Here is a 144,179-nt window from a genome sequence, read left to right on the forward strand (position 1 = left end):
GTTATAATTCCACCTTATGTAATAATGCTGTATTTTGATTGGTTGAAAGAAATGGTATTTTTACAAATTTTCTGTATATTGAGATTTCTTTTCTCTGCCGGTGTATTTGTCAATCTCAAATAGAACTAAAATATTTCCTAAACTATTTATTTCCCAAACCTCGAATACTTTACCCGACGTGTTTAGTACAAACCATAAATCTTAAATGTATGAAAACGTGTAGGATATTTATCTGGTGTAAGTATACGCGGTTATCATATCCGGATAAGGGATACCTACATATACAATACCACCTGATTGGGGTTGTTGATAAAAAAAGTCTATTCTATAAGAACTTAAACATGAACTGTCATGCAAAATGTAGACTTCGATGATGATTGTTTGAAGCGATTTATCCGGTAGAGGTCAGTATATACACACTATGATTATCCGTGTTTGTTTTGTGTGTACATATATGGCATTGACTGCATTATAATTATATTTTTTTGTATCTCTATCCTTTTTTTTTTATCAAAATTTGAATGACTCTCTCAAATAACGATATTAAATATCTTATGAACAAACGAAGTTCAGTTTCTATGAGGTTCCAAATGAACAATAATATTACGTCATCGCTTTTAGCTTATAACAATCGAAACTGTTCTATTAAGGGTATATTTGTCAAAATCTTCATTGTTTTTGGGGATGGGGTCATTCTTTTGTTTGTTTTTATTTAACTTATGATTTCGTTTGACCTCTTTGTATAGTCGTACTTTATAATGTAGGAACAGTCCAGCAGTACCTGAATATGGATTCGATATATAGTATATACCAGTTAAGGTGGATCATTGGTATATTTTTCCTAGGATAGAATTTTCTTATACTTAGTGTAGATTTTCCATGCTTTTTTCAAAAACATAATAAAAAGTATGGGTTACCGTTTTTCAAGCTACAAGTCGTGCAAAATTTCCAAAATTTGCGTAGATTGTTCATGAAAAAAAAAACGTTTTGTGAATAAAAAGAAATCTATGAGATAGAATTTCGGAATGAAATATGATAACATAGGTTTTAAATATGCTTTAAGAAAATAAAAATAAAAAATGGTGTCACCAACCTTGTTTTCTTGCTACAAGTAAAAATTGTAAATTTCTCTTTCATTTATTTTAAAAAAAATTACTAATTGAGTTATCTCCCCTTAAATGACCACGTTGACAATTTGATTCAAACAAACACAAATATTTGGTATTTGTTTTATCAGTCTGAATAATGCAATAAATCACTTATTTCTCTTTATTCCATATAAAAGGACAATTTGCTCAAAATTAGCAGATTTAAGCAAAGAACTAGACCTAGTGTTAACTACTATTTTACAATCTAAGATGGCGTTTTACAGTTACTCTCCCTTAATACGGTCAAGATTTTCATGATACAGGGTAACTGCAACATATAACACAAAAGCGGTATAAATGTTCAAAACGGAAAAGGTCAAGTCCTCTACTCGAAAGTTTAACGCACAACATCATGCGGTTTGGATAATAAATATCACAAAACATAATGGCAATGTTCAGAAATCTTGTCATCTAACAACATATTATTTCACATCGGTTTTTGGTAAGGTACGTGCTGTTTACTGTTGTTAGTATTGTGTTTGTTTGATTGTTTATCTATTTGTTTTAGCAATGGTGTAGCCTGTCTGTCTTCGACTTATGGCCAATAATGAATAATAATCATTTGAATAAGGATTCGCTCGGAAACTTAGAACGATTATCTTAGGTCTAGCTGGCGTTGTCATCAATTTCGATGATTGAAATTAGGATATGTTACAAGCTTCCCTTATCGTATGCATGTACAAGTGATTATAGAATGACCTATAACACTAGCAATACTTCAATACAAAATAAAGTAGATGCATATGTACCGACATGCATGAGACTATCTCTAGTCTTAAAGACCTTGAGTTTGACGGCGCGCAAATATCAACATGACTTTTCGCCGCGATATAGCCTTTTTGTTCTTATGCGGCATAAAAAAATGACAAAATTTTTTAGGGTTATAAAGTGTAACAAAAATTAAATATTTATCAAACTTGAATATTTTCCGTACATTTATCAACTGATCAAAGCTTATCATTTACAACAGAGTGTTGATTAAACCCGGAAAATGAAATTCAAACCGAAATTTATTCATCATTCAAAAGTATTTCATCAAAGAGGGGAATCTACTTATAACATAAACAAAATCTCATTACAAATCAATAAACATAAGTGTTCAATGAGAACAAAATAGTTTGTAAATCTGTGTGTTGAACCTTATTTGATTTACGTAATATATAACAAGGGATGAAAACAGGAATCGATGAATATACCACACTGTATATCCAACACATCAACAATCAACATTCGACTTCTTTGAAATAAAAACAAAAGACCAAAAGCACACTCAATCAAAGACAAATAATATCGAACAACACATGGTCCAGATTGCCTGAATTAGTTAAAGGACATAATAAGGTGGGTTAAATCCACACATATCCTTTTTGCATATCTAGACCTCATGTCATCAAATGTATATTTCGTCTGTGTTTTTGTCACATTCTGGTTTAAAACTAATAAATTATAGATTATACTTTATAAAATAAACATTTGTTATTTCATAAATGCTTTGATAACATATTTTATTCAAGTGGCATCTGTTTGTTCTATCGAAATTTTTGCGTAACTATTAATAAAAAGCATCCCCCTAAAGGCTCACACTAGCTCTTTGCTTTAAACTCTGTGTTGATGCTCTGTTTGTTTGACATTATTTCGAATTTGATTGTTAAGTTATGAGATAAGCTTCTCTAAAAGGCTCCATGTATCACTAAAGCATACGTGGGGAAGCCTCAAAGAATAAATATATGTTCCATAAGAGAAACAAAATACATGTAGAGAGAAATGGATAATTATTTCCCAACAAAAGCGTGTTCATCCATTTTAATCAGAATTTGTCCTTAATCAAAGAAAAAATACCAATAGTACATTGTTGAAGTTGTTCTTCATTATGATAAACTAGTATGAAATGTCAATGTCAAAACCGTGAGGTATTGTATTTACTCTTCAAGAAAAATTCCGAAATTGCAGCTTATATCATGCAACTGGATTTTATCAGTTACAGCTTCAAACGTTCGCTACAAGTTTTCCTTTTCCCATTATCATTAATGTTTTTGTTTGTAATGGAAAGTATGGATGTGTCAATACTTAATTGGTTTGTGGCAATTCCCTTTCAGAAACCAACGAAGACGTGGAAAAGATACGTCAGTAATATCTGTGAAGAGAATAATACGAAAAAAACTATTTTAAAAAAATAAAAAAACGTCATCACATGTTGGTTGACCGTTATGAAATATCTGTTTAACAGATGACGAAATATATGTACCGATTGTCGTGACCACATTCCTATTGAATGTTACCTACCGAATTAGACTTATAGACAAAGCTAAGGCAACCTCAGTCCATTTTGTCTTTACCTGTTAGAGCCTTTATTTCTAATTCCTTAAAACGTTTGTTTTTAGGTCTTATCATTTGTATACTTTTGAAGTTAATTTTTCCAGACAAAAATGTTTGTTGACTGAAATTGGTATCATTTGAAATTTTACTACTACTGTTCTTGTTTCAAAACAAATCTGATTTCACTCTTGGTAGCTTTGATTTTTGTCTGTTTTGGACCTATATGCATTTATTTTTCAGGAATTAAAAGAGATCTTGTTATACGACAATAATACAGATTCCTAACAACACAAATAAAAACAATCATAAAACATCTATAGGCGAACGTACTGTCTTCAACATTAGACAGTACCTGCTGAAAAACGTATCAATCGCACGACCATTTTATGTGCTTTGTCTTTGTCTTTTGATCCCATGTTATAAATGAATAGCCTAAGAATAACAGCGATGTTTTGTATCAACACACCACTCGAATAAACAGATTATTCTATGTTTGGTATACATTTGTGAAATATTAGAGATCGCGGGTAATATCAACTGTACAATATGTATTTTTAGCTCGAGTTGTTTTGAAAGCATATAAACCAGTCAGATCCTTAAAAATTACCAGAGAAGTTTGGCATCCTTGATAAAGGACAACGACTTGTTTGAAAACAAATAAAGTTCAATCGAATTTAATATTCAAATAAGTCAATTACCAATGCAATGGGTACTTTAGGAATAAAATTCCATCAGCATCACAGAGAAAAACCAGAAACGCTGACTTCTTAGCTAGTGATAATCTCAGGACTTTGTCTGTCAATCTCAATTCACATTTCCATGATTATTTGTGAATTGAACATGCTTACCATTATTTACAAATCATATAAAATACTTATTCATAATATTAGTTTTAGACTGAATAATGTGATAAGTTTGTTCATTGCAAACAAATATGAACTTTATTCCATATTTACATATAGAAAACGTATTTAGTAGAATTTGTGTCTAATACACCATAAATCGAATAACAGATACGAATATCAAGCTTACTGCTTTGAGAGTATATGCTGTTGTTGAAATCTGTATAAAGTACCATTGATAAAATTATTACTCACCCTATCTAACAATGTCTAGAAAATTATTTATATATCCAACTTTCATCAAGTTTACATTATAACCGGAAATTTTAGTTGTTCTAACTTCCGCGTTAACAAGTAATATGAAATCTTTAAATAAAATTGAGAATGTAAATGGGGAATGTGTCAAAGAGACAACAACCCGACCAAAGATCAGAAAACAGCCCAAGGCCACCAATGGGTCTTCAACACAGCGAGAAAATCACGCATCAGGAGGCGGGCTTCAGCTGGCCCCTAAATAAAAATGTGTACTAGTTCAGTGAAAATGGACGTCACAATAAACTTCAAAACATATAAATGAACTAAAATTAAAAAAACCATACAAGACTAAGAACGGCCAGAGGCTCCTGACTTGGAACAGGCGCAGAAATGCGGCGGGGTTAAACATTTTTTGTGAGATCTCAACCCTCCCCCTATACCTCTAGCCAATGTAGAATAAATAAACACACAGCAATATGCACAGTAAAACTCAGTTCAAAAGAAGTCCGATGTCAGAATAGGTAACAAAAGAAAATAAGTAAAATTACAATGATACATAAATTAACAAAGGACTACTAGCAGTTATTGACATGCCAGCTCCAGACCTTAATTAAACTGATTGAAAGATTATGTCTTCATCATATGAAAATCAAGCACAATCCCTACCGTTAGTGGTTTAGTATACTTAGATATGCCATCTTTAATGACCTGACAACAGTATCGTAACTATATCCCTTCTGAATAAGTCTGTTTAAAGGTTTGGTTAGCTTTTGAGGTGAATGCCGACATTTTTGTGCTTCGTATAGAACATTACCATAAAAGATTGGATGTGAAATACCTGAACGTATAAGATGTCTGCATGTTGATTTATATTTACGAATGATGTCCTTGTACCGATGGTAAAATTTAGTAAATGTTTTTGACTAGTTTGTGATATAGAAAACCCTGGTGTAAAAATAAATCAGTAATACAGATATTTCTTTCGTTAAAATCAAATACGTTGTTACATACACGAGCAATTCGAACAAGTTGAGATATTTAAACACCATAAGATGGTGACAAGGGAACGTCACCATCTAAAAATGGATAATTAACAATAGGAAATAAAAAATCATCTCTTTTATCGTAAATGTTGGTATTAAGCTTCCCGTCAAAGATATAGATATCAAGATCCAGGAAAGGGCAGTGCTCATTGTTAGTATGTGCTTTATTTAAAGTCAGTTCAGCAGAATAAATCTCTTTAGTGTACATACTGAAGTCGTCATTATTGAGAGCCAATATATCATCCAAATATCTAAAAGTGTAAAAAAAATATTTTTTAAATTTTTGTATCAGATGTTGTTCCAATGGATCTTTGCTGATTTTAGTCATAAATTGTAACTCATAACAATTAAGAAACAGGTCCGCATTAAGTAGTGCACAGTTAGTCCCCATTGGAATTCCGATAACTTGACGATATCCGGAATCTCCATAGCGAACAAAAATGTTATCTAGTAAAAATTCAAGGGCAGTTTTCGCATCAAAGCAGGTCCAATTGACATAGTTCTTTTGTTGGAACTTCATTGTATTTGATTCTGCTTGTAAAGATGTTGCTAAAAATTTATATTTGTTACAGATGTCATTTTTCGAAAATGGAGTCAGTTGGAATGTTGGTGAATTGGTGATTTCATTTTGCAGAACCTCAATGTAAAATTTACGTCAAACAATAAGGATATTATTAGCAGCCTTATCAGACGGGACAAAAACAAATTCCTTGGCGAGTTCTTTTATCTTATGTTTGATAAGAGAAATAGGGCTATTGTGGTTGTTGTTAGGAGTAAAATGTATTTTAAAATGTTTAATACGAATATCAACTATGTTCATTACTGAATTAAATATACAAATCTAAGGATTTTTTGTCAGCTTTTTCTCGTTTTATCAATTTCGAGTAGTAAGTACGGAGTGAGTCGTAGATGATGTTACGACACTCTTTCCGATTAATAATTGACGGGGGACGATATTTAGGTCTTTTACTGGGGAATGGTTTCAACTCTCGGCCATGAGCGATTTAAGGTCTCCTGTTATAACATGGGAACTGGGGCCGTAAATGTATTCGGAATTACTGCAATTTCATGACGTAGGTGTATTGTCACTGATATTAACATTTTTCCACACTTCGCTATAATTAAACACTTAGTTCCTTGGGATTTTTTGTAAACATAACAAATAAGAGGGAATTCAGTATTATCAAAATAGCCAGGAATTTGTTCTTTAACAGAATGATTATTAAAAATACCGGCAAAACCTTTATTGACATATTTGATTTTAATAAAATGTTTTTTTATGATCTTTGATCAATGTGTGGAAACAGTTTAGAATAACAATATGCAATTATAATTTGGACGATTTCATACTTAGGACTGCAATATGGAATTGTGTTGCAATCCTCTAAATTTTTTTGTAATTTATTAACAGGTAAAGAACAGAGCTTGGTTAACAGATAATGTCTGCCGTTTTTTTGGAAATAGTAATTAGGTCCGAAATATTTGTATTGTTGGTACAAAATTTTTTCTGATTGCGATTTATTCTACGAGCATGAGAACGGCTTTTACGAACCACACTTGTTAAAAACTGTGAAATTATTGTTCCGCTGAAGTTAACATAAAACGGTTTTCTTTACTTTTAACGACTTGTTATATAAGTTTTGAGAAAAGTATCTTTTTATATGGTTTTTGATTACGTGCGAAACCAAAATAAGTGTAATTGTATCATAGAAGCCATTTAAATTTAAATCTAATATTGATTACTTCGACATTTTTCTTAACAAAAACATATTGGGTCTTTAGCGTTGTTCACAATTTTGATTCAAATGACAAATATGGTAAATACTACAAGGCATATTATCAAACGTTATAAAATGGTTTTACGAAATAGTTTTTGGGAAGACCAACACCAGAATTTGTAAAGTGTTATTTTGAGTTAATACATGACTAAAAAGAAAAATATAAACACTGCAGAATGTGTGAGGTCCTTTCAAGTTTTTATAGTTTGTTATCATTGATTTGTTGTAATGTTGTAACTTTTTATATATTCCGTTATTTCGTCAAGTGACGACTTTTTCGATCCCAGAACGAGAAACATAGTCATATTGGACGACATGATGTCGACCTCAGCAAAACATGAATTATTGATTTATTTACGGAAGGAAGCCATCACAGAAATTTATCGGTAGAGGTGTAAATCGAAACTTGTATTTTGGTAAAGACCCTACACAGAGGCGACACTGTCATTATGATCTCATACTCTTTAACAATCCCATAGATCGACTACCAATCATGACTCTCGGACGACAGATGCTGCTGTCTAGACCGGATTTCTCTTTGCAAAAGTGGGAAGAGGCTACACAGAAACCGTTCGGATTTCTCTTGGATGATCTAAAAGCGAAAACCCCGATATCGTTGAGACTTCGCACTAATGTTTTGATAACAGGTGGAAGACTCGATACCTCTACTACACCAACGACTCGAGACGAAGCCATGGAGTAGGAAGACTTATTGGACTCATCCGACATATCAGACGAAGACACGTCAGATGGAGATAGCTTTGACACCATGAATGACGGAGAGGATCTTTAAGCTTGTCGGACCTGTGGGCTGGTCTTTTTCTACCTCCGAGGCTTCAACGAACACATACAAAAAGGTTGTGGGATCAACAGTTCTATCGAGCTTTTAATGTCGGGAAAGGCTCTCGAAGATGTCTTGAACGGTGTGTCGGTCACCGTTGTCTATGCAGACGACTTACCAGCATACGTGATGGATAGACCCATAACCAGAGGTGTATCACCGTTGCGTTAGAAACGTCTAGATTGTAAACGGATCACAATACTTTTATTCCCATTTTCATAACAACCCAGTGATTCAGAAACGTGTGGACTGTATAGTACTTATTACGTAAAAAAAGAGATGTCGAGGTGTTGAGATGTCGGATATTATGAAGGACTTTTCGACAGAAGACTTGCAGGACAACGATAGAAAAATCATTGCTCAGTTTAATTACGAAAAGAACGAATAAATATGTTGTGCCTCGTGAAAATAAAGAAAAAGAAGATAGAAATTAAAAAACAAAAGAAAAGTCTATACCACCTACACTTAAATGTAGCAGATCTCAAGTACATCTCAAGCTTCAATCCCGATCGTGATATATTTTATTCCTATCAATCTATTTGAATTACTCGAAAGTAAAATCACAAAAATACTGAACTCCGAGTAAAATTCAATCGGAAAGTCCCTAATCACATGGCAAAATCAAATGACAAATCACATCAAACGAATGGACAACAACTGTCATATTCCTGACTTGGTACAGGCATTTTCGAGAGATCGAAACTTCATTTGTTTAATTTAAATCATTCTATTTACATTATTTAATCCCTGTCTGGATAGATAGGCTACTATTTCACATACAGGGTAATCAAAGTATTATCGTTAAGTAATTAATACTTTTACAATCTTCAAAGGTAAAATAAGGTTATAAAAATCATTATCTGTTCGATTTGTAGAGAGTAACAAAAGTATTATCGTAAAGTAATTAATACCTTTACAATCTTCATTGGTAAAATAGGTAATAAAAATAATTATCTGTTCGATTTGTAGATATAAAACATACAGTTTTAATAAAAGTATCATCGTAAAGTAATTAATACCTTTACAATCTTCATAGGTAAAATAAGGTAATAAAAATAATTATCTGACTGTTCGATTTGTAGATATAACACATAAAGGGTCATAATAGTGTCATCATCATTTGTTGATCTCCCTCATCGTATTTGTTGATTTTATTACTCGTACCTTTTGATGCAGTCATGTGTGTAATGTAGTTCATTGGTATTCATAAATTATAGACTTCGCGTTTTTTTTTTTTTTTTTTTGGGGGGGGGTCCCCCTCCTCTTCCCTCCTTCTCAGTTCCGGTTATTGTGTCAGTCTTTTTTATGACCTCATTACCTCTTGTTACATAACTCGATACCAAGGAGGGTAACCGAAAACCCTCCTATGATACTACTCTTAAGATTCTACATACGGGGAATGCCACTACGCATACTTCTGTAATCTCCCTTTCACTGCGGACAAATTTTTTGTTAATCTAACGGACAATTCCTTCCTTAGTAGAACACGAAAATGACTCGGCAATGTACCGTGTTTTGTACGTTTAGGTATATTATATAACAAGGTCATTCCTCAGATTTGTTGCTGATTGAAATACGCAATGAGGCCATGAAGGACTTATAGTTGTCATAATCTTATTCTTATCAAAAGTTACGTTTTTCTACGTGGGATTACCTGAGTGTTCAAAAGTTTTACAATATATCATACCTTAAGCAAAGAACACCTCGTCTCGTGTTGTAAATGCCTGTTTTTAGGCAGGAGCCTATAATTCAGCGGTTGTCGATTTTTGTCTTTCGCTTATTGTTTTAGCATAAGCCAGGTCGTTGATTTGTTTTAATAGATTTAGTTCTTTTCGGACCGGTAACTTCAAAGAATATAAAATGTTGCTGTATATCGTTGTTGAGTTTTAATATCGTTGTTGTTACTATATTTTCATAAAGTCGTTTTCAGAAACATTGAAACATGGATTTAATTTTCAAGCAATCTGCTATGCTGATAATCGTCTTTCTTGTATTCTATGTTTCGAATATACGCACACGTTGTTCTACACAATCAGGACCTAGCGGAACCATATAGTGCATACTGCTATCTAGGTACAATAACGAATATCAATGGGGAACCTGACTGACAGATACATACATTAAAACTGAATCTAGTGGAGAACACAGATGTGAAGATTGAACTGCAACCTATTGATATAACCAATGCATACTTGAACTGTACAATGTTAATTCAGGTCCAGTTGAAGGTTGCTGTAAATGTCAGCGAGGACAGGAATACTGGTAGACATATCTTACTCTTCCTTCGTCATGTTACAGTCCTTCTGGAACAGACTGTGTGTGGTATGAAAATTGTCTTGAAAAGAAATACAAATGTAAAGGGACAGAAGGTGACTATGCACTGGAATTAGCGACCAACAAATTTATAATGTGTGTACACCTTGCAGACCAAAAAAACTTAAGATTTGAATACAAATTATACCGAGTCTGCTGATATCAATTTGATAGTTCGTGAATTTCGGAATAAACTTGAAAAAGGCGAATTGGAGGCAAATTTAGAGAATTATTCATTCCAACCTATCTCTGCAAAAGGTTGTCTGGATGCACAATGCAACATCAAGCTATTTGACTTCAAAGCTTCCTTGGGCAAGAACGGTAATAGTTAGTAATTTCATATTATTTATGATGTGAATCAAAATTGTTCTTAATCGTATTGGTTTTCTACTAAAATGTCACGATAGTATCGCCATTTTGCAAATCAGAAATATACATCATCAGCTTGTAATCGATCAGTGAAAGTTTGTTTTTTTCTTTTTACGGTATTATTTGATATGTTAAGTAATACTATATTATTCCCATGTATCTGGATTTTTTTAAAATTGATTCGACATGATGAATATAAACCGAAACAGCAGGTCGAATCATTTTGTATTGTGACGTCATGAATATTTACAAGAATTAATGAAACGATTTTGTTTATTAAAATGGCTGAGAAAATTAACACGAATTTAAAATGATATATCTGTTTTAAAGTAGGATAAAACCCTATTTATTTTAAAACCCCTGAAAGGCGATTCACAATTACCAAACCGATAAATTAATCTGATTTAATGCAACTTAATCAGAAGTGAAGTGAAAATGTGGTCATTTTCTCTATAAGGCAATCAATTGATAATAAGATTATGCTACGTTTAACAAGAAAAGATAAGTATGAGGTTATCGAAAAGTTGATACCTGCATGTTATTGTACATTCAAAAAAGCACCGTCGAATGTTATTTTTTTCTAGATTTATAGACAAAATGTTATGATCTAAAAATTCGTAAGGGTTCCGCGGAACCCGGTGTCTCGCCTACTTTTGCTGTTAATCGCAGGCTCAACAAAAATGAGGAAAAAAATTAATAAAAATATTCCTCTCGATAGTATCTTTTGATTGTAAGAAGCTTCTGTCAAAGTTTGGTAAAAATCCAGGATAGTTTATGAATCTAATAAATGTTTTAAAAACTTTAACTGCAGGCTGTATGTAATGTTAACTGGAAGAAAAATTGAGTCCATTTATAAGTAAAATACGAAAAAACAGGCACAAAATTATAACAAAATTTCCTTCTAGATACTAGCTTTTGATCATAAACAAGCTTTTGTCCAAGTTTGGTACAAATCCAGTTTAGCTTAAGTTATTAAAATTTTAAAAACTTTAACCACAGAGTGAATGTAATGTTTCCTGGCAGAAAAACTAAGTCCATTTATAAGTAAAATACGAAAAAAAAATTAATTCTTTTTACTAAATTTACATCTGGATACTATCTTATGATCATAAACAAGCTTCTGTCCAAGTTTGGTAGAAATCCTGGTTAGTTTAAGAAATTTATTAAAATTTCAAAAACTTTAACCACAGAGTGAATATTTGTGAACGCCGCCGACGACGACGACGGCGGAATGTAGGATCGCTATGTCTCGCTTTTTCGACAAAAGTCGAAGGCTCGACAAAAACCAAAAGAAACGAGTTTAACCCTGTCATATATGCATACATGTGTCTGACTACTATATTATATGGAAAAGTAATGCTAGGCCCAAGTCAGGAACCTCCACAGTGGTTTTTTCAAGCCGTCTTAATTGGTTTTGTCTTAAAAGAGAGGCGGAAGATATCAATGGGGTATTCAAACTCTGAATTTGAAGACAAACTGACAACACCATGGTAAAAAAAAACTCATAAAGACTAACAACATTCCACAGAACACACTTAGAACTTAGGGAATCTGGTGTTATGGTATACCTTTGTTTGTCTCTGTAAAAGTAATCCACTGCCTATAAAATGTTGTTTAACACATTGTATGAGGTATATACCTTACACCTCTTTTTATTGGTATGCGTTTGCACTGGTGTCTCCTACAAGGATACTAGCTTTAGTATGCGACAACCATTATATTTTATATTTTAGCTGAAATCTAGTGAATTATGACAAAATACAAGCTAAACAATTATTGTTTAACACTGTTTCTTATCTATTTCAGACCATTCATCTGGTGCAACAATCTATGTTATCGTTGGGATTTGTTCCATGGCGTTGTTTGTAGTACTTTTAAGTGGAGTTGCTGTCTTCGTCTGGAAACGGAATCCAAATTCAAAACAATGAAAAGAGAACGAAGTTAGAAGCTGCGTATAGCTGTAATACAATTTATATACTGCATATGTGGTCAAACGAATAGAAAAAGTCTTCCCATCTACCTGTGGTATATCAGAACACTTTTTAGAAAAATGTTTATTTTCAATTAAATGTGCTTAGATTATTATATGATTTCAGATTTATGATGTTTACTTTCTGTAGTATTTTATAGAAGAAGATAACGAACAATAATTTATTTTGGAGATGATCTTTTTAACTGTCTTTTTGTTGTTCAGTTACTAATGAGAACTATTAAGGCAGTTGAGAAATTTCACTCGTCCCAAATCAAAACTTAAAAAGTTCCAGAAAGTGTAATAATATTAAATAAACGCATCATAGATACCAGGATTAAAATTGTGTATGCCAGACACTAGTTTCGTTAACAAACGACTCATCAAGACCAAATAAAATACGAAGTTGAAGATCTTTAAGGACCCAAAATACCGAAAGGTTTTGTCACATACTGCTAAAATACACATTCCTGTTTGATATTATCTAGACTCTTATAACATATTTCCCTGCCTGGACTTATTCAGTTTTTTGTTTCATATTTGAAAATTTAAGGATTACTGAGAAACCCGACTTGTTAACTGTAATTGTAACTAAACTTCTTTATTATTGACACGATTTAGCAGAATATTGCTAATTTAATTTTATTTGTAATATTGTTATGTCGTTTTAGTTATCAGATAAGCATATGCCACAACGATTCCGGGTAAAATGTAACATCAGATAACGTTTGCCTCTCATCATTGTTACTATACATGCGAAGAAAATAAAAACTCCTTTTTGAACAGAAATATACTCCTTGAAAAACTGTCAGAATGTATTATTATTAAATGGTGAAATCTATGAGTTTAAAGACAATTTTTAGACAATTAATGTCGATTACAAATGCTTCATAAAATTGTAAAGATTTACTAACTTAAAGTTACATTTGAATGTCCCTTTGGTACCTTTCGCCTTTCTTTGATAAAACCCATATCTGTTCATTCTATTGTATTGAGAAGCGTTAGACGTATCATACTACGGACTTCCTTTACATGTAAATCAGTAAATATTTGGGACACACTTCCTCACATTATTTTATCATGATGTTTGTGTATATAAAAATGACACTTACATTATTTCCGTTAATGTGGTTGTGTTGTATTGTTTAAATGTTCCACGTTGTTCCTAGTCTTGATATTATACTTACATAGACCAAGACTGAAACTAAACCCCATTCAATTAATTTAAGATAAAATATTGATTACCTAAAAGAAAATTTTCATTCGTGAAGAATTCTGTCAATTGGACACTTTTATTGACACTGTAACATATTTTTTTTCTGATAATAAAACTTTTAAAAGAGAAAAACATTTATCATGTTATAGTTTTTATTTACTTTTCTTTAATTCGGTAGAAAACGTCAAATTCATTTTTAATTCAAAACAAATTACTCGGTATGCCGCATGCATGTTTTCACCGTGCATGTTTTGTTAATACAAGGATCACCAGTGGCAATCGAATCAAAACAGTTGAAAGGCAAAAACCAATTTAAAATATAACATTCATACCATTTTATTGTTTTGGATATTCAGACCTGATCTAATACGATCAACTACATATTCTCATGTTTTATTTTTATAGGCCATTTCAACAAAGTAAGTCTGTTTACTTACGCATTCTTATGTGTTTCAAGTTAACAGCATTTTTCGGATTTATTGCAAAGATATGTTACTCTTTTTGGTTCATGAATCATGCAATACCATAACTATGATACCCCAATTTATTGAAGCATGTCTTAAACATATTTTTTTCGGGTAGTTACTTCTTTTTTTCAATTGCAAGATCATGTTTGAAAAACATAAGTATGTTTTCAATCAACGATTATATATTTGAATATTGAAAGAGAGGCGGAAGATACCAAAGGGACAATCAAACTCACAAGTCGAAAATAAACTGAAAACGCTGTGGCATTAAAATAAAAAGATCACAACATATAGAAACTAAAGACTGGGCAACATGAACCAAAAACTGGAGGTGGTCTCAGGTGCTCCGGATGGGTCAGTAGATCTTGCTTCGAGGCAGCCGTCGTGTTGCTCATGTAAGTACAAACCCGATGGTAAGTCTAATTCGGTAGTTCACATTCGAGGAAAAGAAGGGCGAGTTTATGGTTACTATTGAAACATATCCGTAGTCATCTGTGAAAACAGATATTCCGTAACGGTCAACCAACTCCTGATGGCGTCCGTCAAATTTGCGAAAGGATGATTTCAACTTGAGAACTTCCGAACAATAACTACAAATATATATGAGTAACAGCCTTTACCAAAAAGACGATTTGTCAAAAGATCCCTTAATTCAAAGCTATGGATTCGACACAAACTTCACCATCATCACATTGACATAAAAAATTGCTATTCTTCATTTTTACAATTTAACGGCCTAAATAATGGTTAATCTTTTGTTACCATTAGCCATGTAAAAGTAAAATAACAAAAATACCAAACTAAAAAAAAATCAAAACGGAAAGTCCCTTAACAAATGGCAAATTCAATTGCTCAAACACATCAAATGCATGGAAAACAACTGTTATATTCCTGGCTTGGTACAGAAATCTCCTTATGTAAAAAATGGTGGATTAAACCGGGTTTTATAGCTAGCTAAACCTCTCACTTGTAAGAGTCGCATAGAATTCCATTATATTATCAATAATGTGTGAGCAAAACAGCCAGACATAAAAGGCACAAATGTAAAAAATTGGGGTACAGCAGCCAACATTGTGTTATAATCGTAATCACTGTAAAAACAAATAACTATGTCAACAAAGAAAAAAATGCTTCGCCGAGCGCAGCCTGATACGACCGCAGAGGTCGAACCCTGAACAGTTAGGGCAAGTTTCGACACAATATTCAAGCTTGATACTGTCTGAATTTGGATTGTGATCAAATTTTTGACATAATATAGGTTTCTGACACAAAAATGAATGTGGTCAAAGATCTTAAAAATTTGAAATGGGACATTTAATTTACCTAGTATGGTCTGATATCCAAAATTTAACAACATGGTTAGATTCAGCATATAAAATAAACAGCTGCGCCATGAGCACATGATACGCCCATCGCATTTTTTACGAAAAAAGTTCAATAACTACTCAATGTCGTATCAGAAATTTGTGAAAAACTAAAAGGATGTTATCTTAATTGATATAAACCAGTCACCAAAGTTTAATGAAAAGGTAATAAGGTTTAAAGGTATTGTCCGAAAACTAATAAATCACCCCTTTTTTATGAATAAAATCCCATTACTCAGAAGTGTAAAATCTAAAATTTATAAAAATTGAAAGGGAGCTTACATCAATAGATATAAACAATTCTCCAAAGTTTCATGAGAACTGCTGAAAGCATTTTTGAGTTATTGTCCGAAAACTGGAAAATCCCCCTTTTTATTTTTTAATGAATAAAACTCCATAACTCGGAAACATAAAATCTAAAATTTATAAAAATCAAAAGGGAGCTCATGTCAATAGATATAAACAATTGACCAAAGTTTCTTGCAAATTGGTGAAAGCATTTTTGAGTTATTGTCCGAAAACTGGAAAATCCCCCCTTTTTTAATGAATAAAACCCCATTACTCAGAAAGATAAAATCTAAATTTTATAAAAAATGAAAGGGAGCTCACATCAATAGATATAAACAATTCACCAAAGTTTTATGCAAATTGGTTGAAGTGTTTTTGAGTTAATGTCCGACATGTTGACAACGGACGGACGGACAGTCGGACAACGGTATACCATAATACGTCCCGTAAACGGGCGTATAAAAACACCAAAAAATTTATTTTAGTTGAAATCAAACAAAGTTTAATTTTGGACCCTTCAAACTTTAATATCGACTAATTTGACAACAGGGCCCAAAATAAAAAATCTAAATGCACAATAAGATTCAGCATATCATAGAGCCACAATAATTCAGTTTTTAATGAAATCAGACAAAGTTTAATTTTGGATCCTTTGGACCTCAATGTAGACCAATTTAAAAATGGGAACCAATATCCAAAATAGTAATACAAAGTGAGAACCCCAAAAATTAAAGACTTTAAATTAATCCCATTGAAATTGGTTAAAAGATTTGTATTTATTTTCAATTGAAGATTTCTTGCTGTTGCACAATACTGTGCTATTGCGCAATATTGTGCTGTTGCACAATACTTAGTTAATCTGTTATATAGAATAATTTATACACCCTGTTTGGTGTGTATCTCCTGCCATATCAGTATTTGTTGCTTTTATATATAAATCAGAAATAATCTATGTAAAATGGAAAATTTTGGGGAAAAATACCCCAATATTATAAAAAAAAAATCCCCAAAAAAATGTGTTCCCCCCCAAACTTTTTGAAAAACACCCCCCCAAAATTTAATTTTAAAGATTATTTTCTTTTCAGGAAAAATGTACAATTTCAGAGAGTTCCATAAACTTTAACAAAAGTTATTGTCTGGAAACTAGAAAAACGCTTGTTTTTGGCCCCTTTTTCGCCCCTAATTGCTAAACGTTTTGGGCAATTACCCCCAAACTCAATCCCAGCCTTCCCTTTGTGATATGGAACCTTGTGGTACAATTTCAGAGAGATCCATATACTAACACACAAGTAATTGACCGGAAACTAGAAAAATGCTTGTTTTTGGCCCCTTTTTGGTCCCTAATTCCTAAACTGTTGGTACCATAACCCCCAAAATCAATCCCAACCTTCCTTAAAGTTATTGTTCTGAAAACAAATCAATGTGTCTTCGGACGCCACTGCTGCTGACAACGACATGATAGCAATATACGAATGCAAATTTTTTGCGGTCGTATACAAACAAAATGTCATATAGACACTCTATAGACAAAGCACATATGCAAAACTGAAAGACAAGAATACAAAAGTGACCATAGTACAATAACACAATGGCGGGTGTATAAATACCGAGACACACCAAAAGGATATTACAAAAATAAGACCAAACAGTAAAGGTTAAAAATATACAAAGACATATAACACGTAATTAAGATGATAAACAATGTCAGTACCTAGAACCTATACTTCTGCTCTTTGGTGGGGGTGTTGTCTCTTTGACACATTCCCCATTTCAATTCTCAATTTTATTTAAGACCATCATGTATTATTCATGAGGTTGATACTGAATATTTATCAACAAGATCTTGGTATCTTCCGATGCACTTTTGTAAGGACTAAGCGTTCTTTGACATAACTCTGGTTCGTCAACTTTCTGCTCAGACACTGGTGACGTTTCACAAAGTCTGAGTAGCAGCTGCAAGCTCTTGAATACCGAATGAGTTGGGAAATGTACATCCCATATGCCCTTGAAGTTGGTATACTGCTGCTAAGGTGGGGGAAATTTATAATTTCAAAATTAAAATCGTCTCGTTTGTCATAGATTCTTGTACTGAGATGACTGCTTATGTCAAATTTCGAGGTAAAAGTAAGTGTAAGTGACCTTTGATTTGAAATGTTAATTTTTGTTTAAATTTCTGAATCTATGGTTCCAATGGTGGAAGACCTTTTTGAAGTGTATGAAGGACAACACATGGGTCAGGTAAGTCTAATCTTTGGAATGTTTTACAATATCAAACAGATAACTTTAAATACACAAAGTGATCTGAAGAGATCACACTTAATTTCTGGCCAGTTGCACAAGTTATTCAAAAATATTGTTGGGATAAATACAAGTTAATCAGATTGGTGCAGACATAATTTTCCCTTATTTGTAGAGTTCTTTGAAATTCGGATTAGCACATAAAGTGAATGAATGAATGAATATCATAGCATTATCCAAACAAGATAGTCCCTTTGCATTTGAAAATATTTCAAAAAGTAGCTTTTAACAGAGTTTTTCAATGAGATTTCAGGGATAGACCATTTGAAGGTAAAGTTTTTTGGTTTTGTCATCTCTATATACTGTAAATTCAGAAATTTGTGTGTGCATTTTTGAAGAATGGACAAAAATGCAAAATTAATTTTAACAATTTCAGTATATGCTTCATACAATTGATTTCAAAGTTTTATTTTTTAATGGTCCTACTCCTTGCAATTTTCGCAATAATAAAAACATCACAAAAATTTCTGAATTTACAGTACTTTGGATATTGTCTTGTATTTATATCCCTGTTCATATATTTTTTTCGTGCATGTTTATGCTGTTTACCATCTAAAAATTCGTAAGGGTTCCGCGGAACCAGTGACTCGCCTACTTTTGCTGTTAGTCGCAGGCTCAACAAAAATGTGGAAAAAATTATTAAAATTTTCCTCTAGTAACTATCTTTTGATTGTAAGAGGCTTCTATCCGAGTTTGGTAAAAATCCAGGATGGTTTATGAATCTAATAAATGTTTTAAAAACTTTAATTGCAGACTGTATGTAATGTTAACTGGAAGAAAAACTAAGTCCATTTATAAGTAAAATACGGATAAACAGGTACAACATTTTAACAAAATTTCCTTCTAGATACTAGCTTTTGATCATAAACAAGCTTCTGTCCAAGTTTGGTACAAATCCAGGATATTTTAAGAAAGTTATTAAAATTTTAAAAACTTTAACCACAGAGTGAATGTATTGTTTCCTGGTGGAAAAACTAAGTCCATTTATAAGTAAAATACGGAAAAAATGAAATTTTTTTTTTTAACAAATTTACTTCTGGATACTATCTTATGATCATCAACAAGCTTCTGTCCAAGTTTGGTACAAATCCAGGATTGTTTAAGAAAGTTATTAAAATTTTAAAAACTTTAACCACAGAGTGAATGTAATATTAACTGGCAGAAAAAGTAAGTCCATTTATAAGTAAAATACATATAAACAGGATTTTTTTTTACAAAATTTACTTCTGGATACTATTTTATGATCATAAACAAGCTTCTGTCCAAGTTTGGTAGAAATACAGTACATGCTGATGCTAGAGGCAGCAAAGTCCAGTAATCAAGGTTCTATAGAAATAAACAGCACATGAAGGTAAGAGGCATTAATGTCCAGTAATCAATTATGAACATGAATTAAATACAGAATGTCTGTTGTATCTTGCTAGTACAGTGCAAATATTTCTAATTTATACAACAAAATCACCATGAATGTTGTGAATATGCATACTTGAGGTTCTCTCAAAAATATAGTTTAACTCCTTCTGCAAAGTTGACCTTAGACAGTTCTTGCCTCTTCTTTTTTTAGGCAATTTGTGTAATAATGCTGCCAACATTTTTTTGTTTCCATGCTTTTTATTTATCATGAGCATATGGGATGAAGATTATTTCAGAAATATGTATTGACAGTGCAGAAACCATACCAATTGGTTTTTAAGTTTGATTTCCTTGAAGTTTTTTCTTTCTGTTTTATTCTACTTTTTTGTTTATGGGTGGGGGGGGGCTGACGTTTTATTATGATATAGAACAGTTACAAGTTTAACTGGAATGACTCATGTACATATCCTCATGTGACAAATCTTAATAACTCTCCACTCCAATTTGTTTGTTTTGCGTATGCATAATTGTATTATTAATCATCATAATCATTATGAAATTATGAAAGTTATGCAAGTGTGTTCAAATTAGTTTTATTTTTTGTTTCTCATGATTTAATTCTTTTAATGAGCCATTTGATTAGGTTAAATAAAATGTTTTTTGTTTATTTAAGTTCAATATGGATACTATAATGTGTTCGCAATAGCAGCCACCTATAATCATAAGATAAGCATATAACAAGCACCAGGACATCATGTCAATCACTAATAAACTTTTTAATGTCATTTTTCCCCACACATGTTCATTCATACATCACTCAAATGAAGATAATTGCTTCCTCCCTGTAAGTAAAATGAAAAATATTTCTTTAAAATGTCACTGCTCATCCCCCTCTGGACCCTCTCCCCAATTGAATCCTCCTGGTCTCTCTTCTGGAAGTGGGTTATAGTTGGGGTCCTCAGTGGGTCCTTCTAATAAGTATGTTCTACAAAAGTAAGAAGAAAAAATGAAATTATAATGTATGTAAATTAATATGCACTGTTTAAAAAATACTGTAAAAATGAAAATTTTCCCAATGGGTTTTAATTTCACTTATTTCAACATTACCATCTAGTAAAGTGTCGTTTGTGTGATGTGTTAACTAATTGTTAATGCACAAAAAATGTGTATGCATTGTTATCACGAAAACATAAACCCTAACAGTATGCTTTAACTAATATTTTCATTTAGATCATTTATTTCTAAATTGTTAAAAAAAAGAGACTACAATTAATTGAAAATAAACACTTAACAATAGTATAGACAAGGAGTCAATTCACAATGTCAATGAATTTAATTTTGATCCTTTTAAAATGCCATGAAATTTAACTTCCTGACAAATAATAAATAAACAAGTTCTGATGCAATATAACAGTAGTGATATCATTGTGACATCATAATTTTGCACTGTTATGATGAATATCATAATTTTATGGTTTTTGCCTCAGACACATGAATAGACCTCAATAACGTTTTTTTGTTATGATGTGTGTCTCAACCCATTTACATCTTTTGATAACAAATTCATTTTAGTTTGAAGGATGTAGCCAGTATTTTAAGAAGGAAATAAACCTTGAAAGCATTTTTTAACAGGACTCTCAAGAAAATTGTAAAATATCATACTTTAGTAGCTGTCAACATTGTCTTAAAGAAACAGTTTACAGAAAAAAACTCTCAAGTATAAATTTTCATAAAGTTCTATTAAGGTTTGAAAAGTTATTGATTTCTAAAAAATTTCAATCCAAGATTGTATCTAAATGTGAACTGCCCAAAAAAATGACGTCCATTTATCTGTAAAATACGAAATAATAAGACAAAGGTGATAGTTTTCTGTGATTTACAATACTTTATTTTGTAAATTTGAAAATCTTATATCTTTAGATACTGGGCAGTAAGGTTGTCCAATCTGTAATTTACTGATGTTGTCCTATTCATGATTGTGACATTTTGACTGAGTGTAAATCAGTATGTTGGGTAATGAATGCATCGTAGGAAACACTTACCCTGTCTATGCACCCGGTTGCGATTCCCTCAGTTTTTGTTTGTCACTTTGATTTGTTTCTTTCCAATCTTTTTACATGATTTGAACATTGGTAAACTACTGTAGCCTTAATTCACCATGCCAGGTTTAATTCACCATGCCAGGTTTAATTCACCATGCCAGGTTTAATTGCCAGGTTTAATTCACCATGCCAGGTTTAATTCACCATGCCAGGTTTAATTCACCATGCCAGGTTTAATTAACCATGCCAGGTTTAATTCACCATGCCAGGTTTAATTCACCATGCCAGGTTTATGCATAAAAGGAAGGTCTTTAATTATTTATTTTAAACAAAAACCATAAGATAACTTACAAAAATCTTGGTGTTTTTAAGATTCTAAAACCTCCTTGTTGTTCTGGAAAAACATCTTCTAAGAAGTAATAAATATGGCCAACTGCTATACCTATAAAATATGATATTCATAATGAATAAAGGATTCTTGTAATAATAATTAAAAATGAAATTGTAGAGTAAATAAGCCGTAAGGTATTTTGTAAATTGAACAATGTATATTCAAATGCTCCAATTATCCTATCAATACCTTTTTAAACAAATCTAGCTAAATAATAATGTTTTATATTTGCCATTTACAAATGATTGAAGTTTACAAGTATATGTTTGATTTGATTTTTGGTGTTTTAATGCCACTTTTAAGCACCGCTTTTGGGCTATTTTGTGGCGGCCAGTTTTTATTGGTGGAGGAAGCCGGAGTGCCCGGAGAAAACAACTGACCTTCGATAGGAAAACTGACAATCCTAGTCAATTAAGATTGGAGTCGAGTACACCCGCACGAGCGGGGTTCGAACTCACAACCTCAGTGTTGACTGGCTAGTGATTACAGTAGTAACTACTTAGACCACTCGGCCACCGAGGCCCCTTACAAGTATATGTAGCAGACTAATTATTGTATCTATATGTACCATTTCCAAAAATTTATAATTCATTGTTTTCTACTCCATGTTCCTAATGTTTAAAGCTTGAAATTTTTGTCCCTGTGTTATGAAAGATTATTTTCAGATCAAGTTTATAAAACATGCATTAATATCCCCAGCGTGAATAGTTTGTAACCTTAAAAATACCCCCTCACAAAAGGTTTATGCATGGTACCCAGAAATTAACAACCCAAGAAAATATCCATGTTCACATTTTATTCTTTTAATTTTGTGTTTTATCTACATTGACAATTCATTTAAAATACCTGGAAAACCTCAATAACCTCAGTTTTACTTCACTTCTAGATGTCTATTTTGTGAACTTTCATTGTAAAATTGCTGTCTTATTGATAGGTATCTTTTTATTCATATTCATTTCATTAAACTTACCAAAAGTATTGATATAAACAAATTTTCCTATTAATATCTAGAATACTGAAAACTTTAATAATATAGCTATAGAGAAACCTGATAAAACCAATTGACAGTGTAATGAATAATAAATTTTAATGCAACAAAATTTTTCTAAAAAAAAATTACAATATATTCAGAAATTCTGCAATGTTTTTACTAAAGCAAAAAAAAGAAAAAGTTTTAGAATTGCAATAATAAAAACTCTCATTAATAATTTCAGTAGTGAATTTTTTTTTAAATTTTGCAATCACATTAATAAGAACTCACATTTTTACCAGTTATCCAGTAATCAGTGATTCATAATAACAAATGCAAGCATTTATTTGTGAGTTTACAGTATGAGAATCATAACAACACCCACTTAGAAAGTAACGTATGATAAACTTACCCATTAAATCAATAACGACTGAATTTCCTAATAATACTGAAAACCCTAACAACACCCAGGGCAAGTAAGGTGCGTGAAATGTCATAAGTCCAAAGAAATTTAATCGCACATATGGATTTCTTCTGCTCCATAAATACACTAACATAATTGTAAAAGCACTACCAAGAAAAACAATATTTACAATTAATCCTAATATCTTTAAGTATGTTAAGGAAAGTAAAATTAGAGGTGTCAAATGTTGGTTTTTTTTAAATTATATTAAATTTTTGGCAACCCCTTCAAGTTAAAAGTACATGTCCTTCAAAAAATGAATTTGTACTCTAAAAAGTTTGTCAATTATTGAAGCCCCTCATGGGGGTGTCCAAGTAATCACATAATTACAAATTATTTGCCAATATAATCACATAATTATTAATTATTTTTTCAAACAAGATAATCAAATAATCAAAAATACAGTCCTAGATTATCAAATAATCAAATAATCATGAAATATTTGGTCTGGTAATCAAATAATCTCTATAAAAACAGCCAAGTAATCATATAATCAAAAACCCCATGAGGAGGCTAATTATTGTCTCACATCTAGCTGCAGTCTCATTTAATTTTATAATTTATATTTGTGAGCTTGTTATGCCTGTAACATAAAATTAACAATTTCAATTGCAGATTAATTTTACTCCTCACAATATTGTGTTGATATATAATTAAACTGCTTAAAGAATTCAAATACCAAGTTAAACAAGTCAACCATTCTTTTTTTATCTAAATTTTGTACTTACAAGATTATCTCCCATTTAAACTATAAAATGTGCATCAAGGGAGATAACCTAAATATTCAAAACATTTCCTTTCTCTTTATTTTATTTCATCTAATTCACCTCAAGCTCAAGAAATAAAATGGCTCTTTCTTTTTTGGCCTTTTTCAATAGATTACAGTGCCAAATCAATGTCCAATTCAAAATTTCAATGTTTAAAAAAAATAATAATTGGCATGAACTATCAGAGTTCTGATAGATTTTGAGATGTACAAAAAAGCTACACACTTAGGGGCTCTAAAAAATACAAATTGCATTTTTTATTCTGCAAAATCTCCCTAAATTTGTAAAGCTTTGTTAAGTGTATATTATATAACCACAATAAAAGGATACAGTCATAAGGGAACAACCAAACAAAATCATGAAGAAAAAATCTGCTGTCTTGTTCCGAAAGGATCCTTCTTCTAACATCCGACAATATCGGTAAGCAAATATCATGTTGAATAAAAAGTTGAATCCTATTGGTCCAAAATACATAAAATTTGTTACTAATCTCCATACCTAAAAATAAACAAAGTTTGTTGACAAATAAACTGTATGATAACAATAAATTAGACATTTCAAAACCAAGATCCTCTTCATTATACATGAAATTAATAAATAAATAACACAATAACCATATTTCTGAGACAGCACTGTTTCAAATATTTTGTATTATCTATTATTAATATTGTTTATTTCTATTTATCAGTTAAGTCTTACAAATGTATCTTTCTCTCTTTTTTTGCTGTAAATTCAGAAACTGATGATTTTTTTTGTAATTGGTTAAATATGACAGGATTCAGCTTCTCTATTAATCTCAAGTTTGCTGTGTTTATCATGCATATATCACGGTATAAGATCTTTCTATTGCCATGAAATAAATTTCACACTAGAGTCAACTTTTGACAAAATCAATATAATAAATGCAATGTACACACGTTTTGGTTTGCTGTTTCATTAACTTATCCCCCACATCGCCGATAACACACGTGACATGTTTTGAAATACATTCTTACAACAAGAATGTGTCCATAGTACACGGATGCCCCACTCACACTATCATTTTCTATGTTCAGTGGACCGTGAAATTGGGGTCAAAACTCTAATTTGGCATTAAAATTAGAAAGATCATATCATAGGGAACATGTGTATTAGGTTCAAGTTGATTGGACTTCAACTTCATCAAAAACTACCTTGACCAAAAACTTTAACCTGAAGCGGGACAGACGGATGAACGGACGGACAAATGAACACACAGACCTAAAAACATAATGCCCCTAAGTTGTACTCCACTATTGATTGGGGCTCCTGTATGGTACCTTATATAATTTTCTCGTTATATCCCATTGTTTTTGTCATTAGAAATACATAATACTAACATGACTAATTTCAACTTGACTTTAAGTTATTAGGATTAAAAATCTTGACTCATCAATGTAGATCTATCATGAACTTACCTGAAACTTTCTAAAAATCAAATCTGGATTAAAATAAATTTGAAATGGTGTGATGATGTCTAGTTGCTGAAAAAAAAAAAAAAAAATTATGATTACACATGGATTATGACAATAATTAGTATTATGGGAATTTGAAAACTCAAATGCATGAATACAAAGGTGCACATACTTTTATTTAGGGGCCAGCTGAGGACTACCTCCAGGTGCGGGATTTTCTCACTGCATTGAAGACCCATTGGTGGCCTGCTCTTTGGTCGGGTTGTTGTCTCTTTGACATATTCCCCATTTCCATTCTCAATTTTACATAATACCTTTATGGATAAAATATTTTGGGAAACTACTGAAACTAGAAAAATGCTTGTTTTTTGCTCCTTTTTGGCCCCTAATTCCTAATCTTTTGAGACAATTACCCCCAAAATCAGTCCCAGCCTTCCCTTTGTGGTATGGTACCTTGCAGTACAATTTCAGAGAGATCCATACACTTATGCACAAGTTATTGTCATGAAACTAGAAAAATGCTTGTTATTTGCCCCTTTTTGGCCTCTAATTCCTAAAATTATGAGGCAATTACCCCCAAAATCAATCCCAGCCTTCCCTTTGTGGTATGGTACCTTGACGTACAATTTCAGAGAGATCCATACACTTGAACACAAGTTATTGTCTGGAAACTAGAAAAATGCTTATTTTTGGCCATTTATTCCTAAACGTTTTGGACAATTACCCCCAAACTCCATTCCAGCTTTCCCTTTGTGATATGGAACCTTGTAGTACAATTTCAGAAAGATCCATACACTTACACACAAGTTATTGTCATGAAACTAGAAAAATGCTTGTTTTTTTGCCCCTTTTTTTTGCCCCTAATTCCTAAAATTTTGAGGCAATTACCCCCAAAATCAATCCAAGCATTCCCTTTGTGAATTGGAACCTTGTGGTACAATGTCAGAGAGATCCATACACTTACACACAAGTTATTGTCTGGAAGTTACAAAAATGCTTATTTTTGGCCCCTAATGTTGGGACCATAACCCCCAAAATCAATCCCAACCTTCCTTTTGTGGTATTGAACCTTATGTTAAAATTTCATAGAGATCCATTCACTTAAACTTTGTGCGAAAACCAATGTGTCTTCGGACGACGACGCCAACTTCATACCAAAAAATTTTTGCCGTCGTATAAAAAGGACTTTGTTGCTCCACATTTTTTTTAAATATATACAATTTGAAGTTGAACCAGGTATTCATTTGAGCTGTAAAATTTTAACCATGCATTAGATGTTGTGTAACCAATCAGCTGATTGTTTATATTTTCAATTACATGTAGGATGACTGGTTAAACTATCTGGTGGGTCAAGAGATTGGATTGGGGATAAGAGTGCCCTCTGAGAAAAAAATGAACCTGCGGTTTTTTAAAAGCTGCAGAAAAAATATGTATATAAAACTGGCAAAATAAGACACCAAACACCATTTTTCAAAAGGTCTCCCAATAGTTGACTACACACTAGAAAGAAATTTTTTAAAGGCACTGTTTTTTGTACCTGGTACTATACAGTACCTTCATTTCCTGTTTACCCCAAAAACTCAATAGGGACCTAAGAACTGATAAGATATTATATGAAAACTCTATTCTACAGACATCTACAAAACTCAAATGGCAAAGTAGATGGACAATCAGTGAAATGGGGAGACAACTATACAATCGTGTTGTTGGGAGGGTTGTACAACTTGACACACCTAACCCCCAAATAGGAAGAATATTGTCAGAATTAAGAACAGGCTACAGCAGGTTGAATAAATACAGAAACCAAATAGATCAATCCCTCACGCCATATTGTGAATGCGGCGAAGAAGAAACAACAGAACACTTCTTTATATACTGGCCAAGATACCATCAGGAAAGAGAAGACATGATAAGACAACTGGTAATACTGAAAATTCCAACAGACATACGATCAATATTGTCATCACCAAAGAGATAAACCTACGAAGCAACAGCTCAAATTGTAGGGGAATATATAGCTAGATCGGGGTGTTTTCAAGTACTGGCAAGCCCTGAATCCGGATCCTGTGCCTAAATAAATACTCTAAATACCATGAGAAATTACCATGAGAGGGAATAATTGGTACAGAGAGACAAGTTGTGTCAATTTCAACCTCAGGATCAAGTTCTGAATTTGTGCACTTTCCTGTAATTTCCTATGTCACAATGCTTATGTTTTAACATCACAGTAAGAACCGATTAATCAGTGACATTGTTTAAGCTCATTGACCTCGGGTCAAATGGTGTAACTCATTCATATAAAACAACTCAAGATTGGTGTATATGTCATTTTGGGTTCTTCAAACTCAAAGACACTGGATTGGTACTATTTTAGTACCATTGTCATATATATACTGTATGCCACAACCATTTAATGTAAATGTGTTTGGGCAAATAAATCTTGTCTATTGTCTATAAATGTGACATCCAATTTTGAAAGATCTTCTATTCAAAAATGTCCGAAGTGAAGTGTTTAAGGTTCATGTGGACCCTTCGTCTAAAATGGCTGCATTTTCACCTCAAAATTTACTCTGAGTACAGACAAACCTGTGCATCTGGAAAAGTTTTAAGGCATAGCATGCCCTAGATAAATAAAATTCAAATATATTTTAAGTTTTAGAAAATTAAAAACTTAACCGGATTTTGCAGTGCACTTTTTTTCATTCCACCAGAAGGTGCCAAAATAAACAAAGTTGGGAAAGAGGTTTGAGAACTTCCCCACAGGTAATAATTGAAGTGAACTGTTTTGATTGACATGGACAATAGATGGACAATAGATACCTGACAATAATTGGTGATTTAAACTGTGTACCTGAGTGGACCATATCAAGTGAAACTCAACTGTTTGTTAATTTTATCATATTCTGCAGGGACGAAAAAAAGTGCACTGCTAAATCCAGTTAAGTTTTAATTTTTCTAAAACATACAATGCATTAGAAGTTTATTTATCTAGGGCATGCTATGCCTTAAAACTTTTCCAGATGCGCAGGTTTGTCTGTCCTCAGAGTAAATTTTGATGTGAAAATGCAGCCATTTTAGCCAAAGGGTCCACATGAACCTTAAAATGTTTTGAAGATTGTGTAATAACTTTATCGCAGACTGTATGCTCCTGCCTTGTGCAAATAATTAAAATAGCTTTTCAAGACTTCATAATTATTTAGACTTCGTATGTACATTCATGAGATTGTACAACCACAGGGGTTTGTTACAATTTGCCGGGTTTACTATCAATACGAACCCCGAAAAAATCTTATGATCTTACAGTCCGAGAAAATATTGCTTGTATATTAAAACTGAATAAGAAAATACCACAGCTATCGTTGTGATTACACATGCTGTCGTGTAAGCCCGTGTAACGGGCGGCATTTGCATGTATTCTTGCTGAAATGTTTGTGCCATGGCTGTGGTATAATGTTTACACCGGATGTTGAAGAATCCACGTAGAATAAGAAAAAAGTAAAAAGTACAAGATATCAATACAATTGTTTGAATATTTCTCCGGATATTTCTTCAGAAACTATATCATTTTTGTTTTTTATACACTAATTAATGTAAATATCCACATATGATTCGTTGATTTTATGATACAATCTTTTTTTTTAATAAAATTGTTATCCGCAGATTTTACTTACACCGGAAGTAAAATAAATCAACAAACCATGGCTTCGTACGCTTCTTCCCGGGATGAAAACAATTCTGATTTTGAAGAAGTTGACAGCTTTGACTGCGATGATATTGAAGCACAAGCAACCGATGAAGGTAAATATTCATTCTGCACGATTATTTTCAATTCTTTGTATTGATGCAAGAGATGCTTAGCACTCAGGTAGTCAGGTACTTTAGTTTAGTTTATCATTATGCTATTGTGTAAATGACTATTGTTTAGTTCTAGCATTGCATTTGGGTAGTCCTATAGCATATAGGATATGGCCTTGGGGAAATATTTTTTTGGTTTTTTTTTATTTTTAAACTGTATTCTGTATGTGTTGCTTTTGACACTAGACGGTGGCGCATGTAATGTAAGTATTGTGAAAAGAATTGCTTTCAAGACGTTTTGGCCGAATGCTAGTCAATTCATTCCAGGTCCGTTCCAATCCGTCCCGTCCCAGATTTGACCAATTCGTCCCAAGTCGATGGTCAATTTGTTCCAACTGATTTAGTTCATTATTTTTGGGATTAAACAATTTGTTCCAATTATATGTGAATGTCAGTGTCATATAAGTGAGGTTTCGCTAGCTATAAAACCAGGTTTAATCCACCATCTTCTACATAAGGAAATGCATGTATCAAGTCAGGAATTTGACAGTTTTCCATTTGTTTGATGTGTTTGAGATTTTGATTTTGCCATTTGATAACAGACTTTCCGTTTTGAATTTTCCTTGGAGTTCAGTATTTTTGTTATTTCACTTCTCCATTTTTTTTTTGTGTGTGTCTCCGTATATCACAGTTTTTGTTTAGATCAGTTTACAGTGTATGGCAAAAGTAGTTTTACATCCATTTTCTTGTATATTTTATATAAAAGGACATTTTTTTATAAGGATATCAATTTTAATATGCATGCTTTGCTTACATGTACATGTACATACATGTACATGTGACAGAGTTGTCAAGTCACAACTGGAGATTTGAAAATTTTCAGCTTGGGTTTGGGCCTCACAACTGGAGAATTTTTATCGACATATTTATTGACGTTTTCAGTGTTCATTTTGATGATAATATAAAGCTACATATTTCCCCTTTTTAAGATAACAGTATATCTTTAATGTATTCTCTCTGTAATGTTAGTACTTACCATGTGAATTATTTGTCAATATTAAGCTATACTATAGCTATTTGTTTGTGATTTTTCCCTTCATTCAGTTTTGTCTTCATCTTAGTGTATTCCTCATTATCATTTAACTAGCTGTTGTTGATTGAACCAGATTTAGCATTAACAATCACCTCATCACCTCATGATTCTTACTTATGGGGTTTTTTAACAACCTTGACTGGCTGTAAAGCCCTGGCATGGTTGTGATTCCAGATGGTTAATACATATCTTATAAATTTCAATTTAAGCATTGAGAAGATTTGTAGATCTCTCAAACAATTTTCAAAATATTATTTTCTTATATATGTTCAAAGACGTTTTAAATCCTAAATTACCATCCTTATATGATTCTTTGTTCAATTTGTATTTCATTTGTATTTTTTATCAATATATATTATTTTAAGGAGGGTAACTGTTTGTTTCTACATTTCATTCTGTTTGTAATTTATATACTGAAAAATCTGAATTAAGAGCGGCAAAATAGCAACACACTATATAAATCGTTATTTACATTTTTTTGAACCAGAACCAGCAAAACAGGGCTAAGGAGGCTATTTTGCAGGAGCTAGTTAAATAGCACCTAAGAGGCTATTTTGTGGGCTACGGTAAAAAAGTCCCCTCCAAAAATTATACTATTCAATATATATAAACTAATTTAATGAAATCTTATGAATTTTTTTTTTAAAAAGTCTTGTCGATAAACATGATAAATTTAGTAATTTAAATATATAAATTTGACCCAAGTTTCAACCCAACTATGGGTTTATTCTGTTGATGAATGCATAAATTAAAAGACTTTTATGTGCATAGTATTAAAATACAATAAGCAATTAAAATAAAATAATGATTTCTTTGAAAACAAGATTTGTTAGTATGTGTCCCCTGCGTAACGCATTGCGGGGGATATGGAAATACCGGGCATCAGTCCATGTGTCCGTCTGGTATTGTTAACGCTCTCACAGGTACAATTCTTGTCAGATTTTTATAAAACTTATAATATTATAGGTTAATATCAGCAATATCTTTAACAAGTTTTATAATGGTGGCCAATCTACTTTTTATAAAAGAGTTATGCCCTTCGAAATATTAAATTTATGGAAAATGGCCTCGTTAGCGCTCTCACGGGTACAATTCTTGCCAGATTTTTATAAAACTTATACTATAGGTTAATATCAGCAATATCTCAGATAAGTTTTTTAATGGTGGATGATCCACTTTTTTTAAAAGAGTTATGACCCTTGGAAATCTTAAATTTATGGAAAATGGCCTCGTTAGCACTCTCACAGGTACAATTTTTTATAAGATTTATAGTATACTCTAAGTAATGCCCTTCAAGGTCTGTTTGAAATATTAAGTATACAATAAAAGAAACATTTTTTGTCCCCCGAGCACGCTTTTTATTTATAAATGTTTTAAAGAACAACAAAAAAAAGTTGTTTTTTTTTAGTTATTGCCCAGGGGAAGATAAAATATAATGTATGTGCAACGCGGGGGAGTCCGGGGACATTGGAACTCTCTTCTATTTTTTTTATAATGAATTTTCATGAAATATTTACTTAAATAAATACTATATATAACTGTCAATATATCATTCCCAGTATACATATAAACCATAGAAACAAATTTTAAATAAAACGTACAAACATTTTGTCCATAACAAACATAAGTATTAGAAACATGGACGCCAACGACGTCCAGTGCATGTAATATTTATTTGTCTGTTGTGTTGATTCTATTTTAACGGTATACACAGACATGCCACTGGTACGGGTAACTTTTTTGGGATGTCAAATATATCAATTAGGTGCTATTTTATGAAGGTAACATAAAAAGGGGTTGAAATTGTATATAAAAGGGTTTACACACCTGGTTTCACTCCTTTTATATTTTGAATGTTTTGCATAGTTTGAAAATTGCCATTTCAATTTCAACATTTGCATTATACTATCAAAATAGCATAAAGGTGAGACATATCTTTTGTCTCGCCAGCGATGAAAGTCGCAGAATGCGAGACATACAAGTAGGTTACTTTTACAGCGACTGCATTTTCGTTGGCGTCAACAATTGTTAAGTTTTCTGCTAAAGTTAGTTTGATAGGAACAACTTGTGATAGATCAATGATATTTTGTATAAAGTTGCATTATTATCAGAGCATATATCAGATTGATGACTACTTGAGGCCCGCCACCTAGGTCATGGTCCAGTGACTTTCAATTAATAAGCAATTTTCAATTTTAAGTTTTCTGCTTAAGTTAGTTTGATAGGAACTAGTTAGTTTGATAGGAACTACTTGTGATAGATCAATGACATTTTCTATAAAGTTGTATTACTATCAGTACATACCAGTTTTAGGAATATTTCGATGCCCTGCTTCCTAGGTCATGGTCCAGTGACTTTCAATTAATTACCAGTATTGCTGTCCATCAGATTGTCTTTTTCTGAATTTTCTGCAGACAGGCTAGACATATCTCTGTGTCAACAGTTTATTTCAGTTTAAGTGGTTATAAATGGTTGCATTAGAAAATAGATAAATACTGTTTTTTGGACTCTTAACTTATATTTACATGTAACCTCTGTAAACAAAACATTGTTTCCTCAATTTCATGTAGATGCACAACCATTTTTTACTGGTACTTGTTTTTTAACTTAAGAATTAGTTTGTTTGCATGTAACACAAAAAGTGCTTATATATTGCAGGATTTTTAATATATATATATTATTTGATTTTAAATTTATGGGAAGCCGAAGGTAGATTTGATTTGACAGTAGCAGTTATTCAATAATAGGTAAGCCTGAAGTCCCAAGGCCTGCAGGTTTGGTTAAAATGTTGAAAATAATAATACATTTTAGGCCTGAGTTTCTCAGATAATTAGTTTTCAAATTGTTTTTTTCTACAATAGTTTGGGCATTATTTTGCTTTATAAGATGTATATATCGCTCAATTTGACCCAGTGATAAGAAGGACAACTTTACACTTTGTTATAAGTTCAATTAGTTGTCAAATCTTTAAAAAAAAACACTGAAGTTAGTCTTATATCCTCTCCTTAAAATTTATTGGTGGACAGAACTGTGTTTTATTATGTTTTTAATTTATACTGAAATTACTAAAGGAATTAATAAAATAAATATATTTAAAAAGGTAATATGTCTGAATCAATTTGAGAAAATCCTTTAGGGAGGAAGAGAGAAATATCATCAAAATTAATAAAAATCATGTGGACTTATCATAAGTACAAAATATTTTGGCAATGCAAAAATTAATGACAAAGCTAGTTTCAGAGATTATCATCATTTTATAATTTGAATTATCTCCCCTACGCTGCAGGGAATTTCCCAGTCTTATGATGAGTGACTTCACAGGTACTTTACATTTTAACATGTCAGCAATTTTATTATATTTCTTTGACAGATTGGTTTAATAACTTTCAGTTATAAATTGAATATATTAAGGATCATATTTATCCTTTTTATCTTTATTTGTTTATTTAGATGAGCAGATTAAGCTAAGGTTTCAAGTACGTTTCATATTTTAAAAGAGCCTTGAACTTAAAAAAAAATATTATCAATTATCAATCAAGATCAGCTTAAAATTCAAATGTGCAACATGCAGGGAATTTAATGGAAAAGTAGAGATATGGTACATTAATTCATGAAATTGTTTTACTATTTGAATGGTTTTTATTCATATTTTTTATGACAAATCTGCAATGGTCTATAAATAACTTATTTAAAGGAATTATCCAGAATGTAAACATACATACAAGTCATATAAATGTTTCAATTTTGTATTGAGATGCATACTTATAAAATAATTGTATGACTATTTAAATAAACAATACTGTTACAAATGTTTTAGTATGTTTAGTATTATTAGTTAAATACAAGTTTGATAGTTTTATTGAAGATTTGTTTTCTCTTTCTTTATCATGTTTATACTGCCATTGATAAAAATTTTAAACATTTTGTTACCCCATCTTCTTGAAGCAGGCAGTATATGGTGATTGGATTATCTGTCAGGTTGTCCCCAGCCCCTGTTCCTCCTTTTGTATTTGCTATATTGCTGTTGAATCAATGAACAGAATTTTGTGAAACATTCCCAGAAATGGGCCAGAATCTTGCTCATAAGTTGTACTTTTGCACCTTATATCTGAATGGTTTTGGGGTTTAATTGGGCACACTTTTGTACAGACTTATATCACCTGTTCCTAATTAACTAATCAGAATTTTTATAAAGCTCTGAGAATGGATGCACATATTTATCTAAAAATAAAGTGATAATTGTTTTTCATTAAAAATATTTTGGGGGTTTCCTAAGGAAATCAAATACTTTACCATTGTTTTATTTGGGGGACCCATTTCATTTTGCATAGATCTGCAACTTCTAACCCCCTTATTACAATTTATTGAATCAGAATCTGCACCATATAATACCATTGTGTGCCTCCTTTTATTTTTGAATCAGAAATATTTTTGGGGTTTCCTTTAGTCAAGCATGGACTTTGCCATTGTTTTATTGGAGGGAAAAAGGGGGGGGGTAGTATTATATATGTAATGTCTTCTTTAACCCAGTAATATAATTTATTGAATCAGAATTTTCAAAATATAATGCCATTGCTTGCCTCCTAATTTTTTTATGATATGATTTTTTTTCCAGTTTCTTTATCAAATCATGAACTTTGCCATTATTAAATCCTGAAGGAGTTGGGCAATTAAATTTGGCTTGCCTATTCACCACTACTAAAAGGTGTAGGCATGGGTTCATGGAAGAAAATATATATTGAAATGATGGTACAAAAGTTAGTTTTAACTAAGCCATCCATGCCATATGTACAAAAATAGTATTAACAAAAATACAGAACTCCAAGCTAAATTGGGGGCATTCCATGAAACCTGACAAAATAAAACTTTAGACTATACCAACCAAGGGAAGAATGAAAAACAACTGCCATATTCCTGACTTGGAACAGGCACTCATTGAAGAAACTGATGGGTTAAAATCTGGTAAGGGAAGATAGTCTTCACTCTAAACTTTACAACCCCTTGTGAATTAGTGGCGCATCAGTACAATTTTGCCTCTAGTGTGTGTACAAACTATTTTTAAATGGATTTACCTTGATAACTTGTGAAATTACATAACAATTTACTTATTGACCCTAGCCTGAGTGTGCAAGGCTGCCATCAATATCCTCTACTTGAATATTAATCTAACTTTCGCTGATTTTGGATTTTATATGCACAGTGCATGGTATGTCAGTGTATGTAGTTTGCTTGTTTTTGGAATCTGAAGTCATTTGTTTCTTAAATGAGATCAGACGTTCAATTTGCAGCCAGATTAGAAAATTAAAATTTGATTTAATTTGATTTTTGTTCATTTTTAGATACAGAAGATGCCAGTGAAACAGACATGGCCAAACAAGAAACAGAATACACAGAAATTAAAGAACAGTATGTTTATTTTTTGTCCCCTGGGATAGTACCACCCTAGTAGTCAGCACTTTTGTGCTGACATGAATTATCTTTGATGCAACCATTTTCTGTAAATGAATGTTCATAAAATGTTAAAACATTGAAAACACAAGTTTTAATTTCTACCTGGTATCTTTGATCAGTGTTTTGACATCATGACTTTTCACCAAATTTTTTTCTAAAAGTTCCAAGTAAAAAAAAACACCTGGTAAAAAAATAAATAATGTAAATAAATGAATTGGGGTTATAACTTTTCATAATTTTGTAGGCATTTTCTTGAACCATTTCTATAAAATTTATGACAAATTTCCAAGTAAACAAACTTGAAGAGATGAATATTTGTATATATCTTATATATATTTGAATCTGTAAAAGGTTATAGAAATTGACCAGGAATAAAATACCAGTATATAATTTTTTTTAAACATCTTGCATAATTAAAATTTTCTCCCTAAAAATAAAAAGACAGACCGTGCTAAGAAAGTTTTATGGGGGGAATTTGGAATAACCCTGTACAACATGTTTAACCATTTTTCTGTTGAGCTTCTCTTAAACCGCTAGATACTGATCATGATAAACATTGCACAGTTGTAGAACACTACTTCTTACATGATAAAGGGGAGACAATCCAAATTACTTACTTTATTACAACTCAATGGCTTTTTAGTATAGATTGGTCAGAAAGAGTTTGTCAACTTTGTGATTTATGTAATAAAGAAGAATTGGGTGATGAATTTCACTATATATTTAGCTGCAATTTTTTCAATATTGATAGACAAAAGTTTTAAACTGCAGAGATATGTAAAGTTAAAAATGTTGATAGTTTCTATGAACTAATGAATAGTAATGATAAATTCACTCTTGTTGGATTGTCTAAATTCTGTAAAATTGTAATGTCAATATTTAAGTGATATTTAATTACCTTCCTGGATAATTCTGTACATATGTATATATGTATAATTTTGTTCATGCATTATATTTGTTATATTTTATTGTTTGTACTATCATACCTCATGTGAGGCCTTTAGTGAAATGAAAAGTTTCAAAGTTTCAAGTTTCAAAGTTTCAGAGACAAATTAAGAAATATAAAACAGTCCCACCATATCTAATTTTTCTGCTAATATGAATGACTGTAGGCTATTGGCTTTTGGTTCCACATTCAGAGATTTATTCATATCACAAGAAATATATTTCTGATGAGATCAAGTTGGCTGACATTAAAGTGAGTTCTTCATTGTTGTAGAATGTACCAAGATAAGTTAGCACATTTAAAGAAACAGCTGCAACAACTACAAGATGGAACCTTGCCAGAATATATCAAGAAAAGACGGAAAATTGAGCAACAGTATAAAGAAAGAATAAGAATAAATGAAATTTGGAGAGATTTTGAGGTAAGATTTATGCAAAGAATTTGATCTGTAGCATATTCGGTGTAAGATTATTAATAGTGTGTTTCTTAGAATGGTTAAATGGAATCAGATGTAACTTGATATGTCAGTTTGAAACATGCATCAGGTTCTGTTTTTCTGCAGTGTGAGCTAATATGATCTCATATAGCTGAAACTCGCTTTATATATGTATAAATATCAATGGGACTATAGAAAATTACCTACGTTTGCAAGTTGTCAATGAAATTCCTGTTTCTCACTTGTTAATTGGAAATTAGCAATTTGAAACTGCACAATCCTATTGGGGAAGTGCTACTGAATACAATTATGAACTATTTCTTTTCTATTACTGTGAAAAATCATGATGAAAGTTAAAATTTTGTACATTATATTACTCCATAGAAATGTTGAATGCAGAAACCTTTGAAAAATGTGGAAGGGAGATAACTTATTATGACTGAACGGAGCTATATAAACTAGAATTGTAGATTTCCCTAACCTGTGAAAAAGTCTGCAACCTGATTATAAAATTTAAGAATTAAAAAATCCATCCAAAAAATCAGTATGAATGGAATAAAGTTTAAGCTTTAAACTTATGTTACAAACTATACTGAAAATATGTTGTGTCAGTAAAGAGAAAATATGTTGTGTCAGTAAAGAGAAATATGTTATCAGTAAAGAGAAAATATTTTGTGTCAGTAAAGAGTAAATATTGTGTCTTAGTATAGGGAAAATATTGTGTCAGTATAGGGAAAATATGTATGTTCACTATGTTGTGTCAGTAAAGAGAAAATATGTTGTGTCATTATAGAGAAAATATGTTGTGTCAGTATAGAACACTTCAGGTTTATAGGAGAAAAAATTTTGGAAAGTTATTTATTTAATTTTCTTGATTTCATTTCAGTTAGAAGTTGTTGAAAGAGAATATATAAAGGAAAAGAAAGCTACAGCTAAAGATTTTGAGGTATAATAGAATTTTGAAATTATTTAAAAACCTAAATAACGAAGAAAAACTCTCAATATACACTGTTATACTTGGTCAATTAGTCATATTAGAAACAAATAACTTTCAAAAAAATAATCAACAAAATTATCTTAACAGAATATTCAGTTTTTGGAATTGTAAACAATTTAGAGTGAAATAGCAAAAGAGAAAGTATGAAAATAGATGGAAACAAATTAATAGAGATGTGAGGAATATATCAATTACATCATTAAACAGCCTTTGTCAATGTACAAGTGTTATGAAGATATAGGGTATACCTCAATGAGACTGCAACCTACTGACAAATAAAAGCAAAAGACACCTAGAGAGAATATAGTCTTCAACAATGAAAGCTGAATCTAGGTTAAATTGATGAGATGTTTATTATAAATAACTAGTTTAATGTTGCTTGGAAATATATTTATGAAATTGAAATCAGCATTTGACAGTTAATCAAAAGTTTATATCATAAATAACCATTTTTAGATCTGTTAAAAGAGCAGTTAATGAAATTTAAATCAACTTTGAGTCAAATTCTTTTCTAATATATAAATTTTATGGCTAAGGTAATGTTTGGCTTTGAAAAGCCTAATAAAAGGTCTGTATTCATTTGTCAGTATTCATGAGGGGCGGAAGGACCTTTTTCAGGACGTCTAGAATGCTCTATTTTCCAGGATGACAACCCCTCCTATCCCCTCATTCATGTATAAGAAAATTATTTTATAGTATGTATTCTGCTCTTTGGTCAGTTTATTGTCTCTTTGACACATTCCCCATTTCCATTCTCAATTTTATCATGACATCCTTAGGATTTGTTCCTTTTTCTGCATTTCAGGAAAAGAAGATTGACTTAAAAGAAAGTTTGATACTTGAATATGAAGACAAATCAAAGATGATAGAGAATGAAAGAAATTCACTGGATCTCACAGGAAGTAGTATGTTTAATATCTACAGTGAAAACTTTGTTTTACTGAAGATCTCACAGGAAGTAGTATGTTTAATATCTACAGTGAAAACTTGGTTTTACTGAAGATCTCACAGGAAGTAGTATGTTTAATATCTACAGTGAAAACTTTGTTTTACTGAAGATCTCACAGGAAGTAGTATGTTTAATATCTACAGTGAAAACTTGGTTTTACTGAAGATCTCACAGGAAGTAGTATGTTTAATATCTACAGTGAAAACTTGGTTTTACTGAAGATCTCACAGGAAATAGTATGTTTAATATCTACAGTGAAAACTTGGTTTTACTGAAGATCTTACAGGAAGTAGTATGTTTAATATCTGCAGTGAAAACTTGGTTTTTACTGAAGATCTCACAAGAAGTAGTATGTTTAATATCTACAGTGAAAACTTTGTTTTACTGAAGATAATGTTTGCATAAGACTGTTTACACATGTTAAATTCATTAATAGTTTCACTGTATGTCCTGATCAAATAGTCCAGTTTCAGGTTTAAGTAGTAGTGTTAGAAGTTATTTTTTATTTGTGCATTCTACATGTTCTAATTTTCTTGGGTTTTTTTTGAGATCTCTGAGTCTACAGTTGAAGAACAGGATATTTTCATACATTTTCAATAGATTTTTACCCCGTTTGTTGCAATCTTACAGTTTAATGTGGAGATTTTTTAACTGTAGGACCCTTCAAAAATTGTTAGATTCATACCTTTAGAATGACAGTTCAAACGAATGGCTGTTTTGGGGTGAAGAATATAATTAAAAACCTTTTTAAAGTCATTGTTATGTCTGGATATATGAAATTATTATAGCTCATGCTTAAATGTCAGATTTTGATTGGTTAATACTAGGGAGATAATTAACTCTATCCCATGGCTATAATCATATTACCCTTCACTGAGATGCTTGAATGTGCGCTTTATTAAATATTGATGGTTGTTATGTACCAAACATCATAATTTAACTTTGAATTTGAAATTTATTTCACAGTAATAAGCGAACTTTCAGTATAATAAATTAAATAACACAGAGCTGAAAGGGTGATAGAGCAGATTGTTTCCCCTCGACAAAAAAAATTGTCAATCTTGGCTTCGCCTCAGTTGTCAATGTTTTCTTGGGATAACAATTTGCTCTATCACCCTCGCAGCTATGTGCTATTTATATACCAACCTTCATCTGTCTAGAACTGTATGACACATTTTCATTTCCTATGACATTCTTGAATAGCTTTCAATACATCTTCTGTAATGAGATGAGGAAAGGGGTATATTATCAATGAGACAGCTACCAAATCATGGACTCTTTCAATCAAGTCTTTAGATAGTATTCATAATTGACTTTTCAATGCATAAAATGGTAACAGTTTAGTACAAAGTTGTTTATATTTTCAATTGCTACAAACTATTGAGAATCTTATTTCAAGTCCTGTTGTTTAATTGAATGTATTTTTTTTTACATTTCAGATTTTATGTTGTCTGATACTTTAGAATCAAAAGCACCATCAACACGTAGACTGAGGAGACGACCTAATGACCCCATGCCATTACCTGAGAAAAGACGGAAAGCCTCACCAGATATCCTTTTAGTACTTGTATTTTATGCCTGAAATCTGCTTCTTAGCTTTTTCAGATAGTTAAATAAAATTTTGTAAAGGCAAAAATTATCAAATATTTTCATTGCTTGACAGATTCTTAATACTTCCAAAAAATAATTACTGTAAACCAACTAATTTTGGCAGATACTTTATTTCGCATTTAGCCCTTTCTAACACACTTTGTGGCGATTTAAATTCACAATTTTCTAATTAACTTGATGTAGTTCAATAAGGAAAGTTCCAAGTGTTACCTTTTCGCGATGATTTATATTCGCATTATTTCTCTAATCGCGAAAATAAATCGCTTGCGAAAATTAGTTAGTGTACAGTAAACATGTCATATCTTTGATCAAGATGTGTTGCAGCTAAATATCTTGTTTGGTAATTCTTGCTGTTCATATCTTAACAACAAACACAATACAATCTTGTCATTTGGCATTGTTCCTTAACTAAATATTGATATTCATTGATAAATCATAATTCGTTATTTTATATTTCTATGGACCCTGATATTCTGTCAATGCTGGTAATTTTCGTTGAATTGTATTATTATTGATTTCAAACAAGTAATGGATAGAAAAATAAATAACAATAGGGATAGTTTTTAAAGGAGAATGTACATTTTGGCTCTGAAAATTCACCAAAAATAAAGCATTGCCTTCTGTTATTACTAATCACATGTTTTAAGCTTGGGAAGATTGATTTTTCAGAAAATGTAAATAGAAGCCAAGTCTTGATGCCGAAATAAGATTTTGAAGTCTTTTAAGTGACATCGTATGTGAGATTTGTCAGATTTTTCCCAAAGTAGGCTAATCGTAAGAACATTTTAGCTAAATTAACATAAAGCACAAATGTTGCCCCAAAAAGTATTTTGTAAGTAAAAAGATATACACTGAATACACTAACAGTTTAAACATATTTTTTGGCAACAGCTGTACTCTATTTATTTAATTTCTAATTCTGTACTAATCAAATAGTCATGTTTTGCATAATTTTACGATTTTACTGAGTTCAATGTCATTTCATGCCTGTATAAATCATGAAAATGGATTTTTAACAAAAAACAGCATTGTTCTATTAAAGTACATACATTTTATGGTTGATACCAAAAATCAATAAAATTTTCAGAGTTTTAAAAAAAAACATTTTAGGGACCTGTGATTGTTATATTCTACTTTCCTTTCCTTTGAGATTGTTTTTCTACTCTCATGTAGGGCCTTATCAGCCACATTTTGTAGAAATAGTTTGAATTATTCATTTTGTAAAATATTTATGGTGTTTCAAATTATTTTTATAACAGGAATTCATGTTAAAACTGAGTAACAAGATTTTTTTCTTAACTGACATTACTACAGATAGACTTTTATTTGGATGATGCCGATATCTTAGACGATTTACGAATTATCAACAAAGTTAGCGGTAAACCATTTACCAAGAAAATTACTTCATCCCCACCAAGTCCTGTTGAAAATAATTCTGAACTGAAAATTGAAGATGGAAGGTTGTTTTATGACAAACGATGGTAAATAGATAATTGTGAATTTTATGACAGCTTTGATATTACAGAGTATGGAAAATTGGTGAAACCTCAGAAAGAGAGAAAAGATTTTTTTTTTTTTATTGTTTCATTTGAAGAATAGCGATTTAACAAGATCTATTGATGTATATAAGATTATTTCAAGATTATGGAATAAAAACAAACAACTAAAGCTTTCAAGATTAAGCCCCTCATCAATCACTCAATCCAACCTATCAATCACTCAATAAGTCTTTTTCAAATGGGGAATGTATATTAGACAATGACCCATCAAAACTTGAAAAAAAGAACCTTTTTCACAGTATCATCCAGCAGAGATTCTTGTATGATTTATACCTGTTTTTTGTGATGAAAAGGATTCCTTGATTGCACGGAAACACACACTTTGATGAAAAAGGAGCATTGTTGTACTCCTGGGTATAGGCCTGATTGAGAAATTTGAGGATGAGGAATGATAAAAATGTTACAAATTACTTTTTTGAACATTTTTAGTAATATTTAATACAACAGGGTACACCATTCTTAATTCTATGTATTACAGGTCAATGTGTTATTATATTTTCAGGTTTCACAGAAATCAGCCTGTTTTTATTGAAGGGAAAGACATTGGTAAAGTTAATGGTGTGATCACTGCTATAGGAACACAGGAGGTAGGTATTAAACAATTGTCAATTTTCAAATTGCCCACTTTGTTCCCTATTTAAGATTTTTTGGCAAAGGGAATTAACTCCTAGGAAGGACCTTACATATACAAAAAGGTGGCATGAGTATGGCGTATTGTATGAGAAAGGACACTAGTTTTGACTCTGTACGTGCTTTGGGAAAATGGGAAAAAGGGAGATTGCAAATTAAGTGCTTAAACAAAATTTAAATTCTTGGCGGCTTACGTAAATCCATATTTGCTCTTTCCATTAGGTTTGCAAAGACAGGGAACAGTCTGTTAAAAACGTATGAATTGTTGTCTCCCTTTGCCAGAAATTCAAAAATTGGACACTATTCATCATGCTAATGTAAAGTAGATTTTTACAAATAGTCCTAATTTTTGTGTGTTACGCTTTTATTTGATTTATTTTATTTACGACTTATATGAAAAGGAGAATGTGGGGGGATATGCCAATGAAGCAACACTACATATATAAAGGAAGTGACATAAAACATAAAAAAACGAATTGAAATTTGCACACAGTATAAATCTTAGATTACTGGTCACACAGAAATATTTTGTTAACACACAAATATTCTCTTTCAAGGTTTGATAGAATATTTTCTGTGAGACAAGTATAAACTCATATTAATTTTGACTAGAATTTGAACAAATATCACAAAATATTGAGCATTTTGCTAAAAAAAATTGACAATTTGCGAAAGTTTAAATTTATCATACCTTTCCTCTTTATTAAAGATTGATGTATACAGAACAAAATAGACCTCTTCCTTATGAATTGTTGTATTTCCTACAATTTGCTTATTCTGAGTATATATGATTATCATTGATATGAGTGAGTTGAATGATTTTTTTCTAACATAAAATTTTTATAATTTTCAGATTTATGTACGGAAGTTATCTGATAGTTCAAAGATAAAGATATATCTATCACAATTACAGAAAGGACGCTATATTTTACGACGAAGACAAACATGATGTAGTTTTATATATGACTGTAGAATCTCATTGCTATCATAATCATTTCATACTAAATTAATATCATTTATTTCAATTGTTTGTTTTCTTTCCATCAGTAGGGATGGCTGGATGAGTATATTTAATGTGTCTTGCTTCTGTGTTGTGCTTAGTGTGGAAGCAGCAAATACCAATCAGGCCATAATCTTGCCGGCGAAATGACGATTTAAGTCGCCAAAGAATTTTGAAAATCGCTAAATCTCGCCAGCCGACTGACTTCATGGCGAAGTCAAATTGCTATGAAAATTGGTAAAAGGGAGACAACTTGTGAATTTCAAGTGTCCCAGGTAAAAAAAATGGCGACTGACAAGGAAAATCGAGATTTTCGAAACGACCCAGGACTAATACTGTCGACGATCAAATTAAATAAATACAACGGCGACTTTGAGCATCATAGGATATAACATTCAAAAACTATTCAAACGGAAAACTGACCGTCTGTTAAAGTTATCGTTTTACGATGATTTTTATCTGAGGATGTTGCGTAATCACTCAGCTGAGTTGTTTTATTTTTATTTATTACGAGTCGATCAAATTGTACTATTCGGTGGGTTAAGGGTGGGAATTAACGGTAGATTTATTATATTCATTGAATAAAAATTGAAATATAAAAGGTAGTAAGACAGCTGATGGATAATGTAATTGCAAACGTACGACACGCGACCAGCTATGATCAGCAGTGGAATTTTTTTCACGACTATTATTTCGTTGATAGGGAAATGATCTTTAAAAAATTATAGAAATTAGCTCTGTATTGGTTAATCAAAATGTGATTGACAGATATTTTCATTTATAGGCTTACAATCTTTAACGAGAATCTAAATTTACAACTACATGCATGTAACATGATGTCCTGGACATTCAATAATATTTTACAAAATAATGACAAAGTGGTGATATAAATTAAATTCCCAGTCATGTGAAATTCATCAGGTAAAATGGGAATCATATTTTTCTAGACATTTTAAAATAAATTGAGGCAGATGCACATGAATTTGATGCATCATAATATTACTAGGCTACTCCCTCATGTCCCAAGCAACAAATTTTATTTAAACTTAAATTCAAGTTGACAGTACAATGAATAAATAACAACTATATTGTCTAAACCCTTTTATTAAGAACTTTCTATATATACATTTTGTGCAATAACATGAAAAAAACATAAACATATAAAGCAATTTCCTTAGTGATAAGCACGAGAACACTATGCAACCGAAACGGTAATGGAATCTCACTTCTCCAAGAAATTGACCACTTCTCCCTTCTCTCTGATGGAAGGAGAAGTCACTTCTCCCTCTCCAAAATCCTAGATTAGGCCCTGCCAATATGAAAGTTTTTGTTTGTTTGTGGTTGAACCCAAGATTTGAGATGACCATTCTAAGTTAAGGCCATTGATAGCCATTCTAAGTTAAGGCCATTGATAGCCATTCTAGGTTAAGACCATTGATAGAGTCCTTCTATATGGTAAACAGGATGATCAGATATATGGCAATGGACAACCCTGACTGTTTCAAAGCAGAGAAAAAAATTGTGCAATATTTGTTTTTTATTTGTTCTTTACGTTCTTTCATCATGTATTTACCTAAGTAAGGTCAACATGTACTGGAAAGAACAAACAAGTATCAACATTCATATAAAACAAGAAGATGTGGTATGATTGCCAATGAGACAACTATCCACTAAAGACCAAATGATGGAGAAGTTAGCAACTATAGGTCACAGTACAGCCTTTAACAATGAGCAAAACCCATACTGCATAGCAAGCTATAAAAAGCCAAGACATGACAAAATGTAATTTAAAAGAGAAAATCAATCATTATGTACAAATCAACAAACCAAATACAAAAATGATGGACAGTAACAAAAGACAACCACTGGGACAGGCATATACAGAAAGTGGCAGGGTTAAACTTGTATTTATAGAACTCCATTTATGCCTTAATTATTTTTATACAAAATTAAGTCAATTTGGACTAATGTAATGTACTTTTCAAGACAATTATGTATATTTCAGGACAAATACTTGAAATGTATATTCAGTATTTTTCGTAATAGATTTAAGCCTATTTTGCCCCAATGATTTCCTTTTCTCTTCCATACTTATTTACCACAATCAGGGATCATTCAAACATATAAGAATATTCCATGACATAAAATCCAACTCCAATCAGTTGTACATCATATTACTAAATGAAAACAATAATTAATCCTCAAATGAGTCTCTTACATTTGTATAAGATGCCATTCAGATTACCCAGTACTAAAAGCTGTTATTGGTCAGCTCAAATTCAATTATGTATCTTGCTGTGGTAATAAAGTATGTCTTCTTGTGAAATGAAACCTTGCAAGATAAGTGAAGATATCATTCAAGAACAAAAGAGGGTATATTACATGTATGTATTCTTATGATATTTACATTTTATTGTGCTGAATATGAAAGTAATATATGAATAAAAGGAGATGAGGCTATATGTCAATGACACTGCAACCCATTGACTTAAAAACTAACAGTCATCTAGATACTGACCGAGATCAAGCAGTAAATTACTGTTTCTTTGTGAAGGGATTTCCTATCATGAATTTTTATGTTTTTCTCTTCCATTTCAAGACGAGAGTTTATACATTATGATGATATTTGACTTTCATTGTCAAATTAAATTCATATTCAAGTACTGTAAATTCAGAAATTATTGCGATAAATGCGACAGGGTTATAATCGCAATAATTTAAACTCGCATTTTGAAATTTTTTATATGACTTGAACAGGATTTTTCTCAATATCGCAAAAATTAAAATCGCATTTTAGTCTAAAATGACAAAATCGCAATAATAAATGCACGCAATAATTTCTGAATTTACAGTAAATGCTATGGACCCTCCTTTGTACAACACTGACACACTGACCTAGACTTTAAACATGCTGTTTACAAGGTAACAGACTGCAGGAAACACATGTCACCCATATACATTATTCTGACTCTCAGACAACCAATCCTAGTTCTAACTCCTAAATGCCATGTGCTTTTTGTTAAAAAGCAGCAAATACCAATCTTAAAGTCGTTGGTTTAACCAAGCTAGAGATTGTCCGTGCACAATGGATGAGCATCACAAAACTAGTTAGTATATACAATATATCTTGACATCACAGGAAAAACTAATATCTTCTACTGGACATTGAGCATGAATCAGTCGTCCAATATAATATTATGTTTGAGCCATTCATGTGTAGTATGTATTTTTCATCTAAAGCTCTTGTGTCAAATATACCAGATACAAATAAGTCAAAAGTATTAGTACCAATCTAGTTCATAAAAGAAAATAAAAAAAATGTCAAGAGAGATGTAAAGGATACCAAAGGGACATTCAAACTCACAAGTTGAAAATAAACTGACAACTAAACTAGAAAGAAAAAGACAAACAAACAACAGTACACAAAACACAACATACAAAGACTGAGCAGCACGAACCCCACCAAAAACGGGGGGTAATATCAGGTGCTCCGGAAGGGTAAGCAGATCCTGCACCCTCATGTTAGGAAAAACCTGGTGATAAATCTAATTCGGTAGGTCACATTCAGGGAGAAAGGGACGGGATTGTAGTTACGACAATTGGAACATCTGTGAAACGGATATTCCGTAATTGTCAACCAACTCGTGATGGCGTCTATAAAATTTACGAAGGAACGATTTCAACTTCATCACTTAGAACTCTTGTTTTAATATCTTCCTTGTGAGCAGCAACCCTCTGTCAAGGAAATCATGATAGGAAGTGACAAGCCCTGGAATATCGTATCAACTTGGAGATATATACTCCGTATGCAGGTGCTGCTGGAATGTTGCTACATAAAAATGGGAAGTTCACAATTGGGAAGCTGAAATCATCTCTTTGTCGTAAAGTTTTGTTTTCAACCGACTGTCATTGTCAAACTCTAGATGTAAGTCGAGATATGAGGCCTACTTAACTGTATCTGTTGTATCCTTTATCTCAAATTCGATGGGATAGACGAGTTCAACATGGCCTTTCAAAATCAAAATGATTGTTTTGCTAAAACCATGAAAATAAATTGCAGAAATGTTACTCTTGATTTTGCTATGATATCATGAATGTGAAAATTGCTTCATTTGACCAGAAACGGAATTTAATTTGTAAGTTTTTGACAAAAGAATACCGGGTATTTAGCATACATTTACATATTTGTAAGAATTTCCTTATTTCAAGAATAAAATGCTTTTTAACCAGAGAGTTCTTTAAATGTTATGGAGGCACCTCTTGTTCAAAGTTCGGTGTTTGTGTGAAAGAACATTGTGTTTCCTTAGTATCTTGAAGCCCAGTGGTCTAAGGAGTTAATCTAAAGTGATCACAGGGTTCAGGCGTGGATCCAGTCATTTTGAAAAGGGTTCCAACCTCAAGAACAGATGAAACGTTCAGATGATTAAATAAAATTAAAAAAGGGGGGGGGGTCCCTTGGACCAACCCCTAGACTATAGATAAATGCACTCAGGGTTGACTCAAATTGTCACTTAACTGTGACTGACTCAATTGCGTCATCATACAGAATTCAAATATTTTCCTCTGTAACAGTAAAAAAGATAAGTATTTAGTCCCAGCCACAGCAGATACATTTTCGATTTTGAATTGTGCTGAAGATTTGTATTGACTTATAAGATACTAGTACTTCAAACTATTCTACTGTACTTTTTAATACCATCTTTGGTGATTGTAATCTTGTTTGTAATCAATTGAAATACATGTTTACAACAGGCTTATTGATTTAGCAATCTAAATGTAGTTTGAACTTTTTTTAATAGTAAAATGGATAATACTTATATATCAAAAGGATTTTATGTCCTTTAATGAGTATATCATAGCTTTCTTCCTCAATTGACCATTAGTGAGGTCTATACTAAAATCTTTCATCTTTTTTGTTTTTGTTTTCTCTTAAAAGGGCACTAGCTGTCAAATTCATGTTCACCGATTTGACTTAAATTCTCATATTAGATTTATAACAATGTAAAACATTTATCCAAATTATAAAAAGTCTAAAATAAACAATTTACAGGGCATGGCCTCGATAGTATGTAGCTTCGTTTCGTGTGTATTTTAGTCTAGACGCCATCTAATTAACTATCGAAATGACCCCGAAAACAACCGACGGTCACATAACACGATATAAACATAAACATAAATATAAACAGATATATGGACCTCGTGCAAATGGATTTTTCTATGTCTGTTTGATTTCAATTTAAGGTTAAAAAGATAAATTAATTTTCGATTTTACCTGTATTAGAATGATTTTTTGTGGATCGAATCAGTCAATCAAATAGCCTAACACGCATCAATCATGCACAATCCATCTCTAGCTAAGTGGTTAAATTGAAGTTCACATGAATACGGATTCAATGAGGTGGAATTAGTCACTTGCAAGTGAATAATTCATCATCGATGTTTCTTAGCTTATTTTGACAAAATTGAACCATACTGGCTGCTAATAGCGAATTATTATTTCACTTTCATTAATGATTGAACAAAAAAAAAAATCATAATTTAAATTTTTAATGTATCTCGTAGCTAGCTTTAATCAGTAAGTTTTGGGGGGTCTATGATGATGATGGATGGCTGCTTAACGTCCAGCGGCAAATTGATATGTATATTCAGGCCGAGAACAAGTTAACATAATATGAACATTTAACCTGCTTGTACTAGACCGACACGCTGAGCCGTATTTTAGCTAGTTCACAAAATAACAGTCCACATAAAGATGTGTTATCTTACCCTGACACATTATTCTGACTCCGAGCCGACCAGTCTTTGATCTTACTCCTTAAGTTAGTGCCGCGTGCTTAGCGGAGAAGCAGCATATACCAATTTTAAAGTCTCAGTTGGTTTGACCCGGCCGGGGTTTAAACCCACGACCTCCCGCACTCGAGGCGAACACGCTACCACCGAGGCGGTTGAGGGGTCTATAGTTTACCTTTTACAAAGCATAATTTCTGCCCTATATAACATACCATCAGTCAAAATCTTCAACCCTTGATATTGAAATATAAATAATATTTTGCGGAGCCTACCTATCATTGACCAATGTCATATAAAAATCTTACAAGAAAAATACTTGTTAGTCATGAATATTTCAGTATAACTAACAATCAATGTCACTCGTAAAATGTTTTTTAACAAGAGCTACTTATGTTCTCATTCTGAATATGCATGAAATATATACCACTGCATGGGCGTTAAGCAATAAACATCAATCAGTTTAATTGAGGTCCATTTTGCTTAGTTTCTTCTGTTGCCTATTCTGACATCGGACTCAGATTTCTTTTTAAACTGAGTTTTACTGTGCGTATTGCGGTGTGTTTGTTTATTCTACATTTGCTAGAGGTATAGGGGGAGGACTGAGATCTCACAAAACATGTTTAACCCCGCCGCATTTTTCGCCTGTCCCAAGTCAGGAGCCGCAAGACTTTGTAAGTCTTGTATGTTTTTTAAATTTTAGTTCATTTATATGTTTCGGAGTTTAGTATGACGTCCATTTTCACTGAACTAGTACACATTTTTGTTTAGGAGCCAGCTGAAGCCCGCCTCCGGGTGCGGGATTTTCTCGCGGTGTTGAAGACCCATTGGTGGCCTTGTGCTGTTTTCTGCGCTTTGGTCGGGTTGTTGTTTCTTTGACACATTCCCCATTTCCATTCTCAATTTTTATTTATCTATAGAGTACATATACAATCAAATTACATCTTCTAATGCCAAAATTATTTACTTCCGAACCATTTCACAAAAAAGGACATAAGAATATATATACAAGGTTGTTCTCAGAAACGATGTCCGTTCTTATAAACTTGTTAAACTTTCTTTATTCATACAATCATTATTCGTGTACATGTGCAATGCAATAATATCTTTTCCTGATGGAACAAATAGTGTGTGCCCCTTATTCGAGCAATACTATGATATTTCTTGCAGCAGAAATAATATCATAGAATATATTTCTTCCATTTGCGACTTATGTTATAAAGGAACTTCTATTCCATGACAATGACACGAGTTTGATCTGACGATTTTTTTTTTATAATTGTTATGACAAGATTGTATTTCGTTAAATTGTCGGAATTCCAATGTGTATTTACTGCTCTCCTATGATTGCCGATCTTTTTCTTAACTGTTACAAATACCTGGGACATAATATCTAATAGTCCCAGCAAATACATATTCTTTTATTGGAGCACATCAGGAAAATTAAAACTTCCGAAAAATTAATTGACATTTTAATGTCTTGCGTAGCTGCAACGAAAGTCGTGAAAGGGAGACATATCTATCATACAATCCGGCTTCATTGGTAAAGTATTGTTAAAATTTAACTTCAGTATATTTTTAAGTTTTTTTTTAAACATTAATAACTGTGTAAAAGCCTCGTGGAATTTTATTTAACTTAGACAGAAGTATTTTCACGATCAAAAAACAACGTTCAAAGCAAATTTTTGAAAATATTTCTTTTTTCATTTTTCCATAATTTACTGATAAATACACTTCTATGTTAGTTGGCCTCTATACCCTATTTTTGTCTGCAGGCAGGAGACAGACAACACGTATAAATATATTTCTATCCTACATAAACAGTACCAATCTTAATTCAACAGGTCAGCATTGCGACAATTGATGTCTCGTCAATGATGCTCGGTACCAAAATATTTGAAAATCAAAAATGTAATACAAACATCGAACATACTATGTCAAATTATCTGACTGACTCCTTGAAACAAAGGATCAGGTGTGGATTTTAAGGAGGGGGTGTGTATTTTTTTCGATGGCGACGTTTTTATTTACGAATGCATTGATTTATATAGTACAAATGTTTTTCATTGGCGCTAATACAGTAATTTCCAACAGTCGATTTTTATACACAAATTAATAAATTCATGTTGTACATTTTTGTAGTTTTTCCCTAAAAGTATTAAACATGACATATGGGTAGCTATGATAAACACAGTTTTTTTAATGCGGATTTTTAATTCTAGCTTTCTAAATTTAGTACAATTATTCATTTCAATTTTTTATTTTAACTTGACTTGGATTCTGTATTAATGATGCATGATAGTCACCTCCATGGATATTATTCGAGGCATAACAGTTTTCAATATAGTTTTTAAAATGACATCTCATATATATTCCACATTTGAATTATTTTAATGATGCAAGAGCTGTAAAATTGCTATAGAGAAGAGAATGGATTAAAATATTTTAACTTCATTGTGTAACATTTTGATAAAGTAAGTATTCATTCATTTCTAGCCTTTGTTAGTCTTGTATTATTTTTAATTTTAGTTTCTTGTGTACAATTTGGAGTTTAGTATGGCGTTCATTATCACTGAACTAGTATATATATTTGTTTAGGGGCCAGCTGAAGGACGCCTCCGGGTGCGGGAATTTCTCGCTGCATTGAAGACCTGTTGGTGACCTTCTGCTGTGGTCTGTTCTATGGTCGGGTTGTTGTCTCTTTGACACATTCCCCATTTCCATTCTCAATTTTATTATATACTTATCAACTCAAACAGCGCACTACATGCATCTAACAATATAGAGTAATTTCACAATTTCACAATTTCGCATTTTGGCTACAAATTGGTAAAATCTGGTCTATTTCAAGCATCACTCAAAAAATAATGCAGAGTTTACAAAGATTTTTTTTTTATTCTAGTGGCGACTATGGAGAATTCAATCACAAAACTAAAAAAAACAAAGTCTGGCATAAGTCAAATTTAAAATTGGTCATTGGACAATAATTCAATTAAGAAACTGAAAAGTCATTTTATATATATATCTTTATTCTGTCAAACCTTTGCAATTACAATGGTATACAGACACTACATGACATCAATAATACAGACATAAATACATGAATACACAGAGCAAAATATGTACACTATTTACAATTATACTGATAGTATTTAGCCAGGAGGGCACACATGGGAATTTATAAATCTAATGAAAGTACACAGCTTTCTCAATTTAGATTTTATATTTAAATTCATAATTTTCTTAAACATAATTATATTTGGACGATTTACATATTTTTTATCAATACATTCGTTTCTTTTTACTGACATCTCTGTGCACATCATAATATAATGATACTTATCTCCAAGATCTTTAGAGTTACATAATTTACAATTTCTTCTATCTCTCTGAATATTTGTCCATCTCCCTATCTCAATGGGTAATTTATGGTTGATGGTTTTAAATTTGCATAAAGTATAAATATCACGAAATTCTAAAATATCAAAATAGTTCTCAAACCCAAAAGTATCCTTAAAAATTCGATAATTTAATGTCTTCGAACATGCTTGCACATTTGAAAACCATGTTTGTTGAAACTGATCTTGGAGTGATGTTCTGATTGTATTCTTTAACCAAATGTCACTAATACATGTTTGAGATAACCACACAAAAGATAATCCCGTTTCATTAAAAATGGATTCAACATGGTTTAACCAACTAAACTTTACATCGTTTTCATTTGACAGCTTAAACAGTAGTTTATAAATGGTCGCTGATAATTAAGTCGGTTTACCACATACTAATTTCACCCAAAATGATACCATACGGACTTTAATATCTAAATTGATGGGATTTGTTTTCATGTGCAAAAATACATACGACTTTAGTTTTCACAAATTTGTCAATATTTTTTTTGTTTTTTAGGGGGTTAAAAAAGTGTTTTTGAGATGTCAATATTAGAATTATAAGGAAATTCTCATTGTCACAGAATTAGGTGATTTTGACTTCAGAAACTTTGTGTACAAAATTTAAACGTATTTCAATCACTTTTAAAAAAGTAATATGCAATAGATATTTTTACTCCAAAGACTTTAATGGTGTGTTGCTTTTCTATAGTTGTTGAGTATATTATAGATAAAAGGCTTTCACTGAATAATTCAAAGTGTGGTGATAGTTATTTTATATTGATAATATCCATCTCATAAAAAAAGGGAATGCAGGATACAGTTACGTCTGTTCTTTGGCGTTCACATAGAAATCAACAACAGAGACGGTTGAGAACTTAACTTTACGACAAAAGAGAATAAGACTTTTAATTTTCCATAGTGAACTTGTCATGTTCATAAATATTTGTATAGCAAAATTCCAGCAGCCATTTCTAAATCTTGTAGCACCATGGAGATCGATAACAAAAAGGTTTCATCTCCCTTTCCATTTATAACTTTCGGAATGGAAGTTCAAATAGGAAAATTAATCAGAAGACTACTAGAGGAAAGCATAGAGTCTTCAACAATTGGACTGGTATCTTTAACAGTACAATATGGCAAGCTATGGCAGTAGACAGGAACCAATCGGCAAATATCTTTCAATACCCGACAAAGACAACAAAACATATTACGATATGACATACGATACTAAATGAAACATACTATGAAAGATAGAAAAATAAAATACCAATATACATATATTTATTTTCATTGAGGGGCCACGGTGGCCGAGTGGTCTAAGTAGTCGAACTGCTGTATCACTAGCCAGTCAACACTGAGGTTGTGAGTTCGAATCCCGCACGGGACAGGTGCAATCGACTCCACTCTTAATTGACTAGGGTTGTCAGTTTTCCTACCGAAGGTCGGTGGTTCTCTCCTGGCACTCCGGCTTCCTCCACCAATAAAAACTGACCACCACGAAATAGCACAAGAGTGTTGAAAGTTGCGTTAAACACCAATCAATCAATCTAAACTTAAATATTCTCTGATAAATTCAGCCATGTCACCAAAGGCTAAATCATTGATGTCATGCACGGCCTTTTTAGACAGAAGGCAATCTTAAATAGACTAAGTCATCTTGTCTTTTGTTAAATTAAGACCGCATGTTGTTCTTTATATAGCTTTGGTTTTTCCTGTGCTGTCTCATTGGCGTTTAGCCAACCAACCAAACAAACAAATATTTTAACCAAACCTGTTTTTATTCACATTTCTTTAAAAAAAAATTTCATTCTAGGCCGATTGTATTAATTCTTGTTTTCTTCGTTTGTTTTACATGTTTTATTCTGAGTTTTTGTGTGGTTGCTTTTGTTTTTTATTTTCTTTTTGTTTCCTGTTTTTTCGCCAGTTTTCTAAAGGACGTATCCTTGTTTTTATTTTTGTTTTATTGCAAGAATGTACGATAGTCCTATAACATATGACCTCGGGGGCATTATTTTCTATTTCTATATTTATTTCTGCATGGTAGTTTCTTTTTACTTGTTTTGCTAATTTTTTTTACTACTGATCAATGTGCCACCCGATGTCATATCGGGAAAGGCAAAAATCGCGCAGCAAGCTAAAATTTTCAAATTAACAAGTGTACCTTCGCATTAAAGAAAAAGAAAAATATCAGTATAAAAACGTTAAAAATTAAATAAGAATGTGAAGGCATATGTTATAGGACTGAGAATGTACGAATCATTGGTACGCCGCAACTCTTAGGTTTGTATATATATATATTGTCGATTTTAAAAGCTCACTAGAGCTTGTGTTACTTTGTTTGCAATGTATGGACAATAAATAAAACTTTGATTTTTTTTTTTTTGCTGTTTTTTTTTTATATTTAGGGACTTATCATTTTTTACCTGGGAGGGGGGAGGGGGGGGGGGGCTGATCATTTTGAAATCATACATACAAAATTTCTTGATCCCCCCATAATATTTCACTATTTTAATTTGATCCCCCCTGTAAAAACATTTGAAAAATGTGATCCCCCCCTCTATTGAACATGCCAAAATTTTAACATGCAAATCACTTATCGTGTTATTTCAAGGAAATATTGAAAATGAAATATTCTCAGTGGATTGAGTCCAAAAACTTATTTGAGGGAAAATTGCCTTGAAATAGGGCTCTTCCATGAGGCCTCTTCCATGAATATTAGTAGGTAGAGCAAGCCAGTGCTTTGAGTAGCTTTTTCTGACTTTTTTTTCTAATTTCCTATATTGGGCTATTAAAGAAATCTTGATTCTGAGTAACTCTGTAAAAAATATACATTAAAAAGTAAACTTTTTGAAACAGTAACAACACATTATTTATATGTCCCTCTCTTGAACGCTGCTAAAACTTAAGTTTTACATATGGCCTTATTGAAACCTCCATTGTGTCGCTAAACTTTTATATGGATAGTTCATGCTTTCAGCTTGAACAATTCAATTACTCATTTATTGTCACATTTCATTCATAAATGTGTGATAGTAACCTCAAATTTTTGATTTATTAGCCTAAAAATTACAAATTTTGAAGGAGTGAGAAGTATGAATGGACCCAAAGGGCTCTTGTAATGAAAACAATAAGATACACTGGCAATAATGCTTGTTAATTTAGTGATCGACGTGAGTGAAATATAACAACTGAATTATTCGGATTATAAAGCACCTATGCATTTTATATAGGACAAAATGACACAAAATGGCAGCTTCCTACATCACCAAAGTCTTGTGATGTCTTACTTAATTGTATATGAATGGTGTTAAAATATATTTCAATTTGACTGTTGTGATGTTCTTCTTGACATTTTGTCTCTTGAAGTATGTGAACTACTTATTTCCAAGTGCAAAAAATATTGATCCCCCCACTTTGAATTTATAAAAAAAATTGAACCCCCCTTGTCCACAAACAGAAAAAAAACTTGATCCCCCCTGCATTTTGACCAGCCCCCCCTCCCAGATAAAAAATGATAAGTTCCTTATGCAGAGAGGTTTGAAAATTGCGCGAAAACTCGGTTATCTCCCTTAGAGAGCACTTGCAAATATTACTACGCTTAAGTAAATATATAATTCGACAGTCTTTTGTCGTTGTTTGCATCAGCATTTGTATCAGATATAATATTAATATAAATATATCAAAATTGGATTTGCTTTATTATATATTTCGTTTACTTTGTTCATAATAATCTAGATAACATAGAAATATTTTGTCTCGTAAGTGTATTACTATTCGCTATGCGGTCAAAATGAAAATATAAACAAAAGGAGTAAGAAATCGTGAGCTTTAATTTGACTGATTAAAACTCAACTGGTGAACAGAGGATCTGTGTGTATATGCACGAGATAGTAAAAGGAGTTCATGATGTTTTTGCAATGATGCTCCAAAAGGCACGACGTATTCTTTGTTCTATTTAATCCGGACAAATTATGTGGTCGATGAGGTCATTCAGATATTTACATTCAGTCCGTGAATAAAAAGTAAAGGCAATTATCGTTGGACAGAGCTTCATAGTTGATAAAGACATATACATGCTATACACTTTTATTGGATATTACATTCGAAGGTAATGGTGAAAATTTAAAACTACACATATGTGACCTGTGTTGGAAATAACAAAAAGGGGGAGGGTCAACAGAAAACAGATGCACAAGTTTATTATCATGTATTATGCTATGTAACAATCCTGGTAAATAATAAAGCAAACTATAACAAATTCATAAATTTTTATAGACATTTATAATCTATTAATCCAAAAATAAAACATCTATCAGAAATAAGAGGAAATTAAAACTACATTTTCCACTTTCTTCTTCAAAAGAAAGCTTATTGAATTCAATTAATTATACGACCGCAAAAAAATTTTGTGGTCGTATATTGGTATGACGTTGGCGTCGTCGCCGTCGTCGTCGTCGTCGTCGTCGTCGTCGTCCGGCGTCGTCGTCGTCCGGCGTCGTCGTCCGAATACACACTGGTTTTCGCACTCTAATTTTAGTTAAATGAATGGATCTTTTTGAAATTTGACCATAAGGTTAAATACCACAAAAGGAAGGTTGGGATTGATTTTGGGGGTTATTGTACCAACAGTTAAGGAATTAGGGGCCAAAAAGGGGCCAAAAATAAGCATTTTCTAGTTTCCAGACAATAACTGTGGAACAGTGTATGGATCTCTCTGAAATTATACTACAAGTTTCCATACCACAAAGGGATTGTTAGGATTTGCTTTGGGGGGTTATGGCTCAAACCGTTTAGGAATTAGGGGCAAAAAAGGGGGAAAAACAAGGTTGTCCTGGTTAATGGACAAATACTTTAGTACAAAACATAATTTAAAGCAGTGTAAGGGAGATAAATCAAATTCATCATTGAAATTATCTCCCTTACACTGCTTTAAAATTATGTATAAAGTAATGGTTAATGAACAATAAAGATAATTTAAAACAGTGTAAGGGAGGTAATCCAAATACAACGTTTTGGTTACTTCCCTTACACTGCTTTTAAATTATGTTTAAAGAAATGCATATTTATAAAGGAAGACCAGTAAAAATATCTGCAAATGTTGCATCTTTTTTTTTTACAAAAAAATCCATATGAAAGATTTGACACTATATTTTTAATTCTATTATAAAATAGATTAAGTTAGCACTATGGTAAATTTAAATGGGTAATTATGGTTGCCAACTCCATTGGAAATTTGAATTGAGATTATGACCATATCTTGAGGGAAAGAATTTTTTTGGGGAAAAAAGGGGGGGGGGGGGGGATAAAAAGAAATTGTGGGGGGTCAATTTTTTCTTATTTCAGATTTCAGAAATTAAAAAGAATTATTCTTCAAATATTATTTTTTTTTCAAATTTCAAATATTGAAAAATTTCAAGAAGTAATCTTTAATTGCACAGTATGGCGCATTAGATTTGTAAAATCTTTGATCACATTTATTTATTTGTTATGCCGAATCTAACAGTGTATTTAGATTTTTAATTTTGGGTCCAGTTTTCAAATTGGTCTACATTAAGGTCCAAAGGGTCCAAAATTAAACTTTGTTTGATTTTAGCAAAAATTGAATATATGAGGTTCTTTGATATGCTGAATCTAAACATGTATTTAGATTTTGATTTTTGGCCCAGTTTTCAAGTTGGTCCAAATTGGGGTCCAAAATTAAACTTTGTTTGATTTCAACAAAAATTGAATATGTGGGGTTCTTTGATATGCTGAATCTAACCATGTATTTAGATTTTTTATTTGTGGACCCCGTTATCAAATTGGTTCATATTGAGGTCAAAAGGGTCCAAAATTAAACTTTGTTTGATTTCATCTAAAATTGAATTATTGGGGTTCTTTGATATGCCAAATCTAACTGTGTATTTAGATTTTTAATTTTGGGTCCTGTTTTTTAAATTGGTCTACATTAAGGTCCAAAGGGTCCAAAATTAAACTAAGTTTGATTTTAACAAAAATTGAATTCTTGGGGTTCTTTGATATGCTGAATCTAAACATGTGTTTAGATTTTTGATTATGGGCCCAGTTTTCAAGTTGGTCCAAGATAGGGTCCAGTATCTAAACTTTGTTTGATTTCAACAAAAATTGAATATATGGGGTTCTTTGATATGCTGAATCTAAACATGTATTTAGATTTTTGATTATGGGCCCAGTTTTCAAGTTGGTCCAAATTGGGGTCCAAAATTAAACTTTTTTTGATTTCAACAAAAATTGAATATTTGAGGTTCTTTGATATGCTGAATCTAACCATGTATTTAGATTTTTTATTTGTGGACCCCGTTATCAAATTGGTTCATATTGAGGTCAAAAGGGTCCAAAATTAAACTTTGTTTGATTTCATCAAAAATTGAATTATTGGGGTTCTTTGATATGCCAAATCTAACCGTGTTTTTAGATTTTTAATTTGGGTCCCGTTTTTTAAATTGGTCTTCATTGAGGTCCAAAGGGTCCAAAATGAAACTTAGTTTGATTTTAGCAAAAATTGAATTCTTGGGGTTCTTTGATATGCTGAATCTAAACATGTGTTTAGATTTTTGTTATGGGCCCAGTTTTCAAGTTGGTCCAAGTTGGGGTCCAAAATTAAATTTTTTTTGATTTCAACAAAAATTGAATATATGGGGTTCTTTGATATGCTGAATCTAACCATGAATTTAGATTTTTTATTTGTGGGCTCCGCTATCAAATTGGTTCATATTGAGGTCAAAAGGGTCCAAAATTAAACTTTCTTTGATTTCATCAAAAATTGAATTATAAGGGTTCTTTGATATTCCAAATCTAACTGTATATTCTAGATTTTTAATTTTAAGTCCCGTTTTTTAAATTGGTCTACATTAAGGTCCAAAGGGTCCAAAATTAAACTTAGTTTGATTTTAGCAAAAATTGAATTCTTGGGGTTCTTTGATATGCTGAATCTAAACATGTGTTTAGATTTTTTATTATGGGCATAGTTTTCAAGTTTGTCCAAGTTGGGGTCCAAAATTAAACTTTGTTTGATTTTAACAAAAATTGAATATATGGGGTTCTTTGATATGCTGAATCTAACCATGTATTTTGATTTTGGACATTGGACCATAATAGGTAAATTAAAAAAATTCAAGTTCTTAGACCACATTCTTTCTGTGTCAGAAACCTATGCTGTGTCAAATATTTAATAACAATCCAAATTCAGAGCTGTATCAAGCTTGAATGTTGTGTCCATACTTGCCCCAACTGTTCAGGGTTCGACCTCTGCGGTCGTATCAAGCTGCGCCCTAGCGAAGCATTTTATTGAAAATTAAAATGCTGTTGCATATTAAGATGGTCATCAAATTACAGTATATTATGAACATCTTGCAAATACACAACTCTGATATCTTTTGCTCAATCTCTGTTTTGAGTCCGTAGGACCAGAAGAAATGTCATGATCCATTTTAAACCTTGAACAGGACTGGGTTAGTGCCCATGTATGATGTAGTTATCATGTAAACAATAAATACATTGATCCCAATCAGTCTGGTGAAACACTTATACAAATGTTTTTTTTTATTTACTGGTACAGGTAAATTATTTTGGAGGTAGAGTTATATCCCTTAGACATTCAGATTTTTTTTAATTTATATAAATAATAGGAGATATTTTCTTCTTTTCTTGAATTTCCCTGGACTAACTGCATGAATAGTTGTTTACAGCAATAACTTTGTAAAAAGCTTTCTTCTGAACAAAAGACAGTATACAGAGAAAAATTTTGAAAATACTTTTTTGCATTTTTCTCTATTTTACTAATAATTGGACTTTCATACATTGTACTGTTACACTGCTGTCCTAGATTAGTGTGAGGGTTTGGGGCCATCAAACATGTTTAACCCTGCTATATTCTGTATGTGCCTGTCCCAAGTCAGGAGCCTTTAAATCAGTGGTTGTCCTTTGCTGCTGTATATCATATAAGGTTTTCGTTTATTGTTATGTACATTTTGTACATAAATCAGGCTGTTAGCTTATAGTTTTGTTTGAATTGATTTACATTTGTCATATTAGGACCTTTTGTAGCTTACAATGCGATAATTGTCCTTTTGGATATTTCAGTTTTACACAGGAAAATCAAAACAAAATTTACTAGGAGAATTCACCACCTAGAGATTTTTAACTGGATCCCTTGTGTGTACTGTATCTTAAGATTTAAATAATTTGAGACACAGACACATCATATATACATTGACAAACCAATTTGTGATGGTGACAGCTGGATGGTAGTAGTGTTGATTTCAGTTGTACTTTCTCATACAGGTAACTCTGTTGGGGCAGCTTTTGTGCAAGGAACACAACCTCTTTAAGCATGTTAAGCCGTCTTTATAACAGAATCAAAAAGAATAAGAAAGGATTAAAATGTCAGTTTATTTTTTTAAAACTTTTGCAATGGAAAGTTGATGACTTGACAATGATGTCAGAGGATTCAAATTCAATGCACATTATTTTTGGAGTAGGACTCATCAGTTCAGAAAATAATAAACCCAGTCTGATATTCATGAATCGAGGACACATGTTACATTTATTTCTTGGGTCAAAAATAAGTACAAAGAGAAGTGAAAGATATACCAAAGGAATAGATATTCAAACTTAAAAATTGAAATCAAACTGACAATGCCATGGAAAAAAAAAGAAAAATGACTAAAAGACAAACCATAATACACAAAACTCAACAAAAAAATACTTGGAATTGCATGTACATGTATGCGTTAGTTAATTTGGTTTGTTATATGCAAGAGCAATGCATCATAGAACTTCATTAGAAATTGTCTTCCTACTGCAATAAGCCTTACTCTAAACAATTTAAGACTCTGGGCAATAAATCATTCATTTATAATTATTATTTCATTCCCAGAGCTGCATGCTTCAGTTATAACTTTATTTGATTGAACATGATATCCGTCAGGTACTAAATGCATGTATATATGCAAGAACAATGCACCATAGATATTGTTAATAGAATTAGTTATGATACTGTGATAAGTGTCATTTTAAACAATATGATAATCTGGCCAATAAATCATTAATTTCTAAAAAAAAAATTGCATTCCCATAGCTGCAATATTAGACCCAGGGTCACTAAATAATTAATTTCTAGCTACTATTTCCTTCTCATTGCTCAGTGGTATTCTTTGATTATTCAAAATATTGAATTTGTTCTGTCTAATGGAATGATTATAACATAAAATTAGTTGATAAATTATCATTAGGAGAAATATAAAACGATTGTAAATAATGACAGTAATATAGCTGATTTATGATTGCTTTGACGTGTATATGTGTTTTTTGACATGTAAGAATTACATGTAACTTGTACAAATGTATCCATGTTAACCATACATGTATGTACAGTCGTCTTACACAGAACTTTTCAATACACATTATTAGGTGGTTTTGCTGAAAATTTCCAATTGCTGGTACATTGATGTTTACATTGTAATAGTTTCAGCCCCTCAGACAAAGGAAATAAGTGAAAATTGTTATGAAGTTTCCCCCCTCACTCAGGCAAAATTGATTTAGAAGGATTGAACATTGGGTTGTTCCCTTTTTGTTTTATGTATCTTTTAATTTTTCTTGTACATATGAGGATGAAAAACAATGTGTCTTATGAACCATTGTGAACTCAAATATATATACAACATACTGCACTTAGAATTAAAACAGAAGTTTTACATTAAATCAATTTTTTCAAAGTACATTTACTACTGAATCGTAACAACTGATTTTGATGTTTTACCATTGATTATCTTACAGAATGTCTCAATCGTCAAGTCAAACCAATTAATTAGTAACAAAAAATGCACACCACTTCCTTAAAATTTCATTTAGTTCTTTAGCAAACCACTATTCAAATATTGAAGCATGGAATTGTGAAGCACTGGAGTTATTTTATTTATGGAGTGTATATAATTTAATCTGGGTGAGAAAAAAGATACATGTATAATTATAAAGTAATGTTTTTACCCTGAAGAAAATAGTTGTTGCTTGTTTATAAGTGATGTATATATCTTATGAAAGGTCAATTATTAATGAACATTCACCTTTTTACACAGCAATAATCTAAGATGTATAGCTACGGGATTTCATATCATGTTTATTTTCTGTCGGTTTTTACATGTTTTTACTTAAAATACATATATTATAACACTTGACTGTAGCAGTATAGAACAGGTAAAACTTATGAAGTCTTTTTACAAGTTTTAACAGAAAATTGAACTATATTATCAGCTAAATATTTCAGGGAAAGTTTTATCTCACTTATATTCAGTTCCTTTTTAATTAACTGCCTTGGACTTATTGTCTGTTAAGAAAATTGTAAGTCCTGTTATGTTTTATGCGTCCATGATTCCTGGATTAATCTAAGAGATTACCTGTCAATGGTCTTCCATACTTTTATTCTTCATCAATTCCATTAATTTCACATACACATTACAGGGCATATATAAATGTTAATGGTTAATGTGTTTTAATAATTTTCTTCAAATATGTAACAATTTGATCAATTGTTAAGTGAAATGTTTAGTCATACATTTGTAAACCATGTACATTTATACATGTACCAACCTTTTTTGAAAAAAAATTTTTGAAAGATTTTCATGTACCAGATGTTAAACATAAGTTTTGTTTAATCAACTATTTCATGTATTTACAAAAAAATGTTTTCATTTGAAATCTGTCTTCACGTCTTTTGTTTAAGAACATGTATGAAGTTTATTCATATCATTGCATGAAGAAACCTTTGTTGTAGTTGAGAATGAGACAAAATTAAAAAAAAATGAGTCCAATATATATACATGTACACAAAGTATATGTTATTTATACCTGGTTTATTTCTTTTTGTAGTGCTCATTGACAATTGAGGAGTAAAAGAAACCATCAACTACCATGCCACCTCAGGTGATGCCGGAGGAACAAATGGCGGACGCTGCTGCTGCTGTCTCGTAAGTTTCAATTATTTGTACTATCTGGTATTTCCATTTGAAGACCACATCACACAGTGAGTGACTGCTCATTTAATGATAAAAAGAAAGCTTCTGGGTGCTGGATTTTCTCGCTGTTTTGAAGACCCATTGGTGGCCTTAGGCTGTTTTCTGCTCTTTGGTCTGGTTGTTGTCTCTTTGAAACATTCCCCGTTTCCATTCTCAATCCTATTCATGTATGAAAGTTTTCAAAACTTTACAGGAATTTGACATTTTTTGTCCCTTTAATGCATGTATAAAAACCACTGATAAAAAACCATGTACAATGTAATATAAGGGGCATGGTTCTTCAAACTGAAAAATTAGGAAAAAACTGTTCTAACTGATCGTAAACTAAATTTGCAATTTCCTAAGGTGATGTTTTATCTAGGAGAGTTTTGGCTGTTCTATTTAACGCTTGTTTGGTTCAGAAAATCCCTAGCTTCCCATATTTTTTATCTGGAGCCAAACTGATGAAGGTTGAGAAACTTATGAAGGGCACCAAAATCCCTTCTTTATTTACCACAATTGTCCGACAATGCAATAATATTTGAAGTACAAGATTTAAAATCAAGTGGCTTTGTTGATCTTACGTAGACAAATACTTCTATAAGTATCTGTTGTCTCTTTATCATCAGGTCAAGTGATATTTTAAATGGACATGTACAATGACCTTGATGTACAATTGTCTTTGTATTCTATTGGTCCTATGAAGGAAATTTGCTATGATTTATTGCATAGTCACTCATGTTAACCATTTACTGTTGCTGAGCTCATGGAGTTATATATAATTAGTGGCCAGAGGGCCAGAATGCCTCATCATCTCCTTATACACTGTTATATAGATGATGACATTGTCTCTACAATATTGTATTATATTCAAATGTAATTCTCATAGCAAAATGTATCAATGCAAATTTAATTTATGTTTGGCATTAAAGATGAAAGTGATTGCTACTTATTTTTGTCGAGCCTTCGACTTTTGTCGAAAAAGCGAGACATAGCGATCCTACATTCCGTCGGCGTCGGCGTCGTCGTCGTCGTCGTCGTCGGCGGCGTCCACAAATATTCACTCTGTGGTTAAAGTTTTTGAAATTTTAATAACTTTCTTAAACTATCCGGGATTTCTACCAAACTTGGAAAGAAGCTTGTTTATGATCATAAGATAGTATCCAGAAGTAAATTTTGTAAAAAAAAAATTCCATTTTTTCCGTATTTTACTTATAAATGGACTTAGTTTTTCTGCCAGTTAACATTACATTCACTCTGTGGTTAAAGTTTTTGAAATTTTAATAACTTTCTTAAACTATCCTGGATTTCTACCAAACTTGGACAGAAGCTTGTTTATGATAATAAGTTAATATTCAAAAGTAAATTTTGTAAAAAAAAATTCCATTTTTTCCGTATTTTACTTATAAGTGGACTTAGTTTTTCTGCCAGGAAACATTACATTCACTCTGTGGTTAAAGTTTTTGAAATTTTAATAACTTTCTTAAACTATCCTGGATTTCTACCAAACTTAAAAAAGAAGCTTGTTTATGATCATAAGATAGTATCCAGAAGTAAATTTTGTAAAAAAAAAATTCCATTTTTTCTGTATTTTACTTATAAATGGACTTAGTTTTTCTGCCAGTTTAAACATTACATTCACTCTGTGGTTAAAGTTTTTAAAATTTTAACAACTTTCTTAAACTATCCTGGATTTGTACCAAATTTAGACAGAAGCTTGTTTATGATTAAAAGCTAGTATCTAGAAGGAAATTTTGTTCCATTTTTTCCGTATTTTACTTATAAATGGACTTAGTTTTTCTTCCAGTTTACATTACATACAGTCTGCAGTTTAAGTTTTTAAAACATTTATTAGATTCATAAACTATCCTGGATTTTTACCAAACTTGGACAGAAGCTACTTACAATCAAAAGATAGTATAGAGAGGAATATTTTTATTAATTTTTTTCCTCATTTTTGCTGAGCCTGTGATTAACAGCAAAAAGTAGGCGAGACACTGGGTTCCGCGGAACCCTTACGAATTTTTTTCAACTTTAACACAAAAAAATTCTCTAAAAGCACTGTCTATTTAATATCAGACCTACCAACTTTGTAAAACCATAATGCATGAAAATATTTGATGCTATAAGATTTTCCAAGTTAAGATGTTGAAAGAGAACTTGTGATTAATACATTTATATATTAGTCCCAGAGTCTGAGAGATCCAAATATACCCTATACTTTAAAAAGTTTTCATGCAAATATTTATCCAGACTCATATAGGAATAAATTTGAATTATTATATGTATATAAAGTTGCAAAAGGTGTGAAGAATTATCATAGTATAAAAATACAATCAAATCAATAAATAAATAAAGTTGTAAAAGGTACAGTGTATGAAAAAATGGGGCTTGGAAAGGAAATTTTCTTAATGTTTTTAAAGGTACATGTACATGTATATAAGCTTGCAGTTCTGTTAATAGGGGTTTATTACTGTAAATTAAAGTTTATTTGTCACTTGGTTTTATCGATGGGATTTAATTTTGGTATGGTGATTTACTTTGGTAAAATTAAACTTACAATCATGGTGTTAGTGTCTTGTTATGTAAATACACATACCACATAAATACATTGGTATGGTATTTGTGAAGTGGTAGATATCGTGTATAATAAGTAAAATAACAAAAATACTGAACTCTTAAGGAAATTCAAAACGGAAAGTCCTTTATCAAATGGCAAAATCAAAAGCTCAAATGTAACACATCAAACGAATGGAAAGCAAGTCGTATTTTTGTCCTGTTAGTACACTTAGGCCTTTTGTTTACAGACCAGATGACTATACACAATTCAGACAAAGAAAATCGTCCATTAAAAAAAATGCTGGATTTACAGGATTACTGAGGAAAACACTTGAAAATATTTAAAAGGAACAAATAAAGTCTACTATATACATGTACATGCACAAAGAATTTACAATTTGTTTAAAGTTTACATGTATGGCAGTGTAAACCTCATTTATTTTCAATAGGATTACATGTAGCTTTCCTGATAACATAAAGTTAAAGTTTGTTTTATCACAAGATATTTATTAAAGTACACAAATATGTCAATAAAAAATGTCTAACCCTTTCCCTTTATTTGTAAGTTCAAGTATCTTCCAAGAGCAAATTAATTTATTGTTTGCATATATACAAAATAATCTAATACCTAAATACCCACAAGTATATATATATATTATATATCATGTATATAATTGACAAGTAAACTCAGGCCTAGTGTTGACAGGATTGGGATGGAATTTGGAGGGGGGGGTGTTAAGAGTCATAACAATATAAAAATAGGTATACAAAATGTTTTACATAATCATATTTATAAATGTAAAATCTTTCCCCTTTTCTCTAGGTATTTATACTGCTCTACAACCATTTTCATGCCACTGAACTTAAATTTCTTAGTTGAGTTGCTAATACATGTAATATATGTGTGAATTAAAGTCAACATTTTCAGCATGTCAATAAAGTTGAACTTAACAGCTTTTTGCCCGTTTTAATAGTATGAATACAGTTTATTTAGTACTCATATCGCCATGTGTGATCATTACAAAAAAAATGAACTCTAGACAAATGAAATTGATGTATTCTTAGATATCTATGAGTGGAATTTTTTTAGAAATATCAATGCATTCAGTTCTGTACAGTAACTTTTTGAATTGTCTGCCCTTGGTATTGTGGATACTAGTTTTCGTGGATTGATGAAAAATTGTATTCTCTGTATATTTGATTTTGTTATTTTTGCTAAAGTCTGCATACCAGCCTCTAGATAATTTGTACTAACATTTAAATTTGTGGTTTTATAAAATCTTATACGAAAGAAATCCATTGAAATTGGTGTCCCATGAATAATAATAAATTCTCAGTATTGATTTTTGTCAAAATATTTTCTAAGGAAACACCAGTTACATGTACGTGTACAATGTCAATGTATGTATTAAATGTGTCATCATTTCGGAAGAAAAAAAAATATGGTGTCAATTTCTGACACTTTTTAATCACTGTCTGTACTATACATGTAGAGCTTCTCTAGATAAGTATACAAAGAAATAAGTATACAAAGAAGTGTTAATTGGTACTAATCATGATAATGGAAGAGGTGATAATAATTGAGATTAAGGGTTTAGACAGGTGATAATGATTTGACAGGTAAAAAAAACACATTAGCACAGGTGGAAGATAGTAATTCCATGCAGGAGAATTTAATAGGAATGTTTGATTGAGCTTTCAAGGTTGTTGCATGGAATAAATACTAAAACACATTATTATCACTGAAAATGGAGGATTTGAAAGAATTGATAATATTTTATTTAGAGAGGTACATAATACATACATGTATAAGTTTTAAAATAGTCTAGAAATGATTTAATTTCCAAGATTTTGTATTATAAATGGTTTGAGACAATGCAATACCCCAGTAATATCACTATATTATACAGACATTTACACAGTTTTTTACTCTTTTTGTTTATATAAATTTGTACATTTGTCTAATTCTGTAAGCATTTAAATTGGTTCTGTTCAGTGTCTGGTAATTTCAAGCCATATCTAATCAAATTTAAACAGTGCACTGAATATTTTCCAATAAATTCTGACAGAAACAGCTTTTTTAGCTACATGTACACAGCATTTTACCCAGTAATGACTACAATATACATGTGGCTCCAACATGATCAAATCCAACGTCAGGGCGAATCCAGGAATTTAGGTTTGGAGGGGGGGGGGGGGGGGGGGGGGGGGGCGCAAACTTAAATTTTAAAAATTGGCTTAATTTTTTTTTAGGTAAAATTATTGAAATACTCTTTATTAAGCTGAGGACAACCCATGCTTTGCAAATTTTAGGGGGGCGCACGCCCACCATGCCTCCACCTGAATCCGCCCCTGAACCTCCAACCTTTAACCTGGCATCTCATTTAAGACCACCTGTTTTGCTTTAAAGTGTCAAGTGCCACTGAAAGGGGTAATCTCGACTGGAATCAACGAGGGACGAGGTTGTGGCGTGGTAGAATCTATATATGTACATGTAATCAGAGATAGATTTCTAAGCCATCACTAAGACACTCAACATTGCACTTAGTATTTATCATCATTCATTATGTGTCAATTCAAATTTGATTTACAGATTCAGTACATTAATTGATCATGTTATCAATATAAAGTTGGACATGTAAATTCTAAATGTACCATGACACATGTCTAACTGGATTTAATTAACAAATATTTGAACAAGCATATATGACTAATTTTTATTTGAGGTAAATTGTCATGTCAAAGTTAGGTCTAACGTTTAGTTAAGATACTATGAATGAAACTCACCATAGATACAAGACTCCTGTTTAGGTCTACTAAAGACTCATCGGTGACGCTCGAATCATATAAATTAAAAAAATTAAAGGCCAAATAAAGAATGAAGACTTCCAAGGATCGTGCTAAGCTTCACCAATATCTCAAGATATGATTTTTGATTTCATCTGGTGAACAAAATACGACTGCTGACGAACCACTATTTTCCTCATGTCAAAATTTTCATGTTTATAATTTTAAAACCGATATGAGAGACCAAAACAGATTTAAAGTTACATGCATGTTGTTAGCAAGCATGTGCAAATAATAATCTGTTCCAAGTTCATTTACATTTTATTAATCTGATTTCAGGACCTTGTCGATCATGGATTCTTCTAGGTTATCAACCTTCGTTATTTCCATTTTACTGATTGTGTACGGAAGTTTTAGGTAAGTACAAAAATACTTATAGAAATATGTCTGGAGTCTATTTATTTATTTCCAGAAATCTTTTCTGGCCTGGTGGTCTTTAGAACCACCTAGACTACACATGTACAAACAAATCTGATGGTCCTGTTTTTGAAGACAGTTTTGCTATCAATTATTTCTATACATGCATGACATGAAGGTATAAATAAGATTAGGTCAATTTGCACAATAACGGAGGGTTGGGATGGGAGGTCCTTCATTTCTGTATTCTTTAATTTTAAGCCCATTATTCTCTATTCTTTATATTTTTGGCCGTCAATATTCTCTATTCTTTATTTTTTTGGTCCATTCTTCTTTATTCTTTATATTTTTGGCCCATTCTGTATACCCCCTTCCACACACTCATAACTATATGGTTCCAGGTTCTAAGAAGCTATACTAAATTCCAGACAGATTAAAAAAGAATAAACCACCACAAACTCTTATTTGGACATCAGGACACAAACTCTTATTTGGACATCAGGACCACTACACTGATTATAGATGGGACCTTCCTGTATTTTTGTGCGGTTAGGACCATCAGGACTGCCAGTTTCCAGAACAATAATTTATTTTTCATTTGAAGTTACAGTCCCTTAGATAGACATTTGATTAAATAATAAGTTGATCTGGCACAGGCTCCCTGTTTTGGCTGCTTTTTTAAGGCCTTTTCTGTTGGTGTAGAAAATATTATATATTCTATTTTTTTCCCTGTTTTGGTCGTAAATCAATCTAATTGAAATACAAATCCAGAGTCCACACTTGGCTTCATGGACATGAAGGAGCTAACATCGCTCAGTTCAACAATCTGTTCTGATAATTATAACGTCAAGCAATGACATTAGACCCTGGGGATCCAGGACAGAGTCCACACTTGGCTTCATGGACATAAAGGATCTGACATCGGTCAGTTCATCAATCTGTTCTGATAATCATTACGTCAAGCAATGTCATTAAGACCATGAGGATCCAGGACAGAGTCCACACTTGGCTTCATGGACATGAAGGATCTGACATCCCTCAGTTCAACAATCTGTTCTGATAATTATAACGTCAAGCAATGACATTAAGACCCTGAGGATCCAGGAAATGGTTCTGAACTAAAAGTCAAAGAACTGAATATTGTCAGATGTAAGGAAGATCTGTTTTGTAATTAAATTGATCTAATCATACCTCAGGGGATAGTTTTTCCAGAATTTGATGTTTTATACACTAATATTGATACATCTGTCATACATATGTAGGCTTTTTGCAAAAAAAAACAAAATCATAATGGTTTTTACAGTTTTTGCTCAAAGTTAGATGGGTGTATGTAGGTGAATCCTTTCAAGATTATAATCACATTCTTGAAAAATAAGTAAGATTTATAACTTGCACCTTTATGCATTTTACTTCATAATGGTAATTATCTTTATATAGTTATGATTATTATATTTTTTATGAATAATTAGGATGGATTGAATGATTAATTGGTGTTTAAGGTTCAGTCTTACTCTTAAATTTTGCATTCATAATAGAGAAAAAGCTAATACCTGAAATTTCAAGTCTTTAATCTGACCTTCTTCGTGGCTACCAGGAGACCACCTATGAGGTAAATCAAAAATCAGGACAAATATAATAGAATTTAGAAAGACATTAATATAAAAGTGAATTATTATTCCACTGCATTTAAATCATGTACCGGTAAATATTAATAGCGAAATCAACATTTGATTGGTTTAGACTATCCAATGTGACGTTGAACAAAACTTCATTTTCCCCTGTGAGTATATATCATATTCCACTCTGAAGGTCAGGACTTCCTTTTGCGACTTTACACACGGTTTATGTATATATATACAACAGTTTAAATGAGATAGTATAGTAATTTCATGTTCAAAATTAGTTCAGATAAAAAATAAAATAAATAAATAAAAAAATGAATGATTAACTTTTGTACTAATTATCATTATTGTTTATGTCATGTTTAGTTATAAAAACATGAGGATAAGAAAAAAAAATTTTGTAAATTAATATTTTATGTTCAGGAAATAAAAAAAGTATAAGCAGTGGAATAAAACATTCATTTTCATTGGCTCAGGGATATATGAAGATTTGTTCACCCTCGAAAAGTCATATTTCCCTCGGGCAATGCCATCGCGAAATATGACTTTTCTTTGGTGAACAAATCTTCTTATTCCATATTGATATAATTTTAGGATGTTTTCTCTTTATGAATTGGATTTTGGATAAAAAAGCATATTCACCTGGAGAAAAGTGATATTCACCGAGCTGAACGTCACATGCTTTTAACTGTAACGTTATAGTAAAATGTTTGATATACAATTGGTGTTGGTAAATATTTGACTTCAAATACATTGTTTTCTCTGGGAAAATGGAATAAAACAATAACTGTCTTTTATTTCGGTAAATATGTGGTTTAATTGACTTTTCTCCCTCAGGCATGGGAAATAAATGTATATTATGCTTCTGTTTTTTTTTGGTTCAAGAAATTTCAAATTCCATTACTATAAAGTTGAAATGTTTATTGCAACATCATGACTATATCTGGCAAAGAATAAGCTCTGTTTAAAACTGACAATTTGAATTACAATAAACCTTTAATTTTCATTGCTGTGAATGAATTGACAAAAGGCGATATTTAACTAGTATGCAAGAAGTGTTACCTTCTGAAATTACAACTGATAAATAGGGCTTAAATGTTTTTGGGACCCTAAAATATCTAGAAGTGGTCAGTAAGCCTGTTTTATTTACAAAATGAACAAGGAAATTGAGATTTAATCTTAAATTTGATTCACAAGGAATGTTACAGTGGAAATGATAAATTCTTTCAAAATTCTTCTGGTTTGGCATAGCAACATAGTATACAGAAAATAGCTTTCAAGGTCATGAAGATCAAATTGTTTAGATTTCTAAGGGTATAACAACAAAAGGAGACATTTATAGTGTATATTTATTATAAAGTTATCATTAAATGCAATGATCAATACCATCTGGCTGATCATTGATTGTATAATGTCCTCCAAATTATGGAGGAAAATAGTAATTCCCAAGCTTTGTGCTTTTCTTACATCAGCTGTTTGTATGCTTGATTAATTGGTTTTAATTAAATTCTGTTCAGTGTGATTCCAGGAGGATATTTGTCACACTTTAAAAACTGGTGCAAAAAATTGATAGATATTTTGTTATAGCAGTAACATATTTTACACATAAATAGAATGGTGCAAATAAGTTCAGGTTAATTCTATTGTGTTTGATGACAACTCGGTATTGATTAGTTTTAATGAATTTCACAGGTTTTAGAATAGGTCTTATTTTTAGGATCTTTGTTTGCAAATGAGGCTTTATCACATTTTGTCAATGAAAAAAGAATATAAGGAGTACAGGGAGGAATTGGATGTCATCCTGAAAAATAATGTGTCGTTTCCCTGCAATGCATCATGATAAATTTAATTTAGAATTCCTGACAATTTCACTGACTGTTCCTGAATTCCTGCTAATTAAACAGCTCAATCCTGAATTCCAGAAAATGGTCCTTTCGCCCCATAAAGTACACATGACATCAATGAAGCAAAAATTTGGTATGAAGCTTAATTACTTTAAACCAGAACTACTAAAAATGATTTTTATGACTGTTTGATGGTGTTAAAGGGATATTTCATACTGTTACATATGTACTTTTATTAATGCTAATGTTTATAATGGGTAAGGATGTGTGATTATTTTCCCTAAATTTTTATTCCTTATAAATGGTGTCAGTATAGTCATGATAGTAATTTTGTAAGCTTTGATTAAATGACAATAAAGAGGTGTTTCCAATGAGTAAATGACCAATTTAGGTAAAAATTGTATTTATAATCTGCCAACTTCCAAAAGAGAGAAAAATATTATGTTCTACCTGTAAAATTACATCAATAGTAAAGTCGGTATTGATAGTAATAAGGAAAATGTGTTTGATATGAAAAAAAAGTTTGTTATTGTTATCATGGGTTATATAAAGGCTATATAATTACATTAACAATTCAAATGCAAGTAACAGATGTTTTGAGCATTAATATAGAAGTTCTGAACTACTAATGGTAAAATTTTTTAAACCAAAGACATTAAGATTTGAACATTTAATTTTATTCAAACTTGTTTAATCAAACCATGAAAAAACAAATTTGGTAAAGAGTGCATAATATCCCTCAGTTTGTTTTTTGAGTAGAAAAGGATAATATTTTTGAAAATTTTGAACCCCATAACAGTAGTCCACATGAACAGCTTGTAACATTGCAATTAGATAAAAAAAAAAATATATAGAAAAACACAATTTTTGTTCATAATGGGAGAGGGGGCAGGCACCTGTCCTAATGCCTGGATCTACTAAATTTTTGTATGTCGAACATGTCTGTAAATTTAGAAAAATGACAGTAGAATAATTTTACAAACATTTATATACATAAATTTTTTTTTTATTGCTGGCTAATTGCATTGGTTACCCAAAACTTGGTGTGGAAAATGATTGTATAAATTCCAAAATGACATAATTTGGAAGTATAAAAATATACAGTAGCATAATTTTACAGACAGGTTCTGTATTATTTTGGAATTCACACTACATGGGTCTTGCAGAGCCTTTCTCTGCATATAACATGGAATTTTATTTGAAATTTATACCTGCAAACATATTTGTAAATTTCTTTGTAAAATTTCTTTATCATAAATCGAACAGAAAAACTAATTACTGTCCAATCTGTTGCCATAAATAAACTTGATAGCCTTTCCATTTGTGAAACCTGCTGTTTTTTGTGACATTTTTTTTCATGGATGAATAAGTTTCAGTTGTGTAATAACAGTTACAGATTTTTGTGTCTGGCATTCAAAATCTCTGATTTTTTAGGGTACAAAGAATTGTAGGTTTTAAACCATTTGAATCAAATGTTTACCTAGTATCCCAAGAACACAGTTATTTCGTAGTGCATTTCATAATCATTTAGACGATAGATACAAATTTAAAAAAATGCACCTGTGCTTTCTCAAAAAGATTTTTGCAGTGTAGTAATTATATAAAAATTATAGAAAAGTCTTTCAGCTCTAACTCAAAATATGGACAATTTCATGTGAAGGAGGTCGATAATTCAGTTTAACAGCTTCAGACATAATAATTTTTGACCTTTTTCAACTGGACCAAATCACTTCTTTACCTAAAAATTCATGACCCCCATTTTTTCTACATGTAATTTCATCCCCCTGCCTACTATATATGCATAAGATATATAAAGAAAAGAATTTGGAGTGTGTAAAAATATGCAGTTATTCATTGTCTACATTAGAGACTATATTCGTAGACAAAGAAAATCAAAGAATGATAACTTGTTCCCTGGACCAGGCTATCCAGCAGACATTTGCTCTATTCTGTTCCCTGGACCAGGCTATCCAGCAGACATTTGCTCTCTTCTGTTCCCTGGACCAGGCTATCCAGCAGACATTTGCTCTCTTCTATTCCCTGGACCAGGCTATCCAGCAGACATTTACTCTCTTCTGTTCCTTGGACCAGGCTATCCTGCAGACATTTGCTCTCTTCTGTTCCCTGGACCAGGCTATCCAGCAGACATTTGCTCTCTTCTGTTCCCTGGACCAGGCTATCCAGCAGACATTTGCTCTCTTCTGTTCCCTGGACCAGGCTATCCAGCAGACATTTGCTCTCTTCTGGGCTATAGCATTGGATCATGAGTGATAAATTTATCTAACTTTAAAGAATTTTTATGTCATACAGTAATGAAAACATACTTTATATATATGAATATTGACATAATTATTGGACATTTAACAGTAATTACATTTAAAATCCATGTCGGCTTTCTTCTCATATTAAAGAATGAGGAAAAACATGGATTAGTGTATATTATTCCTCATATCTTTAAAAGTCTTTAAACCAAACAGCTGATCAGGTTCATGCATTGTATTTGTCTTTAAAGCAACTTGTTTCGTCTGAGTCCAGACATTAATAAAACTTTTGAAGACTGGGGAATCAATTAAGAACTTGTTATGTTATATAGACTGTATGTTGCCCTCTCGATGTTTCCAGTGTTATATTTGTTATTGGATTGCTGTACGTCTCATTGACATACATGTATATACCCCATATCTCCCTGTACATGTATACATATATCAGGTTGTAATTAGTAATTGATGATAATGGTTATGATGGAAGGCTGTTTAACGTCCAGTGGCAAGTTGCATATTCAGGACGAGAACATGATAATGCGATATGAATATAAATTTTGAAATAGACAGACATGCTCAGATTTTCAACTTTCACATGGTATCAGTCTGCAGGAAGCAATGTGACCCTACCCTGACACACTATTCTGAATCAGAGCTGACCAGCCTTTCCTCTTACTCCCAAATCAGCTACATGCTTATCGGAGTAGCAGCAAATACATGTACGGATTTTCATGTCTCTGGTTTGACCCAGCCAGGTTTTTATCCCATGATTATCAATTGAGGTTGTTAATTTTCCTGTGTTTATGTGTAATAGAGTAACAGCATCTTATCTTAATTGAACTTGTATGTTTCTTCAAAGTATGATTTACAGATTGTTACTCTGTTGAAGTTGTATGTTAACCTCTTCATCATAAGTTCAACCTGATTACCTTCCAATTGTATGAGAAGATAGAAAATGCCAATAAAAAGCAAAAACCAATTTGAAATCTTAATTTCTAATCTTGTTTGTATTTCTTGTTTTTGTAATTAAATCAATACAATGCAGTTTAGCATGTTAATTGATGAATTGGTTAAAATAACATGTCAAATATATGTCATTTTTCAAAGAAAATTAGCCTATTGGCACAAAACTATATAAATATTGAAATAATTCTCTATCATTGTAAAGCATGTTAACATGTTTAACCCACCACATTTTTAATGTGCTTATTCCAAATAAGGGGTCTGTATTTTTATAGTTGACTGCTGTCGGCCCTATTTTTTTAAGCAATTTTTTGTTAAGGTTCTCAAAAATTTGTACTCTGTTGTTCATATAATAAACATTTAAAAAAATTATGATCATATATGAATTTTCAGTTTTATAGAGAGTTAACAATTTAAAAAAAATACAGATTAACTTAAAACCCTTCAACTCTTGAACAAGCAAATAAAGAATAAATAATAAGGCTACTTAATGAAGAGGTTTTGAGTGTTTGCTTGTAAAGTTGTTTTATTATCTTATGTAAATATCTCAAACTAAAGTTTAATGACCATCATATTTGATTTTTAAATTGAAATTTTAGAGAGCATATTATATTCATTTTATAGGAAATAAAATATGGAGATGTGGTATGGTTTGGAACCAACATCCTCTATTTGGACAGCAAGCTAAATTTAATTTTAATTTTTCAATGAATCACATGACAGTCATGTGAATGTTTTTTTTTTTATCAGTTTATTGATCGTTTAATCTGATGACATTATGATACTGTTATACTTAAAAAAATATATCTTTTATATAAAAAAAATTTAACTCCTATAAAAAAAATCTGGCATTAATTGATCAGAGTAACATCTGGTTCGTCAAATGTAAGACATTTTGGTGTGACATACTGAAATTTATATACCAATTATTCCTTTGTGTTGTATGAAAACTCATGAAAAAAACCAAATATGTTATAAGCTGGTGCAGCTATTTTTTTTTTTTGTCTTTGTCAGAATAATTTGTGTAGAATATTGACATTAGGTCTATACATAAAAAATGGATCATGTTTGCCTTTTTATGTCGCCTGGACACAGTAACAATAACAATAAGACTAGAATCTGAGAGAAGAAGCTGCATTTCTTTCAAAAGTTGTCTTGAGCTGTTCTTTTGATGATGTTGAGATATTTTGTAAGGTGTCTTTTAAAAAAGATTAAAGATTTTATTTTAAATAAATGTGGATAGTGTCCACATGTGGACACAGATGATGCCCCCGCTTGCATATCATATAGTTATAAAGGGACATAACTGAAGAACGGTAAAAGTGACGCTACCCAAATATGAACTTGATCTGAGTTTTGTGGTAATAAGCATTATGTGTAAATCTCATAACATTTGGTTGAGGCTAACTTAAGTAGAGAACAGAAACTAAAAATTCAGCAATTTTTCTATTTGTAAACACGCATAACTCTAGAACGGTTGTGTATAAATTTTATAACATTTGGTTGAGACAAACTAAAGTTAGAGAACAGAAACGAAAAATTCAGCAATTTTTATGTTTATAAAGGGACATAACTCAAGAATGGTATAAGTGTCACCACCAATTTTCGTACTTAATCTGTATTATGTAGTAATAAGCATTGTGTATAAGTTTCATAACATTTGGTTGAGGCAAACTAAAGTTAGAAAACGGAAACAAAAATTTGTACTTGATCTTAGTTTTGTGGTAATGAATATTGTGTATAGGTTTCATAATGTTTGGTTGGGGCAAACTTAAGTTACAGAATGGAAACTAAAAATTTTGCAATTTTTCGATTTATAAAGGGGCATAACTCAATAATGGTTAAAGTGACACTACCCAAATTCAACTTGATCTGTGTTTTATCAGTGGAAGTAAAAATTAAACATTGCATTGTATAAAGCATTGATTGTAGTTGATTCAAATGTACTACAAGGTTCCATATCACAAAGGGAAAGCTGGAATTGAGTTTGGGGGTAATTACCCAAAACGTTTAGGAATAAGGGGCCAAAAATAAGCATTTTCTAGTTTCCAGACAATAACTTGTGTTCAAGTGTATGGATCTCTCTCAAATTGTACTGCAAGGTACCATACCACAAAGGGAAGGCTGGGATTGATTTTGGGGGTAATTGCCTCAAAATTTTAGGAATGAGGGTCCATAAAGGGGCAAAAAAAAAGCATTTTTCTAGTTTCAGGACAATAACTTGTGTGTAAGTGTATGGATCTTTATGAAATTGTACTACAAGGTTCGATATCACAAAGGGAAAGCTGGGTTTGAGTTTGGGGGTAATTGCCCTAAACGTTTAGGAATTTGGGGCCAAAAGGGGCCAAAAAACAAGCATTTTTCTAGTTTCCAGACAATAACTTGTGTTCAAGTGTATGGATCTCTCTGAAATTGTACTGCAAGGTACCATACCACAGAGGGAAGGCTGGGATTGAGTTTGGGGGTGATGAATCATATGGGGGTACAAAAAATTGGGGGGGGGGATTTTTTTTTTCTTTTTTTTCTTTAAAATTTTCCATTTTAAATTGGTTATTTCTGATTTATATATAAGAGCAAATTGTAATGATATATGGTTTGAATAGGTAAACTAAAAAATTTTAAGTTCTTAGACCACATTCATTCTGTGTCAGAAACCTATGCTGTGTCAAATATTTAATTACAATCCAAATTCAGTGCTGTATCAAGCTTGAATGTTGTGTCCATACTTGCCCCAACTGTTCAGGGTTCCACCTCTGCGGTCGTATCAAGCTGCGCCCCAGCATTTTATTCCATTTATAAAGGGGCATAACTCTAGAACGGTTTAAGTGAAGCCACCAAAATTCAAACTTGATCTGTGTTTTGTGGCAATAAGCATTGTGTATAAGTTTCATAATATTTGGTTGAGGCAAACTCAAGTTAGAGAAAGGAAACCAATTTTGGTACGTACGTACAGACGGACAAGGGTAAAACTTAATGCCCCCACCGCTACGGCGGGGGCATAAAAATAACAATTCTCCCTTTTTTCATCAAAGAAAACATTGAATATTCACATCTTTGTTAAGAAAAAAAAACTTGTCACTAACCCAAGGTCCACCCCCTCCACCTTTTCCATCCCACACACACAACCTTTGATGTTTAGGTAATTTTATGCCAATAGATAATATTCCATGGAATAAGCATTAATAGAGTTAATGGTAAAATGAAACTGATAAATACACACGAGACACCAAAACCAATGAAGATTTGGAATTCTTTTGCAAATAGCAAGATAAAGCAATTTAACAATTAAGCATGTTATGTGGGGTTTCCTATTATATTACTTTAATAGGTTTATGTATGAACCCTCTTATTTAATTTGAAGAGAGTTAGGTGCAAACTTCCAAGATAGAAAGTCATGGATACATGCATGTTATAAATATTTTCTCAGTCCATATCTAACGAAATGGAAGTTAATTTGTGTAAGATTGACTGAAAAATATTATCTCTGAAAAGTCAGCTCTTTTTAATTAGTCAAGTATTACAGATAATACATAAAAGAAGGATTAGAAAATGGAAACCGAAATGATAGACAAATATAGTTATAAGCATGTTAAGTGGTTGGAAATGGTCATAGATTTTTCTTCCAATAAGAGGATTAAGTGTAAACATTATCAAAATGTTATCAGAGGAAGTATTATAAGTCCAAACAAAAGATTATGGACAGAAATATCAATGTACGATGTTTAGATCATTAAATAGTGCTCATTTCCTATAATTTGTGTGAACATTTTTAAACCCATTTAGTTGACATAATGAATTTACAAATAAGGGATAGCTTCATAAAAAAAAAATATATTATTACATTTACATATAATATAAGATGGAAAAAAATGCAAATATTGATTGGACCATAAGAATTTTAGAATTTTTGCAAGAAAAGCATGGAGCCACACTTCAATTTTGTATTCTTACAAACAAAAAGCAGTTGCAAAAACCAGACTTTCTGAGATATGTTTTATGCTTATAAAGTCCTTTGGTTTTTGTTAAAAAAAAATGTAATTTTCCCCTATAGGTGTAATACCACCATTGATTTTCCCCTATTAGTCTTTGTTAAATTTGCACTTTTCAAAAAATTGTGCAGAATTTATCTTTGTTTCAATTAAAGAAATACTTGGCATGAGTAAAGATTTATCCTGTCCAGTACTATAGAAAAAATTTTACATAACATTTCATTGCATATAAGAAAATAACCATCACTGGAAGTTAACCAATCAAATTTTCCCCCTTTTTAACCTGTGTACAAGCTTTAGGGTAACCATGTAACCTCAAGTTTCCAAAATATTCTATAGAAACTCCAAATAAAGAAATAATGGTGCTTTGAAATACCCAAGATATATGTTTATGACTCAGAAATGTTTTACTGCAATGAAATATAGGATCAATTACCTACAACTGTCAAATTCAAGGGAATATTTTTTTTCGACCTATTTTCGTATGCAACCGGATGTGACGTACTATGATTTGGTGGTATTACACCTAAAGAAGACTTTTTTGTTAAATAAACTGAATGTGACTTTTTTCCTTTGTAATACTGGTTATTTCAAGCATTCCTGTCAAGTTTTGTCATAATCAGTTCAATAGTTTGAGAAAAATCTAGTATAATGTAAGACGACATCTACAGCTATTCGAGCAAAATTTCATCGAAAAATCCAAACCAAGCCGCATCATGATAGAATATAGTGTGGACCAATAAATGATCAAATACTTATCTCATCTGCCTACAAACAGTTGAATATGATACAAAAGATGACTTTAGGATGATAAATACTACTAATGGACCTCTTTGTCTTCCTTATAAGGTCTCTTTTGGTCCATTTATACCTCTCATTTCCTCAAAATTTCTACTTTTTAGGCCAATAAATAAAAATTTTGGGGTAACTTTCACTCATTTATGATAGAAATGTTATTATAAATGATTAATTGAAGTATTCAAGCTGAATGAACTATCCGTATAAAAGTTTACTGTCTCCAAGGAGGTTTCAATAAGTCCTTACGTAAAACTTAAATTTACGCCGCGTTCCAGAGAGGGACATAAAAAACTTCTTTTTTGGTGAATAATTTGTTGTTACTGCTTTAAAAGTAATTTCATTTACTTAAAACTATATATTTATTAAAGTAAGTCTTAGGAAAAATTTTCTAGTATAGCAGAATATAAGAAATAAAGAGAAAAAGCTCCCCAAAACTCTAAGTATGGCTTGTTCTGTCAACTAATATTCATGGTAAAGTCCTATTTCAAGGAAATTTTCTCATAAAATGTATTTTGGAGACTCAGTCCACTCAGAATATTTCATAATTTGTAATATTTCACTTAAATAGCAAGAAATTTTAACACATGAGAGTACTCACAAGGTCAAAGGTGCATGTACAGCTTCCCATATTAGGTGTAATACCACCATTGATTTTCCCCTATTAGTCTTTGTTAAATTTGCACTTTTCAAAAAATTGTGCAGAATTTATCTTTGTTTCAATTAAAGAAATACTTGGCATGAGTAAAGATTTATCCTGTCCAGTACTATAGAAAAAATTTCACATAACATTTCATTGCATATAAGAAAATAACCATCACTGGAAGTTAACCAATCAAATTTTCCCCCTTTTTAACCTGTGTACAAGCTTTAGGGTAACCATGTAACCTCAAGTTTCCAAAATATTCTATAGAAACTCCAAATAAAGAAATAATGGTGCTTTGAAATACCCAAGATATATGTTTATGACTCAGAAATGTTTTACTGCAATGAAATATAGGATCAATTACCTACAACTGTCAAATTCAAGGGAATATTTTTTTTCGACCTATTTTCGTATGCAACCGGATGTGACGTACTATGATTTGGTGGTATTACACCTATATATAGGACTGAGTAAATAAGATTTTTTCTTAAAAAGTAAAAAATATTGAGCAAGAGTGAGGCATTTTTGGGGGTGATGTTATTTTAACTTAGACCACATTAGATTTAAATATACCTTATTTAAAGTTTTTTCTTGGTGTTCAAAATGATTTACACAGATCTGATATACATGTATACTGAGATACTTTTAAAATTGACTGATGAAGTAGTTAAAGATATAACTGGTTGGTAGAAAAAATAGATTTTACAGAAAACCTCATTTTACATGTTATATGCAAATTACAAAGTTTTTTCTTAATAAGATAATAATATAATGGAACATTTGTCAGCAAATTAATGAAAGCCATTAATAGAACATTAGTACAAATAAGAGTTTTGGGTTCCTTTAAACAAATCTAGTATTATAGTGTTTTAATACCATGCTTTGTAAAGACTAATGAACAATCTAAAAAAAAAAACTAGTTATATGGAAGTACACTACTAATTCATGACCCCATTGCTTTCTATGTTAAATTCCTCAATTTCAAGCAGACACAGCTCTTTTGTTTTAAGTTCAAATAAAGTGACAATCATTACATGTCAAAGCAACACTTTATGATGTCTTGTACTGAAAAAATCAGCATACCTTTAATGGCATATAAGAAAGAACTGGTTCCCGGAACTTCGGATGTACCAAAACAGGTACTTCAGATCTGACAAACAGGCAAAATGTACCCTCTTTTTAAAATTTGGTGCAGTTTTTTTAATATTCAAAATTATAAGTCAAAAAGTGTTCTACAATGATCACCAGTCATTCAGCTTTTATTTGATACCAAAAATACCTAGATATTCTACATATTTTGAAAGCTACACTCATGCGTAGGAACCATTTTGTGTTAAGTATGTACTACTTTCTGGCCGGGCCCGAATTAGTGGTGTTACACCATATGGGACTTCAAAGGATATATTGTTTTGTTTGTTTGTCTTTGACTCCAGATATGAAATTAGTTAAAAAGTTAAAAGAATAAATGTTTTATATCATGTTTAGTAGATGACATTTTCAATGTGTATAACCATGATAACAGTAAATATATTTATTTCTATGTGTTATAGTTTAGAGATACTCATATATACTGGGAATTTATTTTTAGAATGAAATATGTACAGATGTTCATTGGAACACTAATGTCTTCATTTTACCAGTTCAATCATTATTTCCTGAATATTACTAAAATTTTAATCAACTTTTATTTTAACGACCGTAAGCAAAATGTTTTTTAAAGTAAAATACTATGTAATAAAATAGGCTTATAAAAGGATTTTGTAATGTGCAGTCTAAATTTTTTTAATGTCAGAAATTATCTTTATAGACATTAACTGAGCCATTAACATTTCAATATAACAGGATCAAACTGAACAATACTTTCATGACTTTGATAATGCCCATAGAAGCAGCATGCTCTATAGTTTATAGAATATTTGGATTGGCTCTGTTGAATAACTGTTCCGTACCCACTTAAAAATCAATCTCAACTGGCTTAATGACTTCATAATGTAATTAAGTCCTGGTAATACTATAGAATACAATACACAGTAGTCATATACACTGATTTTAACCAAATTATTATTGTCTGTGGAATTACTATTTAAAAAGGGGATACATTATTATGAAATTACAATTGTCAAAAGAAAAATTTCCTAGTACTTTTAGCTAATTCCTGATAATTAGTTTTATGGGGCATTCTTTAATCTATATGGTTTTTACAAAAATAATTATCTTATAGTTCCTTTACATTTTAAAACAGGGAAAAGGTCAGTCAATTATTTATTAGAGTTAAAAAATAAGGAGACATTGTATGATTGTCAATGAGACAAATAAGAGGCCAGAGACCACAAGAAGAGGATGTTTATTACTATAGGGCACTGTACTTCCTTTAACATTGAACAAATTGGACCATCTACTTAATAATATATTGCTTAAATTGGATCAAAATCTTACTAATATATTGCTCAAATTGCTCATCTTTTTACTTATATATTGCTCAAATTGGATCAACGTCTTACTAATACAATGTATATTACTCAAATTGGACCAACTCCTTACGAATATATTGGTCATATTGGACCAACTCCTTACAAATATATTGCTCAAATTAGATCAACTCCTTACTTATATTTTGCTCAAATTTGATCATTTTCATACTAATATATATGTTGCTAAAATTGGATAAACTCCTTCCGATTAAATTTCTCAAATTGGATCAATTCCTTACTAGTCTTACTTATATGTTGCTCAAATTGGATCAACTCCTTCCTAATAAATTGCTCAAATTGGATCTTCTTCGCAATATGTTGCTTAAATTGGATCAATGTCTTACTGATATATTGCTTGAATCGGATCGACTTCGTACTGATATTGCTCATATTGGACCAACTTCTTACTGATATATTGCTTGAATTGGATCAACTTCTTACTAATATTGCTTGAATAGGACCAACTTCTTACTGATATATTGCCTGAATTGGATCAACTTGTTACTGATATATTGCTTGAATTGGATCAACTTCTTACTGATATATTGCTCAAATTGGATCAAGTCCTTACAAATATATTGCTCAAATTAGATCAGCTCCTTACTTATATATTGGTCAAAATGGATCAACTTCTTACTAATATGTTGTTCATATTGGATAAACTCCTTCCAAATAAATTGCTCAAATTGGATCAACTCCTTACTATTATGTTGCTCAAATTGGATCAACTCCTTCCTAGTAAATTGCTCAAATTGGATCATTGACTTTGTAATATGTATCAACTTCTTACTTAGATGTTGCTGAAATTGGATAAATTCCATCCGAAAATTTGTCAAATTGGATCAACTCCCTGCTAATCTTACTGATATGTTGCTCAAATTGGACCAACTTTGTGTATTATGTTACTTAAATTGGATCAACTTCTTACTAAAAGATTGCTTAAATTGGATCAACTTCTTACTAAAAGATTGCTCATAATTGAATCAACTTCTTACAATATTTGAACAGGAAAAGTTCCAATATCCATAACTTAAGTATACATTGAATTTATAATTTCAGATCTCTGAATATGGAAAAGGAAAATGTTGAGAGGGAAAGAGAAAAAGAAAAAGACAGTTTTATAGGAAATACTTCTGCAGAAAATGAGAGTAGTATGTTGATTTTAAACCTCAGATACTCTACTTCAGGGTGTACAAAACACCTAAGGGAGTTTAAATCATTAAAAATCAGCTGAACATTTTAATCACAAATATAAAGAGAAGCCAAAAATACCAAAGGGACATTCAAACTCAGTTGAAAATAAAACTGACAACACATAGAAAAAAAAAAAAAAAAAAAAAAAGACACAAAACGCAAAACACAATATAGAAAACTTAAGACTGAGCAACACAAACTCATTAGGTATTTTTTTCACAAAAAGATCCAAATATGAAAATAAACTTGGACTGAATTACCATGGTTACAACTCAGCTATTTGCTGCTGATAATCAAGTATATTTTCAGCTCTGAAAAACCATCATCAATTTGTTAGTTACGCTGTATATAAATGCATACATTCATTGGAATTTTGTTGTTCATTGTAGACATGCAGACTATAGATACATGTCAGGCGGCATTTTTACCGATTGGAGCCTCAGTTTCACTTCTGATCATGTTCTTTTTCTTCGATTCATTACAGATGGTCTTTGCCATTTGTACTGCAGGTAGGTAAAAAAATAATACTTGTAAAGCATATCTCATAGATTCTTAGTTATTGCTCAGGAAAATAAAGTCTTGTCATTGGTTGAATTAAAGACAAAAAACTCAAACATTTGTCCAAAAAAAAAAAACATTTATCGCTTTACCAGTACTTGACATGAAACAAAAAAATACAGGAATGAAAACTTTTATTGACTTTGTAATTTATCATATACATCAATCAATGTCAACTGATCAAACCTACAAAGTGTGATATTTTTTTTAGACAAAGATATGTCATCTGGTCAAATACAATGTAATTAGCTCTATTTAATATTATTATCTTATTTTTAAATAAGATTGTTTATGTATAAAAAAAGTTTACATTGATCATTCAAATGGATTCCAAATCACTAGTTATATAAAACAAATCACTTGTTTTATAAAACAACATATCAGATAGATTAGTGACTGTCATTTTGTGTAAATAATGTTTTGAAACCAATTTGTCATATTTTAAATGAAAAACACTACCGGTAATTTTAATGACAAAATTTTTAATTGGGAAATCGGGAGATTTTGGCCCCATATCAAGAGACTGGTCCTCAGAAAGAGAGATGATCCATGTCAGGAGACTAATCTTCAGGCAGAAATTTGAACGTTTATATCAGGAGACTGGTCCTCATAGGAAGATATTTGCTCCATGTAGGGGGACTAATCTTCAGAAGGGGGTAGATTTCAAATTTTAGAAACAATATTGGGAGGCTCCCAAAGATATATAGAGTTGACACCTATGCTTTATCTTGTCAGTTGAACCAGTTGCAAGAAATAATATTTATCAATCTTGTTTTAGAAAGATGACTAAAAAAAACAGCTGAACACATCAGATAGTTTCATTTTAGGCTTCAAACTAGCTGTTATTGTAGAGAAACTTTTAGTAGTACCCTACCCCCATAGCCGAAGGGGACTATAGGGTTGCACTATGTCCATCCTTCCATCCTTCAGTCTGGCAAATCAGTTTTCCACATTTTTATGCCTCATTTATGGGCATTAATGTTTTTCGGTCTGTGCGTCTGTTGGTTCATCCGTCTGTCCTTCCGTCTGTCCCACTTCAAGTTAAAGTTTTTGGTCAAGGTAGTTTTTGATGAAGTTGAAGTCCAATCAACTTGAAACTTAGTACACATGTTCCCTATGATATGATCTTTCTAATTTTAATGTCAAATTAGAGTTTTGACCCCAATTTCACGTTCCACTGATCATGAACATAGAAAATGATATTGCGAGTCAGGCATCCGTGTACTATGGACACGTTCTTGTTTTTTCATGTTTAAAGATATTGATATGATATTGGGTATATAGTTTTATCATGACCAGTTACAGATGAAGTGTGAATTTTGTTCCAGTCTGATGAATTTGTGCAGAGTAATGGCCCTTGGACGAAGAAAATTCATTAAAGTTCTCTGTTTTCTGCACTTGTTTTCGTCATCCTGGAAGATATTGATTAAATATTTGGTATATAGTTTTACCATGACAAGTTACAGATCAAGTTTGTATTTTGTTCGGTTTGGATGTTTTTTTTTTTATTTGGAACTGGTCGCTCCTGGGACAATGTATTGCCATGCAATACTCTCAGAATGCTTGTTTTATACATAGCATACTAATGCTTTAATGAATCAATAAATGTATAGATTCAGTGAACTTTTGTTCTAGGTATTAAAGATACGCCATTATCACAAACTTAAATCAACTGTTTTCCGATGAAGTCAGACTTTTTGACAGCTTTATGATCTTCAGTGTAAAGTATTTTAGACGTATTGTTAAATTACATCAGAAAATAAGCCGTTAACATTAACTTTTGAAATAAGATATGTCAGACATAAATGGAATTGTATGCGTAATGATAGCTTTTAAGTATTGTGTTTCTATTAGGAGTTTTTCTCATGTGAACAGTGTAAATGATAAATAAATTTTTAGTAGAAAGACTAGTTTTAAATTAAAAAAAAACTATGTAGAAAAGGTGTTAAATAAAAATAAAAGATTAGTAAAGAAAAACATTACTGGTTAATCCAGCTTGCTTAAACTCTTTTAAATCAAGGTCATTGAAACTCTTTCATGTTCATATTAAGTCAATAATTTAGTCACTGATGCAAAACCATGTGATCAAAAATAAACTTGATAACATATGAATACTGATATGATTTCCATAATTACATCACATCTGTTGTCATCTCATTTCCATAATTGTGTTGTAATTTGATTTTTATTGTTAAATAGTTATTATTGATTGAACTGATGTGTACTGTTGGGGGAGGTCATATGAGATAAAAGGAAGCCTGGGTGATTATGAGTAGTTGATATCATCTAAAATTGAGGAAATATGACTGGTTAATATTTCTTTGTGCTTATTTTGGAAATTTATTAGTGTAAATTAATATATTTCCCTTTAAAGTTCAGTTATTTATATGGCTACAATGTATAAACCAATACTGTTAACACTCTTTATAAAAAGAGATGTAAGGGTATGTCAATAAGACAGCAACACAACAACACAAACAAAATCTAGAGATATCTAACATGGAAGACAAGGGTCAAATCTTTTTTTCTCTCAACAACCTGGTGTCCATTTAATTGCACACATACATGTTAGAAACACATCTCTAAGCATTCATGGGCCTCTGTTGATATTGTTATTTAACTTGATAAATTTGATTAATTATTTTAACAAAAATTGCTAATAATATTCTTTTTCCAAATTTTGCTGAGGAAATTTGAAGTTGACCAAATTAATAATTATCAGATTTGTTTATACATCCTGGTTCCGTGTATTGATCAAGTAATCAATTATGAAACAGATTCGGTGAACTTAGTTCATTTCAAACTGCATCTTTAAACTAGAAATTAAAATGGATCCCTAAACATTAAGTTTTTAATCATGATTTTAAGAAAGAAATTTTTCGGAAACCTATTTTAAGTAATGTGAATACACATGCTCTCAATTTTTATATTGATAAAAAAATTAAAATAATTCTGAATTTATTGTAGTTCTTTCTTTTATTTTCAGTGCTGGCGACTGTGGCCTTTGCCTTTCTGTTGTTACCTATGTGTCAGTATATCATCAAACCCTGCTCTACAGGCCAAAAGTAAGTCAGTCTATCATCAAACCCTGCTCTACAGGCCAAAAGTAAGTCAGTATATCATCAAACCCTGCTCTACAGGCAAAAAGTAAGTCAGTATATCTTTAAACCCTGCTCTACAGGCCAAAAGTAAGTCATTATATCATCAAACCTTGCTCTACAGGCCAAAAGTAAGTCATTATATCATCAAACTCTGCTCTGCAGGCAAAAAGTGAGTCCGTTTATCATCAAATTCTGCTCTGCAGGCCAATAGTAAGTCAGTATATCATCAAACCCTGCTCTACTAGCCAAAAATAAGTCAGTCTATCATCAAACCCTGTTCTACAGGCTAAAAGTAAGTCAGTATATCATCAAACCCTGCTCTACAGGTCAAAAGTAAGTCAGTATATCATCTAACCCTGCTCTACTGGCCAAAAGTAAGTCGGTATATCATCAAACCCTGCTCTACAAACCAAAAGTAAGTTAGTATATCATCAAACCCTGCTCTACAGGCCAAAAGTAAGTCAGTATATCATCATACCCTGCTCTACAGGCCAAAAGTAAGTCAGTATATTATCGAACCCTGCTCTAAATGCCAAGAGTTAGTTAGTCTATCATCAAACCCTGCTCTACAGGCCAAAAGTAAGTCCATCATCAAACCCTGTTCTACTGGCCAAAAGTAAGTCAGTCTATCATCAAACCCTGCTCTACAGGCCAAAATTAAGTCAGTATATCATCAGAACCTGTTCTACAGGCCAAAAGTAAGTCAGTATATCATCAAACCCTGCTCTACAGGTCAAAAGTAAGTCAGTATATCATCAAACCCTGCTTTACTAGCCAAAAGTAAGTCAGTATATCATCAAACCCTGCTCTACAGGTCAAAAATAAGTCAGTATATCATCAAACCCTGCTCTACTAACCAAAAGTAAGTCAGTGTATCATCAGCCCTGCTCTACAGGTCAAAAGTAAGTCAGTATATCATCAAACCCTGCTCTTCAGGCCAAAAGTAAGTCAGTCTATCATCAAACCCTGCTCTACAGGCCAAGAGTTAGTTAGTCTATCATAAAACCCTGTTCTACAGGCCAAACGTAAGTCTATCATCAAACCCTGCTCTACTGGCCAAAAGTAAGTCAGTATATCATTAAACCCTGCTCTACAGGTCAAAAATAAGTAAGTATATCAAACCCTGCTCTACTAGCCAAAAGTAAGTCAGTATATCATTTAACCCTGCTCTACAAGTCAAAAGTAAGTCAGTTTATCATTAAACCCTGCTCTAATAACCAAAAGTACGTCAAACTATCATCAAACTCGATCTACTGGCCAGAAGTAAGTCAGTCTATCATCAAATCCTGTTCTACAGGCCAAAAGTACATCAGTATATCATTAATCCCTGCTCTACAGGTCAAAAGTAAGTCAGGATATCAACTAACCCTGCTCAACTGGCCAAAAGTAAGTCAGTATATCATTAAACCCAGCTCTACAGGTCAAAAGTAAGTCAGTATATCATCTAACCCTGCTCTACTGGCCAAAAGTAAGTCAGTATATCATTAAACCCTGCTCTACTGGCCAAAAGTAAGTCAGTATATCATTAAATCCTGCTCTACTATCCAAAAGTAAGTCAGTTTATCATTAAACCCTGCTTTACAGGTCAAAAGTAAGTCACTTTATCATCAAACCCTGCTCTACAGGCCAAAGTAGGTCAGTATATCTTTAAACCCTGCTCTACTAGCCAAAAGTAAATCAGTTTATCATCAGATCCTGCTCTACAGGCAAAAAGTAAGTCAGTATATCATTTAACCCTGCTCTACAGGCCAAAAGTAAGTCAGTATATCATCAAACTCTGCTCTACTAGCCAAAAGTAAATCAGTATATCATCTAACCCTTCTCTACTGTTCAAAAGTAAGTCAGTATATCATTAAACCCTGCTCTACTAGACAAAAGTAAGTCAGTCTTCCATCAAACCCTGTTCTACAGGCCAAAAGTAAGTCAGTATATCATCAAACCCTGCTCTACAGGCTAAATTAAGTCAGTATATCATCAAACCCTGTTCTACAGGCCAAAAGTAAGTCAGTATATCTTTAAACCCTGCTCTACTAGCCAAAAGTAACTCAGTATATCATCAGACCCTGTTTTACAGGCCAAAAGTAAGTCAGTATATCAAACCCTGCTCTACAGGCCAAAAGTAAGTCAGTCTACCATCAAACCCTGCTCTTCTGGCCAAAAGTAAGTCGGAGTATCATCAAACCCTGCTCTACTGGCCAAAAGTAAGTCAGAGTATCATCAAACCCTGCTCTACTGGCCAAAAGTAAGTCGGAGTATCATCAAACCCTGCTCTACTGGCCAAAAGTAAGTCGGAGTATCATCAAACCCTGCTCTACTGGCCAAAAGTAAGTCGGAGTATCATCAAACACTGCTCTACAGGCCAAAAGTAAGTCAGTATATCATCAAACCCTGCTCTTCTGGCCAAAAGTAAGTCGGAGTATCATCAAACCCTGCTCTACTGGCCAAAAGTAAGTCGTAGTATCATCAAACCATGCTCTACTGGCCAAAAGTAAGTCGGAGTATCATCAAACCCTGCTCTACAGGCCAAAAGTAAGTCAGAGTATCATCAAACCCTGCTTTACTGGCCAAAAATAAGTCGGAGTATCATCAAACCCTGCTCTACTGGCCAAAAGTAAGTCAGAGTATCATCAAACACTGCTCTACTGGCCAAAAGTAAGTCAGAGTATCATCAAACACTGCTCTACTGGCCAAAAGTAAGTCAGAGTATCATCAAACACTGCTCTACTGGCCAAAAGTAAGTCAGAGTATCATCAAACCTTGCTCTACTGGCCAAAAGTAAGTCAGAGTATCATCAAACACTGCTCTACTGGCCAAAAGTAAGTCAGAGTATCATCAAACCTTGCTCTACTGGCCAAAAGTAAGTCAGAGTATCATCAAACCCTGTTCTACAAACCAAAAGTAAGATTCTGTATTGTTATGGTCATGCTATTTATAACATTCTACATGAATTGACTTGCATATTTGTCATAGGCAGCATTTTGAATAACTGTTGATTATAGCAGATGAAATCTTTGATTTTATGAAAAAATTGCAAATACATGTACTTTTAGCAGGAATAGACTAATACAAGCTCAATTTTGGTTTTCTGAAAAAAGTAAGAGATGCTTTAATATAAGCTGGTAAGTTTCGAAGTGACTTGCAATTTATACAAAAAATTCTATTACATATAAAATATACAGTTAAATACACAAAATACTAATAATAATATCTGAGTAAGTACTTATAATGTTAACTACATTATATGAGGTTTGATGAGTATATTTTTTGTCGTTACAGAATATCATTTGGTGTTTGTGGCAGATTTACAGCAGCGGAAATCTTGTCATTTTGTTTGTCGTTTTTTATTGTGTGTATATGGGTATTGACTGGTCACTGGCTCCTTATGGATGGTATGTTTTATTACAACAGGGAACAAGCTGTTTTATTCTTTATTATGCAAATAAACTCAACTGTAGCATTAACAAGAATTTAAAAGAAAATGAATAATATGTAACTCCCCTTACATGTATTAAAGTGAAAAATGATTTAAAAAAAAATCATGAAAATGGTTATGTTAACTCTTGCCTGTCAACATGGAGATTGTGTGTTTGAACCCCACCAGTGGCAGGGCCTTTTGACTCTAATCTTAATTGACAAGGATTGTCAGTTTTCCTGATGAAAGTTGGAAGTTCTTTCTGGCCACTCGAGCTTCCTCTACCAATAAAATCTAACCGCCATGATATAGCCAATAGTGCTGAAAGTGATGTTAAACACCAACAATCAATCAATCAATCAATCAATCTTTCTACTTTTTGCCATTCATCAGTGTTCTGTTGGTTGATATTAAGGTAGCTAGTCACTTATTTATAGGAGAGAGATTTTTTTCTAAAATATTTCTGAAAAATTTAAAAGTATATATACTAGTATACATTCAATACAAACATGGTGAAAAAGACAACCGTAAACCAGCTTAGAATTTGTAAACTACAAAACGTAATCGGTTATTGTTCGTTCCGTTTTGGTGTTTCATACTGACTAATATGGTTTGTATTAGCTTAAGACCCTTCAAACATTAATGTGATAGATATATTAAAGACTGTTTTAAAAAAGGATGGAACTGTTTTACTTTCAAAGTCGTATTATAGTGATATCTGTTATGTACGGATTTTGACTCTCACCGGTTAATTTCTTCTTTTACACATGCTTTTTAAACTTCCTGTTTAAAATACACAAGTTTCTAAATTGTTTTAACAATCATGAAGCGTTCTAGAATCATTTACAAGCAGTTTCAGCTTCTGTTTGATGATGGAAAACAGGTTTTTCCAAGAAAATACCGCAAACGAAAGCACAGGATTTGAAATTACCGGAGTTTCATTAGACCTTTTCTAACAGTTACAAAAAGTTTTTTTACCTAAAATTTCGTGGGGAGAAGGGGGTGCGGACTATGTACCAGTGCGAACTATACAAGCCTTTCTACAGTATCAGTATTTTATTCTATTTCAGCTTTAGGCATGGGACTATGTGTAGCCTTTATAGCACTTGTACGTCTGCCAAGTTTAAAAGTATCGACTTTGTTGTTAGTAGGATTATTAATTTATGATGTATTTTGGGTAAGTTTTTGTTTTTATTCTGAAAATTGTAAAGTCATTATAACAATATAAAAATTAAAAGATGTGGTATGACACAACTCTCCACCAGAGACCAAATGAGGTAGAAGGTTAGCAATTATAGGTGTAATCTTTGAATGAAAAAAATTGTATAAATTAGTGTAAGTATTTTGAATTTTCTGATCAGTTGTATTTTTCGTCCCCAGCAAATATAGTAAATAATGATATAAAACATCCTTGAAATCTGATGTTATAAATATGTTTTTGAATATCAATATAGAATTTTTTGTTCAGCGAAATAATAAATTGATTTGACAATCTTGTGTAGAATGGATGATATTAGATCAGTTCAGGTGTTAATAATAGTTATTATTTGATTCATATTTCTAAAAATTTTTTGAGGTAAAATTATCGAAATATTCTTTATTAAGCTGAGGACAACCCATGCTTTGCCTGAATCCGCCCTTGATATTTCTTTTGAAGAAGATCTGACTTTAATATAAGAATAAGGAGATTTGGTACAACTATCTGCAAGAGTACAAATCACGTAGATATAAGCAATTCATAGTATGGACTTCAACAATGAGAAATACCAATACTGTATAGTAAGCTATAAAAGGCACCAACATAAAAATCTGAAACAATTCAAACTAGAAAACTAACAGCCTAATTAATAACAATACAATTTACGAAAAAAACAAATATGATAATCAAGAACCAATGACAACCAATGAACAACAAATTATAACAGTAATGTTACAAATTTTTATGTATGTACCCAATTTTCTGTCTTTTTCCTGTTGAATTCTAAAGAAGGTATGATAAGAGGCATTATTTGGCCCCTGAAATAGCTAAAATAGTAAACTTATGAAACCTTTCAAAGTTGGGCCAAATTTATTGATAAATGAACCAGTTGCTTTAATGTTGAAAGTTTAGTGCAGGAAATTCACTATGACGTTGTAAACATGTTGAAATTTACGTATTAGACCAAAAATGGCAATATAAAGCATAGCTTTTGATCACATTATACATGTATATGACTAAGAAGTTAGAGCTTTACTCAAAAAGATATTTTATACACGATAACACCTTTGTACAATACATTTATAGCAAAATCTTTTGTGTTAAGCTCTTGCTCATGTCTTACTATTAATGACAAGATCTCAAAATGATGTTATTTTGGCTGTGTTTGCAGTTTGAATCAATAATGCCAATATGTAAGACAAAATTAAAAAAAAATATTTTAAGGACTTGTGCGTTTTTTTGTTAACTTTTCTCATCCTGAATATGCATGAAATATTTGACACTTTACATTCAGCAAGCAAACACCCAACCAATTTAAAATGATACATAGACACCATTGATTAGATTCCAAACTTTTACAATTGTTATTTATGTCTGTTTCAGGTATTCTTCTCTTCCTATATATTTAGTGCCAATGTTATGGTTAAAGTAGCAACCAGACCTGCGGAAAATCCGGTAAGAATTTACTTTTTCATGATTGTTTTTATTGGAATAACAGAAAATTAAACCCCACTCTAGGGGTTAGGCTATATGGCATTCAACTTGCCAGAGCTGTCTTTTTAACAGTCAGTCACTCTTTCTTTTGCTCAACAAATATTACACTTACTTCATGTTAACCAATACTTGGAATTTTTCAATTTGTTGAAATAACTAAAAAAAAAATTGTCACACTTTTCCAATACTACTAAAAAAATGATTTCATATTTGGTCAGCAGCTAGACAGTGGTGAGTTGTTGCATGTGAGCACTTTTTGGATCTCACACACACACGAACCTTCTGTTTATCAATTCTTTGCATTTTTCAGTATGTCAGACACTATCTGCTTGTCGATACTTTGAACATACGAGTAGGGGGTATGCTTAGCACTACAACGCATGCGTTCTTGTTTAATTTAGTTGAAAAGAAATGTATACAACGGATTTCCAAATGCACAACACATGTTTTTAGTATAACCTGAATCAGGTACACTCTAGACAAGAGGTTTTGGAAGCCCCCAAAAACATGAAAAGGGATTGCCACTGATAAATTTTCAAGGGTTGTGTTCATGTGCCACTGTGGTTGTATGTACAAAATGAGTTATAATTTTATGACAAAAATAAAGATTGAAATAAAGTTGCTCATAATAATACTGTAAATTCAGAAATTATTGCGAGGTTTATATTAATGCAAATAATGCGACTGGATGAGTATCGCAATAATAAGAACTTACATTCTTTTGTTTGACACATATATAAGTATGTCTAGGAAGATTTACCTAAAATCGCAATAATCAATCACATTTTTGTCCTTTCTTAAAAAATCGCAATAATAAATGCACACAATAATTTCTAAATTTACGGTACTGATTTTGAAATATTGGGTAAGTTTTGAGAAAATAAAGAGGTGAGGTGCTGAAAACAAGGGTGAAACAGCACAGCCCTTATATAGCCTGTAGTGATCCCTTAATAACACGAGTGAACATAGAACCATAGGGTAGCATTTCAGAACTAAATTCAGTATGTATCAGGGAAACATTTGAGCTGCAGTGGAAAAAGATCCCAATTTCATCATGTAACATAAATTTTTGAATTATTATTAATCATAATAAAACAAATCATAATTTGTAATTCAAAATAAAAGTACAGAATACCTGTTATTATTGGGATAAAAATTCAGAAGTTTGGTTATAAAATACATTAAAAGACTTGTTATTGATACATTGTGATATGATCAAATGGATTAATTCAATGTGTATTTTATATTTATTTCTTTAGGTTGGTATGTTTGCCAAAAAATTACATTTAACTGGTCTTGTCAGGGATGCTCCTAAACTATCTCTGCCAGGAAAATTAGTATTTCCAAGGTATGTTTAGTTTAAGTAATATATACTGTTGCATTCCTATAATTAAAAATGAACATAGTATAAAAGAAATTGGACATTTCTTGCTTATTATTTCATCATTAAATTAGTGGTAAGTTGTATCATGTGCAAGGATCCGGAATTTTTTTTACACAATTTCGGTCATTTTGAAATGACTAAAAAGTTGGGGCCCTTTTTTCAATTTTGTAAAAATCACACAGCAACCAACTGTATTGACTGTTTCATTAAGTGTCTACCTGATGAAGACAATTTCATGCATGCGTATTACATAGTAAATAAAGCACATGTTTAACTCATGAAAAATTACTTTTTCTACGTAAATGAAATTAAGTTTTAATTTTAAAATTGATGATAGTCTTTGCTGAAAAGTAATTAAACAATGAAGAAAGTTGTCATGGAATTTTAATTTATTTAAAATATTAGTGAATTTTAAAACACAGGTAAAGTGACTAGCGATCATTAGCCAATAATTCCCGGAGGCATTAAAATAGTTATTAGGAGGGCACTCAGGATTATCATACTATACTGGAGTGGCAGTTTTATTATAGGAAAAGGATTACAAAACAAAAACTAGTGCAAAATGGTGATTAAGAAACCCGATCTCAATGAAATGACCGAAATCATTTCTGTAAAAAAAAAAAAATTTGTCCTAAATCCCAATCTACTGTTTAGGACAAATAGTTTTCAGCTTCGGTCATGTCTGGCAAATATGACAGTTTCCGGACCCTTGATCATGTGTATTGTTGATAGAGGTTAAATTAACCAAAAAATGGTAATTTGCTATTTGTCAGGGAAAATGTTACGAAAACACAAGAATTTTCTTAAATATTTTCTTTTATGTATTCCTGTTGAGAGAGTTTTATTCTTAGAAACTATGGTTTTTCTATGGGAGGAATATCAAGTGTTACCTTCTATACACCTAGGATTTTACTATTTTAAGGCTAAAAATTAAATTTCAATTGTCTCTCATGAAGAACAATTTTCATGAAAAACAAATTTTGTAATCTATTTTTTCATTGGATAACAGCTTAACAACAACAAATAATAAATTCCATCATATGACATAATTAAAAAACTGTCTGTGCCAGCCTGAAATTATTGACTGAAATAAAAGAGAATTAAGAATAGGTGATAAGGCTATATAATAAAGTGCATATGATATGGCTTTTTCATTATCACACATCGTAGCAATCCATAACCAATATAATCTCTCAAGCAGATACAGGTGTGATATTGAAAAAACCATATAATATTATGTATATGATCAAGAATGTTTTGATACAAAATGACAAGAACTACTAGACAATAAGAATAACAAGTTTAGTCTAACCAAATGTATTTTATTGTTTAGCCTAATGGTGGTGATGTAGAATTGTGGTCGATACTGTTTTATTATTTAATTTCAGTATGCAGAACTCGAGCCATTTTTCCATGTTAGGACTAGGTGATATAGTAAGTATTATCAGATTATTAGTATTGTACATGTAATAAAGATATAATGATATTATTAAATTTTTGTAAACCATTAAAATTAAATTTCAAATGTTAATATAATACACAGAATTTCAAATCATTAGAAATCAAAAGTCAAATAAACGGTTTAAAAATGCACAAGAAAATCACATGTAGCTCATCTGTATGTCGAGCAGAAATTAGATTGTTAGTAAATTACATAAAATGTATGTGAGTTATCACCCTTGATTTATCTTCTCAAATCTGTAAACCAACTTACTATAGACCAAATCATAGTCCAGGGATATCTTTTCCTGGCTTTTAGTTATATCTTGCCAATTTCAATCGATTTATTTTTGAAACTGTCTAACTTTTCTATGAAATGCATTCAAGAAGAGAAAACCCATGTTTGACATATACGAAACGGTTAATATTCATGTTATTTTCTACTCATGAAAGTTTTGTTAATAATATTTTCATGAAAATTAGTTGGCTGGATAGCCTGAGTGTCAGTAAACATTTACATTGTTATTCATTACTTTAAACAAAAAAAAAATATTTATCAAATAACCATGGGGGACGGCACCTGGAGAAATTAGTGTTCATTTTCAAATAGAAGACACCACTTGCAGAAAAATAGTGCACATTATATTATCCACAGTCTTTGAACAAGAAATTTTGAAATATATGTATGGACATCGTAAAGTAACTGCTGGTACTTGTAAGTGAATACAACTGAACAAGAAATCTGAAAACTATTACATGACTATTATATTACTTATTGGCAAAAAGGCTTCTGCATACTCTAACTGCAATGGCTGAAATGATTTCATATCTGCTTAAAATCACTTGTGAATGAAACTCAATACCTATATTTAAAAGCTATAATGATCCAAGCAACCTTAATGAAATTAATTTTAAACAAAATGGTGTTTTCATATTTTTTACATGTTTGATATTTATGTATACCTTAAAAACACATATTTTTATTTTGGATTTTGTATTCCCTGCCTAACACAAAGATAAACTAACTATCTATTTTTTACAGGTAATGCCAGGCCTGTTGTTATGTTTTGTTTTACGTTATGATGCTTACAAGAAATCACAAACAATATCCGTAGATACAGGAGTTCCCCCACCCCCTACTTATGTACAGCGACTAACATACTTCCATTGTTCACTGGTTGGATATTTTCTAGGTAAGATAGAAATATTGACGAGACTTTCTTTCCCCATCCCCTACTTGTGTACGAGACTTGCTTCACCACTTTATCTGTACATATAACAGAAAGTTTGGTAATTTTCTTGAAACTGTTTAACAATGAAATATTTTGATTTCGTAGTATCAAAATTGATAATACTTTTAGAATAATTAAGATGTAGTATGATTGCCAATGAGACAACTCTCCACCAGAGACTAAATGAGATAGAAGTTAGCAACCATAGGTCACTGTGACAACTATACATTGTCTCAAATATAAAATTAATTTGAACAAGGCTTAAAAACAAGTAGAATTCGTGGCTTTTCCAAGCATTTCTATCCTGTTTTGACCAGAGTACAAATAACATTCATATATCGAGACCATGTAGGGTTATTCTGTATATACTGCAACTCTTACAACTGTTCTAAATGAAATATTTTTGGTGAAAAACATCAATTTTGAATTTGTAGTGGATGACTGAAAAATTCGGCTAACATGTTCTGTATTGACGTCTAAAAACACAGCAAAAACGCATTGACAAGGTCATAAACAAGGCGATATACGGTCAGTGACTGTATATCACAAATAAATATTCGGTCGTTGCAATTTGACAGCGCAAATAGCAGTTGAAGTAGAAAAAATGATATGGGTCTTAAGAATGATTTATCCTTTCAGCTATAGAGATATAAATATGTAAAATGATGCAATATACCAGGGTTGTTGTTAGTAACAGCCACTGTAATCTCACAAGTCTGTTAACAATGTCTGCAGTCAGTTAATCTTGTTGTTTTTTCCAGGTTTATTAACAGCGACTGTGTCCTCGGAAGTATTTAAAGCAGCACAACCAGCATTGTTATATTTAGTTCCATTTACACTGTTACCCTTGCTAACCATGGCATATCTGAAGGTTGGTAGGATATTTAGAATTATTTTTGGTGTACCAGTTTTAAGAGCTTTTGTTTGGAAGGAAAAGCTGTAGTGAAATGCAGATGCTTATGAATAAGAAATGAAGGCTATTCATTAATGAGACAGCAACTCTAACTATACAATAAAATGAAAATGCTGGTATGTGAAAATGTCAAGCTGAAGATGGCTTTGGTTTTAATAATTTTGTTTGAAATACTCCGAATAATCTGGAGGTGTAAACCTGTTCACTGGAGTTTTACATGTATACTTGCAATTCTTGTATAAGCAGGTGACCTGCATTTATATATGTAATTATTACATAAATTACAACCTTTCTTAAAACAAACAGCAAAATTGTTATTGAAAGGAAATCTAATGCTAAGTATTGATTTATATAAATTTTACATGGAAATCTTAGAAGAATGTTGGGGCGTTTGGTGTGTGATCTTACTAACGGTTCTTTCATTTTACAGGGAGATCTTAGAAGAATGTGGCATGAACCTTTCTTAGCACATACTACACCAAAAGATGTTGATGTATAAAACATAGACTGCCAAAAAACATGGAGAAATATGTGGGGAAAACCATTTTATTTATGTAGGCATTTGGACAGTAGTACTGCATTGGCCAAAAATAAATAAAACTGTGGAATAGACCATTTTTTTTATGTAGGCATTTGAACAGCAGTACTGCATTGGACCTTAAATGATTAAAACTTGACATTCATAACCAGAAGTTGATTGGCAAAGAAAAGTTCACACATACGTAATGGCTTATTAATTCATTTTCAGACTGTTGTTATCTTTAACACAGAGGGAATTATTCACTTGTTTTTAGAATAACTTTGTGTTTGATTTCATGGCCGATAATGAATTTCTTAAGTAACAGAAAAAACTGATTGAGTTCATACATTCTGTCAAATAATTGTTGTACATTGAATCAGATTTGTTTATCAAATACTGTCTGCTCGTCTTCCGAGATATTTAAATTTGAATATCAGCAGAAACATTTTAGAAGTCAAATACATTCACTGTTGTTATGGGAATTGTGAACCTTTGTCCAAGGATTTCGTGTGTTGATTTGAGATATCTTCAAGAATGGAAGTTAGACTTCAAGTAACAAAGAAGAAACAATGATTCTGTACTTATTATGTGAGTGGAGATGACTCTCAGAGGCATAACAACTGTTCTTCACAAATTTCTAGTATTTCCATCAGCCAAAATGTATTTGTTACACTAAAGAGGGGAACTTAGGATATGATCCTTGCAATGAAAAACGTTGTAGCCTCAGTGCGGGAGACTAAGAATTTGTAGTTTCACTGTGTGAAAATGTTCAAAGATCTGCACCAGATTTGTTGGTGAAATTATCACATAATTGTATTTTTTTATATCAAGATGGAATTCCTTTGTTGTCAGTGGTGTTAGAAAGGGGTCCTATATAGTATCATTACTGTTTTCATTGTTTTTAAATGACATTTGCCACTTTGTTTTAGCTAGTCAGGTTTTTCAGGGAAAGGTCAGAAAGAGGGACAAATGGTCTCACATTGTGAGACATTGATTGTCAGTTTTACAAAATTATAAGTTCTTCATGTACAAAAGTTTGTTCATTAACATGGTAATATATGGTATTCTTTGCTTTTTGTCAGATTTGAAATTTTTTTTAAAACTGAATGATGATATAGTTGCATTCTAGTTTCTGTCTAGTATTAACTTAAATGCAAGCCAAAGGAGTAGGGGCAATAAGGCCCTTATTTGCCCCAAATATTGGTTCAAATTGAAAAGTTACCATACATATTCTTAAATTTCTTCTAACTACACTAAGGTTCAAGGTGTTCAGAAAATAAAAACGCAAATTTCACGTTTAATGACTTTCCATGACAAAAAACCATGAAGAAACTTGTATATTTTATAAAATTTCTTGATTTTTCTTGTTTTACACCAGTTTGTGTGTCATGAAAAGACTGTCTACAATGAAGGAAATAACTGATATTCAGATGATAGTGTAGCTCTTTCTGGCATTTAATAGTTCCTTTTAGAAGGTAAAAAATGAACACATTGATAACTTACCAGAAGGCTTTAATATTTACTGTTAATTCAAAATTACTCAGTGTTTTATTGATGCGAAAAATGTGACAGTATCGTGTTCACAACAATAAAAAAATGCATTGATAATTACAGAAATGATTTTCCTTCATAGAATTTTTGCAATTTCATAATTAGATTTAGCATTTTTGCCAGTGGTCAAAGATTTGCAATAATAAATGCATGCATTGATTTCTGAATTTACAGTTCTCAAAATGGCCAGTTTTTCAAATTTGTCAAAGTTCTTACATTTTTTTATGAACATCATGAAGGGGTATGCAAGTTGATAGAAATTAAATTATGATTTTTTTTAAATTTTGAAAAGTATTTTTATCCAATTCAGTGTGAATTTGTGTCATATTTTGTTTTAAAGGTTGATCACGTGACAGTGTATGATCATGTGACAGTGTCTGATCATGTGACAGTGTAGAATCATGTGACAGTGTCTGATCATGTGACAGTGTATGATCATGTGACATTGTATGATCATGTGACAGTATGATCGTGTGATAATGAATGATGGTGCAATAGATTTGTATGCTTATTTCATCAATGTGTTTGTGTTTAGTTTGATAGGAATTTAATTGCTTACTTTTGGGGCATCTAATTGGACTTAAATTGGGTAATTTGTTACTTAAATCGGTGCTTAATGGTACAGTTTTTTGTCATTTGTATACAATGTACTTTGTTTTCAATATTTTTGTATTGCAAAGGATTTCATTTTTTATAATTAAAATTTTGATGATTGTTTGTGTGTTGGCTATGTGTCTACTTTTATTTAAAAGACTTAAGTGTGAAATGTAATTTATTATTTTGTCAGCAAGTGGACAATAAAATACAAATCAATTTAGAGTATAATATGATATTTCTCCACTCAATAGATACAATATATTTGTTGGTTTACGGATTTTCAGTGTGATTGTTTTAGTTGTTATTTGGAAAATATTTTAGGAAAGAAATCTTACAAGACTTTGTTGATCCAAAATGTTTAAAAATAAAATCTTATATGATGATGACAAAAAAAGAAAAACAAACTAATTGTAAATGACTAATTTATAGGTTTCCTTTGGTAAGATTATTTACATAAACAACATTTCCTAATCTGACAGCTGTCATTGGCTAGATTTAGGTTTTTATTCTTTGACCACGGCACATCCTTTCTGTTAATGTATAAATCTAAGACAATATGTCATGAATGTAGGCAAACTTTAAGTTTTTTCTTTGAAATATCATCAGGCTTGGTGATGTTAAAGAAGCAAAATCAGAGATAAACAAGCTAATATGACATCTTAATTATTTTTTTACCAATCAGGTCCAAAGATTTATTGATTATGAAAAAAATAATGAACTGGTCCTGGAAAGTAAAAAACATTTTAAAATAAGAGAAATTAAGTTTTACAGTGTCACAGAAAGCAGGTGCTCTCATAGATATTGCATTTTATTTAGAAATATAATATAACTTTTGGAATGCCTCAACCAATTAAAAAAAGGGAATGGTATGGAACTTCTATTTAATGTAATTATTAAATAATAAATGAGGAGACAAAAATAACATAGCTGTTTATTACATCATGTATGTGCAGTGTATCCAAATGCATTTTTTTTTATAAATATAAAGTAGATGCATAGAGAATTAATTGGAAGATATGAAACAGTAGATAGTATTGCATACAATATCATTTAAATATTTTTAACAAATTTTATTTTCATGAAAAATTTCAATTTCGTTTTCTATTCATCATTTGTAATTACATTTTAGATAGTGCATATTATCATACATATATTTTAATTATCATTTCTCATTATTTTATATTAGGTCAAATAAGTTAACTTACACATTTTGTTTGAAAGAGATATTTAAAGAACATTAATACACATATTTAGGTAAATGCAAGATTCAGTTGTCATTCATATATATTTTTTGGACATGGCATATAAAAGGCATTTTGTCATGCAATTTTTATAATACAGTAGTTAAATTTCTCAATGTGGAATAAAATAAAAACACCTGCAAATTCTGATTCAATAAAGCAAGATTACTGTCTTTATGGTCATTTAAACAACATCATAGATGTAAAAAAAATTGTACATCCATACATGCATTTGCCAAAATTCCATAGAAGTACTAGCAGTCAGGGTAAATACTTGGATGAGTGTTTTTTACATACTGATACAGGAAATTTTTTTGGAAGTAGAGTTATATTCCTAAGACATTCAGATTTTTTTACTGACATGTACATTGATGTATATAAGTGAAAACAAGTCTTATTTTCTTCTTTTCTTGAATTTGTCCTGACTACATTGCTCTAATAAAGTGTTTTTATTGTTTATCATTCATAGGTGTCTCTGTTTTTCATAAAAAAGTATAATTTCATGAACAATGAATATCTCCTTGGTAAATTATCTTGAAAATACTGCTTATCTACAAGCCTCCATGGAGCAATTTTTTAAGGCTTTGCATACTTACTTTACATCTGTTGGCAATAGATTTATTTGTTTAGTTTTTGAGATAAAAGGTTGAACTCTTATTAAAAAATAATGAGCAGACCAGACAAATTTTGTTTAAGCATGTTTTGATCTCCCAAAACTTGAGAATTTAAAGGGTTGTAAAAAAAAAATATTTGTTTGAATACTTTTTTGGAGGGATTGATTAAGGGGAGATTATTCTATTCAAATCTTGAAAATAAAATAAAAATCTTACAATATTACTTATACAAGTAAATATGACTTACATCTTCAAGTGGATAGACTTTTATTAAAATATTTATAAGCTTAAAGATTTGAATTTTGAGTTAGTTTTAGAAGTAACTCATATTATTTTACATTGCCTTAATCTTACTACAGATTGTTTCTGCTAATGTGGACTTTGTTTTCTTTCCCACTCATCCATAATTTGGACTCTGGTGGATAATTATCTCATTGGCAAATCCCCCCAATCATACCACTTCTATTCATTTTAGCATATACTTTTGTAACAGATAGAGGTATCACCATAGTAAGAACTTCTATGTAAGCATATTTTATATTTTCATGAAGATCATGTTATAAATTTTGTCATATGAGTTATCATCAAGTTCCTATGTTTATAGATACAAATTAAAAGAGCAGTTATAAATTAGAATAATTTCAATTGTTCAATTACTGTGTAATTTTAATATGATCATACATGTAACAATTAATGTATTAAAAGTATGGCAGATTTTTGAAATAATTTCTTTTTATTTCTTAGATGATACTATCAATATTTTTAATACAACGTAAGAGAACTTTTAGCTTGGCTTTTGAGCACTTTAGTCACTTTTGCATGATATGAAAACAAACCTTATTAGCTCACTTGGCCTGGAAGGTCAAGTGAGCTTTTCTAATCACTTGGCGTCCGTCGTCTTCATCCATAAACTTTTACTAAAATCTTCTCCTCTGAAACTACTGAGCCATGCAGATGCACATTTTGTCTATTATCTTGAAAAGCACTGTAGATGGAAAAATCTGATAATAGCAGAATAGTTCAGAATGTTGAGATCTACCAACTGTCTATCAACATCAAAAGTGTCAGATGACTTCCATATGAGTTATTGCCCTTAAATAATGAATTTTTCCAAATTTTGTTCATTTTCGCCTATTATCTTGAAATCATTATTGCGAACCCAATGAAAGTTTTCCACAGTGCCATCTCTATCTTGACCAGGTATTTAAACTTTTGCAAGTTCACCTGTCCTTTTGAATAGATACAATAGCTATGGTTCTCTGTGTAGTTTATTCTCTGGGACCTTTAAATTTCTTCTAAGAGAAATCTATCATTCATTGATTAAATTACCTGAGTAAAAAAAATTTCTTATATATAGACAAAAATACTGTTTTTATACTCATTAACTGCGTGTGATGATGTAGTTATTCAATATTAATAATATATTTTCATTCAGTTTAATATAAACATTGATTCAATCATAAAAATTTGATTTCTGACAAAACTTTCAACATTGTTCCTTTTAAAAAAAAATTTGTTTGACATAAATAAGAACTTGAAAATAATGATGTTTCAAATTAAGATCTTCTTAAATGTATTCTATAACTAAACAAAAAAAAATCACAAATTTCAATAGGAACATTGATAAAACTTTTGTTAGAAATCAACTTTTTATGATTGAATCAATGTTTATATTAAACTGAATGAAAATATATTATTAATATTGAATAAATACATCAGCACACGCAATTAATGAGTATAAAAAAAGTATTTTTGTCTATATATAAGAATTTTTTTTTACACAGGTAATTTAATCAATGAATGATAGATTTCTCTTAGAAGAAATTTAAAGGTCCCAGTGAATAAACTACACAGAGAAAAATAGCTATTGTATTCATTCAATAGGACAGGTGAACTTGCAAAAGTTTAAATACCTGGTCAAGATAGAGATGGCACTGTGGAAAACTTTCATTGGGTTCGCAATAATAGATAAAGAGAAACTTATAATACCAAAAATGATCAGCAACACAGTATCTATAATTAAGACAACATCGTCCAAATGGTCAGTTGACTCCTTATTGGAGTTATTGCCCTTTAATGATTAGTTTTACCAATGTTTTTACCTATTATTTGAAAACTATGATATAGATATAAACTTTAAATAGCAAAAATGATCAGCAAGAAAAAATAAATCAAACATTGCTATCATCATCAGCTCAGTAGTTAGTACTTCGGTACTTACATGATTTACAACAAGCCTTTCTGAAATTGTCTGTATATAAATTTTGAAATTGTGAAGAAATAAAGGTAATAACTCCCTCAGGCAAAGTTGATCTTAGATGAATTTGGCTATTATTTTTAGGTACTTTTTGGTCATAAAGCTCTTCAACTGTTTCTGTTCTTATACATCCACAGCTTTCAAATATTCTGCTTTGAGCGTTCCCCATAAAAGGTAAATCCAGAAAAAGGACTTCGAATGCATGAAATTAATTACATGTCAATTTCATTGTTGCGTATGTCAGTTGACTCCCTATGATGAAATTGTCTTGGTGGTCTCGTGGTTTCGTGTTCACCTCGAGTGCAGTAGGTTTTGTATTTGAACCCAGACCAGGTTAAAACAAAGATTTTAAAATCGGTATTTGCTGCTTCTCTGCTAAGCACGCAGCATTAATGAGTAAGAGCAAAAACTGGACGGCTTGGAGTTGGAATAATGTGTACGGGTAGGGTGACATGTCTTCCTGCATAATGTTACCTGGTGAGATAGTGGTTAAAAATCCGGCTCAGCATGTCGGTCTAGGCCAAAGCAGGGTTAGTATTCATATTACATTAACATGTTCTTGTCCTGATTATGCATTTAATTTGCCGTTGGACATAAAGCATCCATCCATCATTATCATTACGAAATTGTAAGTTGTCTTCTTATAGGAGTAATTGCCCTTTAAAGATGATAATTTTTTAACCTTTTTTATGTTTTGGGCAAAAAACTATAGAAGATAGAGATAAATTAAAAAGCAATACAAGATCAACAAAAAAGAGATTTTAGTTATGAATTCTTTTCTATTCTAGTCTACAATGTTGTAGAATGTCCTGTGTTAGAAGATGTACATAGACCTAACTATATAGTTGAGCAAAACAGGCTCTTAAGAGCCTCTAGTTTGGGTAACAGCATAAGACTTAAGACAATTAATGCATTGGATAAAATAAAAAGCCTATTCTATGTGGGATGAAAAAATTAACTGAAATGAAGTAGTACACATAAATGATATTTTCCCAGGAGTAGATAAGCCCTTCCCCTTTTTGGCTTTTTTTAGGTAACTTTGCCCAATTTACTCTCTAATTTATTATTGTTGACTTGCTTGGAATCTTCAAAATGAAATTATGGACGAAAAAATTGAAGAGAAGAGAAAATGGGGCCAACATATTAAGAAAATAAAATAACGGGGTGCTAAGATAAAAATAAAATGGAGAATATCCGACAAACAAAATAATGAATACAGAATAACTGGTAACAAAAAAAAAATCAAGAATAGAGGAAATAGTAAAAAAATTTAAAGAATACGGAAGTGAAGACCATCCCCCATACTGTCCCTTCAAATTGATTGATTGTACACTGAGTTTAATAATGTCATTTAAAAGTTTTTTATCCAGTTACAGATCATAATAATGTGGTTGCACTTTTAGTCACACTTCAAGCTGCATGACAAAAGGAGTATGAAATGTCTGTATCATACTGAGTGTGTATTGAAGGAGCAGTGACTGTCTGTATCAAACTGAGTGTGTATTGGAGGAGTATCGACATAGTCTGTATTGGTTGGGTGTATAAAATGAGTGTCGACTGTCTGATATCGACTGATTATATTAAATGAGTATCGACGGTCTGGTATCGACTGAGTCTATATTAAATGAGTATCAACTGTGATATCGACTAAGTCGATAATAAATAACGGTTTGGAATAGGAAATACTTGTGTACATGGTAGAAAAGTTAAATAAATGATCTAGTACCATTGCAAGAGGAAAGAGATTTAGATTGTATGCACTCTAACGAATCATTGGAGTATTTTAGTATCCATATCTGATTCACGCCGCACCTAGAGAAGGTAGTTTCACAATATATTTTGTGAAGCCCGGCTTTGATTGGTGATAACATTTAACGTTTCGTGGAGCACTTGGAAGACCACGCAATATAACGTTGTTTGCACGGACAATTATGTAATTTATCTATCAAATACAGTGATCCAGTTCTTCATCGTTGGTTGAAATTCCGAAGGAACATAAAACAGACCTATGATTATTGAGAATTTCCTACATGGAGGTATATTTTGAGTTTCCAAGTGAAATGTCAATACCTAATTCTTTTATCAAACATTTTATGTAATGTGATTTACACAAACAAACGATGTTGTTTGGCGCTTTATCTGCAGGGACAAAAACATATTTGTCATGGAGGTAGGGCATGTGTTTAGCAACTTATGAGTCTTTAAAGATCGATTTAGCATGTATTTTCAAAGACCCATTCAGTTTTTATGGCCCCGCCGACTTAGGTCGGGATCATATAGTGTTACCCTTATCTGTCATTCCGTCAGTCCGTCATTCCGTCATTCGTGAAAATAACAGTTATACGGACTTTTTATCTGAAAGCCTTCACAATTTGAGCTCTCTTCCTGAACAAGCATGAAATATTTCCCACTGGACGTTAAGCTACCAACAATCAATCATATTGAGCTGATTTGTAGTATGCGAGTCTACTATATTGAATCAAAGATCGAGTTTACCTTAGGTTCCGCTGCGCTGATTTTTGCCGAAATTACGGGCTTTGGACTTCGAAAATTTCGTGAAAATAACAGTTATACGGACTTTCATTCTCAATTTTCCACTCCTAAAAATGGCTTCAAGCTTTTTTTCCAAAGGGGACCATTAGTGTCTTTCCGACACATCTAGTTAATTCTAATTTGTATCAACGACCCCACAGCCTTAACCCACTCGGAAAGAGTATCTATATCTTTTTTTTTCGCGTTTAGCCCATTGCCTGGCATACTCATCGACTGAATCCATCAGTATATTGAAGTTATGTTTCTAATTGATGGATTTAGGCTCACGATATTTTGGGCCTTTGGATAACACATTTCACAGATAGGGGTTATTGACAATGTTTAGGTCACCAGTAATTACGTGGGCAGCCAGATTATACATGAATGGGGAGCTATGTAAGTTATATCATATTAAATTGTAGACATGATCTCTGAAAAAAAAAGCAACACTATATCAAAAGTATTTCTAAAATAGATTAAAAACAAAATGTGTAAATTCCCAAAGATTAAATGCAGCAACGGATTTTAAAGCTGGATTCCTGCCCTGTAATTTGCTTCGATGGTCTTTACAATAGCTTATTGGTATGATTGTCATGAACTCAGAGTATAATTATTGAGTAAAAATTTCTTTTGTTGTTTAAATCCACTTTCCATAAAAACCAAACAACAACAACAACAACAACAACAACAACAACAACAAGAAACAAAATCTCTTGTGGTGTCTACTTGAACGACTTTACGTACACTTTGTTATTAATGTATGTCCTGCGTGCATATCTCTGATTCATTGTTCAGGTTTGGCTATATTTGCGTTTTTGTTTTAGATTTTCAAATTTTATGGTCTCAAGCATCACTGAAGATATACACTAATTGTCGAAATGAGTATCTGGGGATGTAAAATTGGTACCGTTAATGTTCTTAATCACTTGTTCATTTTACACTTTCTATATAAAGTAGTTTTAAACTTATTAGGTAAAACACTTTAATAGATTACAAAGGGCATTAACTTCTGTAAGAAGTCTTTATATTTGTCTTTTCGGGGCCTTTTTAGCTGACTATGCTGTATGGGTTTTTTTCATTGTTGAAGGCCGTACGGTGACCTATAGTTGTTAACTTCCTCTAATGGAGAGTTGTCTCATTGGCAATCATACCACATCTTCTTATTTTTATATTTAAACGATAGTCGCTAGACACATATTAATAGATCTTGAATTCTTGAGTGGCTGATTATTTTGGGGTTGAAGTTTTTATCTATTTATCTATTATACATGTTATAGTTTTGAAGATATTAGTTTACAGTTATTGGTAAAAAAAAGGTCATTTGAGGGCATCATATGTATTTGTAGATCTTCTTTTGTTAATAATCTTTGTCGTTTTGTTATTATATTTAATAGAGAGAAAAAAACTGTATACGACAGGTACGTCGTCTTGTCTGATCTATCTTATTTGTCCTCAAACAGTTTAACTACGGTGTTGGTGAAATAGCATGTACTCCACTAGTTATTCAGAGTACTTGCAATCAAACGGTGGAGTTGGCACAAGAGGTCGAACTATAAGTTTGTGACGAAGAACATCATTAAAAGCCCCGTTCCTTTTTTCTTGATTTTAAACGTCCGTGTACTAATTTTGTGTCATGAAACAGATAATAATTATAAATATACGATTTCCATTCTTTTCCCATTAAGTTAGAAAATTGCATGCTATTGAAAAGTTTCATATTGGTTTGACAGACGTATAGACAAATTTCATATTTATACTATTGTTGTCTTAGCGTCTCGGAATTTTTGGAGTAGCATATATTTAAGGAATGACTGTAATATTTTTTCTGTCTATGAAGAAATAACATCAAAAATGTGGTGCACACTGAATAACCCGCGTAGCTGGTTATTTGAAAGTGTGCACCACATTTTTTATGTTATTTCGAATAGACAGAAAAAATATTACAGTCATTTCTTATAATTTAATTCTTAATTCCATTATAAACCGGAGTAAACCATGAAAAAACGTTGATGACGTCAAGGTCACATGACAAAATTATGTCTATGAGCTGAAAAACAAAACAACGTCAGCCAATCGGAAGACGCGTTACATCCAAAATTAAATTATTTGTTAATATAACTTGAAGATTTAAACAAGGTTTAATGCTTGTTTTATTTGTGCAGTATTATTTCTGGGATGTAAAGGACGACAACTGCTAGAAAAGTCACCATGAGCAAGTAAGTATATATTGATTTGGTCTTTATCAAATTAAAATAGGTTAACTAACAAACAAACAAATGGCATTTCATTTACTGAGTATATTCTTTACATTTTGTGTACAAGGTTGCCAGAGAAATAGCTTTGTCCAGCGCCAACAATACCAGATGATCGACTCCATATGTTCTTGACATAAACACGATCGCCAGATTGAAGTGTAAATGTTGCACCAATCGTCAGAGAATTATAATTAACTCCAACAGAAACTGCCATTTCTTCTTCATTTCGAAACAATCCCAAGTGCAAATATCCACTTCGGCTTTGTCTTGCTGAAGCTGTGAAATGATAGAGACCCTTGGTTGGAGCAGTAAAAATTCCTGTTCCGCTGTTGTATCCACTTCCAATATTTTCTGTTATTCTTTCAAACTTGACAGTAGCTTTAGCCGCAATAGAGCCATAGGATGGTGAAATCAAACGTGCTAGAAACGTCACTACGGACGGACCTGAAAATTTAAATAATACACTGTATTCATCATTGAAATTTGAAAATGTCAACGACAAGTAACCGATTCTAGAAGGTAAATGTAATTTATATTGTGAAAAACCTATTTCTAATGAACACTTGAGAATAGGTGTTTTAAATTGTCTTTTGACATCCAATCAGATCGTTGCGGCATCAATTATCTAGAACTGTGAAGTACAGAGATCGTTAGAAAGTAACATACTAGTATTTATCGGCAATTTGTACATTTTCCCTTTGATCTTACTGCCTAATATTGATAAGATCATGGACAGGAATTGATACTCGAAATATTAGACAATGACGTCATGTATCTGTGCAGCAACGTCGCGAGCTCAAGTCCATCCGCGTCAATTTATCAATGAAATGCTCATACAACCGAACGACTATCCCAACGTTTTGTACGCATAAAAGTAGTGTTACTAACTATTTCATTTTACTTCATGTTCTCAACCAAAAAACAAATACAGTTATGACAAATTGCCGATAAACAGAATAATGGCGTTTGTTTTTATACTGACTTCATCAGCTCGAATATCAGCTCGCCCTATCGGGCTCACTTGATATTCTTGCTGATAAAGTCAGCATCAAAAACAAATATTTGGTTATCCAGTTTTCTCTTTGCTTTACCGCCTTATTCTCTTTTATGTAAATCCCATCATAACCCTCGTATATTTCATCCCTAATCATCGTCGAAATTGACTAGAATAACCTTGATCAAAATTTTTTATGAATTACAGCACAATGACTTGAGTGTATAGGTAAAGGTAATATCTTTGGTAAGCTTGCTTGCTAGCTAAACCATGAAATCATTATTATTTAAAAAGAATAGTGCTCTTGATGTTGGTAATTATAGACCTGTCAGTATACTTAGCACTGTATCGAAAGTTCATGACAGGAGTGTTTATAACCAATTATCAGAGCTTTTACGAAAGAACAAATTGTTATTTGAATTTCAATCAGGTTTCAGAGGTAAATACTCTACTGATACATGTCTTATACATTTATTAGATTATATAAGAACAAATAATTCAAATGGTACTTATACAGGAATGATTATGTTAGATCTGCAAAAAGCGTTCGACACTGTCGACCACAATATTTTATGTTCAAAACTTGAAGTTATGGGTGTTAAACTGTAGAATGGTTTAGATCTTACATTTCTGATAGAATTCAATTTGTATCTTTAGATAATGTTATGTCGGAACCCATGGAAGTCACATGTGGTGTCCCCCAAGGAAGTATCCTTGGACCGCTGTTATTTTTAACATATATTAATGATATGTCAATAAGTATTAATGAAGACTGTAAATTGATTTTATATGCTGATGATAGCGCTGTTTTATAGTCTCATAAAAGTTCAGATATTATTTCTACAAAATTGGGAAAAGTTCTAGAAAAATGTTCAGACTGGTTAGTAGATACTAAACTGTCATTATATCTAGGAAAAACTGAATGCATGCTTTTTGGACGTCCAAAAAAGATTAGGCAAAATATTGATTTTCAGGTCAAATGTAATGATCACCTTATCAAATCTAAAAATTTTGTCAAATATTTAGGAGTTCAGATTGATAAATTTTTAAAGTGTGAACAAATAGTTTCCTATGTCATAAAAAAGTTAATGCAAGATTAAGATTTTTATATAGAAATGCAAAATGTTTGGATACTAGATCAAGGATGACTATCACATTAGCTCTGATACAGTGCTATTTCGATTATTCTTGCTCTTCGTGGTATAGTAGTCTTGGCAAAGGGATGACAACAAAATTGCAAGTTGTACAGAAGAAGATGGTGAGATTCATCCTTGGTCTGGGTCCAAGGAGTAGAATTACATGTGATATATAGGGGAGTGCTACCGAAGTACCTTAACTAATAATGATTTCATGGTTAAGCTAGCAAGCATGCTAACTAAAGATACTACCCTTACCTACACACTCAAGTCAATGTGCTGTAATTATGAAGGATTAAATGTAAAAGGTTTACATATGGAAAGTAAAGGGAATAGTTTTCATTCATTTAGGCTACAAGTTTGAATAAGAAAAACTCCATATTCGTTGTTTCTGCTCGAAATCAATTGATGAAAAATCGCTTAAAGACTTCGAACAGAGACAGTGTTCATACCACATCTACTTCTTTTTATATTTACTCGATCTAGTGAGTGAACCTCAATGAGGGAAAAATTGGACTTTTTCGTCTATTTTTCTTAAAGGGACACACACACCGCTTGTAAAAACCGGTAGCTACTTGCATTGTTCATAAAATTCTTGAAAACTTACTTTGTCGCTGTAATGTTTCCTTTATTGATTCAATTTCCGCACCCCTGCTGTTGTATTGTTTCTGAATTTCCTGGAATTTGTTTTCTAGTCGGTCTAATTGTTTGGCAATTATCCACAGAAAACCATTTTCAGAAGAATCCCGCTCCACATTAACATTGTATACAACGGAACTTAAACTTAAAACGCAATACAAAACTAAAAGAAACATAATTCGTTATGCAGAATTTTCTTATTTTGTCAGTGGTTATTCTGTTAGGACAGAACTGTGAGATGGTTGCAGAAAAAATAGCATCTGTCGACAGTACTATCCTCTATATATGTTGAAAAATAATCGAAAATCAATTCCTATTTTGTGTCAACTACGATATTATAACATTCAAAAACATTATAAGTACCAAGAAATTTCATTTGTATTTTTTCATATAATGTAATAAAAACAAGACTAAATTAATTGAATCTTTTCAACGTGGTGTCATATGAAACGAGGTTCTTGAAATTATAATGTTAAGGAAATGATTGAACCAAGCTATGTATATATACTAAACTAAGTCCTATGTGAACGATTTTTTTTTAATAATTATTACGAATTCAAAACATATAATCGACAAAAAATATTTCATTCAGCGAAAAATTCCCCTGCTAATTAACTTTCGTGTTTTATGGTCGAAGTTTATCGAACGTGACCATACTTAACAATCAACACAGAATCATGCGGAGCACGTGAAAAATAAGTGAAACGATAGACCTGCAATCGAGCGATTTATATATTTTTTTTATATTTTTCATGCGTTTCTATTTGCTAATTTAACTTTATCATACCAGTTGTTAACTGATGTGGTGTATTAATGTTTTTCTTTCATAATCACTATCTAACTTATTCCACGTTTGTTTACCTTTTCTTATCATCACGGTGTTCCCTCGCACCTCGCACGGTTGCCGAAGTACTAACGATAGGTCTCGTGGTTAAGGTTACTGCATACGGAAAAGCTATCGGCAAATTAGAGTACGGGAAGACAATAATTTAATAGCAGTACATTTATGGAGATTCTGATAAGATAAAGGATTTTCTTTAACAAGAAAGTTCATGTACATATGTTTTATAGTAAAACTTAGCCATTCAAGTATATAAAACATATTACACTTTAAATTTTTTTTTAAGTATCATGTGACTTTAACATTACCCTCAAACCTACACCAATACCTACACTAACACAAGGAACACGACTTTTGTCAGAGTCCGATGAGGCATCAAGTGAAAATAAGAGCGAAAAAAGGGCATTGTACCCCTTATATACTTTATATAACACTGCATCAACACTCTTGCAAACATTATAAGCAATGGGACTGGAATTTAAATAACCTATGTAGTAGACTAATGTAAAGAATATGGTAGGCTGTGTGGTATGTGATTTTCTCCTTGTTGAATGCCGAACGGTGCCCTTTAGCCGATTTACACGTTAATTGATCCCTAGTGGTAAGTTGTCTCATTGGAAGTCATACAACATCTCCTTATTTTTCAAGAGAAAAGAAAAATGACATAGACGAAATTGTGGAAAACACACGACATTCAAATTCAATACCAGTATAAGCGATAGAGGGAAAGATGAAGTTATTGAATCGAAAGAACAAAAAACGACGTTAGTAAGTGACTATATAGACAAAGTAGAAACCATTGAAAAGTCCTATGCTGAAATAGTAACGTGAAAGTGTGATAAAACTTTCCAAAAAAAAAAAAAAAAAATGAATGTACGTGTAAAAAACTTTACCTATACGTAAAATAACGTAAAAAACAGTTACATCCGTAATGACAGATTTGTGAAGCTTGTTTACATCTTTGCTACAAAGGTTATCTAAAAATTCAAATTTTTAGACATTTGGACAGTAATGAATCCGGGTATTGTCATTAATGGACTTGAAAATCTGGAACAAAAGAAAAAATAGTTTGAAAATCAAAGCAGGTGTTAAAGAATAGATTTATTCTTCAAAGTATCCCAAGACGTACATCGAACATGATATTCCTTATAAAAAAAGAATCATCAATATTACAAACTTTACAATTTTAAGAGCATTGGGAAGATATATATATATATTGTTGTTAATCCGGTCGTATTGTGGGAAAGCACAAAAATACACCAATTAACGATGTCAACTCTCCACTATGGACATAGAATAAAATGAAATATCGTCAGCAAAATAGATTCACAATTGAAAAAAGCCAAATGTTGAAACAATTCTTTGGAGGGGTGATAAAAATACTCCAGAAACAGAAGGCTTGGTAGAGGCAGTGAAGGTTTCAGTAAATCACGCGATGGATAATTAAATTTGTGTTTTTTTAACATAAACGGCTGGAGTAAAATTCCGATTAAAATGTAGTTATAAATATAGTAGTTTTCTAGCTTTATGTTTAAGGAAACAAGGTCTACATATAATTGGTCAAGTAAAAATCTATCGTGTTGGAGAAAATACAATAAACTTTGATGGATATAAATGGTACGGAAATAACCAAAAAACATGTAACATGTACAAACATATTTCCCCAAGTTAAATGTGTTGTCAGTGATTGCATCAACAGATAGATTTTATTGGTACAATTTTCTGAAATCAACAACAACATGAACAATATATTGCTTTTTTTGCGTGTGTATAGATATAAAAAGATGTGGTATGAGTGCCAATGAGACAACTTTCCATCCAAGTCACAATATGTAAAAGTAAACCATTATAGGTCAAAGTACGGCCTTCAACACGGAGCCTTGGTTCACACCGAACAGCAGGCTATAAAGGGCCCCAAAATGACTAGTGTAAAACCATTCAAACAGGAAAAACAACGGTCTAATCGATATAAAAAACGAGAAACGAGAAACACTTATGAACCAATCAACAAACGACAACCACTGAACATCAGGTTCCTGACTTAGGACAGGCGCAAACAAATGCAGCGGTTTTGAACATTTCATCTGGCGTAAATCATTTAACGCTTGATTGCTCCGCACGTTCGGTAAATATCCAAACCAGTATCTGGGCTACTATTGGCATAAGTCTTTGATTATAATAAGTGGAAGAAAAATGGGATAAGGTCTGCAAATCGTCCACAAAGCATATTGTTTGTCGACAATAAGGCCCATGGGAGATTCCAGTACTGTACCTTTACACAATTTGTTGATACCCTGTTATTAACTATAGTGCATCTATTTGGAGCACTCGTAATATTTATTGCAATACCATTGCCAAGAACTGAGCTTTCACGTTTTGTAATGATATTGGTGAGACGCATATATGACTGAGACCCCCCAATACCCCGCGTGTAAAACAATTGAAATTTATATTTGGACACTGGGAATGTAGTGTCATTTATAATGAGAGAATAAATCATGAAATGTTCAAACTGACACACAAAAAATCTGTAAATAATAAGAAAAACAGGTATCTTAAAGTTATGATAAAACTAAAAAAATGTAATGTTGAATTGTATGGTAGTGTCAATAAGGTGCGTCGTAAGAATGTTTTATTACAACTTAAAGACTTTTTATTTAAAAACAATATATTGGAGAAAAGCTAGGATTTGGCGTTGTGCAACTTTAAACAGAAACGGTTGGATATGCGACTATATCAGTAAGCGAAGGATATTGTTTTGTGTTTAAAAAGAAAATGAAGACAGCAATATGTTTTACTCTATGTTCGTTATATGCAAACTTTTGAAATATATTGTATAGAGAACCAGTAAAAAAAGATCGATTTTATACTATTTCTAATTTTATTTGTATTCGAAAATTAAGAACCTTGTCTGTTAGTTGGTTAAACGTTTTTAATATTCTATTCAAACATATTTTATATATATATATAGCTGACGATGTAACTAAATCTTGAATATATTTATATAGTTATATCTTTAGTACTTAGTATATCTTTATAGTTTAAATGTGGCAAAGTATTGTAGATACTAAGTCATTTCATAGTTTATTATATTCATCATATAAAATCATTGGCATATGTTATATTATTTTGCCTTTAATGTAAGTATACACTTTTGTTTAGATATGAATGTGAATGTTGTATGTTATAAAAGTGGTGCGATTTTAATAAAATATTGAATCGGAATCTGTGTTCTGACCAAACTGCGTGATGTGTGTATAATTAACATCTGTCGATAGTACTATCATCTATACATGTTGAAAAATAACCCAAAATCAATACATGTTCCGTTTTAACTATGATATTAAAACATTTAAATGAAAAAAAAACTGTACTAAGAATTCAATCTTATATTGTATAATAAAATAATACGTCATTAATATTATAGTCTTTTGATCTTAATATAAATTGACCGCAAGGAGGTTTCAATAAGTCCACACGTAAAACTTTTCAGGATTTCAATATTTCAGTGAAATAGTATGAAATTTTAGAAAATGAGAGTACATACAAGGTCATAGGTGCATGTGCAGATTCCCTAAATAAACTGAATGTGATGATTTTTCTGTTAAATACTGTTAATTTTAAGCAGTACTGTCAAGTTTTGTAATAATCAGTTCAATAGTTTGAGAGAAATTTAGTATAATGTATGACAACATCTAACAGTGATTTGAACAAAATTTCTTCGAAAACTCCAAATCACGCCAGCATCATGATAGAACATAGTGTGGACCAATAAATTTACCAATAAATGATCAAATATTCATCTCATCTGCATAAAAACAGTTGAATATGATACAAAAGATGACTTTAAAAGGATATATAATAACATGCCATTTAGCATTGTTTTTGTACATCGTACTTTGAAGACCACTGCCATCATTTAATGCATTCAGATTTATCGTAGACGGTAAACATTGCAGTCCTTTGCATTTTACGAGATGTTCCTCTAAAGTCACATATCCGGCACCCATTTTGATATGCTTTACCGATGTAGGGCATTGCAGCAATTCGTCTGTCATATTTTGACAAATTATACATTTAGTCAACTTCTTCAACATTCGAGGAAGATGTTGCTGGTCTTTGATCATCTGATGTCTCAATAAGTTAATTTTTTTTAGATGTCATCTTTGAATTGCTCTCACTTAGACTGTTGATTTATAAAGTGTAGGTCTATCTTCATTCTAACATAATAATGCAATACTATTATTCGCCATATATGTATTTGAATGGTCACCAAAGAACTAAATAGATGATAATATTCTTCCTTCTTCTCACTTTTTGCAACTTAATGTCGACATTTTTCCTGTATTTTAACACAAAATTGCGACCAGAAGTGGCCCCAACTTCACCAAATGCTGCTTCAACATTATAAAATAACACTGAAAACCATCTGATTTGATTCTGATCAAATTAATACATCATTTCTTTCACTTTAAACTATCATTTCTAAAAGAAAATAAAAAAGTTGAAATTTAGAACATGCATCCGCAATATTTGATTTTACCGGAAGTTTACTATTTTTCCAGCTTGCTTCCATATCTAAAATTAAAGAGTATAGATAGAAGTATGTTTGAGCAAAATTTGGTGCTTTTAACACGAAGTGCACAATTCCTTCATATATTGCACTTATCTGCTAAAAAAGCACTAGTACGGGTAGGAAATGTCATGTAATGGCATTAACTTTTTTAAAGAGCAGACAACGATTTTGTCCATGTTGACATTTTTGTATATTTGTCCTGTATTTTTTGGTATTTAAGTAGTTATGTTGGGAGTATTTTACATCCTACACAACGCCTTTATGATTTTAACACAAAATGAAAGAGTCATAATTGAAAAATACACACTCCTTATGAAAGAGTCACTGCCGAAAAATACACCCTTCATTTAAATAAGTCACAGTTAAAAATCCGCTTAAATCATCTCTCTTGTCGTAAAGGTATGTTTTCAACCAACCCTCATTGCCAATTTCTAGATGTAAGTCAAGATATGAGAAACACTTAACTGTATTTGTTGTATCCTTTATCTCAAGTTTGATGGGATAGATGCGTTCAACAGTCACCATATTTTAAATTAGTTAGTGGGAGAACATAATCTATATAGCGGAAAGTAAAGTTAAAGGAAACTGCGAACTTCTTTTCTTTCTTCCTAAGAAGTTCCTGTATGAAGTCAGCCTCATATGAATAAAGGAAAAAGTCGACAAGAAGAGGGGCAGTTTGTTCCCATTGGAATGCCGATTGTTTGTTAAAAAACACGTCCTCCAAACGTAACAAATATGTTGTCAATCAAGAAATCAAGCATCTTGATAATGTCAGTTTCAGAAAATTTGTTGTTTGAGTCCGAGTGATTTTTTTACAAAGTAGGATTTAACCCTTCCCAAGACAAAATACTAGTTTCTACGTTTGCCATTTTTTTTTATGAAACAAGACTGTTAAAACTATGTCTAAGTCATTTTTTTTCGCAAACATTACACACTAAGATTTATAACAAAACACTAAGGTAAATCTGAAATCACACATTGAGCTGAATCTATTTTTTAAATACAGAAATATATAACTCGGTATGCTTAGTTATATTGTAAAAATCTGAACTCAGAGAAAACCTTGCATCCCTATATCGAAATTATCTAAATAAATTATAAAACTATGTAAAGAAAAAAGGTTTTAAAACAGCTGAGTTTAACAAAGCTGGATTCTTGCCCAGTCATTTGCAAACTGTGACTTTGAGATGAAGAACAACATTAAGAGCGGTCTTTCTTTTGTTTTGGTTTTTAAATGCCTATGTAGTAACTTTTGTGACAAAATTGATACAACATATCCTTCCTATTCCTTTAAATTAATTTCAATAAGCTTATTGATAAAGGTCAAAACTGATGTTGTCATCGCATCATTGCATTTTTGGAATAACTTTAATTTGCCATATTTTAGTTCCAGACAAGGTTAATTGCTTGTTTTAATTTTCTGTGTTGTAATTGTATTATTTGGGCATTATTTCTGATCTTAACAGGACGATTATTGCTCGAAATGTTTGAGCAAGTACGTATAGGCTGATTTGGTGTTATCAAATTGAACTAATTATATGACTATATCAACAAACGAACAAATGGCATTTCATTTACTGAGCATATTGTATACATTTTGTGTATAAGGTTGCCAGAAAAATAGGTTTGTCCACCGCCAACAATTCCAGATGATTGAGTCCATATGTTCTTGACGAAAACACTATCGCCAGATTCAAGTGTAAATGTTGCACCAATCGTAAGAGAATTGTAATTCAACGCAACGGATACTGCCATTTCTTCAGTGTTTCGAAACAGTCCTAAATGCAAATATCCACTATGACTCTGTCTTGCCGAGGCTGTGAAATGATAGAGACCCTTGGTTGGAGCAGTAAAAACCCCGGTTCCGCTATTGTACGCACTCCCAATATTTTCTATTATTTTTTCAAACTTGACAGTGGCTTTACCCGCAATGGTACCATAGTCTGGAGAAATCAGACGTGCTAGAAATGTCACTATCAACGGACCTGAAAATATAAATAATATGCAGTGTTCGTCAACGAAATTTGCAAATGTCAAAGATAAATAAACGTATAGATCAAATAACTGGTTTTAGAAGGAAATGTACTTAATATTGTGAAAAACACTTGAGAGGCGTTAATATAATGGAATTTTATACGACTGTCATACAAGTGAGAGGTTTAGCTAGCTATAAAACCAGGTTTAATCCACCATTTTCTACATAAGAAAATGTCTGTACTAAGTCAGGAATATGACAGTTGTTATCCATTCGTTTGATGTGTTTGAGCTTTTGATTTGCCATTTGCTTAGGGACTTTCCGTTGAAAATAATTCTACATTTTTTGTTATTAGATGATTTTTTTATTCTGCACAACATTCATATCTGTAATCAGTAAAGTTGCTCATTTTGCTCTATTCATTATGTTTTTGGCCATTATTCTCTATTCTATATACCCCATCCAAATCCTTAACCATGCTTTGATGTGTAACAATAATGTGATTAAAAGATAATAGTGACTCACTGCACTTTCAATTTTGTTGCAACATGATATTTGATTGATATTAGTTTGTCAAGTCATCCTAAGATTTTCTTTATCGGCGCCGGTCGAGGTACTAGGATAAATCCCCCAATATGGGACTAGCTTTACAAAATGTATTTTAATATACGAAAAATGTATTTGTTTTTACAGCGAAAATCCAAAATTCTATGATTTGATGTTAATATATGAAGTCAAACTTTATGGTGAACTTATATACTTTAGGGATATATTTTATTTGTGTGTTTTTATTCTTAGGCTGGCATGTAAATTTTGAATTGCACAAAGTATGACTACATTTAAGTATATAAGACCCAAACATATACAGATTGTTAAATGTACAATTGTTTAACTATACTCGGCTGTGTTTTTTGTATATTTTATTTGAAGGTCATTTTCATTTATTTTTACGGTTTGCCTACTACTATCTATTCTTTTATTTCAGCAACTCAATCCTTCTCTATTCTATATTCTATATAGCTAATCTTCCCTGAGGCCCTCATCATAAAAATCAAACATAATGCAAACATATACATTAGTATAAAAAGACAAGTATGATAATAATGTACAATACAACTTGATAAAATGTTATGAAAAAATAAACGTGATGACATAATCAGTTTTCAATATTTTTTATACAGCTTGGTTGATTTCAATAAATGATCTGTTATTTTGTATTTGAAAGAATTAACATTTGTAATATTTCTTAACGGTATTGGCAAATTATTCCACAAGAATGGTCCAGAAAACAGAAAAGATTTTTTGAACAATTTTGTTTTTGGTTTAGGGAGTATGAGGTTTCCTTGAATAGCATTTCTCAAGGGGTATGGATTTCTGTCTGAAACACAATGAAACTTGTTAGTAAGATATGATGGTGCGTCATTTTTTAAGCACTTAAATGTCATCACAAACTTGTGATATTTTATTCTCTGTTCAACTGTCATCCAGTTTAAGTGTTTGAATAAGGGCTCGGAAGGAGCGAAAGGGTCTGTTTCTAGTATTAATCTAGCAGCTCTCTTTTGTAATTTTAATATCCTATTTGAACCCTCACTGCTACAACCACTCCAAACTATACAACAATAATCAATTAGTGGCAAGATATAACCATTATAGAATAATTTTCTGCAGTCTAGATTTAGAAATTTCTTAATCTTTAATAGTAGATATAGCCTAGATGAAATTTTTGAGCAGATCACATCAATTTGGTTTGTCCATGTGAGGGAAGGGTCAATTTTAATGCCTAAGAGACTTTTGCATGTGGAAGATTGTATCACTTGATTGTTAATAGTTAAACAACTCTCATTGTAATGTGACATTGCTTCTTGCTTTGTTCCAATAATCATATATTTTGTTTTATTTTTATTGATGACATATTGTTATCATTACACCATTCCTCAACACCATGTAAATCTTCTTGTACCTTTGACTGCAGAGTTTGATAACAATTACCAGAAAGATGTAAAGTTGAATCATTAGCATATAAATCAGTGCAACAATTTTTCATATAGATAGGAAGGTCGTTTATGTATAATATAAACAGAAGGGGCCCTAATATGGAGATTAATAGAAGAGATATTAGAACATAACATTTCATGAATGACTAATGAATGATTAAATGTTGAATATTTTAAGATGGAAAGACCAGGGAATATCTTCCACTCGTTTGGTAAAAGGTTTGAGTAAGAAAAACAATTTATAAAAATTCGCGAAAGAGACGCTGAACAGAGCAAGTGTTCATACCACATACGCTCATTTTGAAATTAACTGTATCCGGTAAATAACATGCAATCAGAGAAAACTGGACTTTTTTCATCAATTTTCTTCAAACCCTGCGTGTAAAAACCGGTAACTACATGCAAATGTTCATAAACGCTTGTAAATAATTCTATAAAAGTTACCACGAAGCTCTTAACTTTTTTGCTTTATTGTGTTTTTCATTCTTTCAATCTCTCTTTTTTTTAAACAACCAATAAATATTCTTTATTCTTCAGATTCCCTGTTACCATTAAACTTCACTGTCCAAGCTCCAATGAAGTATCTCTGTGAAATGCTTTCTGAGTATCTCAGAAAATACTCAGAATATATACATTTTCTATTATATCAATCATTTTAGATTTATGAAAAATATATTTTGAGATACTGTTTTGTTCTCATTTATTACCATTCGTAGTTCTTTTCTGAACAAATCTTACATCTTAGAATTTCAATTTTTGCTCGGAAACATAGTATGACTTGTAAATACGAAATCATAAAACTTAAACCATTATACCCATGATCTGATATTTTGTATCCAATTACTATACATTTTGCTCGTATTTGTTTTTGAAAATTGATTTATGCTAGAAGATAATGTACTTTCTGCCAAAAACCTTCAAAAATGATCATGTAATAAAGAAATGCAGCTAATCTTTTTCTTCTGTTTTACCAAAATTACTTTTATTAATCTTAGAAATATGCTATTTAAATTGTATACGTACTGCTTTGTAGAAATAATATACTACAGCAGTTTCCATCTGAAAATTTTAAAGTTGTTTTCTTTTCAAATTTTAATTATAAAATGTTCACAGATGACATATAGGGTGTGTATTCCAATTTTAAATATCTCGTCTAAATTTCGATACCGATTGGCTTTGTATATTTTTTTTATCTACTAAACATTATAGACCATTTTATTGTTAATATATTTTGCTTCAATGTGTTTACTTCGCCTTCGTAATTAATCCTACATATATTGATTTAACTCTTTACAGAGTTTTTTAAAATATTTTAACATCTTAAATTTGGAATCCAGTTTGACTTTATGATTATCTTTTCTATAATACAGCTTTCGGATAATTTCCCCTTACGATCCAATATGCCATTAATATAATCCAATCCTCTTGTTTTGATGCAATATGGACTTTCCGTTATGAATTTTCTTCGGAGTTTGGTATTTTTGTTATTTTACTTTTTTCCCCACAAAATCTGTTTTTGATATCCGAATAGTGATCGGTAAATTTTGCTAAACCTCCTCCTGTTTTCATCCGACTTCAAATTAAAGATTTATAATCAATAATCAATCAATAATCAACCATTCTTTTTTCTCATGGTTTAATTAAAATTTTCATGTTATCTATTCGAGGTTCCAAATTTATCTTTTCACATTCGTGTCTGTCATGACCAAAATAAATGCATAAAGCTAAAACGGATTTGTCCATCCGGCGTATGTCCTCAATTTAATCTATGCTATTTTTATGTTTTACTACGATTTAACCGCAGACCAGCGAAAGAACCAAATGTTTCAAATATATTCATAGCTTTTGATATAACCGTTTTTGAACTACCTCTCATTCTATACTCAGTAAATTTCAAGCGGCCCTAATAATATGGATTCCTCTTGAGTTTTTCAAAAATTTCGGATACCCATCCATTAGATACAACACAGGTCTGTTTTCCTTTATATAGTGTTTTCTACCATGATATGAATGATTCATTAAAACCAAAATGCTTTAGAACGCTTAACATGAATTCCCATTCCAATGAATCAAACACTTTTGTAAAATCAACCAATATAATAGCCTTATCTATTTCGTATCATTCTGCATAGTCGATTATACCTTGGATTTGCCTCAAATTTAATCCAATAAAACGATGTTTTACATATCCTGTTTGATCTTCATTAACTTGTTTAGGAAGAATATTTTTCAATCTCTGTGACAAAACATGAGATAGTTTTTTTTCAAATAAATGTTTGATAATGATATTGGACGATAATTGTTTTAAGATTACGGGTCATTATTTTTAAATAATTATGATAGAACAACTGTTCGTTGTGTATATGAAAGAAGAGTTTCCTAATATCCCTTATTCAGCACTTTTACTAAATAAACTCATCATAGATATCAGGATTGAACTTTTGTATTTGCGCCAGACGCGCGTTTCGTCTACAAAAGACTCACCAGTGACGCTCGAATAAAAAAAAGTTAAAAAGACCAAATAATGTACGAAGTTGCAGAGCATTGATGACCAAAAATTCCTAAAAGTTTTGCTAAATACAGCTAAGGTAATCTGTTCCTGAGACAGAAAAGCCTCAGTATTTACAAATTCAAAGTTTTGTTAACAGTTAATTTGTAATTATGACCATATCAATGATAATTCATGTCAACACAGCAGTGCTGACTACTGGGCTGGTGACACCATCGGGGAATAAGAACTCCACCAGCAGTGGTATCGACCCAGTGGTTGTAAATCAAATCATCATAGATACCAAGATTAAAATATTGTAAAACACAAACCTCAACAAAAAACCGGGGGTGATCTCATGTGCTCTGGAAGGGTAAGCATGTAGCATCCGCCATATTGCTAATGAAAGTACAAACGCAGTGAAAAGTCAAATTCGGTAGGTCACATTTCGAGAAAAGAGGACAAAGTTACGACAATTGGAATAAATTCATCGTCATCTATGAAACAGATATTCCGTAACGGTCAACCAACTCGTAATGGCGTCAATAAAAAAAGGGATGATTTCAACTTCAATACTTTGAACTCTTGATTTAATAGCTTCCTGGTAATCAGCAATCCTTTTTGCAAGGACATAATGATAAGAAATGCAATCCTGGGAACCAACGAGGTGATATATATTCTATATGCAGATGTTGCCGGAATGCTGCTACATAGAAATGGAAAATTAACAATCGGGAAGCTGAAATCATTTCCTAGGTAGTAAAGTTGTATTCTCAACCGACCTTTATTGTTAATTTCTAAATGTAAGTCAAGATAAAAGGCACACGTAACTGTATCTGTTATATCCTTTATATCATGTTCGATGGGTTAGATGTCTCAAATATGATCACTAAACTAAACATTATTTAGTTAGAGGACAGTATCTATATAGCGAGCAGTAAAGTTATTATTTTTTTTTACAAAATATGATTTATCCCTCCCTAAGATATGGTATTTGTCTGTTCGTCGGTTCATCTTTTTTTTCATCAAGACAGATACTTTATTCTCTAAACCAATGCCAAAGGAACAGAGAAAGAAACAACAATTTAACATACAATGATTAAGGTGTTGCATGGAGTTAATTTATATATAAAAAAAACAATACAAAAATTGAAAACAAATAACACAAAAATACCAAATTCGAATATGACGTCCTTCTTTCGCTTTGGAAACTAATCCATGTTCTAATTACAATAAAACATCATTACACATTTACAATATAACAAAAACTATACCAAAATCTACTTTTACAATTAGAAAATAACGCTTTTAAAAGTCCGATGAGAAATCAATAGAAAAAAGTATATTGAAAATCGCCCATCAGTAACTCTTTTTGTATGATGTTCACCAAACCGTGTCATACTAATTGGCCGATAACGGACATATTAAAGCAGTTTAATATGACACACATAATATTCCAATTATCCGTGACATGACGGAATTACAGATTAGACGTTTAATAAAGCCTATAATAGAATTACTTATACTGACCTGTTTGTCGTACTGTTTGACTAGTTTCCAAGGTTTTTGCATAACCTGAACAGAAAAATATATATATACTGATACCAGAATTTTTGGTCTTTTTTTAAATAGTAATTGATTGTGTAGTATTATATTTTTGATTACATTATATTTTCATAAAATCTTGGGTTAATTTCTATAACACAAATAACATTAGTGTAAGCTCTGTATGCATGCTTTGTTGATTTTAAGCGTGCATTTGATTCCGTTTCACATTTGCATCTTTTTCGTAAACTTAAATGTATAGGCGTTGGAACAAAGTTTTATGCAATTACAAAATGTAGGTATGGAAACATAGAAATCTGTGTAAAATTGACTAACACGGGAAAAACTTTTTTTAAATCAAATATAGGAGTAAGACGAGGCGGTTATCTTAGTCCTTGCCTCGATAACACATATTTGCATGATTCACTAACCTAATTTGACCAAACATGTGACCCAATCCCATTGAACACATACCGCGTAAATATTTTAATGTACCCTGATGTTGTAGTACTTTAATTATCATCTGAGCAAGGAATTTAAAATCGTATTAATAAATTACTTCAATTTACAGTAGATTGGAAAACGATACAGAAATTAACACACAAAAAACCAAGGGTCTTGTATTTGACAAATCAGGACAGCATATAGATATCAAAATATTCTAAGGGAACCAGACTTAAGAACTTGTACTGAGTATATCATACTGAAATATATTGCACAGGAACGCTTCCAAAAGGCAAAGAACAATGAAGAAAGAACTTTACAATAAAGGAATAAAAGCCTGTTTCAAATTAAGGAAGTCTTTTTCACTGGAAAGCCCAAAACCAAGTTCTTGATCACATATTTATATCCATACAATCCGACCAATCTTATTGCATGAATCTGAGATATGGGATTATATACAATACTAGAAACTAAACATATGGATAATCGTATTTCAAGAGAAACTTATTTTATTTTGTACTAGAGAAAATCCATTCTAAACTTTATAAATTTTCACCTGGGGTAAAGATAACATCATCACATATGGCATATGGAAGCAAATTAGGTTCGCTCCATACACTTTTTTTAATGTAATTATGAATATGATAAAATATTTGATTCTTTTTATGAAGGAAATTGAACTTTCAAATATCATCTTATAGGAGTCCATAAATCTACCACAATCTATGAACCAAACTTACCAGGAATCTTGAAATAGTAACATTAGACATATATTTAAATTGCAGGATTTATAATATCTAGCTGCAAACCGGTCAAGTTTTAAACTAAGCCATATATATTAAAAAATTAAAAACTCTTTAACAATAAAATTTAAAGAAATTCGGGAAGCTCGTTTAGAAAGCAATTCTGGAAAGAGTATCAAAATACAGTGAAGCATTGAATAAATTCGTCTTGTGAGTTTGAATGTCCCTTTGGTATCTTTCGCCTCTCTTTTTTTAAAATTAATAGAAATTTAAAACTACTTTTTCGTTTGAACCATATCTACGAATAAATTCAAATAAAGACGGGCAAATAACTACAAGACTTAGAACTAGCTGTCATCACATTAAAATTATAAAAGGGAGGTAATGGTTTAAAAGCTGAAGACAGAAAGTGTACGAACGCAGTTTATTATGAACAATATTTTCTTTTCAAATATCCTATTCTAAAAGATACCAGATCTCAAAATCTGTCTTATTTAAATTCTCAATTCAAGTGTATTTTAAAGTTATCTGATAAGATGAAAATGTTTTGTTACTTTCATCTGAAAATTTTGTTGTTACTTCAAACTTATCTAAACTAGTACAATCCCTATTTGAAGAACGAAAGAAATTTCTAGAAAATCAATGAAGTTTAAAAAAAATCCGGAGTTGTCGTCCATAGGCCTAGGTCTATAAATAAAACAAGTAAACGTATAGTCTCCGAAAGACTTAATGTTTTAACATTGTTTATATGTTACTTTGTTTAGATGTGTTAACATATTTTTGATTAAATGTATTTCAAACACTCTAATCATTCTAATCATTTACTTTGCTTTTTTGTGTAATAATTCATTTGATTGTATTGCTAAAATTTTGAGCACCATGATTGGTAAATATAATATCTTATCTAACATGTCTATTAGTGATTGCTTGTTACGAAACTGCACGCTGTAAGCCTTATTTTTGTCGATCTTAACAGTATTTAAAACAAATTCTTATTAGATACTGCAGAGTATGTAGAAGTAGATGAGAGCCCGTTCTTTTACAAGATTTCTGAAAGCTAAAAACAAATATAATTCAAAATTATTTTTGTTGCACAAAACTTACCGAAGAGTAGAAACAATGCACATAGAACTGAAATAAAGCTATAATGACCCTGCATGTTGACTGTAAATGCTAGTAATAAGTGCATGAATAATCTATTATATAATATATAGAGTCAAGGATGTCCTCATTGAATTGATGACCAAAGATCAAGATACCAACGAATCGAAAGCAAGCCTAAAATCAAAGAGGGAGCAAAGTTCTATAACAACTTATAGGAACATGTCTAGAGATAATGTTAAGTCTCTTATAAAAGTTCATTGAAGTGCTTATCATAAAGGCACTTATAAAGTACTTATTGCAGTTTTAGTTTGTAACCCGGATTTGTTTTTTTCTCAATCGATTTATGAATTTCAAACAGCGGTATACTACTGTTGCCTTTATTTAAATATCTTACCAAATTAAAGTTTGATTCCATCGATCTCTACAAACTGATTCAGAGGTAAAACAGTTTTCAAAGGGTAGTGAACAGTTACTAGTATGACGAAAGTGAAATGTGAGAAATCATTATACTTGAATTCCACATCTGTCATTCAAATTATATACATGTATTTTTTAAACCATATCACTAATTTTAAAGTCATTTTAAAGGTACATGTAAAATAGTAATTTTTGAATCAAAAAATAGTTGTCAAATCCTCTCAAAATGTTTTCTTTATTTCTAAGAAACCGACACCAAGTTGAATTAAACTCATGTAATATTTTTTGAAAATATTTGTGAAGTAAAAATATGCCGTCAATGAGATTCCATGGAGATATCTATGAATTATCTTTTTCGACATAAATAAATGAGCGGACTCTTGTCTTCCTTTATCACTCTACGAAAACTTATTCTAGAGAAAAACATATTTCTCTTATCGTTTTTAATATTTGTTGAACGACAAAGACTGTAAAATTAAAGAAAATATAAATTTCAAAAGAGATACTTTGAAAACTTTTTTTTAAGATGTCACAATATTATAGCAAGTTAAAAATTACTATATTACCTTTCATATGCCTATACAATTGATATACTTGTAAAGAAATACATCTACACAATTTCAATAACAAATGAGGAATTCAAGTCTTATTGGATAATATACATTACACTGAATTTACTTCATGATAACAGCCTTGCACTTGCTATAAGCATAACGGTTTTATCAAGTTTTTCAGTTTGTTGAGATAAATGGAACCTGCAGTGGTAGAAACTTTATAATTAAAAAAAAAAAATGTAAAAAGCAAAACTGATGAGCAGAATAGAATAATATAATCTAATCAGTCAACATTGCAAAAAACTGCAAGTAACTTTTGAATTTCTATATAATTGTCAAGTCTAAAGTCTTCACTCTCAATTGGTTCAAACGAGAGGCGAAAAATATGAACTGCGTCGGATAGAAATCGACCTAAAGCAAATGAATATCAATACATCTGCTAACCTGTTTCGGTTGATAAAATCTCTACGGAAACTATGTAACTGTTTGAAAATTGAGTGTTATAAGAACCTTATAAATAAAGGCAACAGTAGTATACCGCTGTTCAATAGTCATAGTGCGATTAAGCAAAAAAAAAAATTCCGGATAACAAACTAAAACCGAGAGAAACACCTCAACTTTAAGAAAAAACAACGGAACATCAGAAACACTGAAAAACATAAAAATGGACTCTCTGATAACAACTGCCATATTCCTGTCCTGGTAAAGACATTTTAAGAAAAAAATGGTGGGTTGAACCTGGTTGTATGGCTAGCTAAATCTCCCACTTATATGGCAATGTTAAAAATACCGCTAAAATGACAACACTACGTGACAGGAATACAGTACAAAAAAACCCCGCAAGAACGCCCAGTATAGAGAAATACATACATAAATAATATAAAAGTACATTACAATATGTTAACCGCAGAATAACAAATGACACTGATGAAGTTACGACAGCACACCAGGACACCACAAACGAAATATAAACTGCGCGCATCACATGAATGAATCATCGTCACAGAACGTTACGTATTTTTTGTGACGTTTATAAAATCACAGGTAAATTTCTAAAAATAGAATAGATTTGTTTTATCTATAGACATGTACAAGAATATAAAATTTGGATTGAGTTTGTAATGGTGTTACAATATGTACTTGTTAACCAAGACAAGAATATCAAAATGAAACTGTGTTTGTTATAGTGTTATTATTTATATTTTCTAACCATGCCGGTTTATTTTCTAAATCAAAACGATATAAAAACCAAAAAAACCTGTGCCTATAGTTGCTTTAATTTTAAAATCCTCTAAACGAAAAAAGCTGATTTTTTTATCTTGACTTTTACATACATGTAGAAAATTAAAATTGAATAACTGTAATATAAGGCAAGATCATATAAGACCAAACAGTAAACACACATAATAACTTGCAACATTAAACAAATCCCAGTTTATGAGTAACTGGACTTAAACTGACAAATAAGACATATGTGAAATGTACGTGCGTTATTGTAACGTCAGTTTTTGCTGAACTTATATACATTATTTTTTTTACGCATTCTCCATTACTATTCTCGATTTTACTCAATATAAAGTTTTATATTTGATAAGAAAGCAACCATTTCATACTTTTGTGCATTTTGTTAGATAAAACATTTATTTCATTCTGTCTTGGGCAATTTTTTCTTCTTGTTCAGTAAGGCCAGCATATTCATTTCCAAAATCATCAATTCATATAATCAATTACTTGTTGTTCAAATATTCAAATAGTTCATCAAGAAAAATCTGAACTTTTCAAAAATAGCTACAAAATGACAACAAAATTGGCAGAACAAAATAATTCAATTATATGGAATCACATAATTACATACCAACACTATTTACTTTGTAAACACAATACAAAGCACTAAAATATTTCTCTTGCATGTTGCAACTTAAATACTATTACCATCAAAGGAAACATGCAAATTCTAATATTGTAATATATTTTGAGAAAAGAACAATTTATTATTTAAAAACTTATTTTAATTTAACAACTTTTAAAGTTATATCAAATTTGAATAGCCTGGCTTCTGGGCCTTTTTGCATGTTTTTTTTCGGAGATCAGCACTTTATATATATAATGGACTAGGCATTTAACGAACAGTTGCATATATCACTATGTAATAGAAGATTCAACTCTCGATGGGTTATTAAATGTTTACCTCAGAATTGTTTTTTTTAAACTTCGGAATGCAGGTTTGACATGGCTTAAACATAGTTTAAACAAATACATCTGGCCATGATTAATCTCTACGAATAAAGGCAACAGTAGTATACCGCTGTTCAAAAGTCATAAAACGTTTGAGAGAAAACAAGTCCGGGTAACAAACTAAAACCGAGGGAAACCCTGAAGTGCAACAAAAACAAACGTTAACATAGATAGAAACGGACTATTCGATAACAACTACCATATTCCGAAGCGTTTTGTTATTGTACTTTGTAATTATGTCATTTTGGGCATGATTACTTACTTAAAGTTAATGAGTTGTCATTTTACTTTGAATTTAAAGTGCCTTGGCTTCCAGATTTCCTTATACAAAACAATACCGTGAAAATTGAATTGGAATACAAAGCTATACTTTCTAGCAGATACTCTCATAAACTGCAAATGTCAAAAGAATCTAACGACCCGAGTTTACAAACCTCTGACTGAAAGACTGATTAAAAAAGCATACACTCTTTTTATCAAAAACAATTTTACAAATAAAATGACAATGACAGTCCAGTACATCGTTTGAAGGTAAAGATAAGCTGTAAACAGCAAAAACATTCAGCAAAATAGGACCTACAAATTCAAAAGACCCAAATCGTCAACCAATCTTTTATAGGGGTTATTGTCCTTAATTGACACTTTTTATACTAGTTATGTTTTTGTATGATTAAGAAAACTATAATCAGGAAAAAACTAAATCAGAAAAAAGAAACTTAACAAGATCCTCGTTTTGTCAAATTCGTCAATGGTCATCTTTAAGGTATTATTGTCATTGGCCTTTATCAGTCCATTTATTTCCCATATTTTTGTTTAATTGAAGACTATGGTAAATCGAGAAACATTTTAAGTAGCAAAAAAAAAAGAAGAAATTAACAAGAAAAGATAAATAGTTAGGCCTATAGGAAAAACAATTCTTAGTTGACACCATATAGGACATATTGCCTTTAAACAAATTTTTTTAACAATTGCACTATTTGACCTTATATGTTGAAAATATAATGTGAACTACAAAATTGATAAGAAACACAAAATCTAAAAAAAAAATCAATTTGATTGCAATTCTCTCATGACACTTAGATAAGAAGAAATCCGTAACAATCATAAATGTTATATTCCTTTTGAATTTCCACCATTTTTTAGATGAATAACTGAACCTTCATTCACTTGCATGGATACTCAAAATTGCATAACTGTTTTACAAAGAACGTTATATTATCGAGTCTGCAAAATGCACGACAACACTTATTTCTGTAAATTTACAGAAAATAGTATTTTTCAATTATTTTTACATTCTTGTTGTTTCCATGGCAACGGAAGACAATTTAAATATTTAATAGTCAAATATCAACTCTTCACGATCCAGTTGACATTGGTAAAATTTGGTGCATTTTGAAATTTTTGGACATTTTTGTTGGTTATATGGTAACGGAAGCCAACAAAAGATACTACATTGATCCATAACACATTACATTTTCATAAAGTTTCGATGGTTAGGTCTATTACTCTTTTAGAAAATGCAGCTTTAATGTGTTTTCCCATAAAGTCAATTTAAAAAATATTCTCCCTCTTTCCATGACAATGCTGGCCATTTTGGAATTTCTTAATACTGTCTGCACATTTAGGCAGACAATGTAACATTACTATAATGTCGCATCCCGTTAGGTCTTATAATAAAAGATTTAAAATTTAGAGTTTTTAAAACATTTTTGCAGTTTCCCTTGACACGGAGGCCACCTTGATACATTCCAAAGTCAGGTCAACAACTTTTAGACATACACAGTAACATTACCATAAAGTTTCATCCCGTTAGGACTTATAAAAAAAGATTTAGAGTATAAGGTTTTAAAACATTTTTGGAGTTTCCGTCCGAAAAAGTTCATCGGAAGATACCAATATCTTGTTGATAAATATTCCGTATCAACTTCACAAACAATGCACGATGGTCCTGGAAGTATAGATTCTAGGTACTGACGTTGTTTATCATCTTAATAACGTGTTATAGTATTCTTTTATTTGTCTTTGTGAATATTATTTTTACTGTTTAGTCTATTTTTGGTAATATCCATTTGTCGTGGCTCGGTACTTATACATCCCGTCATTGTGTTATTGTGCTTTGGTAAATTTTATTATTTTTGTCTTTCATTTTTTCTAATGTGCTTTGTTTATATGCCTTTTTGTATTTCTTTGTTAACATATTTGTTTGTTTTTATTTTGATTTAGATTATAACACAATGTTGACTGCTGTACCCCTATTTTGACATTTTTACCTATTATGTCTGTTTTTTTGTTCACACATCTTTGTCAATATAATGGAATTTGATGCGACTGTCATACAAGTGAGAGGTTTAGCTAGCTATAAAACCAGGTTCAATCCACCATTTTTCTATATAAGAAAATGCCTGTACCTAGTCAGGAATATGACAGTTGTTATGCATTCGTCTGATGTATTTGAGCTTTTGATTTTGCCATTTGATTAGGGACTTTCCGTTTTGAATTTTCCTCTGAGTTCGGTATTTTTGTTGTTTTGATTTTTTACTTTTATTTTGATGAACCATTCACAAGTCAGGTGCACAACGTCATATGGAGGTTCTCATTTTAGTATAGTTCTATCAACATTGGTCCATGAAATCCCGAGAACTAACGCGGACAAATTGTGTGCAAGTAAAATTTTAATAAGAAAAAAAGAAGCGTATAGTACCAATATGAAAACAACGTTGAGTGTGCCATAAAAAAAAATGGTGGGTTGAACCTGGTTTTGTGGCATACCAAACCTCCCGCTTTTATGGCAACGTCAAACACAACACCAAAACGACAACATCACATGACAGGACCACAATACAAATAAATGGGAGAACAGATAGGACAAAGAAACACACGAATAATAGCTAACAAAAGGTACTAGGCTTAAAATTCAATACGCCAGACGTGCGTCTCGTCTACACAAGACCAACCAGTGACGCTCAGATGAAAAAAGTTTGAAAGCCAACACAAGTACAAAGCTGAAGAGCACCGAGGACCAAAACTTCCAAAAAGTTGCGCCTAACACGGCCAGGGTTTTCTATCTGGGACAAGAACATTCTTATTATTTAGAATAATTTATAATTTTGCAAACAGTAAATTTTATAAAATGACTATATAATAGATATACATGATAAAACCAAAGTGGGGACTAACTACAGAATAAAAACGGATACATTACATAAAACAACTTAATCCAACACATAAAAAAATACACAGCCGAGTTAGCCAAAGCCTCAACGCACAAAGTGACGTCACATTTGAAATTCTAAAAAAACACACAAAGTGACGTCACATTTGAATTTGTAAAAATATTTCCCAAAAATAAGATAGGATTAGGATTGATTAAAGATTAGATTTGTAATACTGACATTACATTTATTAATAACAATGAAAATTACAATACTTATTAATATCAAATGGTAGTAATTAGATAATTAATTGTATTTTCTAGCTATGTCGGTGTTTCTTCGGAATCAAACTGTAAACCTAATATATCGTATAAATTTCGTTGAACCAAACTAAAATCTAAAAAAAAAACAGAATTTTAATGTGAATGTATAAAACTAGCTTTTGATTTTGCTATTTGATTAGGGACTTTCCGTTTTGAATTTTCCTCCGAGTTCAGTATTTTTGTGATTTAACTTTCTACATGAAGAAAACGTGAAAGTACAGAAAAAATCCTCCTAGCTAAAAAGATTCAAAAGTTATATGTTAAATGAAAGATTGCTTGAAACTAGTGAATGTCTTTGTAAAAGGTGTTATTGGAAAAACTAAATTTTTCGGACAGTTATTACACTGGGTATTGTTATTATTGAACAAAAGAAAATGGTTTTACAAAGAAATCTTCAAATATTACAGAGTTAGCATTAAAATGAATCAATAACGTTAAAAACCGTACAGTTTTGAGAGTCTTAGGGAAAACTAGTGAATTTGTTGATATATCTGGTCCTATTGTGAGAAAGTACAACACTACACCAATCAACGATGTCAACTCTCTTCTATGGACACATGACCAAATGAAAGTCCCTCAGCAAAGTAGAACGACAGAGATTAGCAGTTGAATACGGCCAAAATTTGTAAAAAATACTTACGGTTCCAATTTTTCTACACCAGATGCGCATTTCGACAATAGATATCTCTTTAGTTATCCCCGGGGTCAAAATATTTGAAAATCTAAAATTTATTCAAAACAATAAATAGTACAGTAACAAGTAAGGTAAATTGAAAACAAAATATGGACCGAAATACCTCAAGGCTAATTTGGGTCTTATTTTGGAGATAAATATACTTTGATTAAGGCATGTCGTAGAGTGCCAAAGTGATGCAGATTTATGAAAACTGTGATCAAAGGTCAAAAGGGGGGATTTTAAAAGATCGTAATTTTTGGAGATTTTCGACAATTACTCGGTAGTCCCTCACAATAACGGAGAAACTTTCAGAATGCTCCATGAAATTCAGCTAGTCATATTAATGCATCATGCCCATCATTCATATAGATTGAGAGAGAGAGAGAGAGATCAAAGGTGACCTAGTTGATTGTTTAGCGATAGAAGCATTTATCCAGACGTACACTTGGAAGATAGTGCTGTCTGCATGATGCATCTGAGGAGGTAGTCTCAATAAGTAACCACCCTTAGAAAGCGTCGACTTCACTCTTGAGTTTATGTACTGATTTATCATTTCTGGGGTCATATTGATCCGCGATGGATTAATTTTTCACTGCAACAGATATGTCAATATTTGAACCAACTAAATTGACAAACTTTGATACATGAATGGGTTTTGTTTCGACGCCTTGGAATAGTTGTTTTTGCCTATTCCGATTAAAGAAGACGTTTCGCATCTTTTACGAGCGGGTGAATCTGGTAGTATGCCAGACATCAGGTGTCCTTTTACTAAAAAAGAATTTCATATGTCGTGAACCGGTAAAAAGTAAAATCACAAAAATACTAAACTCTGAAGAAAATTCAAAGCGGAAAGTCCCTGATCACATGGCAAAATCAAAAGCTCACACAACTGTCATATTCCTGACTTGGTACAGGCATTTTCTTATGTAGAAAGCGTCTTGCATCTTTGGTTTGAGAAAACGCGTCCAGTCTGAACTTGCGTCTATGGTTGAAGAATCGCTTCCAGTCTTAACTTGCGTCAACCACAATGCATCATGTTTGACATCTGAGGAAATGACCTTGTTAAAAATAAAACATAAGTGTCTGATGATTTTAATATAATGCGATCCCTAGAATAACTTCTGACCATCTGTTCATTAACTAACAGAGACGGCAGAATAATTATTATATCTGCCTCTCCGGTCACTTACAGAACAGCGACTCTTTTCACAAAAAATCTTAAGATAAATTTTACTCTTAAGAGTAATCTTAAGATTTTTAGGTTTTTCACAAAAAATCTTAAGTAAATCGTAAGAGTAAAAACTATCGTAACTTTACGTGTGCCATCGGCCTCTCTTAAGTGAAGATTTTACTCTTAAGATTTTGTTTAAGAATCGTAAGTATCACGTATCTCTTTAGAAACAAAATGGCTGGATTGATACTGTTTAATTTCATCAACAGAAGAGCTATTCGTAGAGAACGCGTTTTTCGCGATAGATCTGATGATCTTGATTCATTGAATGATGATCAACTGATAGCCCGTTATCGCTTTCCAAGACACTGCATAATGGAATTGACGGACACCGTCAGAGACTTGATTGAAAGGCCAACTGTCAGATCACATGCAATTCCACCCCATATTCAGGTGAGAAACTTACAGAAAAAATACAATCCCCCTTCTTCTATCTTTCTTTGTTTTCAAAATATGTGCTCTCTATCACGTCCGCTATTTTACGAAGTACAAATTAAGTGTAACTAATCCCGACTCGGTACCAATAAATATAGGTGCAGCAAAAATGTGAATGTCAATTTATTTATAAGTCCGTGTCAAATTTTTGTTGATTGTATTTTGTTTGTCACAAGTTTTGTTTTAATAGCTTTACCACAATAAAGATTGATATTATTTATATATGTCATAGAAAATACACATGCAGTAATAACTACACACTATAGATTCTACCATACAGAAAATCAAAATATAACTAACCTCCATAGAAAACCACACAAATAAATGACAAAATAAACTTAAGATAAGAAATAGAACAAAACAAAACAATAGAAATACAAATAAAAAAAGGTATAAGACAAAAAGAAACACAACTAAATTTAAAACACAATTCCTGAAATATTGTTATGACTTGAAAAAACATGGACGAACAGATGGAAACCCGTACACGCATTTCCTTTGGAGTTGCAATGTAATAAAGCGTACTTAATACTAACGGTTTGCATTATCTTACATTTATGCAAATAGAAAACAAGATTTAGTCCTCTCATATGAAGAACAATTACGGGAAAAATAAAACTATTCACAAAAATCCGTAGAACCAAAAGTATATGTAGGACATAAAAAGAAAAAAAAAAAAAAACAAAAAAAAACACGTCGACACTTCCATGAAAAGAGCATTAGCTACGATTAAGTCTAAAATAATAACATAATTCTTTCAAACATTAGTATTTTGCTATTAGCTGTCACTGTGATTCAGACTTATAATACGACAATCCTATAATTCGATAATCATATAGTCCAACAGTCGTATAAACCGATACTCATGTAGTCCGACATTCTTTTAATCCCACAATGCTAAAGTCCGACAGTCCTTTAATGACGCTATCATATAGTCCGACAGTCCTTTAATCATGCGATCATATAGTCCGACAGTCCTATAATCCGATAATCATATTATCTGACAGTCCTATAAACCGATAATAATATAGTCCGACAGTCCTATAATCCGATAATCTTAAAGTCTGAACGTCCTTTAAACCCGCAATTATATAGTCCAACAGTCTTATATTCCAACAATCATAGTCTGACAGTTCTATAAAGCGATAATGATATAGTCTGGCAGTCAAATAATCCCATTATCATATAGTCCGACAGTCCTATAATCCGATAATAATATAGTCCGACAGTCCTATAATCCCATAATCATATTATCTGATAGTCCTATAAACCGATAATAATATAGTCCGACAGTCCTATAATCCGAATATCATATAGTCCGACGGTCCAATAATCCGATAATCAAAAAGTCCGAACGCCCTTTAATCACACAATGGTACAGTCCGATAGTCCTTTAATCACGCGATCATATAGTCCGACGGTTCTTTAATCACGCGATCTTATAGTCCGACAGTCCTATAATCCGATAATCATATTATCTGACAGTCCTATAAACCGATAATAATATAGTCCGACAGTCTTATAATCCGATTATCGTATAGTCCGACAGTCCTATAATCCGATAATCAAAAAGTCCAAACGCCCTTTATTCACACAATGGTACAGTCCGATAGTCCTTTAATCCCACAATCATATAGTCTGACAGTCCTATAATCGATAATAATATATAGTCTGACAGTCTATCAATAGAAAAAACCATACAGTCTGACAGTCCTATAATCCGATAATCATATAGTCCGACAGTCTTATAATCCGATAATAATATAGTCCGACAGTCCTATAATCCGATAATCATATAGTCCGACAGTCCTTTAATCCCACAATGGTATATTCCGACAATCCTTTTCTCACACAATCCTATAGTCCGACAGTCCTATAATCTGATAATCTTAAAGTCTGAACGTCCTTTAAACCCGCAATTATATAGTCTGATAGTCTTATATTCCAACAATCATAGTCTGACAGTTCTATAAAGCGATAATGATATAGTCTGGCAGTCAAATAATCCCATTATCATATAGTCCGACAGTCCTATAATCCGATAATAATATAGTTCGACAGTCCTATAATCCCATAATCATATTATCTGATAGTCCTATAAACCGATAATAATATAGTCCGACAGTCCTAAAATCCGATTATCATATAGTCCGACAGTCCTATAATCCGATAATCAAAAAGTCCGAACGCCCTTTAATCACACAATGGTACAGTCCGATAGTTCTTTAATCCCCAAATCATATAGTCCGACGGTCCTATAATCGATAATAATATATAGTTTGACAGTCTATCAATAGAAAAAACCATACAGTCTGACAGTCCTATAATCCGATAATCATATAGTCCGACAGTCCTATAATCCGATAATAATATAGTCCGACAGTCCAATAATCCGATAATAATACAGTCCGACAGTCCTATAATCCGATAATCATATTATCTCACAGTCCTATAAACCGATAATAATATAGTCCGACAGTCTTATAATCCGATTATCATATGGTCCGACAGTCCTATAATCCGATAATCAAAAAGTCCAAACGCCCTTTAATCACACAATGGTACAGTCCGATAGTCCTTAAATCCCACAATCATATAGTCCGACAGTCCTATAATCGATAATAATATATAGTCTGACAGTCTATCAATAGAAAAAACCATACAGTCTGACAGTCCTATAATCCGATAATCATATAGTCCGACAGTCCTATAATCCGATAATAATATAGTCCGACAGTCCTTTAATCACGCGATCATATAATTCAACAGTCCTTTAATCCGATAATCATATTATCTGAAAGTCCTATAAACCGATAATAATATAGTCCGACAGTCTTATAATCCGATTATCATATAGTCCGACAGTCCAATAATCCGATAATCAAAAAGTACAAACGCCCTTTAATCACACAATGGTACAGTCTGATAGTCCTTTAATTCCACAATCATGTAGTCCGACAGTCCTATAATCGATAATAATGTATAGTATGACAGTCTATCAATAGAAAAAACCATACAGTCTGACAGTCCTATAATCCGATAATCATATAGTCCGACAGTCCTATAATCCGATAATAATATAGTCCGACAGTCCTATAATCCGATAATAATATAGTCCGACAGTCCTATAATCCGATAATCATATTATCTGATAGTCCTATAAACCGATAATAATATAGTCCGACAGTCCTATAATCCGATAATCATATTATCTGATAGTCCTATAAACCGATAATAATATAGTCCGACAGTCCTATAATCCGATTATCATATAGTCCGACAGTCCTATAATCCGATAATCAAAAAGTCCGAACGCCCTTTAATCACACAATGGTACAGTCCGATAGTCCTTTAATCACGCGATCATATAGTCCGACAGTCCTTTAATCACGCGATCATATAGTCCGACAGTCCTATAATCCGATAATCATATTATCTGACAGTCCTATAATCCGATTATCATATAGTCCGACAGTCCTATAATTCGATAATCAAAAAGTCCGAACGCCATTTAATCACACAATGGTACAGTCCGATAGTCCTTTGATCCCCAAATCATATAGTCCGAAGGTCCTATAATCGATAATAATATATAGTTTGACAGTCTTTCAATAGAAAAAACCATACAGTTTGACATTCCTATAATCCAACAATCATATAGTCCAACAGTCCTATAATCCGAAAATCATATAGTCCGACAGTCCTTTAATCCCACAATGGTATAGTCCGACAATCCTTTAATCACACAATCATATAGTCCGACAGTACTATAATCATACAGTCCGACAGTCCGATAATCCCACAATCATATAGTCCTGTAATCCGACAGCCCGTTAGTCCATGCAATGTGCGGTCTCTATGCGTCTAAGCTACTAGTATACATGTATATAGCTGATTATACGATATGGATTTGTCTCATAGTGTTGAAGGCCTTTAATTGAATGCATAATTGAATAATAAAATCAAATAGTCTAATGTTATTTTTAATCATTCTTTCTGTCCGTTCGTCTGTTTACACATGTATGCATGTCTATCCATAAGTCTGTCAATAATTCTGTGTCGCTCCTTACATCAACATCGTTCTTGCTGCCATTTCAACAAAAAGTAAGCAAATATGTAATATGCTTATACAAGAATTGTGCAAGTGGGGGTGCTTGCTGACATGTCAGTATTCGAGATACTTAAAATTTGAAAATTGCATTAAGTGCTGTAATAATAATTGTTAGTGCATATTATTTCTGTTCTTCCACAG

General features: G+C 31.6%; 4 protein-coding genes across 7 annotated transcripts; 2 read left to right on the top strand and 2 right to left on the bottom strand.

The window, feature by feature from the left end:
- Positions 1–19,235: 19,235 nt before the first annotated feature.
- On the bottom strand, positions 19,236–29,425 carry LOC127711385 (derlin-2-like). Its single transcript, XM_052217421.1, has 6 exons — positions 29,275–29,425; positions 25,930–25,995; positions 24,824–24,991; positions 23,676–23,871; positions 22,254–22,344; positions 19,236–20,845 (listed from the first exon to the last, which is right to left on the bottom strand). Exons 1-6 carry the CDS (start codon positions 29,362–29,364, stop codon positions 20,737–20,739), a joined length of 720 nt encoding a protein of 239 aa, XP_052073381.1. The 5' UTR covers positions 29,365–29,425; the 3' UTR covers positions 19,236–20,736.
- Positions 29,426–29,587: 162 nt separating this feature from the next.
- LOC127711384 (sin3 histone deacetylase corepressor complex component SDS3-like) lies at positions 29,588–44,412 on the top strand. 4 transcript variants are annotated; one of them, XM_052217417.1, is made up of 9 exons: positions 29,588–29,724; positions 36,154–36,220; positions 37,485–37,632; positions 38,534–38,593; positions 39,450–39,549; positions 41,033–41,143; positions 42,514–42,685; positions 43,266–43,350; positions 44,247–44,412. In XM_052217417.1, the coding sequence occupies exons 1-9, from the start codon at positions 29,625–29,627 to the stop codon at positions 44,340–44,342; spliced, it is 939 nt and encodes a 312-aa protein (XP_052073377.1). In that variant the 5' UTR covers positions 29,588–29,624; the 3' UTR covers positions 44,343–44,412. The 4 variants fall into 4 exon arrangements, with proteins under 4 accessions (XP_052073377.1, XP_052073378.1, XP_052073379.1 ...); XM_052217418.1 differs by having other exon boundaries at positions 39,450–39,540; positions 41,030–41,143; XM_052217419.1 differs by lacking the exon at positions 29,588–29,724 and adding an exon at positions 34,091–34,135.
- Positions 44,413–57,355: 12,943 nt separating this feature from the next.
- On the top strand, positions 57,356–106,107 carry LOC127712700 (signal peptide peptidase-like 3). Its single transcript, XM_052219302.1, has 14 exons — positions 57,356–57,677; positions 64,454–64,551; positions 70,264–70,341; positions 85,992–86,083; positions 86,516–86,635; positions 89,671–89,749; positions 93,062–93,174; positions 94,268–94,374; positions 95,779–95,850; positions 97,149–97,237; positions 98,662–98,707; positions 99,756–99,906; positions 100,707–100,816; positions 101,289–106,107. Exons 2-14 carry the CDS (start codon positions 64,496–64,498, stop codon positions 101,355–101,357), a joined length of 1,182 nt encoding a protein of 393 aa, XP_052075262.1. The 5' UTR covers positions 57,356–57,677; positions 64,454–64,495; the 3' UTR covers positions 101,358–106,107.
- A 6,336-nt stretch (positions 106,108–112,443) lies between these two features.
- Positions 112,444–115,458, bottom strand: LOC127710643 (heavy metal-binding protein HIP-like). Its single transcript, XM_052216583.1, has 2 exons — positions 115,163–115,458; positions 112,444–112,869 (listed from the first exon to the last, which is right to left on the bottom strand). The coding sequence occupies exons 1-2, from the start codon at positions 115,368–115,370 to the stop codon at positions 112,475–112,477; spliced, it is 603 nt and encodes a 200-aa protein (XP_052072543.1). The 5' UTR covers positions 115,371–115,458; the 3' UTR covers positions 112,444–112,474.
- Positions 115,459–144,179: the final 28,721 nt, after the last annotated feature.

This window comes from Mytilus californianus, unplaced genomic scaffold (genome assembly GCF_021869535.1).
Source record: "Mytilus californianus isolate M0D057914Y unplaced genomic scaffold, xbMytCali1.0.p SCAF_8, whole genome shotgun sequence".
NCBI classification, from domain to species: domain Eukaryota; kingdom Metazoa; phylum Mollusca; class Bivalvia; order Mytilida; family Mytilidae; genus Mytilus; species Mytilus californianus.

Coding starts and splice junctions, on each gene's coding strand:
- LOC127712700 (XM_052219302.1), top strand. CDS start 64,496: ATGCCACCTCAGGTGATGCCGGAGGAACAAATGGCGGACGCTGCTGCT. Junction 94,375..95,778: donor TAATTTATGATGTATTTTGG/GTAAGTTTTTGT, acceptor TGTCTGTTTCAG/GTATTCTTCTCTTCCTATAT. Junction 97,238..98,661: donor GGAAAATTAGTATTTCCAAG/GTATGTTTAGTT, acceptor ATTTAATTTCAG/TATGCAGAACTCGAGCCATT.
- LOC127711384 (XM_052217417.1), top strand. CDS start 29,625: ATGGCTTCGTACGCTTCTTCCCGGGATGAAAACAATTCTGATTTTGAA. Junction 29,725..36,153: donor AGCACAAGCAACCGATGAAG/GTAAATATTCAT, acceptor GTTCATTTTTAG/ATACAGAAGATGCCAGTGAA. Junction 37,633..38,533: donor AAATTTGGAGAGATTTTGAG/GTAAGATTTATG, acceptor ATTTCATTTCAG/TTAGAAGTTGTTGAAAGAGA.
- LOC127711385 (XM_052217421.1), bottom strand. CDS start 29,364: ATGGCACAAACATTTCAGCAAGAATACATGCAAATGCCGCCCGTTACA. Junction 23,872..24,823: donor TTGGTTGTTCCCTTATGACT/GTATCCTTTTAT, acceptor ACATACTTAAAG/ATATTAGGATTAATTGTAAA. Junction 20,846..22,253: donor TTAAAAACACCAAGATTTTT/GTAAGTTATCTT, acceptor TTACTTTTGTAG/AACATACTTATTAGAAGGAC.
- LOC127710643 (XM_052216583.1), bottom strand. CDS start 115,370: ATGTTTCTTTTAGTTTTGTATTGCGTTTTAAGTTTAAGTTCCGTTGTA. Junction 112,870..115,162: donor GGAAACATTACAGCGACAAA/GTAAGTTTTCAA, acceptor TTAAATTTTCAG/GTCCGTCCGTAGTGACGTTT.